At 53.4% G+C, this 110,470-nt stretch overlaps 8 protein-coding genes across 11 annotated transcripts; 5 read left to right on the top strand and 3 right to left on the bottom strand.

Annotated features, from left to right (window-relative positions):
• Positions 1–532: 532 nt before the first annotated feature.
• On the top strand, positions 533–4,884 carry ORAI3 (ORAI calcium release-activated calcium modulator 3; the record flags this gene model as incomplete). The annotated part of the gene is made up of 2 exons (XM_084250516.1): positions 533–760; positions 4,225–4,884. The coding sequence occupies 2 exons, from the start codon at positions 533–535 to the stop codon at positions 4,882–4,884; spliced, it is 888 nt and encodes a 295-aa protein (XP_084106642.1).
• Positions 4,885–9,033: 4,149 nt separating this feature from the next.
• Positions 9,034–28,614, top strand: SETD1A (SET domain containing 1A, histone lysine methyltransferase; the record flags this gene model as incomplete). The annotated part of the gene is made up of 18 exons (XM_084249142.1): positions 9,034–9,183; positions 9,405–9,500; positions 11,315–11,585; positions 13,231–13,352; positions 13,585–13,811; positions 14,071–14,920; positions 15,076–15,861; positions 16,375–16,551; positions 16,660–16,747; positions 17,440–17,597; positions 17,746–17,833; positions 19,860–20,186; positions 24,652–25,692; positions 26,071–26,243; positions 26,334–26,444; positions 26,634–26,753; positions 28,226–28,363; positions 28,441–28,614. The coding sequence occupies 18 exons, from the start codon at positions 9,034–9,036 to the stop codon at positions 28,612–28,614; spliced, it is 5,097 nt and encodes a 1,698-aa protein (XP_084105268.1).
• A 1,637-nt stretch (positions 28,615–30,251) lies between these two features.
• HSD3B7 (hydroxy-delta-5-steroid dehydrogenase, 3 beta- and steroid delta-isomerase 7) lies at positions 30,252–33,133 on the top strand (the record flags this gene model as incomplete). Its single annotated transcript, XM_084250191.1, has 6 exons — positions 30,252–30,417; positions 30,624–30,779; positions 31,083–31,191; positions 31,806–31,905; positions 32,078–32,240; positions 32,700–33,133. The coding sequence occupies 6 exons, from the start codon at positions 30,252–30,254 to the stop codon at positions 33,131–33,133; spliced, it is 1,128 nt and encodes a 375-aa protein (XP_084106317.1).
• A 3,928-nt stretch (positions 33,134–37,061) lies between these two features.
• Positions 37,062–52,634, bottom strand: STX1B (syntaxin 1B; the record flags this gene model as incomplete). Its single annotated transcript, XM_084249756.1, has 10 exons — positions 37,062–37,142; positions 37,411–37,521; positions 37,613–37,750; positions 39,970–40,043; positions 40,207–40,315; positions 40,647–40,720; positions 42,907–42,981; positions 43,069–43,168; positions 43,360–43,434; positions 52,605–52,634. 10 exons carry the CDS (start codon positions 52,632–52,634, stop codon positions 37,062–37,064), a joined length of 867 nt encoding a protein of 288 aa, XP_084105882.1.
• An 11,928-nt stretch (positions 52,635–64,562) lies between these two features.
• STX4 (syntaxin 4) lies at positions 64,563–69,624 on the top strand (the record flags this gene model as incomplete). Its single annotated transcript, XM_084250371.1, has 11 exons — positions 64,563–64,592; positions 64,778–64,879; positions 64,992–65,091; positions 65,228–65,302; positions 66,101–66,171; positions 67,616–67,724; positions 67,796–67,872; positions 68,112–68,249; positions 69,127–69,237; positions 69,320–69,415; positions 69,507–69,624. 10 exons carry the CDS (start codon positions 64,563–64,565, stop codon positions 69,395–69,397), a joined length of 891 nt encoding a protein of 296 aa, XP_084106497.1. The 3' UTR covers positions 69,398–69,415; positions 69,507–69,624.
• A 17,903-nt stretch (positions 69,625–87,527) lies between these two features.
• Positions 87,528–94,380, top strand: ZNF646 (zinc finger protein 646; the record flags this gene model as incomplete). Of its 2 annotated transcripts, none has more annotated exons than XM_084251048.1 (2): positions 87,528–92,856; positions 94,113–94,380. In XM_084251048.1, the coding sequence occupies 2 exons, from the start codon at positions 87,531–87,533 to the stop codon at positions 94,232–94,234; spliced, it is 5,448 nt and encodes a 1,815-aa protein (XP_084107174.1). In that variant the 3' UTR covers positions 94,235–94,380. The 2 variants fall into 2 exon arrangements, with proteins under 2 accessions (XP_084107174.1, XP_084107173.1); XM_084251047.1 differs by having other exon boundaries at positions 87,531–92,865.
• A 385-nt stretch (positions 94,381–94,765) lies between these two features.
• On the bottom strand, positions 94,766–99,876 carry PRSS53 (serine protease 53; the record flags this gene model as incomplete). Its single annotated transcript, XM_084250190.1, has 11 exons — positions 94,766–95,040; positions 95,278–95,500; positions 95,709–95,854; positions 95,934–96,178; positions 96,263–96,413; positions 97,431–97,650; positions 97,810–97,964; positions 98,086–98,351; positions 98,639–98,801; positions 98,927–98,947; positions 99,819–99,876. 11 exons carry the CDS (start codon positions 99,874–99,876, stop codon positions 94,766–94,768), a joined length of 1,923 nt encoding a protein of 640 aa, XP_084106316.1.
• A 1,615-nt stretch (positions 99,877–101,491) lies between these two features.
• On the bottom strand, positions 101,492–103,416 carry VKORC1 (vitamin K epoxide reductase complex subunit 1; the record flags this gene model as incomplete). 3 transcript variants are annotated; one of them, XM_084250368.1, is made up of 3 exons in its annotated part: positions 101,492–101,769; positions 102,114–102,223; positions 103,244–103,416. In XM_084250368.1, 3 exons carry the CDS (start codon positions 103,414–103,416, stop codon positions 101,492–101,494), a joined length of 561 nt encoding a protein of 186 aa, XP_084106494.1. The 3 variants fall into 3 exon arrangements, with proteins under 3 accessions (XP_084106494.1, XP_084106495.1, XP_084106496.1); XM_084250369.1 differs by having other exon boundaries at positions 101,492–101,700; XM_084250370.1 differs by lacking the exon at positions 102,114–102,223 and having other exon boundaries at positions 101,595–101,700.
• Between the last annotated feature and the right edge of the window lie 7,054 nt (positions 103,417–110,470).

Genomic DNA, 110,470 nt, shown 5'->3' with positions numbered 1-110,470 from the left:
GGGGGATGCTGTTTGGATGAATGGGGCGGGGCGGCTAGGACCGCCTAGGCTTCCCCGGACTAGGGATGCAGCGCGTCCTTCCTCGAGCTCGCTGTTTAGGAGCAGTGATTGGGGAGTCTGAGCTGGGGATGTCCAGGTGTACGTGGGGTGGTCTCCGGCCCAGGGGCTCCCCGTCCAGGCCTGGCTGGGTGCCTGGATGAAATTCTAGAGGAACTGGGGTCGCAGGGTGTCCCCTGGGATTTCTGCCCACGGTCCCCCCGGCTCCACCCCGTCATGTGGCCGCCCGCGCCCCGCCTCCGCCCCAGTTCCTGTTTCGGCCTCCGCCGTCCCGCTCCTGCCCCTAGGGCTCCCGCAGACGCCGGCTCTTCCTGCTTGGCCCGGGCCGCCTCTTCCTGGGCGCCCGCCACCCGCATCCCCGCTCGCCCCGCGGGGAATGGGGCCTTTCCCCTGCCTGGGCCGGCCCTCCTGGGGCCCCCTGGGCGACCCAGCCCCGCCGTGACTGCCCAGCCCGCCTGGTGCTCCGGACCACAGCATGAAGGGCGGCGAGGGGGACGCGGGCGAACAGGCCCCGCTGAACCCAGAGGCTGAGAGCCCCGCCGGCTCGGCCACGTACCGAGAGTTCGTGCACCGCGGCTACCTGGACCTCATGGGGGCCAGTCAGCACTCGTTGCGAGCCCTCAGCTGGCGCCGCCTCTACCTCAGCCGGGCCAAGCTCAAAGCCTCCAGCCGCACGTCTGCCCTGCTGTCGGGCTTCGCCATGGTGAGGGGAGGGGAGGGGCACGTGGGGGAAACGGGTCGTGGGCCAAGTTAATGGGTACCCAAGGCGGGCAGAGGAGAGGGAAGGAGGGAGGAAGGGAAACAAGGTCCCAAGGGGCTACAGGAGTCTTTATTGGGGGGGCGGGTAGATGGACACCTAGCATAAACGGGGTCATTGGATAACCAAGTCCCAAGGGTGTCATGGGGGATATAAATCGTAATGGGGGTGCAAACTAAGGGGGATACGTTTGCAAGGTCCAAGAGTAATCCAACATGAGTGAACCCAGGAGAGGATCAAACACGAATTAGCTTTTGTTGGGGGCTGTGTGGAAAGAGCTGAGGGGGGCTGGTTCTGGGAGGATCAACTGATGGATCTCCCAGCTGAAGATGGGCTCATACCAAGGGGGTTGGCTAGTCCCAGCAGGCGCAAAGGGTGCTTTGAGAAAAAAGGATGCCCAGGAGGAAGTCGTGGGAAAGGAAGCTGATTAGGAAGTTGATTCCTGATTCCTGCGCTGATAAAGCCTAGGTGTGGGAGGATGCTCTCAGCCAACCGTGGCAGCAGAAGCCTCACAGGAAGTGAGGCTGAGGGAGGTCCCAGGTTGAGGAGTCAGTGAGGCCAGTCCTAGCCCCTCCCTGATTATGGCCAGTTGTGTGACCCTGGACAGACCCCTGCCCCTCACAGGGCAGTAGGAAATTATGAGATCACGGAGGGTGTGCCCCCTAGCTTGCCAAGTGCACCCCTCAGGATGAGTGGTGTTTTTTGTTATCAAACCCTAGATAGAAGCAGGTCAAAGAAAACATCAGAAATGGCTCAGACTACTTGTTAATTGGACAGTGTGGGAACTGAGGTCCAGCATGAAGCAATGGCTCTGCCAAGAGCATTCAGCAGATGAAGGAAGGATATAGAACGAACTAGGACCCAGGGTGTGTCCTAGTTCATGGGGGATAGATAAATCAAGGATACGTCTGCAAGGTCCAAGGGGAGTGCAATCCAACAGAAGTGAACCCATGAGAGGGTCAAACACAAATCCGTGTTTGGTGGGGGCTGTATGAAAAGAGCTGGATTATTAGTCCAGGGTTTCTCCACCATTAGGACAGAAAGGAGAAAGCTGGTTGGAGGGGGATCCTCCTAGGCACATCTGTGTGGGGATGGAGCGGGTATCAAGATGGAGATAGATGGGTTATAATACCAGGCTATCTGGGTTAGTCCCTACCCCTCTGTTCTACAACCTCTGTATAAGAATGATGAGAGGGGAAGTATCACTAAGGGTCGTGCTAGGCCTGTGGTTTTACACATGGGGGCCTAGGACCTACAAGCTGCCCATCCTTTTGACATGGGCTTGTCTAGAGACAAGGAATTGGCTCCTTCTCAACTGTACAGACTGCAGAGGAAAAGGAGTAGCCTCATGCATGCATCTTGCTGAGGGAGGTCCCCCACCCCCTTCTGGCCCCATGGTCCAGCCTGTTCCCAAGGGGACAATCCGGCCTGCAGGTTGGACTTGCAGGTTGCTGGGGTGACAGCTTAAGGGCCAGGACCTTCTCTGCAGGATCAAGAGGCCAGACGAGTAGGTTGTGGGGGCAGGACTGGCCTCAGTCCTGCCATGGGAGTACAACGCTGGAGAAACCAGGACTAGGCCTGGCCCAGATCCTTATCTGTGGAAAGCACCAGCTAACACCACTATGGCCCAATTTCCTAAAATACCCAGCCTTGGCTTCCTAATGCCACCCTCCAGGCTCTACACTTTCCTCCTTCCTCTAGCCCCAGAGCAATCTAATGGATCCTGCAAGAATCAGGTATGGGGAAAGATCCAGATTCTGGAATCAAGGTGGCCTGGGTTAGGGTAACATTATACAAATTGTACTGCTGTTACCCTATGAAGTAGGTACCACTATTGTGATCATTTTATAGATGAAACAACTAAGGATCAGAGAAGTTAAGACATTTGCTCATGTCTCACAGCAAGTAAATGGCAGGATTTGAACTTAGGCATTCCGGCTTTAAATCCAAATTTATACAAGCCTAGAATAGGATCATTAGCTCCAATGTTTATAAAGGTCAGACAGGTAATATAGATGCCAAGGTCACTGGGTGGAGACTGTGGCTATCAGGAGATCCTGAGACTAGTCCAAAGGAAATAGCCATAAACTAAACTCTAGCTGATAGTTGCTTGAGGTCCAGGAATATGGGCCTGGTGTAACCAGATAGTCCAATTTTTTTTTAAGATTTATTTTATTTATGCATACAAGAGCTGGGGTGTAGGCCAGAGATGTAGGGAGGTGGTGGTGGTGAGAGGATTCACCAGAGACAGAGTGGGGAGCAGAACTGGCAGATCTATTGAAATACACTGCTGAGGGGAGCAGTGGGTGAGACAGGAGAGGTCTGCTGTGCCATGTGGGTAGCTCCCTGGCGGGGGATTGAACTTGTGCTTCAATAGCTGCCAACAGCTTCTAGTGCTGAGACTTAACCCTTGCGCCACCAGGGAGGCCCCAGGTACTCCAAATTTTTAAGAGGATCTAGAAATAGGGATTTTTTAAAAAAGATTTATTTATTTATGCATACAAGAGCTGGGGTGTAGGCCAGAGTTGCGGGGGAATGAGAGGATTCACCAGAGACAGAAGGGGGAGCAGAACAGGCAGATCCACCGAAATACACTGGTTGCGGGGAGCACCAAGGAAAGCAGGGGAGGTCTGCTGCACCATGTGGGTCAGCTCCCTGGCCAGGGATCGAACTCGTGCTGCAGTGGCTGCCGATAGCTTCGTAGTGCTGAGACTTAACCCCTTGTACCACCAGGGAGGCTCAGAAATGATACTTACATGACTCTTCAGTTTTAAAAATTGGCAACTTGATTTGTTTAAAAATGCACTGTATGAGCCAAGCAAAACATGTCTGCAAGCTGGTTTAAGCGCATGAGATGCCAATCTGCAAACTCTGACCTCGGACTTCAGTGTTAACTCTAATCACATAAATACTTAGTGCTTACTGTGTGCCTTGCACTGTTCTTCCACTTGAGATATATATATATATATATATATATATATATATATATATATATATCTCGTTTAATTTTCTTAACAACTCTATAAGGCAGGTAGGTGCTGTTATCAGTCCCATTTTCCAGATAAGAAAATGAGGCACAGAAAGAGCTAAGTCACTTGCTCGAGATTATGTAACTTGTACACTTGCGAATGAACCCAGCAGCCCTGTTTCAGTTTCTGGGCTCTAACTCCTATATTATAGCAAGGTAAGCATGTCAGAAATATGCCATCCAGCTCTCTCAAGAGCCAGGCGGGGAAACCAGTCCCAGAACAGGACAGATCCTTGCCAAGCTACCCTTTCATTCATTCAACAAAGACTGGGTACCTTCTTCCTACCAGATACTGTTTCACATTGGGATGTATACTAACAAGCAAAAACCACCTTTACTGTTGAGTTTATGGGCACTTAATCTGTCCTTTTTGTCCCCACAGGTGGCCATGGTGGAGGTACAGCTGGAGAGCAACCATGAATACCCACCAGGTCTGCTGGTGGCCTTCAGTGCCTGCACCACAGTGCTAGTGGCTGTGCACCTGTTTGCCCTCATGGTCTCCACATGTCTGCTGCCCCACATTGAAGCTGTTAGCAACATCCACAACCTCAATTCTGTCCACCAGTCTCCACACCAGCGACTCCACCGCTACGTGGAGCTGGCCTGGGGCTTCTCCACTGCCTTGGGCACCTTCCTCTTCCTTGCTGAAGTTGTCCTAGTTGGCTGGGTCAAGTTTGTACCTATTGGGGCCCCGATGGGCACACCAGCCCCTATGGTACCTGCCTCCCAGGTATCTGGGACTCTGCCACCAGTTGCTGCCTCCCTTAGTCCAGCTTCCAAGCCATCCTCTGCTTCTGTAGCCCCATCACAGGGGCAGTCACCTGAGCCCTGCCCACCCCAGCAAGTATGTGGGGGTGGTGGGTCCCATGGACCAGGCTGGCAAGCAGCCATGGCCTCCACAGCTATCATGGTACCTGTGGGGCTAGTGTTTGTGGCCTTTGCCCTGCATTTCTACCGCTCCTTGGTGGCACACAAGACAGACCGCCACAAACAGGAGCTGGAGGAGCTGAGTCGCCTGCAGGGGGAGCTGCAGGCTGTGTGAGGCTGATGTTAGCCAGGGCTGCAAACACTGCCTCCCTGAGGGGTCTGCAAGAGGCCTCAGGTCTTATGGACCCTTTTCCCTGCCCCTGCCTGGAGCTACTTCCTGTGGCTACTCTCAGGTAGAGACCAGATTCCTGCCCCAGGGTATTTTGGGCTGGGCCTTGAGTCAGCTCTCACATTCCCAGGGATTCTCTGTCATTCCACCCCATGGGTCTTGTAAGTTCTACTTTATACCTGGCCTGGGAAGAGCAAGGGGAGAAGTGGAAGATTTAAGTCCAAGATTCATACAGTAGGTAGAGAGGAAGCAGGGAGACCCTGGCCAGACCTTTGGTGCTGACCCTTAGCACTTGCTCAGTACAGGATGTTGAGGTCAGGTTACATGCCCACCCAGCTGCTCCAGAAGGCAGTCAACCCTTGCTTTACTTTTCACAGAATCTATTTTATGGTTGGCATTTTTAAGAAACTTTTCCCCCTCCCCAGATTTTGATGGTTTCCACATTCTTGCTTTAGTTGCTGTAGAGGGTCTGGGCATTTCTACGCTAGGCATAGGTCCAGCCTTTCCTAAGAGTAGCCTATTTCAGATGGTTCAAGTGCCTGCCCCACTGCCCTAGGCCCACACGTATGCATCTTTATCTGGTTCTCACACTCCTGGGCTCAGCAAAGGATTTGTTGATTGAGGGCCTATGTGCCCAGCCTGACTCCTTAACAAGGCTTGGGATGAAGTTTTAAGGGAGGTCTGGTCCCTAACCCTTCTGACTAGCTATTCTGACACTGAATTTTTGATGCAACTTTTTTATATAATAAAATGCATTTCACAGATATCCCTGTGGCTGTGAATGAGGTGAAGGAGGGGTCTCCTTGGGATCAGGTGACGTTTTCCTAAGAGTCATGTTGAAACATGTATACCTGTGGGTGAGAGGGAAGTGGTTTCCAGGTTTGACCCTCTTCTGGTGCTGACAGGGCTGGTAGCTTCTGAATGTGGAGACAGTTATTTCAAGGCTAACAGCTTTTGCACTCTTGTTCCTGAGCCTAGGATCTCTATCAGTACTACAGTTTCTTGAGTAACTACTACATACTAGTTGTCTTATTATAGGTTACTTAACCCTCATAACTACCACTAGGCAAGTCTTTTATCCCATTTCAGATAAGGAAGCTGAGGCCCAGGACTAAGGATCTTGCCCAAAACCACACAGTCAGTCAGTGAAATTCTGGGCTACCTTTACCATCACACAGGGAATCTTCTGTTGGATTTGAGAAAAGGAGTCATTATCTTTAAACTATGACAAGAGAAACAATTTGATCTTATCACCCATGCTTCCATATAGTTGTTTTTTTTTTTTAAGATTTATGCATACAAGAGCTGGGGTACAGGCCACAGGTATGGGGTGGGGGTGAAAGGATTCACCAGAGAGTGGGGAACAGAACAGGCAGATTGACTGAAATACACTGCTGAGGGGAGCAGTGGGCAAGACAGGAGAGGTCTGCTGTGCCATGTGGGTTCCTCCCTGACCAGGGATTGAACTCGTGCTACAGTAACTGCGGATAGCTTCATAGGTTGTGTCTTAACCCCTTGTGCCACCAGGGAGGCCCCTTATATAACTTAATTTTTTCCTCAAAAATTAAAAGAGTTCCGGGCCTCCCTGGTGGCGCAGCGGTTGAGCGCTGGGCTGCGAAGCTGCCCGCAGCCTCTGCAGCGCCAGTTTGATCCCCGGCCACCGGGTGAGGGTCCCACATGGCGCGCAGATCTCTCCTGCCGCCCGCTGTTCCCCTCAGCAGTGTACTTCATCAGTCTGCCTGCTCTGCTCTCCGCTCTGGCTCTGGCTCTCACCCTCCCGCGCTTCTGACTGTACCCAGTGCTTGTATAAATAAATAAATAAATCTTAAAAAAAATTAAAAGGGTTCCAATCCTTTTCTAAGTGAGAGATTTTGGCTAAGATGCCCCCTTTCCTTTTTTTCTAGTACTTAAAAATGTGAATTTGCATGAGCCAGACCTCAAGGGCCTTTCCTATACTGTTCTGTGATTGCCAACAGTCCTGTGTGACAGGAATAAACAGCCATTTTCTGATGAACAGTTTGACGCTCTGAGGTGAACGACTCGACCAAGGTCGTAGAGCAAGGGACTGACGTACAGCCGGGAACCCAGACATCCTCAGCTCAGCATCAGGGTGACGAGGATGTCTGCGTCCCGGCCTGACCAGGTGCCAGAGTCCCAAGTGGAAGGCTCCGCTGCTGTTGCCCTCGAGCGGTGAACCCGCGGAAGCACAAGGGGTCCCCAGCTGAAAAGGGCGGGCATCGGGACCCTGATGCCCGGAGAATCGACCGGCCCACCGTAGTAGGCCCCAGCTTATTCTTTTTCACGGGATCCGTTCAAGGGCCTTTAGGTCACCAGGCTGATCAGAGAAACAGTCTCGGATTTAATCACGCACGATGGGTCGAGTACGGGCGCTACGCGGCACCCGCTGCGGGCCTCAGTCTCCTCATCCGCCAAATGGGCGCCTCACGCAGCTAGAGGCGCGGGGAGATAACGGGAGGAACACGCACCCTGCGTTACGTGAGGCGCCAAACAGACTGAGTCACCGCTGCTAGTGGTATTTTTCCATCTCACGGTCGCCCCTCCCGGCCAGCCCGGGTTTCGGTGGGTCCTCCAGGAAGCGCCCCCGCGACGCCCGGCTCCGCGCGCGCTGACGACGTCTTGGCCCCGCCCACAGGGCTCGCAGATTCGCGAGGCCAGCTCCTCAGAGTTACTCGCGCCCCACCATACTCGGCCGAAAATTCTCTTCCGACTGCAACAGGAGCTTTAAGCCGCAGCCACTTCCCGTGGGTCGGAATGGGGCAGGCGCCTCAGTTGTGCTAGGAAGACAGATCCAGGAAAAGTGGCTGACTCTGCCAACAGGGCTTGGCTAGCCAGACATTATTTTCTCGACTCCATCAAGACGGGTGAAGGGAAGCGACAGCTGAGGCTAGGACCGGTGGCGAATCTGCAGCTTCTCATAACTTCGGCCGTGCGAGGAAGGGGTAGGGAAGAGGAGCAAAGGAGCGCGCACCCAGTCTGCATAGTCGCCCCGCCCGCCTGACGAATCTGCGCCCGTTCAACGCGCCACTCAAATCTCTCAAGCGCTGGCTGGCCTCCTCCCCTCCGCCCCGCCCCCTTTTCCTCGGGGACTAGTCGCTGCTTTCGTCGCCGCCGATTCGTCAAGGACCCTAAGCCAGAGCAGCTGGATAGTCGTGAAGTCCACTCTCCGGGGGATGCGGCCAATACCCAGGCTCCCTAGGCCACGACTCCTGAGCCTTATAGGGCGCCAGCCGAGGCGAAGCTGCTGTCCTTGGCCCCGTGGGTCTCTCGGCGGCGTCCGTGGCGAAAGTGCGAATGTGGACGCTGTGCCCGCTGGGCCTCACGCAGGTGGCGGTGGTGTTTGGTGCGCGCGCCGGGGAGGTGGTGGTGGGGGGGCGCCGCCGCCGCCACCGCTGCGGGGCCGGGTCTCGCGCTGCCGCCGCCGCCGCCTCGCGCCGCTGAGGTGCTGCGCGAGGTGGGGGAGGGGGTGCCGCTCGCCGCGAGCGGGTGAGTGGGGCCGCGCCGCGCGTGCGCGAAGATGGGGGGGGCAGAACGCGCCGGGGCGGGAGGAGAGGGCAGCAGCGCGCGTTCTCCCCACCCCCCCGCTGGATTCGGGGCCGAAGCCGGGTCTCGGGCTCGGTCTCGCGGTGTTTCCAACGCCCCGAAGAGGTGCCACCTCTTGGCCGGAGGATCGGGGCACGGGGACGGGTGCGGGTGTGTGGGAGCGGGAGCCGGGCTTGGCCCGGGCCGCTGGCCGGTGAGGAGGCGGGAGGGGGCGGGGCCTGCCAGGGGGCGGGGGAGGGGTCTTGCGCCGAGGCCAAATGGGGCGCGCGCTGGGGAGAGCGGGAAGGTAAGGGGGCGCGAGATGGGCCTGGGGGCCTGAGGGGAGAGTTGGGAGGTGGAGAGAGAATGGGATGTTGTGGTGGAAGAGGATACTGAGGAGGGGGATCTAGGGAAGCCACGGGTCATGGTGAGGTGTGGAAACTGGGGTGATGAACCTGGAGTCTGGGCTAGTCAGTGAGGGGCAGCAAGGGAGTCAGGCCTAAGAGCTGAACCCCCGTGTGTGTTCTTCTTTCCTGACAGTGTAAATGAGCAAAGATGGATCAGGAAGGTGGGGGAGATGGGCAGAAGGCCCCGAGCTTCCAGTGGCGGAACTACAAGCTCATCGTGGATCCTGCCTTGGACCCTGCCCTGCGCAGGCCTTCTCAAAAGGTGTACCGCTATGATGGAATCCACTTCAGTGTCAACGTGAGTACCCCCAGCCTTTCTTTGCCTTCTAGGAAACCTCAGGCACCACTTTCCTGTTAACTCTGTTCAGCACCTAAGAATTTTCATACTTGTAGCCTGCCTTCTTAAAAGTGGGCTACTGGACCTAGGTTTTTTGCATATGGATCTCCAAATGGACTTCTTTGGAATTAGTAATGTGGTCTCACCTTGAACTCTCTTTCCATTCCTGGTTTCCTTCCTAGGACTCAAAGTACCTACCTGTCGAAGACCTTCAAGATCCCCGTTGCCATGTCAGGTCCAAAAACAGAGACTTTTCCCTCCCAGTCCCTAAGTTTAAGGTATGTGTCTCCTCATGTGGTGACCCTAGGAGGGTGTGAAGTCCTGGTAGTCTAGTCATAGTGTAGCCAAGTAAAAGGGGATTTTCCAGTGAAAGAACCTCAGCTAGATCTAACAGCCTCTGAGGTTGTAAGACTGAGTTGTTTTGGACAGGAGGTATGTTTCTCTTCTAGACAGGTACGGGTGAGGTGTCCCAAGCAGGGGTGTTGACTTGAAGGATGAAGTAAGGATAGGTGTAGCTCTTCTGTCTATCACTGCGTCCTTCCAGACAGTGTGTAACATGACAGTGTCTTTGTATGATATGCCAGCTTCTCAACAGTTACGGGGAGTGACAAGTCCAGACACTCCATCTGGGAGTCCTCTGTTCTTTCCCTCACTTGGCTATTTGACCCTATATCTTGTTTCTTTAGACGGTGACTATTTCCTTGTCTGGGCAGGATACTTGTCAGGCCTTTGACTACACCTAGAAAGAACTGGTGGTTCTTACTCTCCTTTGCTAAATTTTTAGTCCTCCTTTTCAAATAAATTATTTGCAGTGTTCCCTCATCCCTCTTTCATTTTGTACACTTTCCCTGAACAATCTCTTTCACACCTGTGACTTCACATCTATGACCTTTCTCACACCTATTTATCAAAATGTTGGTATTCAAATCGCTGTTTCCAGCTAAGCGCAGTCTCTTGAGTAACAGATACATATATCTGGTAGAGGAACAGCTCAATCTAGAGACCTAACGGACATCTCAAACTCAAGGGATCTAAAATAAATACTCTTTACCCTTAATTGTCTTCTTTCCCTTTCCCCTTTGCTGATGAATGACAACACCATGTATTCAGTTATAAAAACAAAAATCATGGCAGTCATCTTATGATTTTTTTTTGTTCTTCATCTGTCACATATTTATTGTGAAGTCCTGCTGATTTTTTTTATTTTTTTTTAAAGATTTATTTATTTATTTATTTATTTATACAAGCACTGGGTGCAGTCAGAAGTGAGGGAGGGTGAGAGCGGGCGGCAGGAGAGGTCTGCGCGCCATGTGGGACCCTCCTCCGGTGGCCAGAGAGCAGCCGGGGATCGAACTGGTGCAGCAGAGGCTGCGGGCAGCTTCGCAACCCAGCACTCAACCGCTGCGCCACCGGGGAGGCCCCTGCTGATTTTTTTTAAACGTGTCTTTTTAAATTTTTCTGTTTCCGTTGGTACTACTTTAATACAGACTTTATTTCACTCCACCATGCTGCCAGGTGTCTCTTTGGTTTTACTGTTGTCTTATTATACTTTTGTTGCCAAGTTCATGGTTCTGTGCATTGGCACATAAGGTTATTGATCTGGTGAAGCCTCATATCCTGTTTTGGTACTGCACACCAGTGTTCCATTCGATAATACTCTTGGCACTTTTGTGTCTGTCTGTGTTGTCTACTTTTCTGAACAAAAACTCCTTCCCTGTCCCTTTCCCCCCACCATGATTTTTTAAATCATTATATTCCTATAAATCATTATATTCCAGACTGTGGTGGTAACCATTTAATTAAAGCTAAGTTCATGAATTAATTTCCTACAACTGTTTTCTTCCATTTATGTTTATTCCTCAGTTTATACACTTCTTTTCCTGTTTTTTTACCATTGTTCTGTGGTGAGACGAATTTAGAAAAGAGGTGTTAAGATAGATGTATTGATTTTGGCAGCTCTGTATCCCATTGCCTTGCTGTTATTTCCCAGTCCAAACTTGATGATGTCATAATCTCACTGAAGTGTCCCAAAGGGCAAAGGAAACCGTGGACAGTGCTAAGACCCCAGACTTGACTCCTGTTCTCTCCACAGCTGGATGAGTTCTATATTGGACAAATCCCATTGAAGGAAGTAACTTTTGCAAGACTGAATGACAATGTGCGAGAGACCTTCCTGAAGGATATGTGCCGGAAGTATGGTGAGGTGGAGGAGGTAGAGATCCTTCTTCACCCCCGTACTCGCAAGCACCTGGGCCTGGCCCGCGTGCTCTTCACCAGCACTCGGGGAGCCAAGGAAACCGTCAAAAACCTCCACCTTACCTCTGTCATGGGCAATATCATCCATGCCCAGCTTGACATCAAAGGTGAGGGTTCTTTTGCTTGCTGCCCTTGGTTGGATTCCAGCAGAATATACATGCCATTGTCTGTGGGGGCAAGTTAAATGATCATGATTGTTCATCTGAAACTCTTAGGATGACATGTTTCTCTGCAGTGAGAACTTTATGGAAGGACTATAGTACATATGTGATTTTTTTGTGTTACCTCTGGCAGGGCTAGGATATAACTATATTTGTTACAAGAGAACATATGAAGAGTTACTCTGGTATGATGAATAAAGACTAGTAAGTAGTCTTAGCTCAGGTTTGATTTTGATAGTGCATTCCCAAAATCCCTGGGTTTTGAATTTTGGGGGCTTTGGAATTTGAGATTACAAATTAGGAACCTTTGGCCTCCCTGGTGGCACAGGGGTTAAAGTCTCAGTGCTATCAAGTCTCAGTGCTGTCGCCAGCCACTGTGCCATGAGTTCTATCCTCAGCCAGGGAGCTGACCCACATGGTGCAACAGACCCCTCCTGTCCCACCCGCTGCTCCCCTCAACAGTGTATTTCAGTAGATTTGCCTGTTCTGTTCCCCACTCTGTCTCTGGTGAATCCTCTCAGCCCCCACACCTCTGGCTTACACCCTAGTTCTTTTATGCATAAATAAATAAAAATAAATCTTTTTTAAAAATGAAGAACCTTTACAGGTGAGTGAGGTAGTCTGGGCTTCTGTATTAATGAGCAATAGTGAGGATTGGGGACTATGGCACATCTTAAGGGAGGCAGCTGTTAGTTGGCATTAGCCAGTTAGCAATTAGAGCTATAAGTTAATATAGCTAAGTGTTCTGAGTTGTTTATAAATCAGAAATCTTGGTTTTTGTATGAAATCTTATGATTGTTAATGTTGTATTCCCGCCAGTCTTTTTTTTTTTTTAGAGATTTATTTACTTATGCATACAAGAGCTGAGGTAGAGGCCAGAGATGCGGGGGGTGAGAGGATCCACCAGAGACAGAGTGGGGAACAGAACAGGCAGACTGACTGAAATACACTGCTTCAGGGAGCAGGGGGCGAGACAAGAGAGGTCTGCCTCACCGTGTGGGTTGTTCCCTGCTGGCCGGGGATTGAACTCGTGCTACAGAGGCTGTGGATTGCTTCATAGTGAGGTGCTTAACCCCTTCCGCCACCAGGGAGGCCCCTATTCCCTCCAGTTTTTTCAGCAATCATATAAGGCAACTAAAACAACTGTGGACTAGATTTAATCTTCAGGTTAAAATGCCATTTGCAACCTTTAGTTTGTAGGATGAAGAGTATAGTGGAATATAGCATCAGATCACCTGGGTTTGAATTCCATTTCCACCATTGATCAACTTTATGACTTCGTGCAGGTCAATTTTCTTTAGGCCTTTAAAGTAGGGATAACTGATGCTTCTTCTGGTGGTCACGTGGGAACACACAGAGAAGTGCTATTATAAACTGTTTAGTATTGTCTGACACGTTTGTCATTTGTGGTAGTTATTAGGTAGAGATGAGGTAGAATTTCCCAAGACAGATAAGGTAGAACTGAAACCCCAAACCCAGGAATCCAAGAAATCACAGGAAACTCAAGATCTGAGAAAGAAATGGGAACACCAAGTCAGAGGGAGTTATTTTGTTTATCTGACTCTGTTGGTACCCATTTTCCTCTCTCCAGGACAACAACGAATGAAGTACTATGAACTGATTGTCAATGGCTCCTACACCCCTCAGACAGTGCCCACGGGGGGCAAGGCCCTGAGTGAGAAGTTCCAGGGCTCCGGTGCAGCCACTGAGACGGTGAGAAGCTTGTGGTTGCCACTGCCTGGGCCATGTGGGCACAGTGCTTGGATGCTAGGAGCAGTTTTGAGGAGGTGCTGGGTTTTGTGTTCAGTATAGCATGGTCCAAGAAAAAAATGCTTAGATGCTCTTAAATGACAAGGAACTGGGATTCTTGTTTTAGGGAAGGGCAAGTTGTTAAATGGTACTTGATCTCTTTTTTCTTTCTCCCTATTCCACATTCTCCCTCCAGACTGAATCCCGCCGCCGCTCCTCCTCTGACACAACTGCCTACCCAGCAAGCACTGCTGTGGTAGGCACTCCTGGCAATGGCACCCCCTGCTCCCAGGACACAAGCTTCTCCAGCAGCCGACAAGACACCCCATCTTCCTTTGGCCAGTTCACCCCTCAGTCCTCCCAAGGAACCCCCTACTCTCGGGGCAGCACCCCCTACTCTCAGGACTCTGCCTACTCCAGCAGGTGCAGAGTAAACACCCTCTGGTACACCCCAGGTTCTGGAAGCTGCCACTGGGAAGAAGAAACCCAGAGTTTCTCTTTAGAGGGAGTTGGGAAAATTTGTCCTAGTTTCTTTGTGGATTCGGCCAGCAAACCCCTGTCCTCAGGGAATTCATTTTCTAGCTGGGAACCCAAGAACATTTAGATCTTCCTTTGGGGGCAGCCTAGTGGGACTTTGGTTACTGAAAGCTGAACCCGGCTAACTCTTGCGCTTTTTCTCTAGCACCACTTCAACCTCCTTCAAGCCCCGGCGGTCAGAGAACAGCTTCCAAGATTCCTTTTCCCGCCGCCACTTCTCTGCATCTTCGGCTCCCACGACCACCTCTGCAGCCATCTCTGCCACCACTGCAGCCACCGCCTCATCCTCCTCCGCCTCTTCCTCCTTGTCTTCGTCCTCCTCATCCTCCTCCTCTTCCTCATCCTCTCATTTTCGTGGTTCTGACTCAAACTACCCAGCGTATTATGAAAGCTGGAACCGCTACCAACGCCACGCTTCCTACCCACCGCGCCGGCCAACCAGAGAGGAGCCCCCCGGGGCTCCTTTTGCTGAAAATACAGCTGAGCGCTTCCCGCCTTCCTACACCTCCTACTTGCCCCCTGAGCCGAGCAGGCCCTCTGACCAGGACTACCGGCCTCCTGCCTCAGAGGCTCCACCCCCAGAGCCTCCTGAACCTGGTGGAGGCGGGAGTGGTGGGGGACCCAGCCCAGAGAGAGAAGAATCTCGGACCTCCCCCCGCCCAGCCTCACCTGCACGGTCCGGCTCCCCAGCCCCAGAGACCACCAACGAGAGTGTGCCCTTCGCGCAACACAGCAGCCTAGATTCCCGCATTGAGATGTTACTGAAGGAGCAACGCTCCAAGTTTTCTTTCCTGGCTTCTGACACAGAGGAAGAGGAAGAGAACAGCAGTGCAGGCCCTGGGACTAGAGACACAGGGAGCGAGGTGCCTTCTGGGTCAGGTCATGGCCCTTGCACGCCCCCTCCAGCCCCAGCTAACTTTGAGGATGTGGCACCTACAGGGAGTGGGGAGCCTGGGGCGACCAGGGAGTCTCCTAAGGCCAACGGACAGAACCAGGTGAGGTTGGGGTCAACCAGCAGAGGAACCTGGGATCAGGAGGCAGGGTTGAACCTGGGGGGCGGGGGGGATGGCAACTAGATAAAGAGCATGGATTTGAGAATAATCCCAGGAAACAGCCAGAAGCCCTCTGACCTTCCTCTGCACTCCTACAGGCTTCTCCATGCTCTTCTGGAGAGGATATGGAGATCTCCGATGATGACAGGGGCGGCTCACCCCCTCCGGCCCCAACACCCCCCCAGCAGCCTCCACCACCACCACCCCCACCCCCTCCTCCTCCTCCCTACCTTGCTTCCCTTCCCCTTGGGTATCCTCCCCACCAACCTGCCTACCTCCTCCCACCCCGACCTGATGGGCCACCACCCCCTGAGTACCCCCCACCTCCTCCACCACCACCCCACATCTATGACTTTGTGAACTCCTTAGAGCTCATGGATCGACTTGGGGCTCAGTGGGGTGGGATGCCCATGTCCTTCCAGATGCAGACCCAGATGTTAACTCGGCTCCACCAGCTGCGGCAGGGCAAGGGATTGACTGCTGCGTCAGCTGGTCCCCCTGGTGGGGCCTTTGGGGAGGCCTTTCTCCCATTTCCACCCCCTCAAGAGGCAGCCTATGGGTTACCTTATGCTCTGTACACACAAGGCCAAGAAGGCCGAGGGGCATATTCCCGGGAAGCCTACCATCTGCCTTTGCCCATGGCAGCCGAGCCCCTGCCCTCCTCCTCAGTCTCAGGAGAAGAGACCAGGCTGCCTCCCCGGGAGGAAGCAGAGCTGGCAGAGGGCAAAGCCCTCCCATCGGCAGGCACTGTGGGCCGTGTACTGGCCACCCTTGTCCAAGAGATGAAGAGCATTATGCAGCGAGACCTCAATCGCAAGATGGTAGAAAATGTGGCCTTTGGAGCTTTTGACCAGTGGTGGGAAAGCAAGGAAGAGAAGGCCAAGGTGAGTGCCCATGCCTGGTACTGGGAAACCTGGGGTGCCATTGGAGGAAACAGACTCTGACTTCTCTAGTCAACACAACTCAAAATAAGGAGAGAGGTGATCGGAACAAGTGGGGTGTGAGACTAAGCATTTGGTGGGATACACTATTTGGCAGGGGATTTTGGGATACATGGAACAGTAAAAAGCACAGGGCTCCGAATCAGGAGATCTTGGCCTAGACCGCACTGCTTATTTGCAGGGGATTAGGCCTCTAATCTCTCTGGGCTTCAGTCCTCCAATTCTTTCTTTGTAGAGTGGGAATCGTAGTACCTGCTTCATAAAGTTGATGGACTAAATGAGCAGACTTTGAGAGCCTTAGTGGGGCTGGTACAAGGGAGGTGTGGTCTAGCTACGGCAAATGAGGAGTGAGTAGATGCATTTCTGTATTCTTGGGGCCTGGAGATAGTTCTCAGGCAGGAGGCAGGAGGGAGCACCTGCGTTCTGGGACTCAGTCCCCCTACTGTCTTCCTGTAGCCATTCCAGAACGCAGCCAAACAGCAAGCCAAGGAGGAGGATAAAGAGAAGACAAAGCTCAAAGAACCAGGCCTGTTGTCCCTCGTAGACTGGGCCAAAAGCGGGGGTACCACCGGCATTGAGGCCTTTGCCTTTGGGTCTGGGCTGCGAGGTGCCCTGCGACTGCCTTCTTTCAAGGTACTCAGAATTGTGGCCTTACCTAATACAGTGGGGAGAAGGGGTATGGGCAGTTAGGAACCATGAGTGTCTGAGTTCTAAATGGGCCCGTTTCTTCATATCTCCCAGGTAAAGCGAAAAGAGCCATCAGAAATTTCAGAGGCCAGTGAGGAGAAGAGGCCCCGGCCTTCCACTCCAGCAGAGGAGGATGAAGACGGTGAGTGGAGATCAGGTGTCGGGAGAAGGGCTGCTTAGATCTGATGAGAAAGCCAGAGGCGGGATTGAAGGAGTGAGAATCTTAGGGCATGGGCCCAAGCTGAGATTCTGGTACTTGGTAGTTCTGAGAAATGTGAGAAGTGTCGTGTCTGGTGTGGCTCATGTTCAGCTATGTTGTCGTTTAGTTTGCTGCGTTTCACCTTTCCACCTGTAAAACAGAAATGGTAATTTCAACATGTAGAAGCCTAGAATTTTGAGGTTAAACAATCATCTACCCAAGTTTACCATCTGATGCTTAAGCTCTCCTACAACTTTCCCGCCAGTTTGTTTTAAGTCTAAGTTCTTGGTTGACACCTTACATGGCTTGACACTTCCTTGTTGAGTCAGATCTGCTGCCCTGGAGACCCTGTTATCCTTAGTGCTATTTTCTTGGGCTAGACACAAATCACTACCCTCTTTCGCTCAACCCAGAGAAGGATGCCATGTTTAAATCCATATGAAATATTAGGGAAATTCCGGGGTGTTTGTGTTTCTCTGCTGAAGTTCAGCTGCTTGTTATATAAAGAGGTCTATCCTGTGGGACTGTCAGCAAGATCAGCAATGGTGTACGTGAAGGTCCTTTCATGGGGTAAGGAAACGGTAACTGCTGTTGCTGGTGGTAAACTGCCCTAACTACCACTCACCTGGGCCTAGACCCTGAACGAGAGAAGGAGACTGGAGAGCCAGGACGGCCGGGGACCAAGCCTCCAAAGCGAGATGAAGAACGAGGGAAGACCCAGGGCAAGCACCGCAAGTCCTTTGCTCTAGACAGTGAGGGGGAGGAAGCTTCCCAGGAGTCATCCTCAGAGAAGGTGAGGGATAAGGGCACCCAATCCCTGCCAAAAGCCTACCCCTGTCCCCATGGCCAACTTCTCTCTGGGCTATAATCCAGGTAACTGTGTTTTCCTGGAGGCCCAGTTGTCTCTTGCCTATTAGGCCCCATTTGTCCCTTTCCTTAAGGATGAAGAGGACGATGATGAAGATGAGGAAGATGAAGAGCGTGAGGAAGCCATGAATGCTACAAAAAAAGAGACAGCAGCATCAGATGGTAAGCACAGATGATAGAATCAAACCCTGCCCGGGGAGGAAGGAATGTAATCACCTGTCTAGTTCTTTCTTGAGCCCCCATAACCTTCCTGCTGGGTGTACTGAACACCTTTGGTGCCCCAGGAGCAGCTGTGTCTTTTAGCCACATCCTTTTGGACCTTGGTCCATTATAAACAATAACACCAGTACCCAGCATGCTCCTTCCTACTTATCTCCGCTCCTGAGACTTGGCTGTCCTCTGAAGACAACCAGCAGAGCTTTTTTATTTATTGATACAAGGGGTCTGCTGAACTTTGCTGCTGTTCCTCGATGCTACCAGACTGGACCTTTCTACCTTGAAGCACTGTCTTCCTTATGGCCCAGCCACTGAGCTGTGCCTCCATTTCCCCCGCCCTGCCGTCACCAGGCACAGCTCTGCTCTTCGGTTGAATACCTGTTTGTTCCTCCATGTTCATTGAGGTCCCGGGTACATGGTTCAGTCTTTTCATTTATATTCAGAGGTAGATATTGAGCCCCTGCTCTCTGGCAGGCACTGCTGTAAGTGTTGGGAAACACAGCAGTGAGCAAGACAGGTGTAGTTCCTGCTTTTGTGGAGTTTGTGATCAATTGGAGGAGAGAAGGAGACTTGACTAACAAGTACCAGCACTTCAAATAGAGTTATGTGCTTTGAAGATGATAAACTAGGTTAATGGAATACAAAGTGGAAGGAGCTGGGGAAAAGATTGTTTTTTTTTTTTTTTTTTTTTTTAAGATTTCATTATTTATGCACACAAGAGCCAGGGTACAGGCCAGAGGCGTGTGGGGGGTGAGAGGATTCACCAGAGACAGAGCAGGAAACAGAACAGGCAGACTGACTGAAATACACTGCTGAGGGGAACAGTGGGCGAGACAGGAGAGGTCTGCCGCACCATATGGGTTGCTCCCTGGCTGCCTAGGGATCGAACTTGTGCTCCAGAGGCTGCGGGTTGCCTCACAGTGCTGTTCTCAACCCCCTGCGTCACCGGGAGGCCCCAAGATTGGCTTTTTTATATATGATGGTCAAGGAATGCCTCTGAGAGAAAAGACCTGGTGAGAGTGATCATCCAAAAGCCTCTCATTTTCATTTAAGCAGAGGGTAAGGTCATCTGCTTAAGACTGAGGGGCTGCAGACCCCTACACATCCACTTGATCACCAATTCCTGTTTTTTATCATCTGAATGTTTTTTTGAATTTGTCACCTCCTTTGTTCTTACTGTCCTGACTTTGTCACTCAGTTCTGTAGCAGGTGTAACTGACTTGCCTGTCTCTTCCATCCTTTCCCCTCCATTCCAGTCTATTTTCCAGCCTGCTGTTAGAATGCACACCTGATTCTGTCACTTCCCTCCATAGTTTTCCTGGCCCCCTGTTTTCTGTGAGGTGATTCTCAGCTTGACACTTTAGACCATTTATAATTTAGCCCTTGCTTATCTGTTCAACTCTAACCTTCTCTAGACCCCTCCCTAGCCACTGCCACCTTCTAATCTAATTTACCTAGTCAGGTTTTTCAGACAGCAAAATTCTTATATTTCCTAGAGCCCTTTGATGTATTACCATCTAGAAACATGGAGCATGTAATATTTCCTAAGCTTATTTTATCCTAGAAGCCTTTTTCAGAGTTGGTCACCCAGGCCATGTCTATAAAACCCACTTTGGGAAAACATTTAATCGAGCAGACTGCTGGCCACTCCCCCAGGGGTAGCATCTTCTCTCGCCTCTGACAGCCCACTTTGTCCCCACGTCTGTGTGGTGAGCTGCTGCTTGTCCTCCTTGACTTCGGCATCTCATCCTCCAAGCAGAAGCCAAGACTTCCCTTTGTGTTGCTCCCCTGGCCCTTTCTATTGAGGCTTATCACACTGAACAAATAGGATGCCTCATCAGCACCTTGAGGATAGGACTTCCCCGCACTTCAGAGTCTGAGATCTCTGTCGTAAAGTCAGTGCATGAACCCCCCGGCTTGACGAAGTGAAGGGTCTTCCCACCTCGCCTGATTGCCCCTTCTGGATTTCCAGGCGAGGATGAGGAAAGCGATTCGTCCTCCAAATGTTCTCTGTATGCCGACTCAGATGGTGAAAATGATAGCACGTCAGACTCCGAGAGCAGCAGCTCATCCAGCTCCTCATCTTCCTCCTCCTCATCGTCCTCATCCTCATCGTCATCTGAGTCCTCCTCTGAAGAAGAAGAGGAGCAGCCAGCAACCATACCCTCAGCATCACCGCCTCCCAGAGACACCCCTGCACCCCTGCCAGCACCCGTAGAGGAGCCCACGCCAGAGAAGGCTGCAGGCTCCCCAGTCATACCTCTCCCAGAACAGGAGAAGTCTCCAGCAAGACCTGTTGGTAGGTGGCACTGAGCCATTGATTTGATCTCTCTGTATATGTGTGTCTGTCTCTGTTAGGACAGAAGGGTCTGCAGTTACCATGTTCAAGTGTGTGGCTTTGTTGGAAACATACAAAGTTGTATAAAAACATTATGTCCTGTCATTCCTCCCTTGAAGAAAGTTATGACCTAACATGCTCAAGCTGGAAATATGTTCAAACCGTAAATGGTTTAGAGTACTAGACCAGGGTATTTACTAAAAGTGAAACAGAGCTGTCCCTTCACAAGTATGTTAAATAGACAATCCCAATTTAACAAATTCCTCCTAGTACTTTTCCTTAAACTTTTTTTCGTGTATGTAGGAAACTGGGGTGTAGGCCAGAGGTCCAGAGGGAAAGAGGATTCTCTAGAGGCAGAGTGGGGAGCAGAACAGGCAGATCTACTGAAATACTGAGGGGAGCAGCGGGCCAGATAGGAAAGGTCTGCTGCGCCATGTGGGGTGCTCCCTGGTCGGGGATGGAACTCAGTCTGTAGCATTGATAGTGCTGAGACAACCCCTAGGCCACCAGGGAGGCCCTAAACTAGTTTTCTTAATGTACAGTGTATACTCGTAGGTAGATTAAGTGGGCGGGTAGAAAACATCTGTTCATGTTAATTGAGATAACAGTTACAACTATTAACATTAACTTAATTTTATCTTTTTTTTTTTGTGAATCTGTACCTTAAATTATTATTTAATAGCATACACATAATTTATCTTACTGAAAAACTATGTGTTCAGTCAGTAGACATGGAGTTATTGAGCACTTACGGGTGGTGTGAGGGACATGATGCCATGCACATCAGGCACTGCTCTTGCCCCCATGAAGCTTGTAGTCTCTTAGAGTCTGCTGAGTAATAACTACACAAAAAAATCTCTAATAGCTCCATGAAAGAAAATAACAGGGTTGTCTGAGAACATGAGCACATCTGTGGAGAGTCTTCCCTAGAAAAGCATCATTGATCTGAGGTCACACAAAGCTGACGAGAGGGAGTGATTAGCATGTGCAAAGGCCCTCAGGCAGGCAGAGAATATAGCTTGGTAGAAGGCATAAAAGAAAGCTAATCTGTGGAAGTGGGAGAGGGACTAGACTAGCTGAAACTAGGGAGGTGAGCAAGGGCTCGGCCATGCACAGCAAGTAGGCCATGTTAGAAACTTGGTCTTTGTCTTGAAGGGGGTGGAATGTCATCAGAGGACTGATATCATACTTGAGTTTTGAAAAGATGCAGTACAGAGAAAACTTGAGAGAGGTGCCAGAGTTTATGCAGGGAAAGTAAGAAGCTGTTGCAGTTGGCAAGAAGCTGTTGCACCAAGGCAAGCAATGGTGGTAACTTGGACTAGTTTGTCCCTATGATGAAATCAGTAGCTTAGTTTTCACTTATCCTTCTGAGATGGACATGGCCTTCCAGAGATCGCACTCTCTCTAGAACTTTATTGAGAATCCATGGTCTGAGATAGGCAGTGATCACATGAAGACCTCCTAGCACTGGTATACTCTGTTCTGGTCCAAACCCCATAAGAGTTGGAATTGAGGGACTCATCATACCTAACATGCTTATCCTGAATTCTTCAGGTAGTAGAGGAACCTTGTGGGGTCACAGGTCAGAGGGCATCCATCCTTGTACTCTTACTTTCAGCAGGGTAGGAAGAAGTGGGAAAGTGGATTAGACTTGACAGCAACCCAGAAGACCTGCTAAGACTGGGGCTTAGGGGTGAAGAAGGCAGGTGGTTATGTAGGTTGAGAGTCTACAGGGCGAGGGAGTAGAAGGATGAGGACTTATGGGTGTGGAGAGTACTGTGAATGGAGAGGATCTGGTGAGGACCCCTGCAGTCTGAATGAGATAGAAGTGGATTTAGGAGGAGGGAGATAGGTTAGGGAGAGAAGGATGGAAAATTGAAAGGTTGATTGGGGTGAACTAAAATATTGGGGTGAATTGTGCTATAAGACAGGGGCTCCAAGTATAAGGGTCTAAGGTAGAGCCATTCTAGGGGGTGACGAGGTAAGGGTGGGACTAGTGAAGGGTACCTAAAGATGAGTAAAGGAGGTCCCTGAAGATATGAGCAGGTATCTAGATAGGTAGAAGGGGTGGGAGAAGAGCAGATTAAGGCAGTTCTCTAGGTTTTTAGAGAATGATAGGGAAAGCTGAGTGAGCAGGAATACAGTTAAATAGAGGTCTCTGTGGCCTTATGGTAGGAGACTGAGAGAGGGCTTGTCTAGTGGAACCACAAGCTAGACCAGAACCAGGGACTTGACACCTTTGGGACTTGGCCTTTCTTTAGTCCTCCCTTCTGGATTGTTCTCTCCATTCTAATAGAGGATTTCTTTCCCTTCCCACCCCCAGACTGGCCACAGACAGACCCACTCCATCTTACATTCTTATTCTTGGGGAAGTTTCTGATAGAAATGGTGACTTCTGAGAGTTATATTGATTGGGCGGGTATGCCCAAAGTTGTTTCTCTAAATGAGAGGGGATGGCCAAGTTTTCTTCAGGACAAGGAGTGTGAAAAAGCTATGCCAGGACGGGAATTTGTTCTCAAGAGCAGGGCCTCCAGAGAGACAGTAGGCTGGGTTGGGGGATAGGTCAGAGGAGGAAAGGAGAAGCGACAGGACTTGTAGTAGAAACCAGGTGAATACCCAGGGAGGGCCTTGCTACCCCAGGTGGTATCCAAACCCCAGAAACAGGCTGAGAGCCTCGCTGGGAGCGCCAGATTGCCAAAGGTCTGTTAAGGCAGTGGTGGATGCGTGTTGATCACTGCCAGCTTAGGCCGGGCCTGGTACTACCTCCCCAGCAGTTCTCTGGGTGGTAGAACCAGGTGTGAAACCACTGAGTCCCAATGCAGGGTGTCTGGACAGTAGGTAAGAGCATCAACTCAGGTCTGCCCTGGGATGCAAGGTGGGGTTAGTAATAGTACCAACCTCATGGAGTTGTTGTGAGGATTAAATGAGTTAATATATATGAAAAGCTTGAATTGACACAAGGTACTAGCTATGAATCTGCTACAACTAACCTGAAGACTGGCGATTGAGAACCACTTCGTAATTCTCTGAGATGTTACTAATGTCTGAGAAGGTGAGGAAGGCTTCACAAAGGAGGTGAGGTTGAGCTAAGTCTAAGAGCTACTTGTGTGCTGTCCCCGTGGACAGGAGGAGAGCGGCATTCCCGTCAAGGGAACCTTGCAGGTGGAGGGCCAGGACTGGAATGTCAGGCCTGTTGAAGTGGCTGACACCAAGGATGGAGGTTGTGTGATGGGTCATATGTGCAGGACTGTCTTGTCCAGAGACAGGGCTATCTATGCATATCTTGAGTGGTGCTCAGGCCCCTCCACATTCAGCAGTAGGCTTGGGGGTCCTAGCAGAGAAAGGATGTGCTCCCTCTCCTGGGGGTTGCTTAGGGAAGACAGCACTGCCTGTTCAAAGACCATCTACCTCCCAGCCACCCGTCCTCCCGTCATGCTTTGGGTCTCAGCTTCACCCTCTGCTGTTTTTTTTTTTTTTTTTTTTTTTTTTTTTTTAATAGAGGCATGCTTTATTTATTTGTTTGCTGGTTTGTTTGTTTGTTTTTTGTTTATACATGCACTGGGTATAGTCAGAAGCGCGGGAGGGTGAGAGAATTCACCAGAGCCAGAGCGGGGAGCAGAGCAGGCAGAAGGACCGAAGTACACTGCTGAGGGGAGCAGCGGGCGGCAGGAGAGGTCTGCACGCCATGTGGGACCCTCCTCTGGTGGCCGGGGAGCAGCCGGGGATCGAACCGGCGCCGCAGAGGCCGCGCGCAGTTTCGCAACCCAGCGCTCAACCGCTGCGCCACCGGGGAGGCCCTCACCCTCTGCTGTTTTAAGGGGAGACTACCCCTGCCCTCTTGGTTTAGTTCTGTTTAGGGGGAGATGAAGAAGGTAAGTTTTATGAAGTATTTTAATACAAAGATGCAGCTTCTTATATTGTATCTTTTTTTTAACCTCTAAACAGAGCTGAAATAATAGATACTTTCTTTCTTGCCTAATTGTATCCTCTTTATAAAATGCAACTGGCAAAAATTGTTTTGGTTTGTGTGCCTAGTTGTTGCATGTTGTTCTGTCACCACCAGTCTTGATAAAAAGGAGAGAGTCCAAGCGTTTGTTTCCTTAGAACCCCCCAACCACCTTGTTTCTGTTCAACATAAGCTCTGTGAGGACTTCTTTGAAAGTGCTTAGTGTGTTTTTCCCCTGCCTGACAGAGTTGGTGCTCAGTAACTCAGGTGCGGGAATGAGCAGATCAAAATCCCCGCCCATCAAGGGAGCGCAGCGTGCCTAGGAGGATGTTGCAGTGTCAGAAACTGAGGCGAGGGTGCGGCAGCTAGAATGTGGGTTCCCGGTGAGGCTGGCCATTTGCCTGCCCATACGGATCCTAATCTGTGGATGTCGGGCTGAGAAGTTGACTTTCTTCTTCCCCTGTGTGCTTCTATCTCCAGGTTCCACAGAAGAACCACCTCCCAGTGTGCCCCAGCCTCCCCCAGAGCCACCGGCTGGACCCCCAGCCTCCACCCCCCGCCCTGACGAGCGTCCTTCCTCTCCTATTCCCCTCCTGCCACCACCCAAGAAACGCCGGAAAACTGTCTCCTTCTCTGCTATGGAGGAGGTGCCAGCCCCAGAGCCTCCCCCAGCCATCCCAACGCAGGTCAAGTCTCCTGGTCCGGTCTCCCGCAAAGTCCCCCGGGGTGTGGAGCGGACCATTCGCAACCTGCCCCTGGACCATGCATCTCTGGTCAAGAGCTGGCCGGAAGAGTTGTCCCGAGGAGGTCGCAGCCGGACTGGAGGCCGAGGCCGCTCCACCGAGGAGGAAGAGGCTGAGCCAACAACAGAAGTGGACCTGGCGGTGCTGGCTGACTTGGCCCTGACCCCAGCCCGGCGCGGGTTGACTGCCCTGCCTACTGGTGATGACTCGGAGACCACAGAGACGTCGGACGAGGCGGACCGCCCAGGTCCCCTACTCAGCCACATCCTCCTGGAACACAACTATGCCCTGGCCATCAAGCCCCCACCCTCCACGCCAGTCTCACGGCCCCTGGAGCCAGTTCCTGCCCCTGCAGCCCTCTTCAGCTCCCCAGCAGATGAAGTCCTGGAGGCCCCTGAAGTGGTGGTGGCTGAGGCAGAGGAGCCCAAACAGCAGCAGCAGCAACAAGAAGAGGGGGAGGAGGAGGAGGAGGAGGAGGAAGAGTCAGAGTCATCTGAGAGCAGCAGCAGCAGCAGCAGTGATGGGGAGGGGGCCACCCGGCGGCGCAGCCTCCGCTCCCACACCCGGCGCCGGCGGCCACCCCCTCCACCCCCACCCCCACCCCCCCCTACCTTCGAGCCCCGCAGTGAGTTTGAGCAAATGACCATCCTGTATGACATTTGGAACTCGGGCCTGGACTTGGAGGACATGAGCTACCTGCGGCTCACCTATGAGCGGCTGCTGCAGCAAACAAGTGGGGCTGACTGGCTTAATGACACCCACTGGGTCCATCACACCAATATCCTGAGCTACAAAGGCTGGCCACCTCAGTGTGGGAGACCGGCTCGGGGTGGGGCAAGCTTTACTGGGGTCACACCACCAGGCAGTGTTCTAGCGTCCGTGTTCATCTCCCTTCCTGTTCAGTTTTCTCTGCCACTTTCGGCCTGGGTATGTTCCCTCTCGCTACCAAGCCCCCTTTTCTCTGGGCCTCCTGCCTCTTTTCTCCCTGCCTGTTCTGACGGAAGAGGTGGGTTCAAAGGCTTATTTCTCCAACTTTCTGTCTTCCCCATGCTGAATGTGCTCAGGGCCTCCAGCTCAGATCAGTCACTGGGTGGGCCTGGGGTGGACAGCGGGGGGCCCCAGTGAGGAGCTCATTTTCTTCCTTAACACCCTGCACTCACCAACCTGAGCACTCCAAAGCGCAAGCGGCGGCCCCAGGACGGCCCCCGAGAGCACCAGACGGGCTCGGCCCGCAGCGAGGGCTATTACCCCATCAGCAAGAAGGAAAAGGACAGGTACCTGGATGTGTGCCCTGTGTCAGCCCGGCAGCTGGAAGGAACAGACACTCAGGTGAGGCCCTTCCCTGATACCTGGCTCACAGTTATTCTCTTGCCATTATTTGTCCTATCTGTTGACCTCTCCCTCGCCCTGCTTCTCCAGGGGACTAACCGTGTGCTTTCGGAGCGCCGGTCTGAACAACGGCGGCTGCTAAGCGCCATTGGCACCTCAGCCATCATGGACAGTGACCTGCTAAAGCTCAACCAGCTCAAGGTGAGCAGGAGCTTGGGAAGGCTCAGTGGGAAAGCTGGACCTGGGGTTACTGCCCACGGCATCCATAGTCTCCTGTGGGTAGGAGTGAGTTGACAAGATGCCCCTCTCCTGCCCTGGAGGCCTTTGGGAAAGGCGAGGGACTGGGTTGTGGGAAGCAGCTGGCAGTAAGGTCTGTCTTCTGCCCTCCAGTTCCGGAAGAAGAAGCTCAGGTTCGGCCGGAGCCGAATCCACGAGTGGGGTCTGTTTGCCATGGAACCCATCGCAGCTGATGAGATGGTCATCGAATATGTGGGTCAGAACATCCGCCAGGTGAGGCTTGAGCCCCGGACTTGATGGCAGCCTGGGATGTGCACTTGAGAACCACCTGACCCTCTAGATAAAGCCCCGCCTTCCCCCTGCTCCTGAGACTAAGTCAGTAAAACCTGCCTCATTCTTTATCCCTTCGTTGAACAGCTAGTAGTGGAGACGCGTGAACTAGAGCTTACTGACGCAGCAAGAAGTAAAGCTAATGATTATCTCTCCCTTTAAGGACTTTACAGTTTAAGAAGATTGTACAAGCACCTACCTATTAAAGGGGAGGCTGGGGAGGCAGGATGGAGGGAGCAGTGATGTTTCAGCTGAAGAGCTTTGCTAGGCTGGGGCAAGGGAAAGTGCGCCCCTGTTACAGGGCAGCATGTCCACAGGCCTGGAGGCAGGATCACCTTAGGTCGATGTGGCTAGTGGGGAAACTTGGGCAAGTGGCATCAACAAGAGGCTGGATGGAGTGCATACTCCGTGGAGCTTGGGAGCTGTGGCCATAAGTTTGAACCTGTGGTAAGGAGGAGGAAGAGGTGTTCAGCAGGAGAGCACTTTGGGTGGTTCTGCGGTGTGACGAGAAAAGGCCGAGACCACTGTGGGTCTGTTGCAGAGAGCCCTTCGCGTGGGGGTGGTGGGAGAGGCCAGGGCTAGGTCATGGCACCCAGGGTAATACGGTCTATGAGCCCAGGACCGCCTTCGGGATCTTGCAGAGGCGTTGGCTCTGGAAAGCGAGGGCATGGGTGAGGCCATCTCTCAGGACGCAGCCGTTAGCAGCTAGCTAGGTAGGGCTGCCGGTGAAGCAGAGAGCGACGAGCAGATGTGTCGTCGAGATGTGTTCCAGTTTGGACATCTGAAATTTCAGCCCCCGGGGGGAACATCTAGGGGATGACGCCCCGCAGCTCCACTGAGGTGGATCTTGGCTGGACAGGGAAGTTTGGGAGGAGTCCCCCCACTTCCTTAGCTGGCAGTTGAAGCTCTGGAAGAGTGTGAGATCACCCAAGGAGAGTGCCGAGAGCGCACTGCCCTGTTTTCGGGGAAGTAAGAGTTGCTCCTCATGTAAGAGTGTCCCCTGACGTGGACAGCCTGTTTTGGAGACAGGGTCCTGAGAGAAGAGTGGAGTGGGGCTCTGGCATGGCTGCTGTCATCTGGCCACATAGCAGCCTGGGGCCTCCGTGTCTGCTGTGAGCCAGGCAGATACTCCAAGGGAGCTCATGGCAGCTTCTGTCCAGGGACCAGTGCAGACTCCTGGGGTGACTGAGTATGCCAGCCAGAGGGGTAGGGCTCCTGGAAGCAGCCTGAAAAGTCAGCTCCTTGGGTTCCTGGAGCCAAAGAAAGTATAGATCCAGGACAGGCTGATGCAGGCCCCCGGGAGACAGTGGGGAGACTACTGGACCCTTCGTCATGGGGGCTGGTGGAGTCGGGCCTGGTCCCGTAGGGAGCTGAGGGGACGGCTCCCTTACTACCGTCCTGTCCCTCCCTCCCAGATGGTGGCTGACATGCGGGAGAAGCGCTATGTGCAGGAGGGCATCGGCAGCAGCTACCTGTTCCGGGTGGACCACGACACCATCATTGATGCTACCAAGTGTGGAAACCTGGCGCGGTTCATCAACCACTGCTGCACGGTGCGCGTGGGGCCTGCCCTGGGCGGGTGGGGTGCCGAGGGGGCGGCCACGGCTCACACTGCTCTCACCGCCTGCAGCCCAACTGCTATGCCAAGGTGATCACCATCGAGTCCCAGAAAAAGATCGTGATTTACTCCAAGCAGCCCATCGGCGTGGATGAGGAGATCACCTACGACTACAAGTTCCCGCTGGAGGACAACAAGATCCCGTGTCTGTGCGGCACCGAGAGCTGCCGTGGCTCCCTCAACTGAGGTGGGGCAGGACTGGTGCCCACATCCCTATTTATTCCCCTTGGTGCCCTGAGCTCCCAGCCTCCCAGCCTTAGTGGGCTTAGCAGGTCCCACATCCCCCCATCTCAGAATATGGGGTAGGGGGAGCCCCCAAGCCCTAGGAGGGAGCCTCAGTCCCTTGAGGCAACTTCTGCCCCCTCTGTCCCCTTCCCCACCCACCTCCTCATTTTTTTCTTTGCGGAGAAGAAGCTGTAAATGTTTTGTAGCTGCCAGCAGCTGTTTCCTGTGGAAACCTGGGGTGCCGGCCTGTACAGATCCTGTTCTTGGGGGGGGCTGCACAGCCCCCTTGCTTTGTGTTAATGGGGACTTCCCCTTTGTGCCCTGCGTGCACCCCTCCCCAGTTTAGGGGTCTCTAGGGGCAGTGGCCATGTTCTCCCCCTGGGGGGGGCCCTGCGCCCCCAGTCCTAGGGACTCCGTGCCTGGAACCCTGCCTCATCTTCTGTTCCTGCCAGACCCTGTGGGTCACCCTCTCACCCTGGTGTCTGGAAGCTCCTGCTCACCCAGGCCAGGACGGTGGGGGACGGGCCCTTCCTGTTGGGCTGGATTGTACATATGTTAATAGTGCAAACCCAACGCCACATTTTTATAATTGTGATTAAACTTTATTGTACAAAAGTGCTTGGTCAGTATCTTTGGGAAAAAGCAGGGTGGGATGGGGGTTGAAGACAGAAGGTGGGGCAAGTGAAGTGGGGAAATGGGTGGCCTGAAGTTGGGGGTGGGTTGAGAGGGGCTCTTGGGCCAACCCAGACCTGCAGATTCAGCCGCCATCACTCTGGGCTCCCAGATAGGCTGGACAGTTGTCCAGAAATTCCCCAAGGCCAGCCAGTGTGGGGCCAAGGTCAGGCCTCCCTTCCCTTCCCAGAACCACAGCTGCTGCTGGACTTCTGGCCTCCTGGGAAATCCAACAAGAGGGAAGGGCTGGAGTCATGCAGCGGGAGTGAGGTCACCCTGCCTGCTGCTCCGTCTGTCCCGCAGCCAGGAAACCCCTCAGCCCTCATTAGCCAGCAGCTTCTGGCCTCCCCAGCCCCCTTTCCTGAGTTCTTTGCTGGACCCAGGTGCCAGTAGAGTCCAGAGTGGCCACCAGGGGGTGCCCTGTGGCAGGACTGGGGATGGAGGGTGGCTTCCGAGTTGGACTGCTCCGTTCCCAGGGATGGGCCAGGAGGGAGGAGCAAGCGGAAGGGCTGGCCTAGGCGACGACAGACAAAAGCCCCTCCTCCGGAGGCCAGTTTGGGTGTCACTGGGTGCCGGGCGCCCTGGACAGCGGCTGCAGGTAGGTAATTTGTCCCAGTTCTTTCCATCTGCCTCTACCACCCCAATTCCTTCTTCCCACCCTCCCTTTTTTGTTCCAGAACCTTCCCATCTACCTCAAATCCTGATTCAAGCCCTCATCCTTACCAGTAACTGGTTAGCAGGGTGAAAGGGGAGGAAGCCTGGCTGCTGCACCCACAACTGCAGCCACCAGGAACACCTCTGGCCTCTGGGTCACTGCTCCAGTCCAGTTGGCCAGAACCCCCTTCTAGGAGTAACAGGTGGGCCGCTGGTGCTGGGCAAGAGGCAGCAGGCCACCCGAGTGAGCCAGGATCTCTTCCCAGCCAAGCATGGCAGGCCCTGCAGAGGCCCAGAAGCTGGTGTACCTGGTCACAGGCGGCTGTGGCTTTCTGGGGGAACATGTGGTGAGAATGCTGCTGCAGCAGGAACCTCAGCTCTGCGAACTGCGGGTCTTTGACCTGCACCTGAGTCCCTGGCTGGAAAAACTGAAGACAGGTGACCATGGGGGAAGGGAGTAGACGGCAGGGTGGGGACTTCTTGACTCTGGTGGAAAAGATGATGCCTGTTTCTGTTCTCCACATGGATGGGATGAATGAGTCACATGGAGAACATGTGGCTCCTGAGGGTGTAGACAGAACCCCAGGAGTTGGCTGATGATCCCAGCTCTGACTTGGCCTCTGGCTGCCCCCACCCTCTACCAGGGCCGGTGCAGGTGATTGCCATTCAGGGGGATGTGACCCAGGCCCATGAGGTGGCAGCGGCTGTGGCCGGAGCCCATGTGGTCATCCACACAGCCGGGCTGGTGGACGTGTTTGGGAGGGCCAGTCCTGAGACCATCCATGAGGTCAACGTGCAGGGTGAGGTGCTCCCCACTTTTCAAATAATGTACTTACATTGCCCTAGCTCATGACCAGATCTTGGTTGTTTACTCCCCAGCCCCACTTCGACCTTGACCTTTGTGACTCTCCTGTGCTATCCCCAGCCAGGTTGGCCCTGTGGCCATTCCTGCCCATTAACAGACCTCCCTCACCTACCTACCTGTTGTGTTTTTCCCTGGGCCTGGGAAAGAAAGCCACATGCCCTCCTCCACATTTGGGATGGGAGAGGAAAGAGTGAGGTGGGGGAAGCTTTAGCTTGCACACAACTATTTCCTCTCCCAGGCACGCAAAACGTGATAGAGGCTTGTGTGCAAAGTGGAACACGGTTCCTGGTCTACACAAGCAGCATGGAAGTTGTGGGGCCCAACACCAAAGGTCATCCCTTCTACAGGTGAGTTCAGGTCACCCCTCATTTTTTACAAAACAGATTTATGGGGGCCTCCCTGGTAGCACAGGGGTTAAAGACAGTGCTATCAAGTTATCGCCAGCCACTGCAGCATGAGTTTGATCCCAGCCAGCCAAGGAGCTGGCGCAGCAGACCTCTCCTGCCTCACCTGCTGCTCCCCTCTGCAGTGTATTTCAGTAGATCCACCTGATCTGTTCCCCACTCTGTCTCTGGTGAATCCTCTCACTCCCCGCACCTCTGGCCTACATCTCAGTTCCTGTATGCATAAATCTTTTTAAAAAATAATTTATGCGTACAAGAAATGGGGTGTAGGCCAGAGATGTGGGGGATGAGAGGATTCACCAGAGACAGAGTGGGGAACAGATCAGACGGATCTACTGAAATACACTGCTGAGGGGAGCAGCGGGCGAGGCAGGGAAGGTCTGCGGCACCATGTGGGTCAGCTCCCTGGCCAGGGATCAAACCATGCTGCAGTGGCTGCCAATAGCTTGATAGAGCTGAGACTTAACCTCTTGTGCCACCAGGGAGGCCCCTTTCCCCCAGTATTTCAAGAGCCCTAACTTCCCTTCACTTTCAGAATTTTACTTCTCTCCCACTAGGGGCAATGAAGACACCCCATATGAAGTAGTACACAAACACCCCTATCCTTGCAGCAAGGCCCTAGCTGAGAAGCTGGTCCTGGAAGCCAATGGAAGGAAGGTGAGGCTAGAGAAAATGAGGTGGGAGGTGGAGGGCTGCCAGCCAGAGGCAGAGCTGGGGCTAACCCTGCTTCTCTGCATCCTCCCTGGGCCACTTCCCTGCCAGCTGGAAGCCACAGCAGGGGGTGGCCACTGGCTCCTAGGTCTTAGCAGTGCCTGCCTTTTGCCCCCAGGTCTGTGGGGGGCTGCCCCTGGTGACATGTGCCCTGCGTCCCACTGGTATCTACGGTGAAGGCCACCAGATCATGAGGGACTTCTACCACCAGGGCCTGCGCCTAGGTGGTCGGCTCTTCCGGGCCATCCCGGCCTCTGTGGAGCATGGCCGGGTCTATGTGGGTGAGGCTCGGGTAGCAGGTGGGAGGCCCGTTAGGGCAGGCCCCACGTGCTGTGGGGGGGAGGGGTGTGCCCTGGCTAGAAAAGCATGGTTCCTATGCCAGCCCGGCAGACTATGATTGTGTGCTTATTGCACAAGCCACAGAGGAAGCTGGATCCATGCAAGTTGGGAAGGCTTACATAAAAAAAACATGTCCTGGGCTGAGAGGCTTGTGGTGAAGGGAGCAGCATCTCCCCAGGAGAGGCTTAGCATCTACACAGGACCAAAGGAACAGCATCCATACAGGCTGGCTGAGGAGCAGGTGGCTGCAGGGGGTGGGGTAGGGGTGTCGGAAGAGGACTTTACCATGCTGTAGTAGGCGGGCAGCATCTACTTGGGCCCAGAGGGACTGGCCCGGGGGGAGAATAGCACTTATGTGGTCTGAGGGGCCCTCAGGTGCATGTCCCCCTTCCCCACCACAGGCAACGTGGCCTGGATGCACGTGCTGGTGGCTAGGGAGCTGCAGCGGCGAGCGGCTGTGATAGGTGGCCAGGTGTACTTCTGCTATGACCATTCCCCCTACCTGAGCTACGAGGACTTCAACATGGAGTTCCTGGGCCCCTGTGGAGTGCGACTGGTGGGCACCCACCCCCTGTTGCCCTACTTGGTGCTGCTGATCCTGGCATTCTTCAATGCCCTGCTGCAGTGGCTGCTGCGGCCGCTGCTGCTCTACGCCCCTCTGCTCAACCCCTACACACTGGCCATGGCGAACACCACCTTTACCGTCAGCACCAACAAGGCCCACCGCCACTTTGGCTATGAGCCCCTGTTCTCGTGGGAGGAGAGCCGGACCCGCACCATCCACTGGGTGCAGGCCATGGAGTCAGCCAGCGCAGCACAACTGTCCAGGTCCTGAGTCCTTGAGCCAGGATGGGCGGGGAAGGTCGTATTCTAGAACTGGAGGCAGGGATCTGGGGCCGACTGACTGTCCTGGAGCTTTCCACTTTTTAAATCTTTAGCACTGAATCTGGGTCCTGATGCCTCAAAGGTCTAGGGCAGGGTTTTGAGGTGCAATGTCTTCACTCTCACCCCAGGCCTGATGACTGGCTGGGCGAGGGTCTGAATCCCCTGAGGGTCTCCTGCCCCCACTTCTGGTCTTTCAAAGAGGGGACAGAAGCTGCACAAGCCTCTTGCTGGCCTGCTGACTGCCAGGCATGATCCCGCGCCTGGATTCCGAGCGAAGGTGCTTTGTGACCACTTCCAAGACCTTTGTCTCCTTTGGGGACGTCATCGTCCCATTATTTATAAACATCACCTTTAGACGTTTAATTCTCAATGAAAGCTAAGGAAATCCAGGTGTTTTCCTTTCTTTCCACCCCTCTATCCAAATTCTGTACCTACAGTATCGTTGGCTCTTCGTCTGAGGACGTCCAGATAACACTGTACCTGACCATTCCCTGGAATAAAGCTCCTCATCCAAGACTGTGTCTGTCCAGTCCCGCCCGCACCAGCCATGTGTCTGTCTCCCTCTCCCCACGGCGCCCGTCCCGTGTGGGGACAGAAGGAACTGAGCACACTGCACGCCCGCTGTTGGATTGGTTGCTATTTCTCCCGTCCCATGGGGCCCGACCCGGCCCGGGGTAGGGTGGGGGGCTCTGGGGACAGGACATGCAGGGCTGGGGGTGGGGCAGAATTTTCCTGTTTTATCCATTTGCAACTTGGTCACCAATAGAGAGAAATGGGACTCTGAGGGCTAACAAGAGTGGATGGCCTGGCTCTGGGCCCCCAGCCAGGCCCCAGGAGTCCTGTCCCCTCCAGGGAGGAGAGGGAGAGAGCTCTAGAACCCAACGGAGAAACAGAAGGGGCAGGGGCTCATGTCAGCAAACACGGCTACATCACGTGACACGCCAGCGACACGGAAACACACGCCAACGCACACGGCTGCACAGTGGGCAGGGGGCTGGGGCGGGGGGGGGCGGTGAGGAAGGGAGCCAGGAGCCACCCATCTTGTCCTCTGCAGGGCGGGCTGGGGCGGGCGGGGTGAATGCATAGAACACATCATGTACACACGCTCGAGGCGTGGCAAGAGCGTGCATCGACCCACAGGCACATGGGATGAACACGCAGTGTGCTTCGTGAGAGGCGGGGCTCTGGAGAGGGGGAGGGGAAGCAGCAAGCCCTGGCCAGGCCCGGGACCACCCACAGGGCACACAGGGGCTGGATGGCTGTAGGTGCATGGAGGGCGGGCAGCACACACTTGTCCGAGAACATGCAAGAGACACCAGCCCCCAGACAAGACTCCAGGACGCATACAGACACGGCAGCCAACAAGCAAACACATCGTAGGATGTGGGACTTGTAGAAAGCTGGGCCCGGAGGGGTCCAATGAGGCCCAGAGAGACGGGCAGTTAAAGGCCTGATACCACTCAGGGAAGCAGTAGCATCGCTCCAGCCATGGCTCCACCCTTCTCCTTGGGGCCCCAGGCTGTGGGGATTCCGGAAACACCTGGCTGAAAGGGTGTCCTGGCTGGGTGGCAGGAAGGAAAAGGGGGGGTGGGGTGGGGTGGAGGAACTGGGGCCTGAAGTCCCCAAAGAAGCCTGAGATGGGAGCAGGAGGGCTACAGTCAGACAAGGGGCAAACTTCCTGTCCTGCAAAAGGGCATTCTGGGAATGGACAGGCCGGCTCCCCTCCTCAGTACAGTCCCCCTAGGGGGGTTACACATATTGGCCACACACAGGCAGGACCCAAACAGCCAGGTAGGGAAGAGGCAGTCTGCTGAGCTGGGGTGGGGGTGGGGAAGGGTGTTGTGTTTCAGAAGGTCACGTCTGCATTCTCTCTCTCTCTCTCTCTCTCTCTCTCTCACACACACACACACACACACACACACACACACACACACACACAGAGAGGCACACATGCTGCACATGAATTGGGACTCTGGGACATGATCTGTGCGTACACACACACACACACACACACACACGCTGGTCCTTCACCCTGTGCACGTGTGTCTAACCCCAGGGCAGGGCACGTTCTTGTACTTTGTAAAATCCTGTCTACGTGTGTCCCCTACGAAGGAGGCGGGGGCTTCTCACATCATCCTTTGCTCACATTCTTCCCACCTGGCACCAAAACCCACCTGTAAGCACCTACGCTGCCTACACAATGAGGAGCTGGTCCCTTCCTCACCCTCAGAAGCCCCGGCCTGTGTCCTAGCCTTGATCTTAGCCTGGGTCGGGGGCAGCTGTTGCCAACGTCATAGCTGAAGATGTGTCCAGGCCGGGACTCGGCCCACCCCCGTGGCCACTCCAGCACATTTGAAGTGAACAGCCACCCAAACCCAGGGCCCTGAAGCGGAACCAAGGGCATCACGTGGGACAGTGGGATAAACACCGGCCTCTCTCACTTCCAAGGTAAACGTGTGGGAGGAAGGAAAGCTCTCGTTGTCCATCCGCCTGGGGTGGCCCCTGACCCTGGCCGCATCCGCAATATTTCCCACATGTAACGTCCCAGAAGGCTGCGTGCAAGAGTGTGCGTGTGTGCCCCGTGTGTGCCTCCTCCCCTGGGCCTGTGTGCACACCAAGTGCCCAGACTTCAGGTGCAGCCCTAGCCTCTGGCAGAGACAGAGAAAGATAAGCGTGTGGGCATGTGTGCAGAGCAGGAAACTCTGCTAGCACAATATTGGCGTTAGCAGTGTGGCCACACCACATGTTGGTCAGCAGCTGTGGGAAGAGAGGGAGGGGTAAATAAATCTGTATTAACAAACTCACATGGGGCACCATCCTTAAAGATAAAGACATGTACAGAGTACCCAGGGGCAGGAACCCTGCAGAAAGCCTCTATACGGGCACACACTCTCACACTCACACATCCGTACTCCAGACAGTAGAGCAGTACAGGTTTCCGTGCCCACCCAGAACAGGTGTCCAGTGCATGATACGGAAGGTTCTGACTGAGAAGAGGGCCTACCACCAACCCTTCAGGCACATGCTTGAGAGATGCGCGCACGCCACGTCACCTGCTGGGGGGACCGCACATGTACATGTAGGTCATGGTAGGTTATTCATATGTGTACACTTCCACTCACCTCGGTAGATGCCACAGGCTCACACCACACACACACACACACACACACACTCCCCCCACAACATACATACCAGCCCCAGGGCTGATTAAGCCAGGAGGAGGGTTTGCTCTACATCACACAGCGATGTCTGCCACGGCCTGTGTGTCTGGCTACCGTAGGATGTCCGTGTAGACATCCACAGCAGACAGGGGAGGGGGTAGGGGGAGGGAGTGTGGTTGCATTAGATTCAAGCACACAAAGACAAAACTCCATGTACACAAATTGTCTGCAGATCTGTGTGTGTGCACGCACACACACACACACACACACACCCCACCTGTTCACATGAGACAGAGCAGGGCTTGGGCTGCTGTGTTATGCCTGGTGACAGTCTACACAAAACCCCGGTGAAGGGGACGAAACTCAGAAGACACACAGACTCAAGGTGGGGGGTAAAAAGGTGACTTGGTGCTTTCTACACACACACACACACACACACACACACACGCTGGGGTGTCCACACGTCTCGAGCATGTGCCGGCGGCATGCATGTTGGTGTGCATGTGTAATCACGCCTGCTGCTATCTACGTGCGTGGGCGGGGGTGGTCCATGGCTGGGTGAGGACAGGGACTCCAAGGTCTGATGGGGGTAGAGAGGGGGGCTGCCTGGGTCTGTCTTGGGGATGAGCCTGGAGCGGGGGATGGAGTGAAAAGGATGTGGGGGTATTGCTCCCAATGTGGTGGGGGAGGGGTCTGAGGGAGATAGGGGTGGGGGGCCTACAAGCCCAGCGTCCCCCCAATGGATGACGCCAAGACCACCCCCAGCACCACACAGCAAATGATGATCATGATTTTCTTCTGCAGGCAGGGAGGGTGGCGGGCAAGGAGGAGAAGACAGAGAAACAGAGAGAGACAGAGATTAAGACAGTGAGACGGACAGATGGGGGAGATGGAGGAGGAGGGTATGCGGAAAAAGAAAAGGGGAGAGAAAACAGAAAAAGCAAGAGGTCAGAGCCAGAGATTAGACCTCTCAGGAGACATCATCACTCACCTCGACCCTGGCCTGAGCCCAGCCCCGCCCGCTTGGCGCTGGCCCACCGGCCCCCACAGAACCCCCCTCGCTCACCCTCCGGGCCTTGCTCTGATATTTCACAGCTTTCTTGGTGTCCGACACAGCTCGTTCCACATAGTCCACGGAATGTTCCACGTTGTACTCAATGCGGTCGATCATCTCACCCTGCAGACGTGCAATGGGAGGGTTGGGGCTGGGTGGGGAGAGGAGCCCGGGACCTGGGGGAGCGCCCCGAGTGGGGGGACAGTGGCAGTACCTGGCTCTCCACCAGCATGGCCATGTCCACAAACATGTCGTGCAGTTCACGGATGCTGGTTTCCAGTTTGATGATCTCATTGTGCCTCGTCTCAATCTCGTTCAGGGCCTGCTTCGTCATCTGTGAGTCCATTTTGATCTAGAGCAATGAGGGGGAGGCGGAGCTGCAGACCCCCCTTCACTCCCATACGAACTGCGACTCCACAGTCAGAGAATATGGGTTTAAGTCTGGTTGCCAAGTGCAAGCTGTATTCTTGGGCACATTATTTAACCTCTCTGAGCCTCAGTGTCCCCATCTAGAATAGCTTACATGGATAATAGCAGTGCCACCTTCCCACAGTGGTGGGGGAGCCCGTCAGGTGATATGTACACTTAGATTAGAAAAGGACCCACAGGGCCTCCCCGGTGGCGCAGCGGTAGAGCGCTGGGTTGCGAAGCTGCCCGCGGCCTCTGCGGCGCCGGTTCAATCCCCGGCTGCTCCCCGGCCACCGGAGGAGGGTCCCACATGGCGCGCAGACCTCTCCTGCCGCCCGCTGCTCCCCTCAGCAGTGTGCCTCGGTCCTTCTGCCTGCTCTGCTCCCCGCTCTGGCTCTGGTGAATTCTCCCACCCTCCCGTGCTTCTGACTGTGCTCAGTGCATGTATAAACAAAACAAACAAGCAAGCAAACAAATAAATAAAGAAAAACATGCCTCTATTTAAAAAAAAAAAAAAAAGAAAAGGACCCACACACAGAGGCACTAAAGAGAAGTTTGTTAAGTGACAGGAAACGAAACAGGTTCTGAGCACGCTATCACACAGCAGGGAAGCCCAGGGAACAGAATGAGGGCTCCAGGGCCCCCACCTGTATTGGGGATCCCCATCTGGTCAGAGGCAGACAGGGTAGGGGAACAGGGCACAGCAGAGTGAGAGTAGAAAGCAGAGGTGGGTCAGGTGACGCGCACCCACAAGTCACCTGGAGTTCACATGAGCAGGGGAGAAGAAACACACCACAAGCCTCAAGAGTCAGCAGGAGAGAGACCCCAACCACAACCAGACCCACTTCGCTCCACAAATGCCTGCCCTGAGCCAGGCCGCTCATTCACAAACCACTCAGTGTTCAGACCACATCAAACCGCTCTCTGCTCTAAAACCCTCAAGAGTTCCCCACCACCCACACAGGCCGGGTCCAGCAAGCAAGGCCCAGTCTCCCTTTCTGCCCTCATTTCCTGCACATCCCATGCAAGTTGAAATCATCTGATGGCTGTTGGGCAAGACATCCACACCCCTCGTCTTTGCTGGGTCGTGTCCCTCTGGGTAGAGTGCCTCCTTGCCCATCTCCCCAGGTCCAAACGTTTCTTGTCCCTTAAAGCACAGCCCAGGGCTGCTTCCCCCAGGAAGCCTTCCCTGACTCCATGACTTCAGGAACTGTCTGCAGTTAGCAGCACAAGGTCTCGACCTTGCCTCGAAGCAAGGTCTCGACCACCCTGCACGGTGGTGAGGGATTTCCATTATCATGACCGTGGGTTCATTCCCAGAGGCCAGCTCAGTCCAGGAAAGTGCCTCCCTTAAACCCGCTCACCAGGTTTTCCTCCATTCTCAGATAGACAGCTGCAGCAGGGCTGTTTGGGAGGACTCCATGCTAACTGGCCCATTTGCCAAAGCTAATTTAACAAAGATCAATTATCTAAATAAAGATTCGCTGACAACTGTTAGGCAATCACTGAACTTATTTTAATCCTGGTCTGAAATCCTTGATTGGAGACATTTTGCCACCCATGGCAGAAAGAGAAACAGAATTGAGCAGGCCAGGGCAAAAGTCAAGAAAGAAAGAAAGAAGAACTACTGGTGGGGGAAGCCCATCCACTGACGCAGATGGGGGCAGGGCAGTGTGCGAAACTTCAGCAAAATGAACTCTGATTTAAAAAAAAGTCTTCAAGACGTAGGCAAATTAGTCATTTGGTGAAACAACCGGTGGGGAGTAGTGCATTGCGCACTGCAGCTCTGACTCTGGTACCTGGCCGTGGATGCAATGCCTGGCTCTGCCCTTACCTCTGAGACTGGGGGGGTGACGGGCGTGTGTGTGTGTGTGTGTGTGTGTGTGTGTGTGTGTGTGTGTGTGTGGATTTCTCAACTGGGTCGTGGTGGTGAGGATTCAATGACCTTGAAGGTCAATGTAAATATGTAAAGTGCTTAGAACTATTTGCCATTTTTATGGGGGTGTCTTCCTGCTTTGCCCTCGTGGAATTTCCCTAGTTCCAGGTCCAGGTTTCCTGTTGCCTGTTATTCTAGGGTAAACTTTGGACCTGGCGTGCAACTTAAACTTGGGAAGACACAAGTGCTTTCTCCAACAACAAACCCCGCCTCCACCCGAGGCTCACATCATCCGTGAAGATGGCCAACTTCCCGCTCTCCAGCATGTCTTCCAGCTCTTCGTTGGTCGTGGTCCTCCCGGCTGTAGAGAGAAAGACGCCCCTGCAGGGACTGGGCCAGCCTAGGAGTCTGAGGTGGGGTGCGCTGGGCCCGGGGAGCCCACCCTCCCACCCGGCCTCGGGCCGGGCGCCCCTCCTCGGAGGCGGGGCGGGCAGGGCTGGGGCGGGCTGGGGAGGCGCACGCACTGATCTCCAGCTGCCGCTGGATCCGGTCCTTGCAGCGGTCCCGGTACTTGGACTGGGTGGCGTTGTATTCGGTCATTACTTCCACGAACTTCCGGGAGAGAGTGGAGTGCTGGGCGGGGACGCAGACGGTCAGGCGGGGGAGCAGCCAGCGAGCGGGCGAGGAGGCAGGGCGGGGTGGGGGGAGAGGGGCAGAGCCACCCTTCACCGGGGCACCGTCCCTACTCGCCCCTCGCCCCGGGCCCCAACCCCAAGCCCAGACCATAGGGGCACTAGGGGTGACCCAGATCCGCCCCCCACTGCGATTCCGCCCACAGCGCCGCAGCCCCCCGCCCCTGCGCGGGGGGCTCCGCTGGACCCGCCCACCCCCTCCGGCGCCTCCAGCCCGCCCAGCCGGTCCCAGGCCGGTCCCGGTCCCGCCCCCGCCGGCCACCACCTCCTACCTGCGTCTTGCGGATGCGCAGGTCCGCGGAGGACCGGTTCAGCCCCTCCTCCTGTTCGATGCTTTGCTCGATAGCTGCGGGAGAGACGGCGCGATGACAGGGGGGCCGGGGTGTGGGGCGTAGGGGTCCGAGACGCCGAGGGGTCTCCCCTGGGCAGCAGGCCCCAGGCCCGGGGAGAGGTGTAAGACCCAAGTTGCGTGCGGACTGTACAGAATCCAGAGGCCGCGGGAGGACCTTGCAAATAATGGGACGGACATTTGGGGGCATCTAGAAGGCAGGTGGAGGGAAGGTTGAGGGTTGGTCAGTGGTCTATGGAAGGGCAGGATTCTGGTGAAAGGATTGGGTTTTGCAAAACTCCTGACCAGCTGTATCTCCTGCTGGGACCCAGGAGGACTGTGGGCCCAGTCCACTGCTGGGGGGGGGGGGTGTCCCCTACATACCAGGAACCTGAAACCTTCCCGGAGTTCAGGAAAGGGGCAGGAAGTATCTGGGGTTTTCCTCGGGGGAGACAGGCACTTCCCGGGTCAGGTTCTAGCGACTGCCCTTTCCATAGAAAACTAGGCTGGGTGGATGGGTGTTCCAGCAGAGAAAATAGCTCTCCAGCCCTGCAACTTGGTCTCTGTCCCAGGAATTTCCACTTTTAAAGAATGTTCTGGGGAAGCATTTAGATAAACTGGGATTCCTGCTTCTGGACCACCCACTCCTGACACTCATCATCTGGGTTTTCTGAAGGAGCGGGAGTAAGACCTGCTGGCCTTGAGAACTGCAGCAGGATGACCCCCCAGGCCCTCTCAGACCTGGAGTGCCAGGCCACTCCTGAAAACTTCCTATCTCTATCTCACTGGCAGTGGGGGAGGAAGGGGGCGGCATGGCGCCCCAACACTCCTGCCAATGTGCCAGGCACACTGACCGGGTGACAGCTCCCCTGAGCGGCAGTGGGGAAAAAAGCACAGAAACACATATGGGGGGTGGAGGTGTGTGTGTGTATGTGTTGAAATCTCTGGCCCCGGGTGGGATGCTCTTGTCAGCCTTGGGACTGGGACCAAGCCCTGGAGGGAGGGGTCCTTTATAGGGTTTCATTGCTTCTTCCAACAATACTGGGGATTCAGTGCTACCGAGTCATGCTTTGGACTGGAAACTGAAGTTCAAATGACTTAAACCACTCACTCACCACGTAGGTAGGGCCCTGGGCCTTCCAACCCATTGAGCCAGACCAGCCTGATTTTCTATTTTATATATTGAGGCTCTTTGTAAGATTTCATTGAGGAAAAAAGATTTTGCTACTCCCTCTCTCCCCACCCCAAAGTCAGCTTTGAAATTGCTCATATTTTCTCCCTTTACTGAAGAAGGAGCTGTGTGCGTGTGTAGGGGGTGGGGGGTTGTCCAGAATCAGTTGATGGTGGAGGCTGGACACCCTCTACCTGGATCTCCACTTAACATGCTCCCAGCTTGGGTCACTTTCCATCCAACACAGGAGAGGTCCTGAGTGCAAAGGGCTTGCTTTGAACAGATCAACACTGGAGGCTCACTTGTCTCCTACTGAGGTCAGGAGGACATGCAGTTCTTTTCTTCATGTCCCTGACAAAGGTCAGTGCCCTCAGGGCTGGGCATCTGGCAGGGCTCCCTGTCCTCAAAGCCCAGCAACCTGCTTTGGACAGGGTAGGTGCTCAGCCAACGCTTCTGATGTTGAATTACCAGGAGCATATAAATTAGCATCACGGTAACACTGCTATTCCCCTGGCACCAGTAGACAAGGAGGTTCCCAACCCACAATGCTTTGGGGGAAGGTGGTTATTACCAGCACCCAAGTCCTTAAATTAGAGTGAATACATGAGCAGTTGGCAAGTCCCTCTTGAAAGCTTGCCAGCCCCTGATGTCAGCCACACAGTCCAATCTGTCCTGAGCCAAGGATACCAATTCAGAAGCGTTTGCTGAGCCCACCTACTGGGTGCTGAGCGCTATGCCCAGCACCTGTTCTGGAGAAATGAGGACTTAATGAAACTAAAGCCACTTGGTCGACTATATTTTTCTGGTGAACCTTCATCCTGATGGAACCAGCAGAGCTCAATTTGGACAGAGGCCCTTCTCTCCCTCACTTCCCTATCATGTATCTTTCTCCAAAGAATTTGGAACAAGAAGGAAAGTCTGGGGATTTGTGCTTTCTCACCATTTAGGAATCTGGTCTTCTAGAAAGGCCAGCTGGTTAGCTGAACGGAGGTAAAATGCTTTTTCTCCTTACTGGGGAGACTGCATTCCTCACCTTTCAACTTGGACCGAACTTTGTTGGCCGTTTTCTTGATATCTGCAGTGAGGTCCTCCAGTTCCTGTTTGGTCTCTGAGGGAAGGGTGGAGAAGGTGAGAAGTCTGGGTGGGCCAGTGGGCCCCCGGGCCCCCCGCCCCCCACAGTGGCAGCAGCACTCACTCTCATCTGGGTTGGGCGCGGCCAGGATGGCGCTATGCTGTTTTTTCACTTGCTCCACATCCTCGGACAGCTTCTCGATGCAGCCCCGGATCTCTTCCACCTGGGGCCGCAAATCAGTTAGACTCAGCCAAGTCACTGGGCCAGACGAGAGGATCCAGGGGGCTCAGCCAGGGTTCAGGGAAATGGGCCCGACCCAGAAAGACTGGCAAAGGGCCAGGAGTATAGAAGACCAGAGCAGGGCAGGAGGCGCGGGGCAGGTTCTAGGTCTGGGAGCACTGGATGCTCAGTTACCTGTTCAAAGAACTCATCCATGAAGTGGTCCCGATCCACGTGAACCACCTCCTCTTCATCATCACTGTCTTTCGCCTAGGAGGCAGGAAAGGCAGAGTCCGTGAGCAGTCTCCACCCTGGCCCGGATGCTCCCTGCTCTAGGCTCGGAGCAGGGGTCCGCTGAGGAGTCAGATTCCTGGAGGGTGGCCAGGGCCCCACCCCCTCAGGACAAACTGGCTATCTTGTGGACCAGTGTCCCGGGGGCCCAAGGACACCGTGCAGGCAAGGAGCGAAAGGCAGCCTTTCGGCGGAGGGCCTGTTAGTGCAGTCACCCGGGGGGCAGATGGTGCTCGGGACAGTTGCCCCTACCCACCAGTGTGGCAGTGTTTCAATACTGGAATGACCAGTTAAATATCAGACTGGGGATAACTGGCTCTGGGCTCCAAGAGGGGGTCTGACCCAGGAGCCTGACCCTCCCACCCACCCCCTAGCTGCTTCTGCCCAGGCCTCACTTTACTCTCCTTATCTTCCCCTTCAACCTTCACCCCCCTGGTCATGTCCCCTGTGCAAGGTCACTTCCCAGCCAGTGCGGGCATCAAGTTCAGCGAGCACGGTCAGGCCCAGCAAGGGCTGGAGGAGACAGAGGCAGCACCCCGGCCTCCCTCGCTCAGCCTCTTCCTCCTCCCGCCCACTCGCACCCCCTCCACAGCTCTGCCCCTCGCTCACTCTCCTTGGTGTATTCACTTGCTTTCATCCAGCCTCTTCCAACTTCACACCCACCTACTCTCACTTGCTTGGATTTCCCAGTTGCAACCTGCAGCTGCTCAGCCCTCCACCCCCAGGGCTCAGAGACACAAAGGGATTTACCCACCCACACCACCACCGCCACCGCCAGACAGACCAGTGACACCGACAGAAGGGCTGACACACAAGGTACACAGAAATAGGCCCACTGAACACCCACACGGAGACACACTGACAGCCTGACGTTCACCCGCACCCAGAGCCCCAGCAAAGCTGCACATTGACATGTGTGAACACAAAGTCATCACCCGCACCCCCAGTCACATCCAGGAGGGCCCTCTGGGCCTGCTCTCCCAGCCTCAGGTCTGCACACGCCTTCAGAGCTGGGTAAAGCAGGGGGGAGTGCTCTCCAGGGCTACACACTCCTGCCTCAAGACTCTTCTCTGCCTGGGACAGAAGTCTGAGGGCAAAATCCGGGCCCATCAAGCTTAATTACAGCTGGAGCTCTAATCAGCCCCAGTGGAAATTTAAACAGAGTTCACCCTGATTTCCAGAAAGAACCTAGCCAAAACTCAGACGGAATCTAACTAGCAGAGGCTAAATGAAACCGAGTCCGGATGTGAACAGTGTCTCTCTGGGCTGGAGCCAGGTGGGCTCTCCAGAGGCACCCACACAGACCCTCGACAGGGTCCCAGGGGTCCCAGACAGACCTGGAGAAACCAGCCAGGCTCAGACAGAACCAGTCTCAGAGCAGACACATCCCAGACAGCTCAGCTCGAACCTAGACAGAGCCAGATGGGACCTAGATGCAATCTTGACAGCCAAGTGAACTTGGAATCAGCAGAGCCCCCGCAGCCCCGGGAGGGGCCCTCAAGCCCCTTCCAGTGGACACTCTTGAAGCCACCCCAGCTTCCGGGCCAAGTGGATGCCGGGGAGTCTGCCCAGACGCTGGGCTCCCCCCACCCACCACATCAGAAAATATGTCAACACTTCAAATCCCAAACATCTACCAGGAAAACATCCCTCTACCCACAGCTGCCCCCAGGAGCAAGTGTGGCACTTGGAGACCCTGACGGGACTTCTGGTTTTTCCACCTGCCCCAGGCTCATCCTGGTATACCTTGACCCAGAGAGACTCTGGGAGGCTGGCTGGTATCTGAGGATTGGAAGCTTCCTATGATGCTCTCCATCTTCTCTGTCCCAAGCCAGCTGCCCCATGAGGCCACCCTCTCCTCGAGCCAAAGCCATCCCTCAGTTCCTTCTCTGCCTCCTACACTCAGTCCTCAGCCCAGTCATCATTAGCTCATGACGCCTTTTGTTGGCCCCGGGGCCTAGAACCTGCTCCACTCCCTGTCATTTTCCTTCCCCTCAAGTCTGATTTCTACCTCTCCTGCCATTCTCAGAGCCGGGTCCCGTGGATTCTACTCTGAGGCACCCCTGCCTACCTCCACTTGTCCTTGAGAGGGACAGAAAGGTCAAAAGGTCAAGGGCCTGAGGATTATTTGGTATAATAATTTCAGACATTCCATAATCCACCAGTTTACAACACTTGCACAACTATAACCCTGCTTGAGCCTCAGCACCCTAGCCCAGAGAGAAGGGTTGGGTAAATATCATTGTCCCCACTTTACAGATCAGAGAGGGAAAAGGAAAATGACTTGCCCAAGGGCACCCAGGCTGAAAGGGGCCAGGAAATCATAAGAAGCGAAGACATGCTTCCCGCTACAGCCCCTTCTAAGATTTGAGACCCAGACATCTTCTTCCAACAACACTGCCACCAGCTATTTTCTTTCTCAGGTCAGCTCTCTCTCTTTTTTTTTTTTTTAATAGAGGCATGTATTTATTTATTTATTTATTTGTTTGTTTGTTTGTTTATACATGCACTGGGTACAGTCAGAAGCGCGGGAGGGTGAGAGAATTCACCAGAGCCAGAGCGGGGAGCAGAGCAGGCAGAAGGACCGAAGTACACTGCTGAGGGGAGCAGCGGGCGGCAGGAGAGGTCTGGGCGCCACGTGGGACCCTCCTCTGGTAGCCGGGGAGCAGCCGGGGATCGAACCGGCGCCGCAGAGGCCGCGGGCAGCTTCGCAACCCAGCGTTCAACCACTGCGCCACCGGGGAGGCCCTCAGGTCAGCTCTTAAGTCCTGATCGGGGCGAAGCCCTGTACCTTGAAAGTCTGGCAAAATATGATCATCTAATGGCACCTTTTGCATAGGTCTTCTATTCTAGTTATCTCAGTTAATCTTTTTTTTTTTTAAGATTTACTTAGGCATACAAGAACTGGGGTACAGGCCAGAGGTGCAGGGGGTAGTGAGAGGATTCACTGGAGACAGAATGGGGAGCAGAACAGGCGGATTGACTGAAATACACTGCTGAGGGGAGCAGCGGGCGAGACAGGAGAGGTCTGCTGCAGCGTGTGGGTTGCTCCCTGGCCGGCCGGGGATCAAACTCATGAACTCATGCTGCAGTGGCTGCGGATAGCTTCATAGGTTGCATCTTAACCCCTTGCACCACCAGGGAGGCCCTGTGTCAACTAATCTTCATGAAAACTCTGGAAGGCCCATTGGCAAGCATGATTATCATGGTGGCAAACATTTATATAGCATGTTATAATGCGCTGGGACCATTTCATGCATTCTTTCTATCCATTTAGTCCTTACACTGGCCCCAAGGCAGATGATATTATAGCCCCTCCTTATCAATGGGGAACCTGAAGCAAAGAACAGCTAAAGAACTTGCCCAAGATTGGCAGTTAAGCGTCCTAGCCTCTGCATTTGCTGAATGGCAATGATGTTGACACCCCAAAGAGTGGTCAGGGAGAGGCAATGAGACCAGGTAGGAGAAATGGCGTTTGATGAGGACCAGCTATTGCTCCCTGTCTCTCCTGTGCTAGGAATGAGAAAACAGGCTCAAAGAGGTTGCCTGACTTGCCTAAGGCTACACAGCAAAAATGGCTGGTAATGGGACTGAACTGGTGCTAAATCCCAGGCTCTTCCCCCTCCATCCTGCTGACAGATGGTAGTTCCTCTCTTCCTGCCTGGCCCCAAAATGCCTGCTCTGCTGTGTCCTCAGTACTATTGGCCTCCTGTGGCCAGAACAGAAAGGCCAGTGAGAGGAGCCCAGGCTGCAGCAAGAGTCTGGACAGGAAGCCAGGTATTCCAGTCTGCCCTTGACTTGCTGTTGACCCTCGGCAAATCTAAGCACCTCTCTGGGCACCAGTTCATTTGTGAAATGGGTGGGCTGGTGCATGTGCTCACCAGGGCCCTCCCTGCATTGAGGACTGTGTTTTTACTATTAATAGCAATTTCTGGAAGAAGTTTGGTTCATCTAGAAGGAAGCAGCCTGTAGGCAAATGAGATCACAAAAGGTGTTAATCCAAGAGGCCCCCAATCCTCTCAGGTGACCCACGAACAATTCAAGTCTCAGTTGCCTCATATGCCAAATGAAGACAATAAGAGCTGGTCAACACCCAGCGCACAGGCGCAATCGCCAGGCTTGACAAGTGCTTTGCATTTCTCACTGACCCTTCCAACCACCCGGGGAAGCAGACCAGGTCGCCCGCCTCTTCAAAGGTCTCTTGCTGTGATTTCAAAAATATACGTACAATAAGATATTTTGAGAGAGACATCACATTCCCACAATTTTTATTACAGCACACTGTTATAATTATTCTCTTTTATTATTAGTTATTGGCGTTCACCTCTTATTGTGCCTAGTTTAGAAACTGAACATCACAGGCATGTCTGCCCAGGGAAAGCACCGTGTCTGGGGCTGCACTAGCCGCAGTTTCAGGCAGGCATCCACTGGGGGGCTTGGAACACATTCCCTGAGGATACCAGGGGCTACTGTCCTCTTCTTATTCGCATTTGACTGATGAGGACATAAGGCACAGGGAGATGAAGTCACTTGTCCAAGATCATAGCACCAGTGGGGTGCAGACGGGGTGCCCTGGGTTGCACCCAGGCACTCTGCTCCTTCCTGCTCACCACCATTTTGAGCATTTGCAAGGACTGAATGAGAGTACAGAGGTCCTGGCGCCTTCTGGAACCACCTTGGGAACAAGGGGCATCAGATCCATGCCTCTAGCTTCAGTGTGCCCTCCTTAGAACCCTCTGCCCCACAGTCTAGGCCTCCCACATCAGAGACGCCAGGGCCCAGGTGTGTGTCCACGCGGGGAGACAACCTGGGCCCAGAGATGGCAGAAGGAAAGGGACAGAGCGAGCCAGCATGCAGTGACCAGAGACAGATGGTGAGCGGGTGACTAAAACAGAGGCGGAAAGAGGCTGGAATTGGGTGATAAAAATGTCTGTGTGTGTGTGTGTGTGTGTGTAAACACACACGTGTGCCCACGCACACAGCCTGCACTCTATTGCACATGCTCCGCAGGGATGCAAGCATCGTTTGATCTCAAGGCAGCAGCCATTCTCCACTGTACCCCGCGCTTCTGTCCATCTGTCTCTGACCGGGCCTCTCCTTCCTCCCAGCCGTGCCTCCCGCCACCACCCTGCTTACCCACCTAGCCTGCCTCAGCCTCCGCCCACTGAGTCATTCATTCATCTAACAGATAGACATGGTTGGTTCCAATTCTCTTCTGGGTGCTGCTGTGAAGACAGCGGTGAACCAGACGGGAAGAAGGACCTGCCTCCAAGGAGCTGACACTCGAGGGGAGAGGCAGACAATGCACAATGAAAGACACAAGTTCTGATTGTGCCCAGAAGCAGGGGGACAGAAGACAGGAGATGTGACAGCGAGAAACCTGTATCAGGGGAGGCTTTATACATGAGGGCCAGGGAGGGCCCCTAGGGTGGGGTGACATTTCAGCCATGTCCTGAAGGAGTCAACTGTGCCATCATCTGGGTTAGAGAAAGCAAGGGAGAGGGACGGTGGTCCAGGCAGAAGGAACAGCATCAGAGGGCCTGCCAAACAGGGCCACAGGCAGCAGGGTGATGGCCCTTGGGTGGGGGGACCTTGGTGAGTCTGAATGGCAGGAACAAGCCCAGCAGCTGGGGTTACCCAGGGTCCCCTGGGTTCCTTCTCACTCTCCCTCACACCAAGCCACTCTTTCCCTCAGTAACGTCAGGTCTGTGTTTCTGAAGTTCCTACTGGGCCTGTTCCACACTACACAGGACTCAGGCCCTGCCCTCAGGATGCTTGGCTTGCCTCATGGCAGTCCCATTCCCACAGCCTCCCTTACCACAGCCCCCCCTTCCTCCATGTCCCAGCCTCCCCAATCCCCCTGCCTTACCCGCCCTCAGCCACCTCCTAGGCTTTGGCCCACAGCGTGTCTCCTTTGTCTTCTTTCTCCCACCAACCTCCTCTCTGTCTCACTTGCCCCCCTTCCTCTCCTCTTGAGCCCCACCCCCACCCCGTCCCTTCCTTGGACCCTGAGACCACAATCCAGCTGAAGAACTCCCCGTCGAAGGGCCTCCCCGGTGGCGCAGGGGTTGAGCGCTGGGTTGTGAAGCTGCCCGCGGCCTCTGCGGCGCCGGTTCGATCCCTGGCTGCTCTCCGGCCACTGGAGGAGGGTCCCACATGGCGCGCAGACCTCTCCTGCCGCCCGCTGCTCCCCTCAGCAGTGTACTTCGGTCCTTCTGCCTGCTCTGCTCCCCGCTCTGGCTCTGGTGAATTCTCTCACCCTCCCGCGCTTCTGACTGTACCCAGTGCATGTATAAACAAAACAAACAAACAAATGAATAAATAAAATAAATAAAACATGCCTCTATTAAAAAAAAAAAAAAAAAAAAAAAAAAAAAAAAAAAGAACTCCCCGTCGAAGCTTCCACTGCAGCCCAGCACCTCCAGTCCCCAACCAAAGGTGCCTGGTCACCTGGAATCAGAAAATGGGGTTCAACCCCAATGCTGCCATTAATAGTGATGTGACCTTGGGGAAGTCAGGTTACCTCTCTGGCTCTCAGTTTATTCCAAAACGAAGCAGTCACACCCTACCCATCTCAGGGGTGAAGTGAGGCTCAAGAGAAATAAACAAGTCATGTGTGGAGTAAGAAACACGAGCTGTGCACTAGGCCCCCTGCCAGGCACTGTTTGCATGTCTCCTAATCTCAATCCTGAGAAGCAGGTACTATGATTACTCTCAATTCATACAGGAAGACACTGAAGACCAGAGATATTGGGCAACTTACCCAAGGTCACACAGGAAGAAAAGCTAGGATTTGAATCCAGACCATCTGACTCCCAGATCTATGCCCTCAACCACTATGAGGTAAACAGACCACAAAGCCCTGAGGAACCCTAAGGTACTATCAGAGAGACAACCAGGCCCCTGGACTGACATCCCCTCCCATCATGACCCCTGCTTCCCTCCTCCCCTCTCAGAGACCCTTTTCCCAGGCCTCCCACACCTGGTCTCTGCAGCCTTCCGGCATCTGCTCTCAACTCTGGGAGAGACCCTTGTGCTTGCTGCACTCCTTGCATCTGGCAGCTCCTTCCCCAACCCGCCCCCTCCCAAAATCTCCAGTTTCCCTGAGCTATGACTAACACTCAAGCCATCAGCCTGTGCCCAGCCCCCTTCACCCCTCCACACCACCTCCCACCTCCCCTACCTAGCTGCCTGAAGTAGTTTCAGCAGGCAGGGGCTCTCTGATCCACTCAGATGAGGACTCCCATCCTCTGCCCCCCCCCCCATTATGCCACCTACCACCACCACCTCACCCCAACCCACTTGCCATTTTGCTGGGTTTTGGAGTCATGGAATAGTCTGGCATCAGGAGACCGGCTCCAGTCTGGATTCCTTACTTGCTAGCTGTGTGACCTTGGCCAACATATTCAACCACTCTGGGCCTAAGCTTCCTCAACTATTCCTCATTCAGTCTCTCAGTCTACCTACCAAACCAGGTTAGTGAAGATCTGAGGAAGCTATGGGTGGCAACGTGCTTTGAAAACCAGATCACGAGAGAAGGGGTGTTTTGAGCACTAGGCTGGCGCTTGCCTGCCTCTCAGTAGTATGTAACTTTGGTCAAGTCACCATTCTGGGCCTCCGTTTCCTTATCTATAAAATGGGGTAACACTAGTCACAACCTCACAATCATGTTGCTGTGAGTTAACATGTATAAAGCACTTAGAACAGTGTCTGGCACTGTTGGTTATTTTTATTATTGTCATTTTCCTGATGCCTGAGTGTATATTCAGTAAAAGTTTAATACTGAAATAAGCCTTCAAAATTCCCTCCCTCAACCACTAGTTCCTCCTCCCTTCCTATTTGCCAAACCTTATCTCCCCAGAGACGATGGTCTTTCATCACCTTCCCCTTCCCTCCACCCCAAATGCAGGGGATTCTTTGCCGCCAGCATTGAGAATCCTGTTTCCAAGGCCAAAAAAGCAAAGACACATGTGAACAGTGGAGATGGGAAGCCCAGATTGCAGGCAGGTCCTTCCATCCACCTTCCTGGTGACCTTGGGTAAGTTCCTGCCTGTCTCTGAACCTCAGTTTCCTCATCTATCAAATGGGGTAATGTCCCCAAGTAATGGCCAACAGGCTCCTGGTGAAGACCCAGCCCATCAATACTTGACCGTGACTGGAGCTTCATTAACATGACACCTCAGGCCAGGAGCACTCACAGGCTGTTAGCTCAGCCACCTTGGGCCTGGGGTCATTCTTCCCAATCCCGTAGCATTCTCTCTGGCCCAGAAACCGCTCTCCTGAAGTCCCCACTCCCTGGCCCCTGCAAACAGCCTGCACTGAAGACACAGGTGCCGCCCTCCTGCCCCATCACCCGATACAACTAACCCAGGCGGACTCCTGGAACCAGGCCTCTCTCAGCCTGCAGCTCGGGGGCATGTCCGCCTGCCCCACGGTCCAGGATGCCCCAGTTCCCCCCAGCAGAGAACAGTCCCGGTCACACCACCCAATTCCTCGGACACCCCCCCCCCCCCCCGCGTGCGTGGAACTTCCCACCCCACCCCGTCCCCTTATTCTCCTCTTCCACCTCCGGGTCACCCCTTCTCAGGCCCCAAACCCCTGGCTGTGTGCAGAGGCTGTCCCTTCCCTCCTTGCCTCTGAGGTGCCCCCTCCCCATGGGGAGAAACACACACATGCACACACTCTCTCCATTCACCGCCAGGTGTGAGCATCTCAGTCCCAACCTGTGTCCTTCCCCACAGAATCCCCAAATCTGGGTCCTGCTAGACTCAGCCTGGCCCAGTAACCGCCCCCATCCTGCTATTTCAGCAAATCTGCCCAGGGAGTGACAGTACCCTCCAGCTCTCTCCTGACATTCCTCCTCAACCACCCCCAGGTTAGACCCCGGCGCTCTGGCGAGCATGTTGGGTGTCCAAGGCCCTCTGAGACCTCTCCTGCCGCCTTGTGTCTTAATGGCCTCCAACCCCTTCCAGTCACTGTCCCCAAAAGGTTCACAGAGACATGAAGTGCCTCCAGATATCGGGGTGTCCCTGCTACCAACCTCCAGTCTCATCATTTGTCCCGAAGTCCCACACCTCCCCCACTCCACCCCCACGCGCTCCCCAAATATTGGGGTCCCGCCCCCCCATTCCCCCCACCCCCAAGCTCACACTCCGCAGCTCCTGAGTCCGATCCTTCATCCTGCGACGGCTCCTCCTCCTCCTCGTCCTCCTCCCGCTTCTGCTGCTCCCTGCCTCCTGCCTCGGTGCTGGAGGCCGGGGTCTGGGGGCGCCGGGGGCGGGGTGGGGGCCGAGCCGCTAAGGGGGGGCCCGCAGACGGGGGCGGAGCCGGGGGCGGCCGGCCGAGGGCCGGGCAGGGTCAGGGGCCTGGGCCGGGCTCGCCTCTGCCGGGGCTGCGGTGGCGATGCGGCTGCGGCACAGGCTCGGATGGAGGGATGCGGGAGCCGAAGCGCGGGGGAGGGGGGCGGAGGGAGGTAGGGAGGAAGGGAGGGGGGGAGCCGGAGGGGGCGGGGAGCAGGGGGCATGCGCAGCGCCCGGGGCTGGGGGCGCCTGGGGGTTGTAGTCCGGGGGAGGGGGACCCCGGGGGGTGGAGGAGAGTGCGGCCCGGTGGGGGGGGGGGGGAGAGCCGCGCCGGAGAAGCCGGGAGAGATGCCGAGAGAGACAGGAGATGCGGCGAGAGGCCCAGTGATGCTGGGGGGGTGGGGGGGGGCGGTAATAAGGGAATGAATTCAGGGAATAACCTGGAGAGAGGTGCTGTGGAGCCCCCCACGCTGAGAGACACAGAGAGATTTGTGTTTTGTGTGGCTGGAAGTCTCTGTGCGCTGTGCGCGACCACCTCTGTGTGTGTGTGTGTATGTGTGTGTGTGTGTGTCCCTACAGGAGGCTCTTTGGACACTAGAAATAGCATGACTGACCCTCTAGGTGGCTTTTTTGATGCAGGGACTCAGCCAAGTCTAGCTGAGGAGGCCCTGGGGCTTGTTTTTTTGCACAGCCTTCCCCACTCTGAGCCACAGTCCTAGCATTGGGGCATCCTCAGAGCTTTCTTGTCTGCCTCCAGCGACGGCGTGCTCACCACCTTTCAGATCTCCAGGCCTGCCTGTAGATGACTCATATTTTAAAACAAGGTTCATTCTTATTGGGAAAAGACCCTGGAAACCCCAAGGGTCCAAGTGCCCTGTATTGCCCTCCTAATGCCCACCTCTCCTCTCCCTATCTCTGTGTTTTGACATCAATTCCTCCACCCCTGTGGGGGGGCTTCAGCCCCAAATAGGCCTTGAATCTGTTTTTGCCAGGTGCCCAGTGACCTTGATGCCAAATGCATTGACCTATCCTCCATGACCTTTTAGTTACATCTAACCCCACCCCCCACCTAGTGACCTCTCTCTTCTCAAAATCCTCCTCCCTTCCTTGTCTTCACCCCTGCCTCCTGTCCTGCCTATCCCCGAAACCTCTGGATGGTGTTTCCTGGTCTCCTCCCATACCCCCCCTTCTCCCACATACCCTCAACATCAGGGTCCCCTGGATCTCCTCCCAGATTCTCTATTTCCTCTTCCGTCTCAACTCCCCAATTTCAGCTGCACCTACAAACCCACAATCCCTCCATCTGTACTTGTGGGCCAGATTCTCGTCCTCAAAGGCAGCACCTGTTAGGCACCTGAGACTGCACTGGGCACCAAGAATGCAGAGACAAAAGATGCATCCAGAGACACGAGCAGCTCCATGACCACAGCCAGGCTCTGTGGGGTGGCCTCACCTTCCTCAAAGTTCCTTGTCATGTGTTCTCCACCAGAGACCACATCTCCATACACAGTCACTCAAAGCAGACAGAAGGCTGTCCTTGGCTCCCTCGCGCAATTTAACAATGCTGCCGTGTCTGAGCAGCCATTGTGTCCCAGGGCTCTGCTGAATAATTCCCAGTTACTGCTAGTATTTCGCGCGTACTGATGAGGAAACTGAGGCTTGGAATGGTTAAATAAAGAATTCAAGCTCACAAAGTTAGTCAGTCAAGGACAGGGCTGAGGCTCTTAATTTGCATCTTTTGATTACAAAGCCCATTTTTGTAAAACCACTGTGTTAGCGCGCCTCCCTCAACCATCACATTCAGAGTTGTCTCCTGGGTCCCTTCCATCCTGCCCCTTTAGATTCACTTAGGTCCTCGTCCTCGGCTCTCACCTGACCAGCCGAGCGGCCTCTTCTCTGGTCTTCACATTGACCACCCCTCCCCTTCGTACTCACTGTTCTCCCCAGCTGCTAGTGTGATGGTTATAGCCCAAAGGTAACATCAGTCTCCTAGACCAACAATCCCAGTGGCCCCATGGCCTCCCAGTTCCCACCACCATCACCTCATCTCCCCTGTCACTTCTCTCCCTGTGCCGTGAGCCCCAGGACTTCACCACACTAAGGATCATGGGCTCCAAACACACTCAAGTCTTTGGCCTGTGCTGGCTCACTGGCCCCTTCTGTGGTATCACACTTCTTGTTTCAAGGCCCAGTCTAGGCAGACAGCCTCTCAAAGTGTGGGCTTCCTCACGAGACCAGAGAGGCCTGACTCATGTCGGCCGTTCATAACCAACACAAGCTCAGGCACAAAGCAGACATTCACTAAAAATCTGAACGAGTGAATGAATGAATGAGTGGCATATTCTCTCACACGCTTGCCCAAACATAAAGACAATAAACACAAGTTCTAGGAAGCCTTACATTTTTGTTTGTTTTGTTCATTGCAGATTCTCCAGTGGCTCCATGGCTCTTGGCACATAGGAGGTGCTCAATAAATATTTGTTAAGTGAACGGATGAGTGAAAAGTGTGCAACTCAAATCTGGCAGCAGCTCTAAAGATGGACACAGGTACATGCCATGTGATAACAGTGGAAACTCCTCTCATTGTCAGTGATTCTAGAGCTCATCACATCCACAATGACTTCAAGTCTAGCAAATAACACTGCCAGGGTGGTTGCCTGAACCACGCGTCAGCCTCCAGCACAGTCTCCCTGCCTGTATGGCCTTTCTAAAGCATCTACACCACCAGGCCAACCTCTGCTCAGAAAATCTCGTTTCCCCATTGGTCATGAGATAAAGCCCAGGTTACCTAACCTGACTCCCCTCAGAGCACATGCCACCACCGTCATGTATCCTGACTTCAGCCCCAAGGTACCTCCCACCTCCATGCCTTTCCCTGGACATCCCCTGGAAAACCCTCCCTCCCATATGCCGAAGCCCAGCTCCTATGCTTCCTTCACGGTTGAGCTGGAATCTTTCTTGATCTTCCTGAAGCTGGAGGAAAAACCTCTAACATGTAGATACCAGCCCTCTTTCCTGAGAGAATTCTGATGTAGAAGATTTGGATTAGGACCCAAGAATCTATCAATAGGTATCTAATGATTCTGGCAATTCTTATTTTCAGTCAAATCTGGGAAGCCTGGGCCTCCCTGGTGGCACAGGTGGTTGAGCGTTGCACTGTGAAGCTGTCTGCAGCCCCTGCAGCGCGGGTTCGATCCTGGCCGGCCGGCGAGAATCCCAAATGGAGCAGCAGACCTCTCCTGTCTCACCTGCTGCTCCCCTCAGCAGTGTATTTCGGTCAGTCTGCCTTTTCTGCTCTGCTGCACCTCCCCCTGCAGTGACCTTTAGGGCTAATGGCTTGCGCCAAGGTCCCTAGGTCCGGCTGGGCAAGGAACCAGCGTGCAGGGGGAGAACAGCAAACTCCCTGAAGACATAGATAAGACGGAAGCCTGTTGAAAGATAACGACCCCCAGGAGCCACTACAGGAATTCTGACCGCATGGAACCTTATCTCGCCTTCTCAAGGCCCACAAACTTTATTCTAATACAACTGTCTCTCTAAAATCTTTTCTCTTTCTAAAAATCTTTTCTCTTTCTCTGTCTAAAAAGGTCATTGGTTTGCTGATTAAAAAAGAACATACAAAATCTAATAACTAGGCTAATTCAAATGAAACGTTACTAAACTCTGTGTATTAATAGAACTGTTAGCTTAATAATTTCTCTGTTGTATGCTTAGCCTTGTTAGCATTAATCTTAATGATAGAAATATTACATTGTGAAAAGTAAAACTCACCCGTGCTAATTAATAGTAATTTAGTGGTAGTTAAAACAAAAAAGTAATCACATAAAACAAAAAGAAAAATTAATAGCCTAACTACTTAGGAATGCGCCTGGGTCCAGATGTAAATCACTGCCCTGTCAATGATAAGCTAAACCTATAAGCAAGCTGATTTCTTCACTGATGTTCGCCATTCCTATGCCTTTAGAAAAACATATATGTACTGGTCACCAACTCAAAGAAAATTACACTCAGATTTACACTCTCTTGAAGTGTGTCTGTTTGTCATTTCTTTCGCCGACGCCCTGACCACCCTCCACGCTTCTCTCAACCTTGAGACGGCCTCATCGTCTACTGCTGTGCTGGTCCGCGACACTGCTCCCTGCTCTGTCTCTGGTGAATCCTCTCATGCTCCCGCGCATCTGGCCTGTACCCCAGTTCTTGTATACAAATAAATCAATCTTAAAAAAAAAAATAGAATGTTATGACCAAAAAAAAAAAAAAAATCTGGGAAGCCTGCTATATCAGATTGGCAAGGCTAAGGCTAGGCAATGCTATGTAACAAACATCCCCCAAATCTCAGCGATTTAATACAACAAAGGTTTATCTTTGCAGAGGTTTGGATTACTTCCCAGAGCATCTGTCCTTCAAGGAAGACTCAGGCTTCAGGTGGAGAAATATATACATAACTTGTCAGGCCACGGGACTCTGAGTGCTTCATGTTCCAGGACCCCCATTTGATTCTTCCTTCTCATGGTACCCAGCACAGGACACATTACGATGGCTGTGCTCAGAAGCCGAAGACCCACTTGACCTAGTCATTCATTAACTAGTAAGGATTGAGTCCCTACACTTTGTGCTAAGCCTGTGCTGTGTGCAGGGGGCGGAGGGGCGGGAGGAAGTGTTGGGGTGGTGAAAGGATTCACCAGAGACAGAGTTGGGAGCAGAACAGGCAGATCAACTGGAACACACTGCTGAGGGGAAGAGCGGGCGAGACAGGAGAGGTCTGCTGTGTGCCATGTGAGTAGCTCCATGGCTGGGGATTGAACTCGCGCTGCAGTGGCTGCTGATAGCTTCATAGTGCTGTGACTTAACCCCTTGTACCACCAGGGAGGCCCGCCTTTCCATATTTATATATAATGTGCATCCTCACATTTTGACAGTGGCATACCTGCTGGTGGGCAGGTTCCTGATCTATTAAAAACAGTATCCAGGGCCTCCCCGGTGGCGCAGCAGTTGAGCGCTGGGTTGCGAAGCTGCCCGCAGCCTCAGCGGCGCCGGTTCTATCCCCGGCTGCTCCCTGGCCACTGGAGGAGGGTCCCACATGGCGCGCAGACCTCTCCTATCGCCCGCTGCTCCCCTCAGCAGTGTCCTTCGGTCCTTCTGCCAGCTCTGCTCTCCGCTCTGGCTCTGGTGAATTCTCTCACCCTCCCGCGCTTCTGACTGTACCCAGTGCTTGTATATAAATAAATAAATAAAAATAAATCTTTAAAAAAAAATAAAAACAGTATCCAGTGAATAACATTGATGAATGTATCATTTCACGCATGTGCAGCTATGGTGAATTAAAATTCCATTTCTCCACCCTTTGCAGCTGTTACGGATGTGTGACTTGCTGTGACTACCTGAATGTGGCAGGAATAATGTGATGCAACTGCTGAGTGGGGCCTCGGGAGACCTTGGAGTTTCCGCCCTTGCCTTCTTGGAGCCCCGAGGCCACTATGCTATGATGAATTCGGGATGAAATGCCACTTGGGGAGAATGGGTCAGTCACCCCAGCCAAGTGTAGCAAGGCCATCTTGAGTCAGCCAGCCCAGCTAAGGTGCCAGCTGCCTGCTACCACTTGAGTAATCTAACACAAGACCAGCAGAAAAGTCACACACACCCTCGGAATCTGGAGAAATAAGAAATCAGTGTTTTCTGCCAGTAAGTATTGAAGTGGTTTCTTTTTTCTTTTCTTTATTTTTTAAGATTTATTTTATTTATGCATACAAGAAATGGGGTACAGGCCAGAGGTATGAGGGCAGTGAGAGGATTCACCAGAGACAGAGTGGGGAACAGAACAGGCAGACTGACTGAAATACACTGCTGAGGGCTGCAGCGGGCAAGACAGGGGAGGTCTGCTGTGCCATGTGGGTTTTTCTCTGGCCAGCCAGGGATTGAACTCATGCTGTTGAACTGGTGCTGTAGTGGCTGCCAATTGCTTGATAGTGCTGTCTTTAACCCCTGCGCCACCATGGAGGCCCAGTATTAAAGTGGTTTCTTCAGAAGCAGAAGCAAACTGATACAGCAGGAATACCTTTCAGACAGATTTTCAGAAGTAGGATTGTTGGCTTAAAGTAAATATGCATTTATTAATTTGATAAGTATTTTCTGACTTGTATCTTTTTTTTAAATAGAGGCACGTTTTATTTATTTATTTGTTTGTTTGTTTTGTTTATACAAGCACTGGGTACAGTCAGAAGCGCGGGAGGGTGAGAGAATTCACCAGAGCCAGAGCGGAGAGCAGAGCAGGCAGAAGGACCGAAGTACACTGCTGAGGGGAGCAGCGGGCGGCAGGAGAGGTCTGCGCGCCATGCGGGACCCTCCTCCAGTGGCCTGGAGCAGCCAGGGATCGAACCGGCGCCACAGAGGCCGCCGGCAGCTTCGCAACCCAGCGCTCAACCCCTGCGCCACCGGGGAGGCCCTGACTTGTATCATTTTGTATTCTCATCAACAATGGATAAAAAGTTCCTGTTTCCCCCCACAGAGTGTTTTGTCAAACACAAAGTGTTTTGCCAAACTTTTGGATCTTTGCTGATGCAATAAATAAAAAATGATTTGTGGGCCTCCCCAGTGGCGCAGCGGTTGAGCGCTGGGTTGCGAAGCTGCCCGCAGCCTCTGCGGCGCCGGTTTGATCCCCGGCTGCTCCAGGCCACCGGAGGAGGGTCCCACATGGCGCGCAGACCCCTCCTGCCGCCCGCTGCTCCCCTCAGCAGTGTGCTTCGGTCCTTCTGCCTGCTCTGCTCCCCGCTCTGGCTCTGGTGAATTCTCTCACCCTCCCGCCCTTCTGCCTGTACCCAGTGCTTGTATAAATAAATAAATAAATATTTTTAAAAATAAATAAATAAATAATGATTTGTCGGTATGGTTTCAGTTTTCATTTCTCTTATTATGTGTGAGGATGAACATTTACAGATGTGTTTAAGGCCTTATGCATTTTCTTTTTTTGTGATTTGTCTGTCATATTCCTTGCCCATTTTTTTAATTGAACTGTTGGTTTTTATTATCAATATGTGAGTGCTCTTTAAATAGTAGGGAGATTAGTCCTTTGTACATGATAAGAACTGCAAATATTTTTCTTAGTTTGTTGTCTATTGACTGTGCTTTGACATTCTTGTCACATGGAATTTTTTCATGTAGACAACTGTACTAATCATGTATTTTATAAATTCTGATTTTTGAGTTGGAGTTATGAAGGATTTTCCCCATATTTTCTTTTTTTTTTTTTAAAGATTTACTTATTTATGCATACAAGAACTGGGACACAGGCCAGAGGTGTGGGGTTTGTGAGAGGATTCACCAGAGACAGAGTGGGGAGCAGAATAGGCAGGTTGACTGAAATATATTGCTGAGGGGAGCAGCAGGTGAGACAGGAGAGGTCTGCTGCGCCATGTGGCTATCTCCCTACCTGGGGATCGAACTCGTGCTGCACCAGCTGCGGATAGCTTCGTAGGTTGCGTCTTAACCCCCTGCGCCAACAGGGAGGCCCATATTTTCTTTTAGCATTTTTGTGGAGTTTGTCCTGACAAATTGTGTGATCCATCACATCTAGAATGAAGTTCAAGGGCAACGTTATGACCTGGTGTCACCTACATGGAGAGGAAGCAGGAAGAACAGGAGTGACCTGGAGATTGTTAAAGGGAGCTGATATAATCTATTTGGGAGCATATTGAGTTTAAGATGCCTGAGGCACTTCCAGGAAGGGATGTCAGGAAGTAGATGGATTCAGGACTCTAAGCTCAGAAGAAAAGTTGGGTGGAGATGTGAAAGCCAGCATCAGGATCTTGGTGGGGGACTCTCAGATGGAGTGCAGGTGTGAAAAAGGTCAGGTCTATAACATAATCATGCAGGCTTTATCTCCATGGCCCTTGAAGCTTGGCACAAAAATAGCCTCAGAGGTGTTTTTAGGGTGAAGAGGGGACACAGAAAACAGGGAGAGGAAGACCACCAACCTACCTGTGGTTGTAGAGAGACTCTATGACAAAGGACAGGAGAAGGCTCAGTCTTACTGGCAAAGTCTGTTCCCTCCCCGCACACCCAGTGATCCAAATGCAGGGCATCAACAGGGAGCACCAAGTCCCCAAATGCGGGTGGAACTTGGTGAGCCTCTCTTGGCTGGTGTTTTCCTTGGATCATGGTGTAGTGCTTGAGAGACACGACTCTTACCACACAACTCCACTGGGTTCCAATCTTGGGTCTCTCGTGTACTACAGTGTGTGTGTCAAGCACTGTTGTAGGTGCTATAGATGAAGAAGTGAAAAATGCAGATGAAAGTCCCTGTCCTCTTGGAGCTTACATTTTAGTTAGTGGAAAGGAGTAGTGAAGACAAACAATATGTAAGATAAGCAAAATATAAGGTAGCTCAGACTCGAGTGCAGACCTGAGAGATATATAGAGCCTAAGATGGGGTGCACAGTGGGGGATGGAAAGGCGTAGGGAGACACTGGTAAGCAGCAGTGTGTCATTGCTGGCAGAGAAACTAAGGTTGCTGACATCCTCACAGTGATGAGAATCATCATCTGTGTCATACAATAGCAGCAAATACTTTTTTTTATTTTTTAATTATTTATTTATTTATTTATTTATTTTTTAAATAGAGGCATGTTTTATTTATTTTATTTATTTGTTTGTTTTGTTTATACATGCAGTGGGTACAGTCAGAAGCACGGGAGGGTGAGAGAATTCACCAGAGCCAGAGCAGGGAGCAGAGCAGGCAGAAGGACCGAGGTACACTGCTGAGGGGAGCAGCGGGTGGCAGGAGAGGTCTGCACGCCATGTGGGACCCTCCTCCGGTGGCTGGGGAGCAGCCGGGGATCGAACCAGCGCCGCAGAGGCCGCGGGCAGCTTCGCAACCCAGCGCTCAACCACTGCGCCACAGGGGAGGCCCAGCAAATACTTTTTTAAAAAGATTTATTTATTTATGCATACAAGAGCTGGGGTGTAGGTCAGAGGTATGGGGGGTGAGGGGATTCACCAGAGACAGTAGGGAGCAGAACAGGCAGATTGACTGAAATACACTCCTAAGGGGAGCAGCGGGTGAGACAGGAGAGATCTGTTGTGCCATGTGGGTTAGCTCTCTGGCCGGGGATTGAACTCGTGGCTGCAGATAACTTGATAGTGCTGAGACTTAACCTCTTGCACCACCAGGCAGGACCCAGCAGCAAATACTTCTATTACACTTATTCTGTATAGGCCCTGTTCTATTAATTTTACATATATAATTTCACTTAACCCTTAGAGCAACTGATGAGATGGTATTATTTTTCTCACTTTTCAAATGAGGAAACTGAGGCACAGAGAGGTTTAGTAACCTGTCTTATAGAGTTAATAGATGAATGAGCTGGGGTTCCAACCCAGGTCATCCAGCTCCAGTGCTGGTAGGATGGCCCTGCAGGTGAAGGGGACAGGACAGTCTGCCAAGTCTCAGATCCAGGTAGTGCCTGATCATCACACAGTCAAAAGTAACACACACACACACACACCATCTACACTTCCAAGAACCAGTACACTTAATACACACTTCCAGGTTTCTCAGAAGACCTAAGAGGAGTCACAAGAAACTATGAAAGAGAGATAACAAGGCTCAGCTCTGAAAAGCTGCAGCCCCAGTGCAGTCTCCCTGATGACCCCTTCTCCCCATTTCCCTCCACACCATTCCACAACACTGAGTCCAACCTCCAACAAGCCTAAGTAATTACCTCAAAGCCATTTTCTAACCTCATAATTATTTTTTTAAGAATTTTTTTTATAGAGGCATGTTTTTATTTATTTGTTTGTTTGTTTGTTTTTGTTTATACACGCACTGGGTACAGTCAGAAGCGCGGGAGGGTGAGAGAACTCACCAGAGCCAGAGCGGGGAGCAGAGCAGGCAGAAGGACCGAAGTACACTGCTGAGGGGAGCAGCGGGCGGCAGGAGAGGTCTGCGCGCCATGTGGGACCCTCCTATGGTGGCCGGGGAGCACCCGGGGATCGAACCGGCGCCGCAGAGGCCGCGAGCAGCTTCGCAACCCAGCGCTCAACCGCTGCGCCACTGGGGAGGCCCTAACCTCATAATTATTGAACCTAAGTGCTCATAAAGATTATTTCTCACCCCCCAATTGTATAGATGGGCGATCAAGGCCCAGAAAGAAGTTACTTCCCAGAAGTCCATAGCAACTCAGGCACAAGAATCTAGATTTCCTTACTAGGGCATATTGAGGAAGGACTATTCCTTCCCTTAGCTGAAACTTTATGTAAGCTCTCTGGGGAAAAAAAAAAAAAAAAAACAACCCTGGGATCCAGGAGACCTGATATTCACTGAGTGGCTGTGATGACACCTCCTATGACATGTAAATTTTACAAGCTCAGGAGATTGTTAGTGCTGATCTAACTGGGGCCCCAGAACAGTGTCTGGCACAGATATTGTTAATATCCATTGAATGAGGAATGTCTAGAGGGCCAGGGTTAGAGAAATGTTGGGGTGAGAGCCTGAAGCCAAAAGGGGACGACTTGAGAACCACGAGCTTTATATTCAGATACATGAATGGCTAACATTCTGCCCACAGACTTTTGTTGAGAGCACATTATGTGATAGGTAGTGAACGAAGGACTGGAAATTCTGGTGAGAGCAACACAGCCGTGCCCTGATCTCAAGAGCTCACCGTCCACAACAACGTGGAGGGTGTGCAGATTTTTTTGTGGGCTCCAGAAAGCAGACCCAGGTGCAAGGTAGTGGGGGAGGTCTGAGTGGCAGACTGCTTGATATAACACAGCCACTTTTCTCAGCCTGAGCTGCTCTGAAATGGTCTTATGCTCAGAAGGTGACGAGTGCAGCGGGACTGCAGTGTTCAAGCCGGGCGCCAGCCGCCCACCTGTCAGAGGTTGCGCCAGGAGTATGCGGGAGAAGAGATTTCTGCCTCGGGTGAGGTCACTTCCCACCCCCAGAATCTCTGCCTACAAAACCCTGCAATTCTGACGCTGGATCTTACTAAATTTTTTAAATTTCAAGGTCCCATGATGCTGACAGCCCCACATTCTAAGTGGTCAGTCTGCCCACGGCCCTGGACCTCCGTCCCCCGGCCCCCATAAAGCCGAATTCAAGAAGGGTCCTTCCACCCACTCAAAAGGTTTCTAGGGGCAGTCAGCGCCCCTCCCCGCCTCGGGGGAGGCACTGAGGGCAAAGCTCGGGCGCCGCGGACGTCGCGGGGAGCAGGGTGTTCCAGAGGCGAAGTTGACAGTGCCGAGACACGTGACCGTTAAAGCGTCACGTTCTGTGGCCCGCGAGGCTGGCACCAGGCAGGTCACGTGACGCGGGGGGCACCATGGGGTGATATGAGATGCAGGGCCTTTCAGATTACGTAGGAATGACGCATTCCCACCCCTTTTGGCACCTAGATTTCCGTTGGAAGATGCGACAGTTCCTGGCGTGGGGGCGGGCCCCGGGTCCTGGCAGTCGCACTTCCGTTCGGGGCGGCACAGCTTCCGGCCTCCGCCCCGCCCCGGGGCGAGGAAGAGACGCCGCCCGGTGCGCATGCCCAGAATCATCCCCGAGGGGGCGGGGCCGAGCTGCGGGATCGGGAGGGGGGAAAGAAAAGGGAATTCCAACCTGTGGAACGTTGGGGGTCCCCGAGGCCAGCTCCTGTCCATTGACTGTGGATGGTGCTGGGGGCTGAGCCTCTGAGGACCGCGGGGGGCTTTGGGATCCGCAGTGTGAGGACGGAGGGGAGTGCCGTGTGAGTGGGGTTCGGGAGTTGCAAACTTGGGATCCAGAGGCCCTCTGGGCTCAGGTGCCGGGAAGGAGCTGGAGCCGCCATGCGGGACAGGACCCGTGAGCTGAGACAGGTGAGGAGTCGGGGCAGCAGGGTGGGGGTGGGCGGGCGGGGTGGGGTGTGGCGGGCGTGGAGGACCCTGGTCTCGGGGCGGGCAGGGATGACCGAAGGCCAGGAAGGAAAGACCCGGAAGCCCGTGGGTCCTGCGGGGCGAGAGCGACGGCAGGGAAGTGATGCGAATGACCCCGGCCCTGGCAGGGGGATGACAGTTCGGACGATGAGGACGAGGAGCGCGTCGCGCTGGTGGTCCAGCCGGGCACCGCGCGCCTGGGGAGCCCGGACGATGAGTTCTTCCAAAAGGTAGGTGCCTGGAGTCTCGGCCCGGACCCACGAGGGGACTGGTGGACCCGAGGAGCAGTGCAATCTGGAGTATTTCGATATCTCCTTCAGCCCTCTCGGTCACCTTCCCCAGGTCCGGACAATTCGGCAGACTATTGTCAAGCTGGAGAATAAAGTCCGGGAGCTGGAGAAGCAGCAGGTCACCATCCTGGCCACGCCCCTTCCCGAGGAGAGTGAGTGAAACCCCGGGTGCTGAACGCATGCTCAGCCAGGGGGATTGTGGGGACTGTAGTTCCACGCAGGTGGTGCCCAGGTTGGTTTGTGAAGGTAGGGGCTGACGTTTGCGAATTATGGTCTTCTCTTGTTCAGGCATGAAGCAGGACCTGCAGAATCTGCGTGAAGAGATCAAACAGCTGGGAAGGGAGATCCGCTCTCAACTGAAAGGTGAGCTCCTAGGACCTCAGACAGATCCTTCCCTCTGGTTCTGCCCAACTCCTGGGGATTGTGTGGCCCAGAGAGGGCAGTGATATATATAGGTCACACAGGAGGCTTAGATCTAGAATATCTTTTTCCAGTCCTGACTTCCTCAGCTTCCTTTATATATAGTGAAACCCTTTACTCCTGAGTTGCTGCCCAAATTGCATTCTTTGGGCAGGAAGAATGGGTTTTGTTAGGAGGAGGCCTCTGCATCCCATGGGAATTCACTGATGTATTTCAACTATGCCCTGTCGGACTCAGAATATGTCTTTTTTTAAAGATTTATTGTTATTTATTTATGCATACAAGAACTGGGGTGTAGGCCAGAGGTGTGGGGGCAGGGAGGGGTATGTGAGAGGATTCACCCAAGACAGAGTGGGGAGCAGAACAGGCAGATCTACTGAAATACACAGCTGAAGGGAGACTGGAGAGGTCTGCACCATGTGGGTTGGCTCCCTGGCCAGGGATTAAACTCATGTTGCAGTGGCTGGCAATAGCTTGATAGTGCCGAGACTTAACCTCTTGCACCACCAGGGAGGCCCAGAATTTGTCTTTTTATTACATTTATTAGGAAAATCCTATCATGTGCCCTATTGTGTGACTGGGGCATGACTTGGACCCTATGTCATGGTGACCAAGTGATTTTTAGGAGCCACCAGTCAAAGTCCTTTGCCCACCAGTACCTTTTTTTAAAAAATATTTTGTTTTATATAATTCTTACATCATTTTTCATTTCCCCACCAATACCTTTATGTCTTCCCACAGTCATAGAGCCGCAGAAGGAGGAAGCTGATGAGAATTATAACTCGATCAACACAAGAATGAGAAAAACCCAGGTGGGTTTGTTGTTCCAGGAATTAAGACGTTTCAGCAAGTATTTTATAGATTAGATGGGAGAGTAGGAGTAAAGGTCTTTGGAGATCATCAGTTCAACCGGATGATTTTTTCGGATGAGGAAACTGAGGTTCACAGAGCAAAAGGTCAAAAAGCCAGATCTTCTGACTCCCCATCCATTATAACACCCTGCCTTCTCCTCTATTCAGTAAGAAGTTTGCTGAGTCCCCAGATAAGACCTGGGCTCAACTGTGAGACACAGTCTTTGCAGGAGGCAAGATGGAGAGTTGGAGTTGAATAGATGACAAAGACATTACACAGGTAGAAGACAGTGGCTAATGGCTCTGCCCAGGGAAGAAGAGGGAGAAGTCAAACGACTGGGAGGTTTCCTGCCCACATAAAAATATGTGGTGCTTCATAGTCAAGAAATCAAGAAAAGGAACTTCCCTTGGTGGGGGTGGCAGGAAGCATGCTGAATTAACCTTAGTAAGGAGATTTGAGATGATTTAACCCACCCCTTCTGGGTGCCCAGGGAGGAGTGGATTGGAGTTTTTGGAAGTGAGAGATGGAATAGGTGAGTCCAGAGCTCAGCAATGACCCCAGATTGAAGATGGAAAAGTTTGGGCATCTTAAAAGGGTACAGCTGAAGCCATGAGAGCTGGAATTCCCAGGAAGGAGCACGTGTAAGTTATCAGGGGAAGGAAAGGCAAGAGTGGATTTTAGGGAAGCCTGTGGTGGTCATGGGTAGGGGAGGCTGAGGGCCCAGCTGGACCTGTGTCATCTCAGCAACAGACTGCCTCCAGCCACACTATGCTCCTCTTCTTTAAGCAGTTAGGCTAGTATTCAGCAAGTACTGCACAAATATTTAAGTACCTGCTGTGTGCCAGTCCCTTTCCTAGCTGCTTGGGATACAGCAGTGAACCAAAAACCCCTATTTTCATGGGCCTTCACATTACAGTGGGAGAGACAATCATAATAAATAAGTCATATATTTTAGAATCATAACAAATATTAAGAGAGGGCCGGGAGAAGTTAGAATGCTATTTCAGTAAGTAGAGAAATGTTCCCTTAGAAGGTGACATGAGAACAAAGTCCTAAAGGCCTTTGTGAAGGATAAGCATTCTAGGCCAAAGGAATGGCGAGGACAAAGGCCTGGGGTGGGGGTGTGCTCTGTTCTGGAAGGAGTAAGGAGCTGCAGTGGCTGGAAGAAGGGAGTGAGGGATCCATAGGTGGAGGTGAGAGCGGAGGGGAGGTGGGAGGAGGCCTGACAGGTCCTGGTAAGGGTTTTGGCTTTGACTTTGAGAGAATGGGGAGCCCTTCAATGTGGTTAAGGCAGCCGGCACCTTAACAGCATGTGCTGTTTGCTCGCTGTACCAGGGGGATGCTGAGGCCCAGACCAGGCAGGGATCCTCCCGGGTGTGCCCAGCCTATATTCTCCATCCTTAGCATGGGATCCTGTCCCAGCAATTCGTGGAGCTCATCAATAAGTGCAACTCCATGCAGTCCGAGTACCGAGAGAAGAACGTGGAGCGGATTCGGAGGCAGCTGAAGATCAGTGAGTTGTGATGCCCGTCCCACAGGGTTAGGGGACTTGACCCAGCTCTGAGCAGGACTTTTCCTTCACAGCAAATGCCGGAATGGTGTCCGACGAGGAGCTGGAGCAGATGCTGGACAGTGGGCAGAGTGAGGTGTTTGTGTCCAATGTGAGTGTCTGCCGCTGGCTTCCCTGTCCTGGACCGCCCATCCTTACTAAGCCCTGGCTCTATTTTCTTGAGGGAGGGAATCCTCAATCTCAGAAGGGAACACATAGCATGCCTGAAGTCACTCCTTAGGCCTTCAGCCTCAGTTCTAGGCCCAACAGCTGCCCTAAAGCTCAACAGGAACTTTGGACCTGTTGCTGGTTTCCCTGTGACCCACCCCTCCTTTCTTGTCTGCTCCCCAGATATTGAAGGACACTCAGGTGACTCGACAGGCGCTAAATGAGATCTCGGCCCGGCATAGTGAGATCCAGCAGCTTGAACGCAGTATCCGTGAACTTCATGAGATTTTCACTTTTCTGGCTACTGAGGTGGAGATGCAGGTGGGTCCCAGATGTGTGAGGCCATGTTTAGTCAGAACCCAGCTGTGACTGTCAACCTCCAGATACTTAGCTTCTCTCCAAGGCTTTTGTTTCTTTCCAGGCTTGGCCATGCCCCCAGGATGGTCCAGACCTCTACCCTTAGCTGTGCCCCAGAATTGCATCTACCTCTGTAGCCACTCAGCCACTCCTCTCTACTTAGCACCCCACCCTTGCACCCAACTTAGCCCACCCCAGGTATGGCCCCATCCCTGGCTCTTCTACCACCCATAGGATCCACTTCTCAGAGCTCCAGTCAAAGTTGCCCTCTAGAAGGCCTGCCTCTGAAAATCTGTATAAGGTTGAGGAGGGAGGTGGTATTCTTCCCCTGGCTCTGGTTTATGGGGTGAGGTGAACGTTCTAGTGTATTACCAGTGCCCTTTTACAGCAGCAGGTCATGGGGAAGGGGTTTCATTCAGCAGGAATACCAGGTCTGGTGGCGCCAGGGGGAGATAGGATTAGCAAGGGCTTCACAGCGGCCAGGAGATAGGCCTAGAAGAACAGGCAAATTCAGATGGATTTGTGAGGGGAAAGTTCACCCTCATGAAAAGTTATGAGCAATTTAAGGTGCTTGGCTCTGGCTCCAAGCCACCATTACACATAGAGGTTGTGTGGGGCAAGGAGGCAGGCAGACGGGACTACCCAATAAGAGGAAGCCTGGCAGCCACCTGAGGATGTGAACTTGTGTCAGGCGTGGTCCTGCTCCGTGTCTTTGTTAGCACAGTTGTGTTGCCAGCAATGTCCTCTAGTCATTTGGGGTTGGTGGGGGGGAGACAGAGGAGCTCTTGGGCCCTCCTCCCCTAGTCAGCCCCACCCACCTGCATGCCCCTTCTCCGAGCAGGAGGAGACGATCAACCGGATTGAGAAGAACATCTTGAGCTCAGCTGACTATGTGGAACGTGGGCAGGAACATGTCAAGCTGGCCCTGGAGAACCAGAAGAAAGCTCGGAAAGTGAGCCTCCCCTCCTGCCTTGGCCCCCAGTGACCCTTCTTCCTTGCCTGAACTTCCCTGACACGCCCCTCCTCTCCCGCAGAAGAAACTTATGATTGCCATTTGTCTGTCCATCACTGCCCTCATCCTGGTGATCATCATTTCTATCTCATTGATATGATACCTTCGCACATTCTCGGTGAGATGTTGTGGTCCTGCCCCTACCCTGCCCTCCTGGCCTGGGCCTGTCCTCCTCATCTCAGATCCTCTTCTTCCTCCTTCCCTTGTAGGCACTAAGACCATCTGGGACCCAGGATCTGCCTTCTCTCCCAGGAGCTGGGGAGGGCAGAACAGAGCCTCCAGCCGGACCCCCACATTCACCCCGTGCACAGGGGCAGACGGTTCTCTGGGGTTGGCAGCCATTCATTCATGGGGGTCTTCTTGCTTGGGCCACAGTGCCTGGGGGAGGGCCTGCAGTGTCCTGTTTGGCTGGGACACACAGTTTTGTAAGAAATTTAAACAAAAAAAGAGCTTGGAAACTCCCTGTGTGTGTGTATTTCTGGAAGGGCCAGCCCAGGGCCTCTAGGTGTCCAGCCTTCCCTCCTCTTGACCATCCTTGGTACCAGGCCCAGCCCAGGCAGGTGCAGAGGAGACTGTCCTAGTGCAAAGCCCATAGCCAACTGGCATGGCTCTTCTGTTCTCCCACAGGAATGGGTTTCTGGGGGGGAGGTCTCACCCACATCTGGCTGGGTACTTACTGTCCTGGGGAAAGACTGCTGTGCATGACCTGGAGAAGTGAAGCTGGCCAGGCCAGACTGGGATACAGGTGAGAGGTGTGTGTGTGACATCAGTGGGCATTCCTAACTTGAAAGAAAGAGGTACTAGGGAAAAGTAATTGAGTAATTGAGGCTGTTATTTTTGGATACAACGTGCAGAAAGGGCCTGTCTGGCTGAGAGGAGTAGAAAGAGGGAGACATGTTTGAGTTAACTGTTAAGTGAGAGAAGCCAATTCTGGGGAAGAAGCAGGGCAAAGGGTTGCCAGGCAGAGGAAACAGCAGGCCTGGGCCAGGGCCTAGGAAAGGGCTTTGTCTTTGACATAAGAGGTCAGCTGGAGAGCCAGGGGCTCAGATGAGCATCACTGCTTCTTAAGTGGCTGAGGGGCAAGTAGAGGCAGAGAAGCTTGCCCCCTGGTTTTTATGAGGCACCCCTAGAATCTAAATTTCTAGGGGTTCCTAGTAGGGATACCTCATTTCTGGAGGTGGATGTGGTACCTGTCCCTAGATACCTGGTTTCAGGGGTAAGCTGGCTTCTGGCTCCCACCCTGGATGGAGTGATGGTGCCTGACCCAGACCTAGGCCTGGGAACTGGGTTTCTGCAACCTGGCCCCATCCCAGTTTAGGTCCCACAGGGACCTGCTGCTGTCACAATATCGCTTTCTGCACAGCCTGGGTGCTGGGTTAATGCCAGTCTACGAAAGATGGATGTTATATTTAGTGCAGTCTCGGATCCTGCCTCTGAACATGGACTCAGGGGCTGCGGGAGGTCCAGAGTGGGGCATTGGGCTTCTATGATCCGCGACCCTCGTCTGCTCTGCTGCCATCCTTTTTAGCTGGGCGCCCGGCTGCAGCGCCTCTCGGCGGCCCTGGCCTGGCAGTTTCACTGCGCCTGCGCAGGGTTCCCGTGCGCGCCTGGTCGGGAGCGGCGGGCGTGGCGGAGACGGTGGCCTGGTCGCAACCAGAAAACGATTGGCCCTGGGATTTAATGGCTGTTCCTGGGGAGGGTGGCGATTGGTCTGTGGGAGTGAGTGCCCTGGTTTAACAACTAGACAGAGGCGCTGATATGGGTGGGGCCTCAGCAAGTCGCACTCAAAAGTGGTTGGATCACAGAGCCAAGGGGTTGATCAAACAAACCTCCAGAAGCAGCGGAAGGCACTAGCTTGTGGCTGACTGCGGGGAGCAGTGATTCAGGGATTTCGCAAACTCCCCAGTCGCTGAACTCGCAGCAGCAGAAGTCTGGGAGGGTACCCACCCCTGAGATCAGGTGTCCTGTTTACAGATGAAGCTCTAGAAACCTGAAGGAAAGAGCTCCTCATTCTCAGCTGTGTGCAACGCACTTTGGGTGTCCATCTGATGGAGAAGAACGGGGAGTCGTGGGGCTAGGCCGATCCTACCCCTGTAGAAGCCTGATTTGGACACAGGGCCTCTGAGCTCCCCTGATCCTCCATTTCTTCCCTTGCTGCCAGCACCTTCGGCTTGTTGGTCTCCTTTGTCTATTCCCTGAGCTTGGCCACACTGGACAGCCCCACCCCTGAAGGCTGCTTGCCTGTCTGACCCAGGAAGCTGTCTAGAACATCGTGGAAGAAGTGGCTTGATAGCCAAGTGAGATCTGGAATGCTGGGTTGACTGAACTTTTCCAGTGGCTTCAGGGGCCCACAGGAGGTCTTAAGCAGGTGAGCGGCCAGTTTGGAGCTGACCTAGGACAGGGGATCCTTGCACTGGAGATTTCATAGGTTCCTTATGCAAACCCCTTCCTTGTGGGAAACCAGCTTCAGTGAGGAGCTAAGGGATGGTTTTGTACTGAAATTCTGACCTGGTAGCTGTCATCCTGCAGGTACCAGGATCTTGGTTAGTTGTGACTTTTCTAACTCCGTCTTGCATCACAACATTTCTGCTGCAGCTCTTTTCACTTACTGCCTCACTCAGTAGTTCACGGTTCAAATTCCCAAGAAAAGGAATCTGATTGGTCTAATCTACTCTCTGAGTCAGGCTATATTGATTTACCTATGAATTGTCCCCCTTAAGTCAAGACTTTACCCTTGACATACCCAAGGTGTATGTGAGGTGTTACATGGCACAGAATGCTGAGGCAGACTATGTGTGTGAAGGAGGAGTAACTGAACTCAGTGACTGACATTCCTGGTTCAGTCCTGTGGTAGATTTATTATTGTCCCAAATACATATAGTCCTTCCTCCTGGGCCCTCATTTTAGGAGGGTCATACATTCCTGCCCCTATAATAGGCTTGCCATCTGACTTACTTTCGCCAAAGGAATGTGAGTATACATGTAAAATACTAGCTAAAATATATAAAACATGTAAAAAAATATGTAAAATACAAGCTTCTAAATAGAAGCTTTGAGGGCCTTCCCAGTGGTACAGCAGTTGAGCGCTGGGCTGCGAAGCTGCCTGCAGCCTCTGCAACGCCGGTTCAATCCCTGGCCACCGGCGAGGATCCCACATGCACAGACCTCTTATGCCGCACCTACTGCTCCCCTCAGCAGGATACTTTGTCAGTCTGCCTGTTCTGCTGCCCGCTCTGGCTCTGGTGAATTCTCTCACCCTCACATGCTTCTGACTGTACCCAGTGCTTGTACAAATAAATAAATAAATCTTAAAAAAAATAATAGAAGCTTGAAGTACCAATGGCAACTTCCCTTCTCTTTTTTTCTCTCTCCAATGAACCTAGCAATTTCCATCATGACTTCTTCATCCTGGATCCCAGAATTAAGATGGCGTGGAATTGAGCTCTAGCCCAGCTCTAAAATGATGTGTAAGAAAAACTTCTGTTGCTATGAGCCACTGATTTTGATGATCCACATTTTCAACCAGTGAACAATATAACTGACAAGGTTCTTAAGTCATATAGATTGATTAAAACTCATCTTGTGGCAAGGGCCATTCAAACATGTGATTCTTACCCTTTTTGTAAAAACTTGTGAACTAGGGCCCCCCTGGTGGCACAAGGGGTTAAGTCTCAGCACTATGAAGCTACCACCAGCCACTGCAGCACAAATTTGATCCCCAGCCAAGGAGCTGTCCCACATGGCACAGTAGACCTCTGCTGTCTCGCCCGCTGCTCCCCTTAGCAGTGTATTTCAGTAGATTCACCTGTTCTGCTCCCCACTCTGTCTCTGGTGAATCCTTTTACCTCCTTCCACCTCTGGCCTACACCCCAGCTCTTGTATACATAAATAAAATAAATCTAAAATTAAAACAAACCAACTTGTTAACTGATCAATGTAATACCTAATAAAACCTTTCAATTAGTCAAGATGATTCAGAGAAAAAAGATTAAGAGTGTAACTCTTCCAAAGGAGTTAGCAAACTCCACTTACTTACAATGAAGTCTAAAGAGATAGGCATATCTGAAAGTAATTGTGGATTTGACTTTTAGCCCATGGAACTGACTGGAATAGAACATTGATAAAAGATCTCTCACAACTCCCCCAGGAAAGCTATTAGCTTGGATTTTTATAAAGTCCATGAATGTTTAGGACTTAATATGACTTTGAGGACTCCCAAATTTGTGTGGAGAATGGAGACTGAGAAAGCTGTTTTACATCTGAAAGGCATAATCTCCAAAGTCTTCTTTAATAAGTGGAAAAGGATGGGCCACTTTAAGAGCCCCCTTCATTTAGTACATGGAGGAGAATGTTCTAGAAAGCAGTCCTATTTCCTGGAAGAAATGGGAGAGGGGCTTTCTCAATATCCACCCAGCAGGACTTTAGAATTACTATGGACCAGTAACTTCTGTGTGTCTTTCATCCTTCTTTCTGGGAGTCTTTACTGCTATTACCTTGTCCTTGTTCTACTTTTTATGTTGAATGTGGGGGGTGAGGGAAAAGCAGAGATAACTTGGGTTTATTTTTTTTTGGTTCATAGGTCTCTGGATCAAGAGAAGCCACATCTGGGTTTGACATAGAGACTATCAGAGATCCTGGACTTGCGCCTGATGCCATGATCAGGTCTCCTTTGAGAAGGGGATGTACTTATTTTGCATGTGGAAGGTACATAAAGGTCATGTTTGTGACAAAGAGGACAGATGGGAAGGAATTTACAACTGTCCTAAGCCTTAATTGACTCCCCCTAATGGGCCCCACCATACAAAAACATTGTGTTCCCACACCACTGACATCAGCTCTGGGCATGTTGTTTGCTTTAGTGATAGAAATTGAGTAGGAGTAACAGGTACCACTTGAAAGAAATACCTTCGGGGCCTGCCAACTTTCCTGTTTCTGTCTTGAGATCGAGTTCCAGATTAGGCTTGTTCTTTCAGACTGTATTCTGGCACAAAGGTAATATAGGACATGTCACATGGAAAACAGAATATACAGAAAAACATTTCTTGTGATAAGCCACTGAGATTTGGGGGTGTCTGCTTCTGCAGCATAACCTGGTCCTAGCTGACTGATAAAAGTTTCCTCCGTATTGCAAAGGCTCTCTATCCATTTTCCTTCCCTAATACCATGACTATTTGGCATGCCAAAATGAGCTGTGAAGTCTGAACCTTTACCCCTGTTTAGTGTTATTTAATCTTTCAGTTTCTATCCAGTGAATTTTCTTTTCTTTTTTTTTAAGATTTATTTATTTATGCATACAAGAACTGGGGTACAGGCCAGAGGTATGGGGAGGTGAGAGGATTCACCAGAGACAGAGTGGGGAACAGAAAAAGCAGATTAACTGAAATTTACTGCTGAGGGGAGCAGCTGGCGAGACAGAAGTCTGCTGTGCCATGTGGGTAGCTCCCTGGCCGGGGATCGAACTCGTGCTACAGTGGCTGTGGATAGCTTCATAACTTGCGTCTTAACCCCTTGTGCCACCAGCGGGGCCCTATCCAGTGAATTTTCTTGATTCTTGCCAGTTCCTAGAAACTAATGTTAGCTGTTCATACTAAATAGAAAAATAGAGGTTCTCCTGGTGGTGCAGGTGGTTGAGCGCTGCGCTGCGAAGCTGTCTGCAGCCTCTGCAGCACTGGTTCGATCCCGGCCAGTTGGTTGGCGAGGGTCCCACATGGCCCAGCAGACCTCTCCTTTCTCACCCAATGCTCCCCTCAGCAGTGTTTTCGTTAGTCTGCCTGTTCTGTTCCCCGCTCTGTCTCTGGTGAATCCTCTCACCCTCCCACGCATCTGGCTTGTACCCCAATTCTTATATAAATAAATAAATCTTTAAAAAAAAAATAGAAAAATATCCAGAGGAGTTGGGCCCTAGACATCTTAGCATCACCTTGGTGCCTAGTACATGTCACTATCATATACAGTGGCATTCTTGTGAAGGAACATCCAAAAGGAGAAAAGAGAGAGAAAGCAAAATCCAAACTTGCCTTAACTGTGTGGATGTCCACTCTTCTAAGCAGGCCCAACATAACAGATAGTAAGTGGAAATTCTATATTGGTACAACTGTGTGAAATGGAGACGCAACTAACAAACAAAATGTCTGACACAAAATAGAAATTTACTTCTCTCTTAGTATGGCGGGTCTTCACATGAAGCTATCAAGACTGACCCAGGAATAATTTTATTATTTATATTTTTGGATAGAAGAACTGGGGTATAGGCCAGAGGTGTGGGGGGTAAGAAGATTCACCAGAGACAGAGCGGGGATCAGAACAGGCAGACTGACTGAAATACACTGCTGAGGGGAGCAGTGGGTGAGGCAGAAAAGGTCTGCTGTACCACGTGGGTTAGCTCAGCTAGGGGTTGAACTTGTGCTACAGCGTCTGCAGTGTCTCACAGTGCTGAGACTTAACTCCTTGCACCACCAGGGAGGCCTACATTTAACTTTTTGAGAAACATGATTAAATCACCTTTCTAAGAGGTCTTATTAATTTATGCTAAACATGGGACTTCACTTCTGGTCTTTGAAAAATTACAAAGTTGTGTAGCCTTTCAGTGTAGGGCTCTAATTATAAAATTAGTCATTATCCTATCCTTTCTCTACCAATTTGAATAATCATATTTTTCATAAACCAAATTTCCAGAAAGTCAGGGCTGTTTTTGAACCCTCTCCCACGTCCCATTGATTCATTTTCTTTTCTTTTTCTTTTTTTTCCCAAGATTCATTTATTTATGCATACAAGACGAGGGGCATAGGCCAGAGGTGCAGAGGGGAGGATTCACCAGAGAGAGTGGGGAGCAGAACAGGCAGATCCACTGAAATACACTGCTAAGGGAAGCAGCAGGCAAGACAGGAGAGGTCTGCTGTGCCATATGGGTAGCTCCCTAGCCGGCCAGGGATTGAACTCATGCTGCAGAGGCTGCAGATAGCTTCACAGTGCTGTGCTTAACCCCTGTGCCACCAGGGAGGCCAATTAATTTATTCTTGTGCCAGTAACATACTATTTTTACTCCAGTACTTGGGTGTTTATCTGCAAATGTCACCTCCACTGTTTTTTAAAAATGTATTGCATATGAACTTTGGATTTTCAAGTTCTGTTTACAAATCCTCTTGGATGGCTATGAATTTAAGGGTTAAATTGGAGAGAATCAACATCTTTTAATGTCCTTCCATTTAGGTGCATAGTATTTGTCCCCATTTAGGTAGGTGTTAGATGCTTCAGGACACACACTGTCTTCATATAGGTTCTGCATATTTCTTATAAGGTTTATTCCTTTTTTTTTTTTTTTTAATAGAGGCATGCCTTACTTATTTATCCGTTTGTTTGTTTGTTTTGTCTATACATGCACTGGGCACAGCCAGAAGCGCGGGAGGGCGAGAGAACCCACCAGAGCCAGAGCGGGGAGCAGAGCAGGCAGAAGGACCGAAGCACACCGCTGAGGGGAGCAGCGGGCGGCAGGAGAGGTCCGCGCGCCATGTGGGACCCTCCTGCGGTGGCCGGGGAGCAGCCGGGGATCGAACCGACGCCGCAGAGGCCGCGGGCAGCTTCGCAACCCAGCGCTCAACCGCTGCGCCACCGGGAGGCCCCTTATAAGGTTTATTCCTTTGTAGTTTGTCAGTTTTATTAATATGACTGGAACCTCTTCCTTCCCAAGTGTACTTTCTAATCTGTCATTGCAGTATCTAAGAGGCCTCAGTTTATTATCTTTAAAAGTTCAGAACTACTCAGTAAGAGGTTTCCATGGTCAAATAAGTATGGGCTAGACAAAGCTAGATTTTTTCATTTGGGGACTTATCAAAGACTTTCATACACTTTTGCTCCCCTAGAAGGGGTACAGGAAAGGGTACAGGAAATTTCTTAGTTGATGACAGAACCCTTTGTCACAGACATCTTGAAACATACTTTGGAAAACCAGGTGACCAATGACCCCTCTCGTTTCTGATTTTTCAGCCCAGGAACCTCCATTAAACCTTATCCGATGCCCAAACTCAAGCTCCCATACCCCAACAAGAAGAAAAAAGACAACCCAGTGTGAAAGTAAATGCTTTAATTAAAGTGTTGCTCAGAGGAACCATGTCTCTCAACAGCCTCCACTCCACCCAACTCTCTCCGCTGGGCAAGGTGAGCAGGCTGCCTGGGGGGCAAAGGATATGGGGTCTAAAGAGTGAGCTGGGGCAAAGGAGGTGAAGGAGGCATCCTGTGGGGGCTGAGTTCCTGGGAGTGTATGTGGGGTGGGGGCAAGGGCCTCAAGATGGACCCTCTTCAGGCATTCCCAGCAAAGCCACAAGGGGCTCGAGGGGCGTGGGGGTGCTGACAGACACGGGGTGAGTGCGTTCATGCTTGCGCAGGTCGCTGGCACTCAGGAAGGCCTTGGGGCATTGAGGGCAAGTGTAAGGGCGCACAGAGCTGTGGGTGCGGCTGTGCTTACGCAGCCCAGCCCTGTCTGAGAAGCTCTTGCCACACTGGGTGCAGGGAAAGGGCCGTAGCTCGGGGTGGGAGCGCTCGTGCCTTCGCAACAATGTTGGCGTGGAGAAAGTCTCCTTGCACTCCCTGCACACAAACTGTGGTGGCTTCTCGTCGGCCTCCTCACCCCCTACAGGACCAGAAGCCTCCCCAAGCGCAGAGTCTTGGCACTCCACATGCTCCACTGTCATGCCCACCACTTGCCACTGAGTGGCCATCACACCACCTGATTCAGGGGGCAACCCTAGCAGCCCTGCTGGGGGGTCCCCCAGCCCCGCTCCTGTTGTGGGGGCCGCAGAGCCCTCACCTGCCACGCTGACCGGCAGTGCCAGCCCCACTACCAGCTCCTGCTGCGGGGGAGCCCCTGCGGCCTCGCTACTTCGATGGGTCCGCTCATGCTTCCTCAGGCTTGATGACACCACGAAGGATTTTCCACAGGCATTGCAGTGGAAGGGGCGCTCCCCCGAGTGCACCCGGCTGTGCTTTGTGAGACTGGCTCGCTCAGCGAAGGCTCGCCCGCACTCCTCGCAGCGGAAGGGCCGCTGGCCCGAGTGCACCAGTGCGTGCCGCTTGAGGTCCCAGGACGCCACGAATGTCTTGTCACACTGCAGGCACTTGAATGGCCGGTCGCCCGTGTGCACCCGCCGGTGCATGGCCAAATCCGCCGGCTGCCGGAAGTCCTTGCCGCACTTCTCGCAGCGGTAAGGCTTCACGCCCTCGTGCGCTCGCTGGTGGCGCCGGAAGCTCGAGGGGTCGGAGAACATGCGGCCGCAGCGTGGGCACAGGAAGGGCTTCTCACCGGAGTGCGTCCGCTCGTGGCTCTGGTAGGAGCTGAGCTGCGTGAAGCCCTTGCCACAGGCGGGACAGCGATAGGGCTTCTGCGCGGCATGGATGCGCTGGTGGCAAGTGAGTGAGGACGAGCGGGAGAAGCTCTTGCCGCACTCTGAGCAGAGGAAGGGGCGTTCCCCGGTGTGGGACCTGCGGGAGTGTGGAGGGGCCGGCATGAAGCCTGCAGGCCCGTGACCTGGCTCGTGCTGCCTGTCCAGTCTGTAATTCAGGGCCCCCTGACATCCCTAGGAGTCTTGGCCCAATCTATTAAAATCCACAGGGTTATTTCCCAAGTAAAAAACCTTCAGACCGAGTGTCTAGATAACAGGCAAGACTCCTCTCTGGACACCTGAGACCAAGCCTCTTTCCCAGCTCCAGAGACCCTCTGAGGGGCCCAGCTTCAAGCCCGATGCCCCTTCTTGCTGGCCGGGAATTGAGGCCAATCAGACCCCGCTTCCATCTGCAGGCACCAACCCGGTGCAGGCGCCAATCCAATGCGGTCGCCCCCTCCCAGTGACCAACCAGGGGTACCAACTCCCACGTGCAGACCCATGGTCCCGCCCTCATCTCTTTGGGACCCAACCTCAGGTCCCACTGGCCAGCTCTTCCCCACCCGTTCAGACCCCCCTCACCGCTCGTGGTTGCGCAGGTCCTTCAGCTCTGCGTAGGCCTTGCCGCAGCGCTCACAGCCGTAGGGCCGCAGGCCAGCGTGTGTGCGCCGGTGCTTGCGAAACACCGAAGGGTCGGCGAAGCTCTTGCCACAGTCCGCACAGGTATAGGGCCGCTCGCCCGTGTGGCCGCGCTGGTGGATCTTGAGCTTGGAAAGCGCGCCGTAGGCCTTGGGGCAGTGTGTGCAGCGAAAGGGCAGCTCGCCTGCGTGGGAGGCCAAGTGCACGCGCAGGCACACGGGCTGCATGAAGCGGCGGCCGCACTCGGGGCATGGGAAGGGCTTCTCACCCGTGTGGCTGCGCCCATGGCTGCGCAGCTCGGGTGCTGTTTTGTAGGCTTTGGGACACAGAGGGCAAGCGTAGGGCCGAGGCTTAGCCGCTGCGCCTGACACCTTGTCCCCACTGGCATCTTCCACTTTGGGTTCTGTTTCTGGCTTCAGCTTCACCTCGGCCGCCTGCTCTGCACACTCTACAGACCCGTGCGTGGCAGCATGACGCGCGGCCCTGGGCGCATTTGGGAACGTCTTGGTACAGGACAGGCACTTGTAGCGCCTGCCTGCGCGCTTGTAGCCCAGGGCTGGGGTTCGGGCCTCCACAGACTCCACCTCCATAGCCTCGATGGGCGGGACTTCTCTGCAGGAGAAGCAAAGTTAGACTGAAGCCACGTGTTTTTGCCATTCTCCAAGGCCTCTCTCCTCACCCTGAGGAGGAGTCCGGGGAAGCCTATCTTATCTGCATTTTCCATCCGGGAGGCCACATCCTTCCAAACATTCCTGAGTCTGACATTCTGCCCTCTAGGTTCCGCTCTGTTCACTGATGAAAGGAGTTGAATAGGTGACCTAAAAGGCTAAGTGAGGGGGCAGAAGTCATCAAACTGTCCACCTCACTTCCTTCCCCAGCCTCAGGGCTTTTCTGAAATGCCTGGTATTCCCAGAAGGCCCAGGTTCTAGCCTGTCATTATTTTCCTTCTTCAATAAGCGTTCAAGGCATGTGCCAGAAAATTATGCCAGGCTGCAGACACAAAGGTACCCAGATGTGGGGTCTGCCCTGAAGCTCCCAAGAAAGACAGACAGAGGGCAGAAGCATTGGGCTAACTGGTGGCTGGCAGTGTCTGTATGGAATTGACATATTCCCTGCGTATGTATTTTGTTTTCCGCTCTGGTTGATTAACTTTCAGAGGCAGCAACTGTTGACACAAAATTCTGGCAGATGGAAGGGACTCCACCCGAGACAGGAATCCTGGTCCACCCTCTGGAGCCATCAGGCTCCAGTGCTCTGGTAAAGGAGAGCTCCGTTACCCTCAAGGCAACTTGAACCATCCTTAGCAGTTAGAAGCCTCTTTCTCTTTCTCTCTCTCTTTAATGTATTTATTTATTTAAAGTAACAGTGCATTATAAGTTTTAGGTGTGCACCATTAAAAATCAACATGTGTATATACTAGATTAATTCCACCACCTGAAGTCCAATTCTGGCTTTCACCGCACAGTTAACCCCTTTTGCCTGACTTACTCTTCCCCCTTTTATTCCCTCCTACTGCTCTTCTGCTTAATTGTTCTTAGCCTTTCAATGAATCTGCTCTAGCCTGGCCGCCTCCTAGGACACCTGCTCTAGTTAAGGCCCCTTCTTTCTTGGTTCAGAGCCCAGACAGCCTCCACCCGGCTGCTACCGGGGATCACAGCTAGGAGGAAACAGGATTAATGGCTACAGTTAGACTTAACACCAGCTCATCCTTCCTGGGGGATGAAGGGAAGAGGATTATGGCAGATCCACTTCAGGAGTGCTCAGTAGTAGCTGGGGTAGGGGGAAAGACATTGCTAGAGAGGGGAGGGGAGCCCCGGTGTGCTCAGAAACTAGGCTGGAGATGGCGGGGGCTGGGTTCTAGGGCTCCTTTCTAGGCCTGTTTCCTCATACCCCAGGGGTTGGTGGCTTCTAAGTGAAGACCTGGGAAGGATGCAGAAGCCTCTGGGGAGAGTGGCAAGGCTTAGTGCTTTAGAGTCAGCACTCTTCTGCCTCATGGTCCTGCCTGTACCCCAGTACTACATACACAGCCTGACAGGCCACTGGAGTTTTCTCCCTAAAGCACGGTGTGAGGTTCTCTGTCCCCTGCCCAGATGCGACTTCTTTCACATCAGGCAAGTTCTCAGGTCCTTCCCAGTTGTCATAAATCCTTCGAGTCCCACTTCACCAAGGAATCTCTGCATCTCCTCACTGGTTTTGGCCCAACCCCATGCCATGCTATTCCATCCTCTGCTTCACTAACTCCTGGGGCTGGGAGAAGAGTTAAAGGGTGAGAGGCCAACTTTCTCCATGGCATGAATTCCCCCATGGAGTTTCCAGGGGATCCCTCACTATCACCGAACGAGGCACTTATTACCTCCCTCCAGACCATCTTTGACAGTCTGATTTTCTCCTTAAAAATACCATAGCTACATTTACTGAACACTTGTAAAAAGCATATTGTATCCTAAGCTCTTGAAATGTATTGCCTCACTTAAACTTCATGTCAGCACCACCAGAAAAGTTCCATTATTCCCTTTCCATGACAGGGCCCTAGGTTCTAAGGAACAACACAGCATTGTGGTTAAAGTACAGGATCTCTGAAACCAAACTGCCTGGCTTTGAACAGTACCTCCCTCACTGCCGAGCTGTGACCTTGTGCAATTTAATTCATGCCTTAGAACCTCAGTTTTCTCATCTGAAAAATGCAGGGTTGGGTGAGGGTTGAATGAGATAATTACTGCCTTCAATTACTGAGAGTCTTCTCAGAGCCAGATGCTCTGCTGAGTGTGCTACCTTATTCTCTTGTCGTTTCCTAAGAAAGGGATTATTGTCCTCACTTGACAGGTGAATAAAGGTTCACACAGCTAGTGTGGGACTTGGTCAGGCAACTGGCACTCGAACTCAGGTGTTTAACTTGCCAGGCTTTATGAGGCCTTGCCAGACTTGTCTGCTGCCTGGACCATCCCCACCATGACCAGAACCCTAAGCTCAGGTCACACCTTTGTCTCCTCCCACCCGGATGAACCACCCTGCAAGCACAGTCGGCACCTTCGTGTTACTGTTTCCCTCTCAGAGGGCTGGGTCTTCGGTTCTGAGTTCTGGGCTTCACTCTTTCATCTGTGAACCCGAAACAGCATAGCTGAGGGGATGGAGGTAAATCCCTCCTCCTAAGGTATTTCCTAGAGAAAAGGGGAGTGCCAGGTTGTCCCCAGGAGGGGCCCAGCTCCATGGAAAGTGGAGGGCTAGCTAGGGTAGTCCCCTGTCTAAAATCCAACCAGCACCTCCTCTGCCTGTTCATAGAGGACTCTTCTACTCTTCACTCCCTGAAACACTTGCTGTTTCTCTAAACCAGGTCTCTGAACCCCAATCATCCCGGAACATGGGGAAGGACGCAGAAATCTGTACTTTAAACACACTCTTTGGATCATTCCAACCAATATTCAATACCAAAGATCCAAGCACACATCCTTGGATCCTCATAAGCTTCTAGAAGAAAGGCATCTTTATTATACATCTTTTCCAGATGCAGAAATTAAGGCGCCCCTAAGGGATTTTGTGCACAAGGTAAAGGACCCAGACTCAAACCCAAGTCTTCAGATGCCAGGGCTGGGCTTTTTCTCTACCAGTCTTCATTTACTTAAGGCTTATTAGCCACATCAAGACTTTCCCACTGCTTCTAGGACAAAGTCTAGTATCTTTTCCATGACTGGCCAGGCCCTGAGCCATCTAACTCCTGCCAACCTTACCTTCTAGCCCACTAGGCTTCACCCACACAAGATCCTTTCTTTTGAGCAAATTCCTTCTGACTTCAGGGATTTTGCACCAGTAGTACCCTCTGCCAGGACCACTATTCCCCAAAGATCTGTGTAGCTCTTTCATGTAGGTCTCAGCTCTCTGTCAGCTCCTCAAAGAGGGCTTTCCTGGCTGCCTTCCCTGCTCTATCTATATGCTATCTTCACCCCTGCTTCACTGTATCTCCTCCTCCCCTTCTTTAATTTCATTGACAGTGTTCATCTGGACAACTTTCTCTCCAAGCTTACCATGGGTCAGAATTTTACCTATATGCCTCACAACTACCTAGAAATGTTTTATGTATTGAATGCACATATGCATGGATAAAAGACCATGTGAGGACACAGTGAGAAGGTGGCCATCTACAGGCCAGGAAAGGAGCCCTCACCAGGAATCAGAACCTTAATGCTGAACTTGTCAGTCTACAGGACTGTGAGAAAGAGATTTCTGTTGTTTCAACCACACAGTCTGTGTTTTGTCTTGTGGTCTGGTAGCCCAAACAGACTAGGTCAAATAGTATTATATCCCCCATTTTTCCAGACAAGGATAGTGCGGCACACAGCAGTGAAGTAACTGGTCTTGATCACAGCCAGTGAGAGAATGAACATATGAATGGCCCAAGGGCCAGGTGGCCCAGAGCCAGGAGGCCTGCCTCTCCACTTGTGTCCTGTCCCCTGAATTCTACTTACTAAACTCACACACTTCATGCCATGCTTCATTCTGTCTCCAGGCAAAGAGCCAGGGACTTTTTTAATTCTGGATCCTCTATGCCTAGAACCCTGCTTGGTACCTCAAAAACAATCACTCAACCTCCAAGAATTCAAACTCAGACTTACAGCTTTTGCCTTCCCCATAATGGGAGTCGATGAGAATGCTGGTAAACAACTATTTATTAATTTAATTTCTCTGCCTCTCCAAGTTCACAAGGTCCAAATATCAGTCTAATATCCCACACTATGGGTTCACTGTTTCAGTGAGGGAGCCTTGTCTTTGCTTCATTACTGGCTTAAGAGGGAGATAAAATCCCACTGCCTAAATAGGCTCTAATACAGAAATTTAAATCCCAGAGATTTTAGGCTAGCAACCTGCACAGATAAGGTGGAAAAGGAGCGACTTTTTAATCCCCTCTGCACCTCACTCTCCCCATGTCTAAACAAGCAGTCCCAATAGGGCTCACAGGCCAGGAGAGATCTGGTGAGATAGTGGGTTGGAGTTGTGAACCGTGCAGAGGTGAGAGGTAATCACCTCCTCAGCTCCCAACTGGTCAATTCACAGCCCAGCTCCCACTTACTTTTCCACACTCAGCTCCAGTGGCACTGACCCCACCCCGACTGCGAACACAATTCTCAAACTTCCCCACCTAAAGACATCTCCACATGCAGCTCCCTCTTGCCTTCTCCTAGGGGGAAATTCTTGTATCCTTTAAATACTCCGCTTCCTCAGTGCCCTCAGGAATACTGAAAAGGCGTTAGGGGTAGGGCGCCGCGGTGCTCGGTGCCTCGGTTTCTTCATCAGTAAAATGGAACGTTTTGAGTCATGTGGGAGTTTGAAGGGCTTTAGGGCCTAAGGGACGCATTGAGGAATGGCCGAGGGCTGCGGAAACCCTGCGCTGCTCGCTCCCTGCAACCTTTGTGTCGGCGCCGGCGCCAGACAAACAGCCCCACAGGGCAGGGCGCTGGGCTGACACGTCTTGGAACGAGCCCTGGTTAAACGTGGGCTCGGAGAACGTGGCACGAAGGAATAAAAGAAGAATGAGAAAATGAACAAATGAATGGACCGAGGGCCAGACGCTGGACAAAGGCCTGCAAGATGGCGTTCTCTAGGACCGCGGGAGGGGCGGCCGGGACCTCGGCCGAGGAGGGGGTTCCGCCGGCGCCGAGCACCTTGCTAGGCGGGTCGCGCGCCTGGGACAAAAGCCCACAACATGGCGGGCTCTAGGACCCCCGGGCCCGCCCCGTGCAAGGCGGACAGCCGCGCCGCCGGAGCCCAGGCGACCGCAGCTGCCGGCCCGCGGGGACAGCCGGCGGGTTCTAGGACCCGCTGGGCCGGAGCCGCCTGCACCCGCCCGAGGCCGCACCGCTCCCGCCCCGCCCGCGCTGCTCGCGCCAGGCCAACCCCATCCGCCCTCAGCGCCCTCAGGGAAACCGATGTCCTTCCCGACAGCGTCCGCGCTGGTGCTCCCGGGGGTCCCCGCGGCCTCTCCCGGCGCCTCCTACCTGAATGCACTCGGGTCGGCTCGGCGGCGCCAGCTCCAGCTCCTCGGACGACGGAGCCCGGGACGCGGCCGGGGAGGGGCAGGCGCTAGGACCCGGCGGGGGGCGGGGGGCGGGGAGGCGGGGCCGCGAGCGGAAGTGGAAGGAGCTCTCCTGGCTACCGAGGAAGGCAGAGTTTACCCGAGCTCCCCCAGCCGAAGGTGGCGAGAAGCATCTTGCCGGGTCTCAGTGGGTGCGAGTGGCAGGGGACGTCGGGCAGGTCCCGGTGTGACCCGGCTATCGCGAGCCTGGGGCCAGCTCATCCAGGACTGGAGGGTGGGAGGACAGAGAGGCCATGCTCAGGATCTGTACTCCCGAACCCCGCCTGTATTCCATAACATTTCCTTTAACAGCGAGGAGTGAATGAATCGACTCCCATCTGCCTTGAGCTTTTCAGGGAGCCCCACGAAAAGTGTCGCCAAATTACTCAGGTCAGGGCTGCAGAACCCTTTTTCCCCTCGTCTGTGTCCAATCAATATGCACCGGAACGATTTTCGCTGCCCCTGCCGGAAGTGTGGCTGAGGGGGCGGGTTACGACGCAGCGCTCTGACCTACGGGGGCGGGGTCAGTGCCGCGTTTGAGCTAATGCTCGCCGATTGCCGGAAGTGTGTCTGTGTGGAACGGCACTTGGAGGCGGGACAGGATATGTTCCCGAAGGCGGAGGTTTCGCGGGGAAGCTTTTGCGGCCAGGACACTTCCTGTTTCCTAGTAACAATAGGAAGTGTCCGCGGACCCGAGGCTAGACTCTTGGTTCGTGCCAGCTGCGCCCACTTTCCTTTACCTCCTTCCTTTCCCTCCTCCTCCTTTCCCCCTTTCTCTCCCCTCTCACTTCCCAGGAGCCCTGGCAGAGTGTGGTGTGTGGAAGCGCGAGAGTCCCCGTACAGCCACCCCTTGGGGCGCGCGGCTGCAGTTAGGGTGAGGGTCCCATTGCGCAGGCGCGCTCCCGTTCGCGGTCCCCAACGGACGCACCCGCGGCGGGAGCGAGAAAGGGCCACCGTGTGAGGTAGGGGTCCTAAGAGTCAATTGGCAGAGATGAGTAAGGCGAAAGGACCTCGCTGGTGCTTAATTAGGAGAGGGGATTCTTGAGCGAAAGGGCTTTGTGAGGTGAGAAATCACAGAGCAGGTTCAAAAAGGGGATTTAGAGTCGGAGATAGGAGTTTCTTGGGATCCCATGGGAGTGAGGAATCATAGTGAGAGAAGGCCAAGGTGGTATAGGCATGGGGAGCAACTATGGAGAGACAAGGGCTTTGGAAAGAAGATTGCCAGAGTCATTGAGTTTGCTCTTGTGTAAACTTGTGTTGTGAGGATTCAGTGACACAATGCGTAAGCTCTGGACAGTGGTGGATAGTATCGCTGTTAGCATGCTTTGTTGTCATCATCAGTGTTTGAGAGGAGGTAGAAGAAAAATGAGAAGAGATAGTAAGGATGGGAGGAATGGGAAAGGAATAGGTAGGGGGTGCAGACCAACCAAAACTGGGATGGAATTTCCAAGATGGAATATAGTTTGGGTTTAGGGGAAGAAGGTGAAAGAAATGGTCAAGAGACTCTTGGAAAGAAGACCTTCTGGTCCTGAAAGCAATAGGGGAGGGGAACAAGCCACCTCATTCTCTGAAGAAAGCCTTTTAAGCCCTCAGCTATCAACTGGAGAAAGAGGCTGCTTTTTTAGTACTGTAGGCTACTCTTTTTAGCCAAGGCATCAAGGAGTGAGGAGGACTGGACTTTTATAATTGAAGGTTCTAAAAAAGGTTCAGATTTCCTTTAAGAGGTCACAGAAGATAGGTTTGGTTTGTTTCAAAATTACAGAGCATAGAGTTAGGTACCGTAAGGGTTTTTGGATTTGGTCTAAAGAGCAAGATAATTGACCTATGACTAGAGGTACGTTGTATTCCTCTAGACTTGAGCCTGAGCTAGGCCTAGAAGAGTTTCCATATTTGTGGAACTTGTGTGCAAGGAGGCCTTGAATGATGATGCTTCAAGATTAGAACCAGTGGGAAGCAGGTTTGTAGGCATGGATGCTTGGGGAAACTTTCTGACCTCTGGTGAACTTGTTGCTGATAGAACCAAGAGACAAAGTTGGTTCAGGCCTGCCTTCTGACCATTGCCTCCTCTTCCTAGGCCTTGGCCCCTCCACCAGAGAAAGATGCTGCTGCCACCTGCCTGCTCTTCCTGAACCTCCAGGCTTCTGTCACACTGCCCCATGGAGGACGTTCCCACCTCACTCAGCTGCTCTGACTGTCAGCGCCACTTTCCTAGCCTCCCCGAACTATCACGGCACCGTGAATTACTCCACCCATCTTCCAGTCAGGACAGTGAGGAGGCTGACAGCATCCCTCGACCCTACCGCTGTCAGCAGTGTGGGCGGGGCTACCGTCACCCAGGGAGCCTGGTCAACCACCGCCGGACCCACGAGACTGGCCTTTTTCCCTGTACCACCTGTGGTAAGGACTTCACCAATCCCATGGCCCTCAAGAGCCACATGAGAACTCATGTTCCTGAGGGACGCCGAAGGCGCAGGCCGCCCCGCCCAAAGGAAGCCGCGCCACACCTCCAGGGTGAGATGGTGTCCACTGATTCCTGGGGCCAGAGGCTTGGCCCTGTGGAAGGCTGGGAAAACCAGAAAAAGCATCCTGAAGAGACATCTGGCTGTGAGTCTGGGCCTGATCCCGCAGCAGCCCTGGGCACTTGGGAAGATCCCACTACCAGACAAAGAGAAGGCTGGGAAAACCAGCCAAATCCTGAGGACGGTGCAGAGGACTGGGGACCCACCACCAACTCTGCCAAAGCACCACCGCTCCCCACCCCAGCCAGCAGCCTCCTTAGCAATTTGGAACAGTATTTGGCTGAGTCAGTAGTGAATTTCACGGGGAGCCAGGAGCCCACCCAGTCCCCTCCTGCTGAGGAGGAACGGCGGTACAAGTGTAGTCAGTGTGGCAAGACCTACAAGCATGCTGGGAGCCTCACCAATCACCGCCAGAGCCACACCCTGGGCGTCTACCCTTGTGCCATCTGCTTCAAGGAGTTCTCTAACCTCATGGCTCTGAAGAACCATTCCCGACTCCATGCCCAATATCGGCCTTACCAGTGTCCTCGTTGCCCCCGCGCCTTCCGCCTTCCCCGAGAGCTGCTGGAACACCAGCAATCCCATGAGGGGGAGAGGCAGGAACAGCCGTGGGAAGAGAAAGGGATGCCTACCACCAATGGGCACATAGACAAGAGTAGCCGGGACCAGCTCCCTAGTACACAGATGCTGAACGGCTCTGGGGATCTCAGCACCTCTGGGGAGCTGGAGGACAGTGGCCTGGAGGAGTATCGACCTTTTCGCTGTGGGGACTGTGGCCGTACCTACCGCCATGCTGGGAGCCTCATCAACCATCGCAAGAGCCACCAAACAGGTGTGTACCCCTGCTCCATTTGTTCCAAGCAGCTGTTCAATGCAGCTGCCCTCAAAAACCATGTGCGGGCTCATCACCGACCCCGGCAAGGAGCTGGGGAGGATGGGCAACTATCAGTGCTGTCAGCACCTCTACCTTTGGCTGAGAGCACCCCCAAAGAGAAAGCATGCCCCACCACCTCCCTGGACCACCGCCCCTATAAGTGCAATGAGTGTGGTCGGGCTTACCGCCACCGGGGCAGCCTGGTAAACCACCGCCACAGCCATCGAACAGGAGAATATCAGTGCTCACTCTGTCCCCGCAAGTACCCCAATCTTATGGCCCTGCGCAACCATGTGCGGGTACATTGCAAAGCAGCTCGCCGCAGTGCAGGCCCAGGAACTGAGCGTCCCCCTACCCACCTCAAAGTGGAGCTTCCACCTGACCCGCCGGGAGTAGAAGCAGCCCCACAAATCGATCTGGAGCATGGGTGCAAACATGAAGAGGAAACCACTGAGATCCCCCCAGCCGCAGACAGGACAGCACCACAGATACGTAATGTGTGTGGGCTGCTCTTTGATGACCCCAAGAGCCTTGAACATCATGGCCAGACCCATGGGGAAGGGGAAAACCACAAGACAGAGACCAGGGTGTCACCTCCTCGGACATTTGCCTGCCGAGACTGTGGCAAGAGCTACCGTCACTCAGGCAGTCTTATCAACCACAGACAGACCCACCAGACAGGAGACTTCAGTTGTGGGACCTGCGCCAAGCACTTCCACACCATGGCAGCCATGAAGAACCACTTGCGACGCCACAGTCGACGGCGGAGCAGGCGGCACCGGAGGCGAACTGGCAACGTGGGTGGTGGGGGAGAAGCCAAACTCCCATCAGGCAGGAGCTGGGCCCAGAAATCAGTGGAAGATAATGAGGGCCTGGATTGTCCCCAAGACCCTGCCGGGCAAAGTCCTGTTGTAACTGAAGACACCTTGGAGAGTGATGGGGACTGTTTGCAGGCCAGATTCAAAAGGGACAAATGTGGGCTCGAGAGCGGTGAGGCATGTTTCCAGGGTGATAAAGAAAGCAGAAGCACTGAGGAAGGACTGGAAAGAAAAGAGGCCTGTTTCCTTGACAACTTGGACCTCCCAGGCCATGAGGAAGGTGATGGGACTCGCTTCTGTGATGGCCTCACTGGGGTGGATGAAGACCAGAAACCAGCCTCTGGTCAGCCCAGCTTCTCTTCCCCCTCAGGCGAAGCTGTCCCTAGTTGGCAGGCTGAGGTCTCCCATACGTGTGCTGACTGTGGGCATTCTTTCCCCCATGCCACTGGCCTCCTGAGCCACAGACCCTGCCACCCACCTGGCATCTATCAATGTTCCCTCTGCCCAAAGGAGTTTGACTCCCTGCCTGCTCTGCGTAACCACTTCCAGAACCACAGGCCCGGGGAGGCAGCCTCAGCACAGCCTTTCCTCTGTTGCCTCTGCGGCATGATCTTCCCTGGGCGGGCGGGCTACAGGCTTCACCGGCGCCAGGCCCATGACTCCTGCGGCATGACTGAGGGCTCTGATGAGGAGGGGGACGAGGAAGGAGCAGCTGGGGCAGCCTCCACTGGTAGCCCCCCACTGCAGCTCTCGGAAGCAGAGCTGCTGAATCAGCTGCAGCGGGAAGTGGAGGCGCTGGATGGAGCGGGTTATGGGCACATCTGTGGCTGCTGCGGTCAAACCTATGATGACCTGGGGAGCCTGGAACGTCACCACCAAAGTCAGAGTTCTGGGAACACCACCGACAAGGCTCCCATCCAGATGGGAGAGTCAGGTAATGCCACGGGGATGGCTGCAGATGGTGTCTCTGAGGGCACAGCGATCTCTCTCTCTGGGGCGGGTGGAGAAACAAAGTCTGGCGAGGGAATAGGCACCACAGCTGCAGACAGTTTGTGCATGCAGGGTGGGGAATGTTCTCTGGAGGCCCAGCCCCGCCCCTTCCGCTGCAACCAGTGCGGCAAGACCTATCGCCACGGGGGCAGCCTGGTGAACCACCGCAAGATCCACCAGACCGGAGACTTCATCTGCCCTGTCTGCTCCCGCTGCTACCCCAACCTGGCTGCCTACCGTAATCACCTGCGAAACCACCCGCGCTGCAAAGGCTCTGAGCCCCAGGTGGGGCCCATCCCAGAGGCAGGAGGCAACAGTGAGTCCCAGAACATGGCATCAGAGGAGCTGGGGCAGGAAGTGGGGAAGCTCCAGGAAGAAGTTAAGTTGGAGCCCCTGGAGGAGGTGGCAGGGGTGAAAGAAGAGGCGTGGGAGGAGACCACTGTGAAGGGGGAGGAGGTGGAACCGAGGTTGGAGACTGCAGAGAAAGGCTGCCAGACCGAGGCCAGCTCTGAGCGGCCCTTCAGCTGCGAGGTGTGTGGCCGGTCGTACAAGCATGCCGGCAGCCTCATCAATCACCGGCAGAGCCACCAGACTGGGCACTTTGGCTGCCAGGCCTGCTCCAAAGGCTTCTCAAACCTCATGTCCCTTAAGAACCACCGGCGCATCCATGCAGATCCCCGACGTTTCCGCTGTGAGTGTGGGAAGGCCTTCCGCCTGCGGAAACAGCTGGCTAGCCACCAGCGGGTCCACGGTGAGCGGAGTGCCGCTGGGGGCACCCGAAAACTGCCTCGGGAAGATCGGCCCTTCCGCTGTGGGCAGTGTGGGCGGACCTACCGCCATGCTGGCAGCCTCCTGAACCACCGACGCAGCCATGAGACGGGCCAGTACAGCTGTCCCACCTGCCCTAAGACCTATTCCAACCGCATGGCCCTGAAGGACCACCAGAGGCTGCACTCGGAGAGCCGGCGGTGGCGCGCAGGGAGATCCCGGCGGGCAGCTGTGCGCTGTGCCCTCTGTGGCCGGGGCTTTCCTGGCCGGGGATCCCTGGAGCGGCACCTGCGAGAGCATGAGGAGGCCAGAAGTGGTCATGAGAGCCCAAGTGGCACCCAGGGCAGTGAGGAGAAACTGGCTGATGACCAGGGACTAGAGGACAGATTGGGGGGTGTTGAGTCAGTACCCCAGCTGGAGGATGGAGCAGCGAGGCCAGGGGAGCAGAGTCAGAGCCTGGTTGGGGCGGCTGGTTCAGAAGCCACAGAGCCGATGTCCTGGGGCACGGGGAAAGCAGATGGGTGGCGAGGAGACAGGGGAGCAGTGAATCATGATGAAGATTGGGTTCTTCGGGGTCATGTGCTGACCAAGCCAGAAGATGAGTCAGGGGACAGTGTCCCCAGGAGCCCCTGCCACTTTGCCGACAGCCAGCCCAACGGACCTCGTCTGAGTCACATGGACAGCTGGGACAGTGGAGACAACAGCCCTCAGCTCCAGCCAGAGAGCCACCTCTTTTCTTGCAGCCATTGTGGCAAGGCCTGCCAATCAGAAGGCCTCTTGAACCACCACAGCACCCACAAGACAGACCGCCACTATTGCCTGCTCTGCTCCAAGGAGTTCTTGAGTCCTGTGGCCACCAAGAGCCACAGTCACAATCACATAGCTGCCGAGACCTTAGCCTGCCCTGACTGCGGCAGGGCCTTTCAGTCCCACCATGAACTAACAGACCACCTGCAGACTCATGCTAAGGGCCTCAATCAGGTGCCACACCAGATAGAGGCCAGACATCCCAAAGCTGGGACTGTGGAGGATAACATGGCTCTCCCTGGCCCAGGGAATGCCCAGGACGTCCCAACAGAACGCCCCAGGACCCCAGGAGAGAATGCCAGGAGAGCTAATGGAGGGCAAGAAGTCAAGTCCACAGTGGCTGAAGAGGAGCGGCCCTTCCGCTGTGCCCAGTGTGGGCGTTCCTACCGTCATGCCGGTAGCCTGCTGAACCACCAGAAGGCCCATACCACTGGACTCTATCCCTGCTCCCTCTGCCCCAAACTTCTACCCAACCTACTGTCCCTTAAGAACCATGGCAGGACCCACACGGACCCAAAGCGCCATCGCTGCAGCATCTGTGGCAAGGCCTTCCGGACAGCCGCCCGCCTGGAGGGTCACGGGCGAGTCCATGCACCCCGGGAGGGGCCCTTCACCTGCCCCCATTGTCCCCGCCACTTCCGTCGCCGAATCAGCTTCCTGCAGCACCAGCAGCAGCACCAGGAGGAATGGACAGTGGCCAGATCTGGTACGGGGGCATGAGTGGGCTTGGGCAGAGGATTGAGGGGCCCTGAGGAGGCGGGTCCACGGTGGAGGGCACAATCTGGCCCCGAGGCAGGTGGCAGTGCAGGGTGAGGGTCGTGAGGGTCGCGTGGGTTCTGAGAGGCGGCTGGCACTTGGATGTGGAGTGGGAAAACCAGTTTGTGAATGCTGCCTTTTGAGCATCTGAGACGAACCCCCCTAGTCAGGTACATAGTGGGACAGGGTGGGGTAGTCATGGGCAGAGGTGGAGGCAGGTGTCAGCTGCTCAGCTGGGCCAAGATCAAAGAGGAGTGGTCTTGTTTTTGTGGGGAGGTCACGGGGTTCCATCTCGCTGCTCCGTCTGGAAACCCTGCTGATCAGCCACTGAACGCTTCCCAGAGAAAAAGATGGCCTAGGTTCTTCCCGGGAGTAGGCAGGGAGCCAGGGAATGCAGAGTGGGTGTGGGAGGCACCCTCAGACTAAGGCTGCAGAGCTGATTTGTCCAGGGAAACTGGGTCACGGGTTGGCACCCAGCGCCCGTCCCTCTTCCCCGCGTCCTCTTTCAGTCCTCGCCTGTTCGCGTGGATGCTAGACCTTTGGTCCTGCCCTACCAGCGTGGCCCTCTCCTCCTCTTTAACCATCTCTTCCCTCTCTGCTGTCGATCTCCTTTTTAGTGCCCAACTAAACCGCCTTTCCACCTGCATACCCCTCCCCGCCAGCACACCTTTAACCAGAGGACTGAGTCACGGATAATTGTTTCTTTGAAGCCAGGCCTTGCTGTAGCAACAACAGTCATTAGCCCCTATCTCCCATCTATCAGAAAGTCACCTCCACCCCACCCTGTTGGAGGAGGAGGCTGCAGAATTGGGGGACAGCTTGTCCCCTCAGCAGGCCCTGGGCTCACAGTCTCCACCTCCTCTAGAGACTTGTGGCCTTTGTGCAGGGACAAAGTGCCATTGTGCCATTTAGTGGCACCAAGGGTGGGTGCCCTGAGTTGGCATGCTCTTGACCGGAGACAGCCAGGGGAAAGGGAGGTTCCCGAGAGGGCTATAGAGATGACTTTCAGGATAGAAGATTTCTTGTGACCTCAAGGGAATGAGTAAGGAGCAAGTTAGCCGGGACTGGGAACATAAATTGGGTGTCCTGATTTCTCATACAAGCCTCTGGGACCACGGGCAGGGAGGGGAATGGCCTGTAGGGCTGGGGAGGGGTATAAGCTGTGTGGGGTTTGCCCCCTCAGTGACCTCCTCTCTCTCTCCCTAGGAGCCCCAAAGGCATCAGCGGCGGGCAGAGGGGATTTGTCACTGCCCCCTCCACCCACCCCCACGACCCCACTCATGGACCCTTCACCCCAGTGGCCTGCAGACCTCAGCTTCTCCCTCTGAACTTCAAGTCTCCAAAGATCAGAATACGGGGTGGGGTGGGGGGTTGCAGGGAAAGGCTTGATCTCCATGTTTTGCTCAGGAGTAGTTTGGGCACCCCCATCTCTTTTCTCCTCTCTCCTGAGAAGAGGACCCAGATCTGGCTTCTTTCCCAAGGAGGGCTGAGGGGTTGGTTCCTCGGGACCTTGAAGGTGCTCCTTCCCGCAGCCTGTCACCATGTTCTTCCCTATGACTGGCCCTGCAAGAAACCTGGTGCCAGGCTCTGCCAGGCGCTGGGCCCGCTCACCAGCCAGCTTTGGACACCAGAGAGAGGCAGATTCCAGAGAGCCACAGGTGGGAAGGTGGCCTGTGGAAGGGGAGCCTTTTGCTACAATTTGTAACTTATTTTCTAAAGTCTATTTTGTAACAATTTATTTAAGTTTTAAAAAAAGGAAAACTGCCCCCTCCCCTCCAAAAAAAGAAATTTTCAAAGTATGGGCCTGGTGTGGTTGTATCTCAGGGGATGAAAAATTAGGGAAGCCCGGGACGCCTGCGTCAGAAAGAAGAGCTGGGTGTGGGGCGCACCCCCAGACGACATCCTGTCCTGCAGGGTGGGGAGTGGGGGCGGCTGCTGCTCAGAGCAGGCTGTTGGGCCTGTTCCAGTGCCTGGAACCGTGTGGGTGGGGGTGCTGGGAGAGAGGCAGGGCAGTGAAGCGGGATTGCTTCCCGTGTCCGCAGCATCCCAGCATTGCCAGTCAACAGCCCGCTGGTTGGCCTGTCAGGAAGAGGGAGGGTGGGGTTAGCCGCATCCTGATCACTTTTCTCCCTCCCTCCAAAAAGGAAGGAGATACTGCTTAGTCTCCACGACAGGTGGAAAAGCTGTGATTTGGGAGAGATGGAGAGGTCTGCCCCAAGTCACACAGAGGGATCAGCACCTGACTTTGAATCCCAGGGGTCTGCCCTCTGCCCCACCCATGCAGGGGAGGTAGAAGTGGGGAAGAACAGATCTTGCCCTAGCATGAGAGAAGGGACCTGGAAGTACTGACAGGGGGTCCAGGGCCACATACTCGTGTTGGCAGGGCAGCTTCCCATCTCGGCCTCTGCCTCCGGCTCCGGCTCCTCAGAGAAGTAGACCTGCCAATCCAGACTGCTGATCCAGCTCTCGTAGGGGGCGAGTGCCGTGAAGACTGCAGGCCGGCCTGGACCCTGGCAGGCATCTCCGAAGCTGTGTAGCCCAGCCAGGAACCACGTGCCTCTCACCTCGTGCACCAGTGGTGCCCCAGACAGACCCTGTTGGGGGTCAGGTGACACTGGGTGACTTCCTCTTCCCCTTGGGCAGTTGTGGGGGAAAAGAAGGAGCCTGGTGCTGGGCTGTGGCTCTGGCTGGTTGGAGCCAGTTAGCAGAAAGGCCTAGCTCCAGGCCTAGAGGCTAAGCCTGGCAGAGGGGGCTTTCATAGGTTGTAGGGTAAAGGGGGGAAGATTGAGGGATTGGGCTCACCTCACAGTGGGGAGGCTCACCCACGACACTGGTACACACCATCCCTGGCAGAATGGGGATGCTGCTGTTCCCAAGGCCTGTGTGAAGCCTGCTGCAGGCCTTGGGCCCCAAGAGGGTCACAGGCACTGTCTGCGGGGACCTAGTGCCTGTAGAGCAAATGAAAAAACCCAGCTGCCCAGCAGCCTCACCTGGATGGCCAGTGGCCCTTGGCCCTGTTCTACTTACCTGCTCCTTGGCGGGCCAGCCCCAGGACCCAGCCACGTTCCCCATCAGGCAGCTGGTGGTCAGCGTAAGGCAGGCAAAGGGGTCTTAAGTTGGGGCCCAGTGTCACGGGCTGGGCCAGGAGCACGAGGGCCATGTCGTAGCCCCCCTCTGGGTGAGTGTAAGCTCCATGGAGGATGAGTTGCTTCAGGCTTCGCTCCTCTGCTCCGGCCCCTAGCCCTACACTCCATTCCTCTGGCGTCTGGCGCCTGTGCAGAGGCAGCGTTGACAGCACTGAGTGGCAGGGCTGCCAGCAGGGGCGGGGGCGCAAAGTTGAAGGGCATAGGGCTCACCCGATGAAGCAGTGGGCCGCAGTCAGCACTACCTCCTCTGACACCAGGACTCCGCCACAGGCCAGCTTTCCCTGATATTTCAGCCTGGCATCCCAGGGCCATGGGGAGGGGACTCCGGTCTGGGGACCCCCTCCCTTCAGAGATCCGCAGGCTGAAACAGATTACATCATCTGGCTTTCTTGTGCTCACTGCCTCCAGGCCCTATACTGAGCACTTCCTGCACACTATCAAATCCTCACAATATCCTTTTAGGTTGAATTTTGTTATGCTCATTCTCGAAGGTAACCAAAGTTCCAAAGAAGTTAAGTGACTTTCTAACTCTGTAGCCACAGGCAAGCAAAAGGCTTGGGGTTCAAAAGCCTTTAATCCTGATGGTCCACCTCATGGGAGTGGCGCGGCGCTTTCTTACCCCACCCCACATCTGCACCCCTCCAGGCCTGGACTGGTTTCAGAATTCCTGGCTCACTAGTCTTCTCTTACCATCAGGATATAGCTTCTATCTCAGGAATTATTTATATTTTTTGAAGATTTATTGATTTATGCATACAAGAACTGGGGTACAGGCAAGAGGTATGTAGGGGGTGAGAGGATTCACCAGAGACAGAGTGGGGAGCAGAACAGGCAGAATGACTGAAATACACTGCTGAGGGGAGCAGCGGGGAGACAGGAGAGGTCTGCTGCGCCATGTGGGTCAGCTCCCTGGCTGGGGATCAAACTCGTGTGGATAGCTTCATAGTGCTGTCTTAACCCCTTGCGCCACCAAGGAGGCCCCGCCAGGAATTATTTTGCATGCAATTTTTGTGTTAGTCACTTAATGCCAGAATCCTGAGGGGGTGCCCTAACCTGTCCAATCTGATTCCCTGCTTAGAAACTTTCAGATGACCTCAGAAACCTTCACGTTCTCAGAGGTTCCACTGCTTACCTACATCCCAAACCTATAAGTTCCAAAGCATCTATGCTTCTCAGCCCTATGTGGACCTGTCCCCATTGTGGGGCCTAATAAGAACCTGGGAGATCCCACCAGCTGCTCGCTCCTGGTAGCATGTGGCCGCCCTGTAGTGATTCTGTATTCTGAGCTGATGTTTAACTCCGTCGTCTGCAAACTGCCCAGATGTCTCCTGGGTGTCCCCACATAACTCCCTCTCAACCTCCCTGCTCCTCCTCATACCTACACAGCTGTCCTCATCACTGATCTCCTGGGTCTTTGGGTTCTGGGCCAGGAAAGCTGCCCCCTCAGCTCGAGCCTGCAGCCAGGAGCTGTGAGCAGCTGTGTCAGTCAGCAGCACTGGAGTGTCTTCCTGGGCACAGCTCGATGCAAAGCTGATGATTCCAGCTTGAACCCAGTGTCCACTGGGCTCTCGGCACAGCACTGGGCCTCCGGAGTCTCCCTGGAGCCAGGCAACAAAGTTCGTCCGGGACAGATACCTGACCCCCAGCCCGAGGACACCTTCTACATGCAACCCTCCCACTTGTTCCTGTGGACCGAGCACCCAGTCTAAGGTTAGATCCCCTCCCCTTGTGTTCCTGACCCCTTGTCCCCCTCAGACCTGACAGGGCCCCTGCACCCCCGGCTGGGCACCCCCACACAGCATCCCAGGCCGAGCTGGGCTGGCCAGCAGCCGCTGGTGCAGCCGATTGTAGAGACAGTTACACGTGGGGCGGCTGATTAGATGAAGGCGCAGGTTCCGAAGGGTCCCGGGAGCTGGCAAAAGAGAGGGGGGCAAGGGAGCAGGAGACTGGGAGCAGGGACAGTTGAGCCATTGAAGCTGTGTGACCTTAGGCAAGCAGAGTACCTCTCTGGGCTTCAGTCTGAAAGCACTTACCATCATTGGTGTCCTGACCCCAGCCAGTGGCCCAGCAAGCAGTCCCAAAGGGGAAGTGATGGGCGGGTTGGGGCAAGCAGAGGGGCATGTGGGCTGCAGGGCGGGCCAGCCGTAGCAGGGCCAGGTCTGAGCCCTGGCTATAGTGATTGTAGGCCCTGGGCAGCTGCAGAGCTGTCACCCCCACCTCCTCAGCTCCTGGACTCAGCCCTTCACGCTGCAGCGAACCCAGGACAACTGACCAGGATTTCAGTTCTGTCATCGCCGCCCTGGAGGGGCAGGTACAAATTACAGGCATTGAGTGCAAGGGCAGGCAGTGACACTGGGAGGCTGCATAGGGTAGGGGAAAGATGGACAAATATCAGCCATGACTTTATGCAAGGGTCTTCCTTTCAACCTCAGTTTTTCATTTGTAAAGCTTCCATTGATAATATGTATTTGGCATGTGGCATATTTTGAATAAATGGTACTTTGTTTTTATAGGGGCAGGTATCAGTCTAGTGGGATTTGGGGAGAAGACACCCATCCTAAAGCCAGAAACCCAGTCATGACTCACTTTTCAAAGCAGTGGGCAGCAGTGAGGACCCAGGTATCTGCCACCAGGGAGCCGCTACAGATGTGGACCCCCTGCCTCCTCACACTGGCCTGCCATGGCCACTCACCAGGCACCGTGATGCCTTCTTGGGGCTCAGGGGGGCCAGGGCCACGCTGCCCACAAGCTGTGGGGAGAGGTGGGTCAGGCTGACAGCAGTCCTCTGCCTTGCCATCAGAACGCTCTGAAGGCAAGGCAGAGGCAACTGAGACCCAAGTAGCAAAGCCCAGGTGCCACGACCCCAGAGCTTACCGTGCTGAGCTGCTTGAACACCTGGGAAGAGAGAGAGAAGGGACTTGGGGAGAGCCTTACCTCCAGCTCCAGCCCAGTGTTGGTGGAGGGACTGGGTCAGACGGATAGGCCCTGTGTCTCTGGCTATGACTCTGTGGCTACCTCATCAGCCCCTCCCAGAATGAAAATATTTATGAGGTCCAGAAGCAGCTTTTATTGGAACCTATTCAGCGTGTACACTCTAATTAATTTTCCCTCAGCTGTGCTCAGCACTCCTGTGCCTGATGAGCAGGGCCCAGGATTCAGCTTGGGACCAGGCCAGTCCTCCTCCTGGCTTTAGAACCCCCAACTTATGCCCCCACTGTTGAGTCAGAGAGGCAGACTGTAGATGTGGAGTCCATTTTGTTTACTTGTGCCTCAGCCATGAGGCCTAAGAGCAAGGATTAGGAGCCCACACCTCAGCCAAGTGGGGGAGGGCTCCAAGAGATTGAAACCCACCTCATCCCTGTTCTAACAACTCAGATTCCCCACCCTTCCAGAAACCTCCATACTCCCAAAAGTTCCCTTGCCGCACCTCTTCTCCATCACAGGCACACAAACATACCTATTAAAAATCAAAGCCAGGAGCAATGGAGACAGAGATGGGCCACAGGGCCCCAGAGCTTGCCTGAGGTCATTTGAAGTAGAAAGGCGGAAGGTACAGACTAGCAGAATGACAGTCCCTGCAGGTACAGACTGTAATCCAGCCCCAGAAAATCACATCCCTCTAGATGCAGGCAGCCACATACACCTCCCCACACACGCATTCAGTTACATCGCTACAGGTAAACTGTCACCCCAGAGGGGGGGTGCAGGGACTGCAGGGCAGAGGGTGGGCCCTGGACCCCCACCACCCGCTCCCACCTTGGCTTACCCTCTATGAAGACCACCAGGCCTATGATGAGTAGCCCTGGTCCCCAGCTCTGCTCCATGCTGCTCCAGGCCACTCTGCTGTCTGTGCCTCCTCAAAGGATGTCTGGGTCTCCTTCGCCCCGCCCCTGCCCCGCCCCCCACTGACAAGGCGTCAGGTGTCATCGCTTTTCTTGGGCTGGAAAGGAGCCAGCAGTTCCCAGCTCTGGGACTGTAGCTGTGTGACCCTGGGCTAGTCACCACCCCTCTGGGCCTCAGCGGAAGCCAACTGCCTGGGTTCAAATCCCACTTCTCTTCTTAATTAAGTGGTCTTGGACAGTTATAGCCTGTCTGTGCCTTGTCTGAAAAGCTCAGGGCTGTGGAAGGTGAAAGTGTGTTTAGGGGGGAGCGTAGCAGGGGAACGTGCTCCTGGCGTAGACACTACCTCCGGGAACTGTGCCGGCACGGTGAGCAGGCCCTCCTCGTTGTTGCTTTCCATTCCAGCTTCCCGCTTCACCCAGGCCCAGGTGGGTTTCATGTACCTTCTCCCATCTCGCTTCAGAGGCAGCAAGTACAGGGAGGGGTGGGGCTCTGCTACTTGCTGGGACACCCCAATCTCAACACCTTCCTGGGTCAGCCGCTTCCCGGGAAACAGGGTTTACGGTGGTGTCCACCTTTCTCGCAGGTATTGACCGACTCTCAATCAGGAAGGAGGAACACTGAGTCCTTTCTTTACTCTGGACTTGTAACTTAGGCCAAGCCCAGACTCTTCAGGAACCCTGACCCCAACCTGGCTAGGGTTGAGAGCGTAAACATCAGGGCCAGATGTCCCAAGTGGATTCGAATCCTGAGCGCTCCCTAACTCCTTCCCCAGCACTGGCTGCTGACCCTAGGAAGTTACTTAGCCTTTCTGTACCTCGGTTTCCTTATCAAGTAGGGATAATAACTATCTACCTCATACAATTGTTATAAGGATTAAATGAGTCAACATGTCATGTTCTTAAACAGTGCTTGGCATGCAGGTGAGTGCTTAGTACATATTAGGAAAAACAAAACAAAAATGCTCACACCTGTTGCTTGCCCTCCAGGGCTGCCAAGATTGGCTTGGGGTAGTAGAGAAAGCAGTGAAGGGGTTAAGGTTGGACTCCAGGAAGAACTTCCCAGCAAGCAGGCACAGAATCAGAAGGGCAACTTGCCCTTGCAATGCATGCTTAGACCTGCCTGGAGAGGAGGTCTGCCTCTGTGGGCAGCAAGGACAAGCTCCCAGCCTGTTTTCCTGGGGGTGGGGGCTGATGGCACCCAGGTCGTGCTGACTCCACATGCTAGAGAAGGAACTAACCACCCTCACCAGACAGGCCCTCCACTTTCTGACTCATATCCTTCCAGCCTCAAAGGAGGTCAAAAACCCAACGCTAGGGTCTCTGACACAGAGATGGCTCAGACTTGGCCAATTTATTTAAATAATTTTATTGCTTCCCTTTTTGGGCAATCGCAGGCGCTTTGAAGACCAGCCCCTGGGGACAGAGTCAAAGGCACTAGGGTGAAGGAATGAGCACGGCACGTTTGGTCCATTGTCCTGTGTGGGAATATGGTGGGGGCTGGTTGCAAAGTCTTCTATGGACCCAGACATGGCCCCCTTGGGCAAAGCTCACATGCCAAAGCAGAACAAATATAGTCAGCCTGGCTTGGGGTAAAGGTTCAGTGTCCCTTGACCTTGCCCTGCAGTTTCTGGATCTCCCGGAAGCTAAGTACCATCAGCCCCACGTTGATGGCATAGGTAGTGATGCAGACGATGCAGAAATCATAGAGCACAAAAAACAGGATCCAGGCCAGGTAGACAGAACCAGCGAGAGACACCAGGGAACTCAGCACTAGCAGGACAGCTGCCCAGCGGCTCCGCAGACAACCTGCAAGACAGAAAAGTGTCAGGCATGGGCTTTGGGGTCCAGCCACCTCAAGGACATTGCCACGACTTCCTGGTGCCATCCAGATAACAGGGACAGCTGGGGAAGTTCCTCCCAACAAGACCTTAGTTCTTCTATCTGTTCCATGATCCCTGGAACCCAAATAGTGAATTTTCCTGTTGACTGCCACGTGAGATGAAAGACAAGTAATCCTTAGATTCCTCCCACCTCTGAGTCCCAAAAAATTGGGGTCCTAGGAAGTCTCTGATAGAACCTAAACCTGAACTACTGTTAATTTCTGCTCCCAAGGTGCTTAGTGATGAGCAGCTGCCTGTCAGTTGTCTGGGTCAGCAGCATTGCAAAGGGATGGGCCTGGACTGGCCTGGGGGTCTATTGTGAAGGTGTGGGCCACTTACCTAACAACAACTGTAGTGTGTAGAAGATGCAACCGAATACACTGTTGGATTGATTGAGGACACTGTCCTGGCCCAGCACATGCTCCACAAGCCCAAAGCCACTGCCCCACCTGAGGGAGGAGAGGGTGAGGTTAGGAATGTCAACCCAGTGCCTTGGTCCCTGTCCTGTAGGGGTAATCTGCAAAAAACCACCTGGGCTGTGTTTCCCCTTCTTTTCCTTCCCCACCCCCACCTGAGTCCAAGGGTTGACATCCCAGCACTCCCTTTGGCCACGTCAGGATTCCACCTCACCACCCCCATCCTTCCCTGTCCCAGACGAGGCCTGGCCATGAGCTCCTCTTTTTCATCCCAGACTTTCAATTACTTTTTTTTTTAATACTAAGAATAATTTTTTAAACATTTATTTATCTGTGCATACAAGAGGTGGGGTACAGACCAGAGGTGTGGGGATAAGAGGATTCACCAGAGACAGAGTGGGGAGCAGAACAGGCAGATCTACTGAAATACACTGCTGAGGGGAGCAGCGGGGAGACAGGAGAGGTCTGTTTCGCCATGTAGGCCACCTCTCTGGCCCGGGAGCCAACTCGTGCTGCAGTGGCTGCGGATTGCTTGACAGTGTTGAGACTTAACTCCCTGCGCCACCAGGGAGGCCCCCCTCAATAACTTAAATTGGCAAGGTGGTATAATGGTTGACCTTATTTTACAGTTACCAGAGACTGAAAATTCGGGGTAGAATCTGCCCTGGACTCTTAAATCCTGGCTCCATCTATATATTCGGTCATTCTGCTAACTCCTGGCCCTCAAAGCCGGACTTGGGCACCGTCATCAGTCCCCCTCCAAGCCAATCCACCTCCTCCTCCGGCATGGTCACCGTTATTCCTGGGCATCCCGATCCACATGCTACTCCCCAGAATAACTCCACTCCCAGCACTATTTGCACACATACCACCATCACCCTGCCGCACACGCCCACCTCTGACACCCGATTCGCGTGCAACGCCTCCTCGAGCAGCCCGGCCCCCATGCTCCTCACCCCGGCCACCCCGATCAGAATCATCGGGGAGCCTGACCGCCATTGCAGCGCTCCCGCAAACTGCCCTGTCCCACAAGCCTTCCACGCTCGAGCGCACCTCGAAGAGAAGACGCGCGAACAGCTGATGGCTGTGCCGACGTCGCAGAGCGCGCGGTAATCCCGGTTGCGGGCGCGCTCCGCCTTCACGTGCAGCGCGTAGAGAGAAAGCACTACGCCGGCAAGGCACAGCGCCAGCCGCGCCCAGCCCGGGCTCCGCCAGGTAGAACCCATGTCTCCGGGTCCCGCCGGGGCACCTACCCTTAGCGAAGCAGCCACGGGGCAGGGGCGGGGCAGTGTATGGTCACGCCCGCCCCCTTCCCCCTGATTGGGCGGTTGGCCTGTCAGCTCTCGTGTTCCCTGATTCAATTGGTTGTTGTGAAGATTTAGTAGGCTGCTGGAGAGGTAGGAAAACAGCGAGGAATGCTGGGACTGGAAAACCTCGTTTGGGGGTGTAGGTATTCGCGGACCCGGCGACCTGCGAGGCATGATGGGAGTTGGAGTCTGGTGAGCAGCAGAGCCTCAGGGGAAATGAAGTCTCCGGAGCCAAAAAAAATCGTGTTTTGCGTAACGTGGAGCGCTTACTCAGTGCCGAGCCTCGTTCTAACCATGGAACATCCAGGACCTAGAGACAGCGGGATCCTGGAATCCAGGTCATGCTGCCGTTCCCCTGAAATGATTATTTCAGCTATCGTGAAGACTAACCTCCCATCCTCCCTGGTACTGGACCATTCCTTCCTACCTCCCCAGCACCTCCCCAGCACCTCCTGCTGGCCCCTCTTTCTGCCCTTCCCCCTTTTCCTTCCTCTCTCTTACCCTCTCCATTTCTCCTGTAGGCTCAGGGGCTATCCCTGTATCTATGTAGACGCTCTGTAGGCGCTAGTTTGGGCTCCCTCACAGCATGGCAGCTTCCAGGCTACAATAGCAGGTTCCCAAAATTGTTATCCATGATTTCCACCTCCAGGCATTATTGTTATTGTGTTATTGTGTAGTCGCTTCCCACACTCAATAGGGCTGACCTGACCTAATAGGATAGTACAGAATTCACAATGTGTGACTTTCCAGGCTAAGTTCTATTGTAGCTTCCATCTTGCCCCCCACTTAGATCACACACTCTGTGAACCCCGTTTCCATGTTATGAATATCCTCAAGCAGCCCTAGAGAGAGGTCTACTTCTTGAGGCATCCTGCTAATAACTAGCATTAATTTGGGCACGAGAGTGGGCCACCCTAGAAAGGGATTGTGTAGTACCATTCAAGTTTTCAAATGACTATATTTATTTATTTATGTATTTGTATTTTTTTTAATGAAGGTAACATTGGTTTTCACCTCTGTGTATGATTTAGAGGTATATGTTCACACCTCTTCAGGTATATATTACTACACCACAGATGACTGCTATCTTATAAGAGACCTTGAGCCAGAACCACCTAAGTTGCTCCTAGACCTCTGACCCAAGGAAGCGGAGATATTATTGTTTCAAGCTGATGTGTTTTGGGGGTAATTTGTCACACCACAACAGATGGCTAATATAGAGCAATCAAATTGCTTTCATGGCATCTGAGGACCCCAGTACAAGTGCTCCCAGGTGCAAGCCGCATATTCTGTTATGATCTAGCTTCAGAAGTCATAGCATCCCTTCCACTGTAATCACAAACCTGCCGAGTTCTGGGGGAAGGAACACAGGCCTCCACCTCTTCATGAAAGAAGTGTCAAAGTCATATGCAAAGTTCTCTGGAAAATACAAACTGCCAGATGGGGCAACATTATTTTCTTCCATGTTTTCTCTTACTACCAAAAGTCACAGCTTCCAAGCTCAGACCTGAGTAGAGATCTTTCTCCTGGGCTCCAAACACCACAGTAGAAACATTTCTGGATGTCTCATAGACCAATCAGATGCAAACATACCTAAAACTGAATCCTATGTTTTCCCTAAACCTATTCCTTCTGTGGAGTTTTCCTTTTTTTATTTTTTGTGTAGGAGAACTGGGATGTAGATCAGAGGTGTGGTGAGAGGATTCACGAGGGACAGAGTGGGGAGCAGAACAGGCAAATTTACTGAAATACACTGCTGAGGGGAGCAGCGGGCGAGACAGGAGAGGTCTGCTGTGCCATGTGGATTAGCTCCCTGGCCGGGGATCAAATTCAGGCCATAGTGGTGATAACGCTGAGACTTAACCCCGAAGCCTGAGTTAAGGGAGGCCCGAGTTTTCCATTTTAACCAAGACAGCTGCCCTGGACTGTTCTCTCATTCACCATAATCTACGTAGACCGCTACCCTGGTAAGACATCATTACCTCTCACTTTGATAAACACACTTCCTCCTCACTGTTATGCAGTTACAAATGACCGGTCTCTGATAAGAATTAACACGTTTTTCTTCCCCCATCTCTTGCAATTTCCCCTTATTTGACAGGTTTACCTTCTTTATGACCGGTTCTCACAGATAAGATTATCAACTTTGTCTTTCCCGTATTTCTTGCAATTTCCTTCTTGCTTGACAGGTCAGTCTTCTTGCGCTCCAAGGAAAAGGGAGAGTTAAACAGCGGTTATTGAAAAAAGCAAGCTGGCGCCCACCCGTCTCCATGCCGACCCCTTCCCCCTCCCCTTTGCAGACCCTAGCCCATCTCCCTTTTTTTCCTTTGTGTAAATACCCCTGATTCTGGCAAAGAGCAGGATGGTGGTCTTTCAGATATGAATCTGCTGCCCTCCTCATTTGTCAACAAATTAAATCACTTCCTTTTTCGTCAAACTCTTTCCTTTAATTGGTTGAAGGAAACTGAGGCCAGCGTTTGGTATCAACTGGTCTCCCAGATATACTTGTCCCTCAGTTCTTCATACAGCAACCAAAGTGACTCTTTAAAAAATAAAAATAGCGTTTTGGCACTCTCTGCCTTTTAGTAGCATCCCATTTCAATAGCTCAGAAGATAAAGTTCAACATTTCTTTTGTTTCTTTAACAAATGTTTACTGGGTAACTTTTTTTTTTAAAGATTTATTTTTATTTTTATACAAGAACCAGGATACAGGCCAGATGTGCGGGAGGGTGAGAGGATTCACCAGAGACAGAGCGGGGAACAGAACAGGCAGACCAACGAAATACACTGCTGAGGGGAGCAGCGGGCGAGACAGAATAGGTCTGCCCCGTCATGTGGGTATCCCTACTGCTGGTGGTGATCGAACTGGCACTGCAGAGGCTGCAGACAGTTTCACAGCACTGCGCTCAACCGCCTGTGCACCAGGGATACCCTTACTGGGTAACTTTTATGTGCCAGGGATTGTATGAGGGACTTGGGATAAATCAGGAAAGCAGAGAAATATTCACATTCTAGTCTTATATTTTAGAAGAGGAGAAAAAAAGATGAATTAATATAATAAATGTATAGAGGGGGCTCCCTGGTGGTCTAGGGGTTAAGTCTCAGTGCTATCACCACTGTGAACTGAGTTCGATCTCCCGCTAGGGAGCTGACCTAGCGCAGCAGATCTCTCTTGTCTTGCCTCCTGCTCCCCTCAGCAGTGTATTTCAGTAGATCTGCCGGTTCTGCTCCCCTACTCTGTCTCTGGTGAATTCTGTCACCCTCCCACACCCCTGGCCTACACCCCAGTTCTTATATGCATAAATAAATAAAAATGAATCTTTTTTAAAAAAGCCTGACCAACCACCCATTCCATAGGAATGTTCTGGATGAGGACGTGTGGGGTGCATGTCCGACCCGCGCCACCGGGAGGCAGCAGCGAGCTCGGCCGAGGGCCCCTCGGGCGCGGGTCAAATCGGGTGAGGCCCTTTAACCACACTACTCGCCTTTGTGGCAGGCGCAGGCCGGGTTCCCAGCACTGGGTACACGTCGCGACCACGTGAGCGCCGAGTTCTGACGCGCAAACATTGGAGTCCTTTGCTTCTGTGTGCATGCTGGCTTCCCCACCGGAGGAAGCACGTCCCCTCTCCCTTACTCCGCGGGCTCAAGCACTGCCTACCTCCGGAGCTGAGCGACCTTGAGGCCTCATTCCAGGCTACTGGGAACATGTTGGGAGGAAAGGATGGGAGTGGTGAGGGATTGAGGGACGATGAGGCAATCTAGAGACTCAGGAAATCCTTCCACATGGTCTATGTGAAAGGTCATCCATGGTAAAGGGCCCCATCTCTACTGGTTTTTTGTCTTTTTTTTAAGATTGATTTATTTATTTATACAAGCACTGGGTACAGTCAGAAGCACGGAAGGGCGAGAGAACTCACCAGAGCCAGAGCGGGGAACAGAACAGGTAGACTGACGAAGTACACTGCTGAGGGGAGCGGCAGGAGAGGTCTGCGCGCCATGTGGGACCCTTGCTGGCGGCCGGGGATCTAACCGGCGCTGCAGAGGCTGCGGGCAACTTCACAGCCCAGAGTTCAACCACTGCGCCACCAGGGAGGCCCTCTACTGAAGTTTAAAGACAGCCTTTGTGCTGCAAGGAGCCTACGTCACTTAACCCTCTTTAATTTAAAAATGTTTAGAGGGGCCTCCCTGGTGGCGCAAGGGGTAAGCACAGCACTGTGAAGCAATCCCTCTGCCTCTGCAGCATGAGTTCCATCTCTAGCCAGGGGGTGACCCACATGACACAGCAGACCTCTCCTGACTTGCCCGTTGCTCCCCTCTGCAGTGGATTTCATCAGTCTGCCTGTTCTGTTTCCCACTCTGTGTCTGGTGAATCCTCTCAACCCCTGCACCTCTGGCCTGTACGCCAGTTCTTGTATGCATAAATAAGTAAATCTCTTTTTTCTAAAGATTTATTTATTTTATACAAGAACTGGGGTACAGGTCAGAAGCCCATGAGGGTGAGAGAATTCACCAGAGCCAGAGTAGGGAGAAGAACAGGCAGACAGACCAAAGACACTTCTGAGGGGAGCAGAGGGCGAGGCAGGAGAGGTCTGCTGCGCCATGTGGGGTTGTCCCTGGCTGGTGGGGAATCGAACTGGTGCTGCAGAAGCTGCAGACAGCTTCGCAGCGCGGCACTCAACCGCTGCGCCACTGGGAAGGCCCCAAATAAATCTTAAAAAAAAAAAAAAAATAAAAATAAAAATATTTAGAGAAGTCCCTCTCCCGGGCCTCCCCGGTGGAGCAGCGGTTGAGCGCTGGGTTGCGAAGCTTTCCGCAGCCTCTGCAGTGCTGGTTCGATTCCCTGGTGCTCCCTGGCCACCGGAGGAGGGTCCCACATGGCGCGCAGTCCTCTCCTGCCGCTCAGCAGTGTACTTCAGAGAACTCACTGCTCCCCTCAGCAGTGTACTTCGGTCCTTCTGCCTGCTCTGCTCCCCGCTCTGGCTCTGGTGAATTCTCTCACCCTCCCGCGGATCTGGCCTATACCCCAGTTCTTGTATAAATAAATAAATAAATAAATCTAAAAAAAGAAAAGTCCCTCTCCCATCATCTCCTGCCTTGAAAAAAGTAATCATATTTCCACTGGCCTCTTGGTCTTTGATCTTACTGACCCCCATTTGCCAATCACTGAGCCAGAGGGTTCTATCTAAGGAGCAGATATCACCTGGTAAAAACCTTCATGGCTCTTCACTACCTCAGGGTAGACTGCAGACTCCTTAACCCTTTACTGTCTGACTTCCATCATTTCATTCATCCCCTCTCTCTCTCAGACGCCACATAATTCCAGCCATAACCTCAGACTACCCTGCTGTTCTCTATCCTGCCATGCTCTTCCCACTCCCTCTCCTGCACCTATACCCCTGACCAGTCTCGATGAGATACCCACCTTGCCCTCACACTGCTAATGACAGCAGAACTGTCCATCTTCCTCTTTTTTTTTTAAGATTTGTTTTTATTTATTTGTGCATACAATAACTGGGGTGTAGGCCAGAGGTGTGGGGGATGGTGGTGAGAGGATTCACCAGAGACAGTGGGAAGCAGAACAGGCAGGTAGACCAAAAACACTGCTGAGGGGAGCAGCGGGCGAGGCTGGAGAGGTCTGCTGTGCCATGTGGGTAGCTCCCTGGCTGGGGATCGAACTCAGGCAGTGGCGGTGATAGCGCTGAGCCTAACCCTAGAGCCACCGGAGAGGTCCCCATTTTCCTCTTCAGAGTAAGGCAGGGTCAATTTATTTAATTCAACAATCAATCCCTTCTCTTGGCACAGCAGTCACCCTGTCAGCACTTGTTACCAGCATGAATGAATCATAATAATCAATGCTTATATAGTGCTAGCACTGTTCTAGGCACTTTACATATACAAATTCAGGTAACCACACAACCCCAAAAGTGATGCATCCTCCTATTACCAATACAGAAATTAAAACAGGGAGCAATTTAAGTAACTTGTCCCACAGAGTAAGTGGCCGAGCTGGAGTTTGAGCCAGGTATCTTCAACTTCCCATTGATGAATCAAGATAAGAATGAAGGACAGGGCCTCCCTGGTGGTGCAGCGGGTTGAGCGCAGCGCAGCACAGCCACGGCAGCGCGGGTTCTATTCCCGGCAGGCCAGGGAGATTCCCACGTGGCGCAGCAGACCTCTCCTGTCGCGCCCACTGCTCCCCTCAGCAGTGCTTTCGGTCTGTCTGCCTGTTCTGCTCCCTACCCTGTCTCTGGTGAATTCTCTCACCCTCCCGCGCCTCTGGCTTGTGCCCCAGCTGTTGTATAAGTGAAAAATAAGGGAACTCTCCTGGTGGTGTAAGGGGTTAAGCACCAGACTATGAAGCAATCTGAAGACTCTGCATCACGAGTTCGATCCCCGGCTGGCCAGGGAGCAACCCACATGGTGAAGAAGACCTCTCCTCTCTTGCCTGCTGCTCCCCTCAGCGGTGTGTTTGTCAGTCTGCCTCTTTTGTTCCCTGCTCTGTCTCTGGTGAATCCTCTCATCCCCCGCATCTCTGGCCTGTGCCCCAGTTCTTGTATGCATAAATAAATAAATCTTTAAAAAAAAGAATCAAGGATAGGTCCTGAGGTAGGGTTTGATCTGTGCATTTTATATCTAAGGGCCTTCTTGTGTTCTCCTGATTTGCTCCCAGGGAGTCTATTTTATAGCGCTGGAGGCAAGAGATCCAAAGGGACCACGGGTAGCTCCTGAAGCCCCGTGGACGGGGCCTTAGTCTTTAATTGGTTGCGCGGGGACAGGGGTACAGCCGCCGGGACGGGCTTGCGCCTGGGCTGCCAGTCCTCCCCTCCGAACTACAACTCCCAGGAGGCACCAGGAGCCCACTAGCCCGCGTGACGTCACCGCGGCAGAGGGCGCAGGCGGCTGGGCTAGCCGGGCCTGTAGACTCTTCGGGCCGTTCCGCTCGGACCCTGGCCCTGGTTCTGGCCCCGCGGT

Source organism: Talpa europaea (assembly GCF_964194135.1).
Source record: "Talpa europaea genome assembly, chromosome: 12".
Lineage (NCBI taxonomy): Eukaryota > Metazoa > Chordata > Mammalia > Eulipotyphla > Talpidae > Talpa > Talpa europaea.
Note: the sequence above shows the minus strand (reverse complement) of the source record. Positions and strands in the feature narration are given on the sequence as shown.